Consider the following 144179-nt stretch of genomic DNA (forward strand, 5'->3'; position numbering starts at 1 on the left):
ATAATGAGTAGAAGATTTGGCTCAGGTGGACTACACAGAGGTTGTGTGTGGACATTGTGTCTTCGGATTGTATGGGATGATGAACTGAAGTTTGCACTAGGATTTTATCTGTACTTGTTCGAGGAGACTGACTAGAGGAAAGAGTTGTTATGGAAGTGAAATGATATTGGCGATAAGGTTTATATGTATCGACGTACTGAAGAGGTATTATTGAGGTATTGAGATTATGTGAAGTTGATGATTATTGGAGTTTTGGTGGACAAGAGGTAAGGTAAATGATATTGATGATAAGGTTTATATGTATCGACGTAAGAGGTATTATTGAAGTATTAAGATTATGTGATGCTAATGATTATTGGAGTTTTGGTGGATAAGAGGTAAAGTAAGTGAGGAGCATATTTTTTTTGTTGGTTTTATGGAACAAGGAGGATGAAGATAGCAGACTAGAACACTAAAGTGGAAGGAAGATTGTCTACACACACTTTGTTAAATCAATAAGCAGTACATTTTTTTTTTTTTTTTTTTTTGAGAGAGGAAGTAATTGCATATCTTGGCTCACTGACAGTTGTTCAGCAACCGTACATTTTGATCTGGCTGGCAAACATTGGTCTTGACATGATGACTATGACGTTGACTAACTATTATTGACTGTTATACATTGCTGCCACTACTACTTGATACACATGATGAACATCAAATTTTGACAGAATTGCATTTACACAGTTAACACTATTCAATTACACAGTAGTACTTAATGTGGACGAAAAATGAGTGAGTGTGTTTTGTGTGTTTTCCTTTCCCAATCCCAAATTGGTACCGACCTATCTCCTAAATATTATCTTACTTGTTTGTAGTGGCTTGCACTGACACACATAAATATTATAGGTTCACTGATATTTGTGCATTTGTAATAGTTAATATGACAATTATCTGATATCATTTGTGTGTTTCTTTTAATTTGTATGTTTAGTGTAAGAGTAATGATAATAATTTTGTAAAAGCAATTGTGTGTGCATTCAAACTGTTGATCACACCTGCACCTGTTCAACATTGATGTGTGACACTTAGAAATGTTTAATTTCTGCTGATGAACTGTGTGATTAGTGATAGTGAATATTATGGACTGTTACCTGCACTTTTTCAACATAATGGGTGCCACTCAGAAATGATTAATTTTTGCTGATGAACTGTGTGATTAGGATAGTGAATATTATGGACTGTTACTTGCACTTTTTCTACATGATTGGTGCCACTAGGACATGTTTAATTTCTGCTTATAAACTCTGATGAACAGTGTGATTAGTAATAGTGAATATTATGGACTGCTGTCTAGACCTGCTCTTCATTGCTAGGTGCCACTGATGAACTGCTTCTACTGAAATAATGTCACTTGTTGCTGTCTGCACCTGCTCAACATTGTTGGGTGCCACTGATGGACTGCTTCTACTGAAATAATGTCACTTGTTGGTGTCTGCACCTGTTCAACAACGCTGGGTGCCACTAATGGAACTGCTTCTGCTGAAAGATGTCACTTGTTGGTGTCTGCACCTGTTCAACATTGCTGGGTGCCACTAATGGAACTGCTTCTACTGAAATGATGTTACTTCTTGCTATCTGCACCTGCTCAACATTGCTGGGTGCCACTGATGAAACTGTTTCTACTGACATAATGTCACTTGTTGCTGTCTGCACCTGCTCAACATTGCTGGGTGTCACTATTGGAACTGCTTCTACTGAAATGATGTCACTTGTTGCTGTCTGCACCTGCTCAACATTGCTGGGTGCCACTGATGGACTGATTCTACTGAAATAATGTCACTTGTTGGTGTCTGCACCTGTTCAACATTACTGGGTGCCACTGATGGAACTGCGTCTACTAAAATGATGTCACTTGTTGGTATTTGCACCTGTTGACCATTGCTGGGTGCTACTGCTGGAACTATCAACTACTTGTTTTTTTTTTTTTTTTTAATCATTGAAAGCATTTTATGTGAACATTTGTATAAACTGATTAAAAGCAATTGTGTGTGCATTCAAACTGTTGTTCACACCTGCACCTGTTCAACATTGATATGTGACACTTAGAAATGTTTAATTTCTGCTGATGAACTGTGTGATTAGTGATAGTGAATATTATGGACTGTTACCTGCACTTTTTCAACATAATGGGTGCAACTTAGAAATGATTAATCTTTGCTGCTGAACTGTGAGATTAGGATAGTGAATATTATGGACTGTTACTTGCACTTTTTCTACATGTTTGGTGCCACTAGGACACGTTTAATTTCTGCTTATAAACTCTGATGAACAGTGTGATTAGTGATAGTGAATATTATGGACTGCTGTCTGGACCTGCTCTTCATTGCTAGGTGCCACTGATGAACTGCTTCTACTGAAATAATGTCACTTGTTGCTGTCTGCACCTGTTCAACATTACTGGGTGCAACTGATGGAACTGCTTCTATTGAAATGATGTCACTCGTTGGTGTCTGCACCTGTTCAACATTCCTGGGTGCAACTGATTGAACTGCTTCTATTGAAATGATGTCACTTGTTGGTGTCTGCACCTGTTCAACATTGCTGGGTGCCACTAATGGAACTGCTTCCACTGAAATGGTGTTACTTCTTGCTGTCTGCACCTGCTCAACATTGCTGGGTGCCACTGATGAAACTTTTCTACTGACATAATGTCACTTGTTGCTGTCTGCACCTGCTCAACATTGCTGGGTGCCACTATTGGAACTGCTTCTACTGAAATGATGTCACTTGTTGTTGTCTGTACCTGCTCAACATTGCTGGGTGCCACTGATGGACTGATTCTACTGAAATAATGTCACTTGTTGCTGTCTGCACCTGTTCAACATTGCTGGGTGCCACTGTTGGAACTGCTTCTACTGAGATAATGTCACTTGTTGGTGTCTGCACCTACTCAACATTGCTGGGTGCCACTAATGGAACTGTTTCCGCTGAATGATGTCGCTTGTTGGTTTCTGCACCTGTTCAACATTGCTGGGTGCCACTGATGGACTGCTTCTACTGAGATAATGTCACTTGTTGGTGTCTGCACCTGTTCAACAATGCTGGGTGCCACTAATGGAACTGCTTCTGCTGAAAGATGTCACTTGTTGGTGTCTGCACCTGTTCAACATTGCTGGGTGCCACTGATGGAACTGTTTCTACTGAAATAATGTCAATTGTTGGTGTCTGCACCTGTTCAACATTACTGGGTGCCACTGATGGAACTGCTTCTACTAAAATGATGTCACTTGTTGGTGTTTGCACCTGTTGACCATTGCTGGGTGCTACTGCTGGAACTATCAACTACTTGGTTTGGTTTTTTTTAATCATTGAAAGCATTTTATGCGAACATTTGTATAAACTGATTTTTTTGTGTATTGTGTAAACTATGTATTATGTAAAGTCACATGTATGAAAGAATTTGTATTGCTTACTGTATTTTTTAAATTAGGTTATTGAAAGGTCAGTGCAAAGCCAAAATTTTATCTAATTATGTGATATTTACGTATTAATATTATCTTTTAATTTTGTCTGTATTTTTGTGGTCGAATTTGGTGGTATTTTCACCACCAATGCTGGCAAAAATACCATCAAATTCTGGCCCTTGGAGGAGGGGCATATGAAAGGTGGCTACACTGAGCCTCAACGCCAGAGATTGCGCCAAAGAGTATTATTCAGCCGCCTCCACTGGCAGTGCTTGTCGAGAACTCGTAGTAGTCAGTGCTTGCTGAGATGTCGTAGAGAAAAGTTCTTGTCGAGAAGTCGTAGTGGAGAGTGCTTGCTCCATGTTTTATGCAGTTGTTTGATGGGATAGACAGCAGATGTTGCTCTAATGGAGATATTGTAATGATCAGAGTGCTTTTCGTCAATATATAAGAAGGTAAAATATTCCCTGTTTTTTTTTTTTTTTTATTATTTCAGTGTCTTAAATAATGCGTCATTACAGGTTCAGTCAACAAAGCATCTGGCTTGTGTTCTTGTATTAGAGTGTAATTCTGGTTTCCTTACGCAATTATAGTATTTCTATTTTTTTTAATTACTTCAGTAAAAATGGTATTTAAAATTTCTTGTCTTATTGAAGAAGAACCGTGCCAGATGTGTACATTGAATCACACTCCCACACACAGAACAAATACACTTGTGTTTTGGTTTCGTAGGTTTTATAGTTGCTGGGGACTTAATTAATTAACTGTGTTAACGAAAATTTTCTTTCATTCTTTGTTGTTATTCTATGCAGTCAGATTGCGTGCAAATACTAGTCAGGGCCAACCGTTTACGAGACTTCGTAATCGGACATACAGCTACTAAATCAAAAATTTAAAAAGAATTTGCATTCATAATAAATAATTAAGCCCCCATGCAACGTTTTATGTTCCATTTAGCAGATGGCTGTTGCCGTATATGACGTTAAACTTCTGAAAGAAAACACCCTGCAACAATCGTTGGGATGGTCCAGGCCGGAGAAGGGAGCGTTACGGTCTGGGGAATGTCCTCGTGGCACTCTCTGACTGATCTCGTAATTCTGGAAGGTACAATTGGTCAACACAGGAATGCATCTATCGTGCCCACCGCCTCAAGCACTTTGCTTTTCCTCAGCACGGGGACATCTATCAGGAGCACAATTCAATGTGTCACACAGCTCGTTCGAAGAACACCACTATGAGTTTATCGTTCTCTATGACTTAATAAAATTTAAAAAAGTACTAGTACATTACTTCTTAAATATTTTGCGAGGTGGAGACTATATGTATTTTATTTAGTTACATCAACTTCCTGTGGAAACAAAACTGTTTTACGTATAAATATGATCTCTGGATATAGAGTAAAAAATATTTCGCAATCTCTCCCTATAGCTTGCCCTTATTTTTGTCATAATTTCGAACATCTTGCACCATTTTACATTGTCCAACGTTCTTTCCAGGTCGATTTACTCTCAGTCCATATTCTGTACTCAACAGGCATTCCATTGAGCAGATCCTGTAATTCTTCTTCAGTTTCACTCAGGATAGCAGCTTCTTCGGCGAATCTTGTCATTGATATCCTTTCATCTTGAATTTTGATCCCACTCTTGAACCTTTCTTTTATTTTCCATCATTGCTTCTTTGATGATCTGTTAGAGAATGATCATTATGGACTTAGGAAAGGTAAAGGCCTAGAGACACAATTCTGAGGTTGCGGTTGATAATGGAAGCTGAAGACTGAAGAAAAATTTCAGTAGACGTTATCTTTCAGATAATATACAATACTTACAAGAGTCAAGACTCAAATTTATGAGAAATAGCAGAGTCGAGAACAGCGAAAAACTTAACATCAGAATTTCGGATCACGAACCAGACTATTATTGGCAGAAAAGGCATACCTCGCCAAGAAAAGTCAGCTAGGATAAATTTGAGGAAGAAATTTCTATGGGCGTACTTCTGGGGCTCAGCATTGCATGATAGTGAAACATGGATTGTGGGAAAACTGGAAAAGAAGAGAATCCAAGCATTTGAGACATTGTGCTACAGACGAATGTTGGTTAGAAATTAGGTGGGGTGGTGAGATAAGGAATAAGAGGATTCCCCACAGAATCGGCAGTGAAAGGGACGTATGGAAAACACTGACAAGAAGAAGAGACAGGATGATAGGACATCTGTTAATACACCAGTGAATAACTTCCATGGTACTAGAGAGAGCTGTTAGAGGGTAAAAACTGTAGAAGAAGACAGAGATTGGAATACATCCAGCAAATAATTGAGAACGTAGGGTGCAAGAGCTACTCTGAGATGAAGAGGTTGGCGCAGGAAAGGAATTCGTGACAAGTCGCAGACTATTGAGATGTTCAAATGTGTGTGAATTCCTAAGGGACCAAACTGCTGAGGCCATCGGTCCCTAGACTTACACACTACTTAAACTAACTTAGGCTAAGAACAACACACACACATGCCGGAGGGAGGACTCGAACCTCCGGCGGGAGGGGCAGCGCAATCCGTGTCATGGCGCCACAAACCGCGCGGCTATTCCGCGCGGCAATGTCAAGATGAAATTCTCTGTGACAGATAGAACTGCCACCAGAGTGTTTTAGTGTTGTTCGTGTCTCGTATTGTCACCAGGCTGGTAAGGTATATAAGGGACGTAAACAGCGTCATATTTTGAATGGTCACTGCGAAGGACGCGGAGATGGCGCGTATCGTATGAGACAGCGTTATCAGCGCCTGGCAGAGTTTAAAAGTGGCCTTATTGTGGGGTCTTCACGTGACCCACTCGTCGAATAGTACAATATCCAGATTTGTGGCGCATTTGGATTTGGTAGTGGCCTGATGCTAGACTACATGGTAAAGTGACGGATGGTATACTCGTCTTCGAGGTACCGGTCGACCACCTGTGATCACTGCAAAGAAGGATCGTTGTACTGTATCTCCTTTACATCTGCGCCTGCTATCCGAGAACGAGTGCAGCCCAAACAAACCAAGTTGACCCTTGGCGTGGTGGCTGATGGGAGCGACTGTAAAGGTACACTACTGGCCATTAAAATTGCTACACCATGAAGATGACGTGCCACAGACGCGAAATTTAACCGACAATAAGAAGATGCTGTGATATGCAAATGATTAGCTTTTCAGAACATTCACACAAGGTTGGCGCCGGTGTCGACACCTATAACGTGGTGACATGAGGAAAGTTTCCAACCGATTTCTCATACACAAACAGCAGCCCAACCGGCGTTGCCTGGTGAAACGTTGTTGTGATGCCAGGTGTAAGGAGGAGAAATGCGTACCACCACGTTTACGACTTTGATAGAGGTCGAATTGTAGCCTATCGCGATTGCGGTTTATCGTATCGCGACGCGACATTGCCAATGATTGTTAGCAGAATAAGGAATCGGTGGGTTCAAGAGCGTAATACGGAACGCCGTGCTGGATCCCAACGGCCTCGTATCACTAGCAGTCGAGATGACAGGCATCTTATCCGCACGGCTGTAAAGGATCGTGCAGCCACGTCTCGATCCCTGAGTCAACAGATGGGGACGTTTGAAATACAACGACCATCTGCACGAACAGCTCGGCGCCGTTTGAAGCGGCGTGGACTATCAGCTCGGAGACCATGGCTGCGGTTACCCTTGACGCTGCATCACCGACAGAAGCGCTTGCGATGGTGTACTCAACGACGAACCTGGGTGCACGAATGGCAAAACGTCATTTTTTCGGATGAATCCAGGTTCTGTTTACAGCATCGTGGTGGTCGCATCCGTGTTTGGCGACAACGCGGTGAACGCACATTGGAAGCGTGTATTCGTCATCGCCATACTGGCGTATCACCCGGCGTATCACCCGGCGTATCACCCGGCACGGCTAGAGATTGCCCCAAAGAGTTTTATTCCGCCGCCTCCACTGGCAGTTCTTGGTGAGATGTGGAAGTAGTCAGTGCTTGTCGAGAACTCTTAGTAGTCAGTGCTTGCTGAGATGTCGTAGTGAAGAGTTCTTGTCGAGAAGTCGTGGTGGAGAGTGCTTGTTGAGATGTGGTAGTAGTGAGTCGGTGTTGATATGTTGTAGTAGGGAGTGCTTGTTCCATGTATTATGCAGTTGTTTGATGGGCTAGACAGCAGATGTTGTTCGAATGGAGATATTGTAATGATCAGAGTGCTTTTCGTCAATATACATGAAGGTAAAATATTCCCTTTTTTTCATTATTTCCATGCCATAAATAATGCGTCATTACAGGTTCAGTCAACAAAGCATCTGGCTTGTGTTCTTGTATTAGAGTGTAATTCTGGTTTTCTTGCGCAATTATAGTATTTCTATTTTTTTTAATTACTTCAGTATAAATGATATTTAAAATTTCTTGTCTTATTGAAGAAGAACCGTGCCAGATGTGTACGTTGAATCACACTTCCACACACAGAACAGTTACACTTGTGCTTTGTTGTTGCGTTGGTTTTATAGCTGCTGGGGACTTAATTAATTGTGTTATCGGAAAATTTCGTTCCTTTCTTTGTTGTTATTCTATGCAGTCAGATTGCGTACTAAAACTAGTCAGGGCCAACCGTTTACGAGACTTCGTAATCGGACATACAGCTACTAAAAATTTAAAAAGAATTTGCATTCGTAATATATAATTAAGCCCCCATGCAATATCTTCAGATGAAAGAGTTGAACCCAACATCACCTTTCAACAAGATGGAGCTCTGCCGCACTGGTCAACGCTTGTTCTCAAGTTACTACATACGAAAATTGCAAGTTGCTGGATCAGGCGCGGTAGAACCACTGACTGGCCACCACGTTCCCCCGATACTGCCCCACTGGATTTCTTCGGGAAGAACCGCATGTACGCAATGAAAATGGACGAGATCACTGTGTTAAGATGTATGACTGATACGATTGCAACAGTGACAGAGGACATGTTAAGCAGAACGTGGCAAGAAACTGAATACAGACTCGATATTCTTTGTGCTGCAAATGCTTCATATGAAGAGGTGTACTAGTGAGTATTCAATAAAGTCTTTGAGAAGCTCTATTATACAGTGCGATTTCATTACTATATCTACTTTAGGCTCTTTTTAGCTGGGCCTTTGAAATGTCAGAGGTTTGGAAGGGTCACCCTGAATACTAACAAAGGAAGGTGATGCGTAATACTCAAATTCAATTAAAAGACTGTTTCTGAAAGCAAACAAGTGTTCGTCAGTCGCTGAAGGACAAAAGACCACGTTTTAAAAATACAACTATATTCGAAACACATCAGCTCAGTCAATATTACTAAAATATAAACACAATACTAAATTATCTTCGGAAATATTAAAGCCTCGCAAAAATCTATGACCATTTTTGGAATCAGCGCAAATAGGCCTTTAAGATGAGATATTTTATGCACAAATTCCCAGTCGTTTTAAGATTCGTAAAAATTTCACCGATTTTATTTTGCTAAGATGGCAGACATCTGTATGAAAATTATAGTCGTCTCTGGTATGGTCTCTACCACATTAAATACGGAGTCAGCCTAAATGATTCATTAGGTTTCAAAGCACTGTTTACTGCCAAGTATATGACATACGAAGATAGATGGTACATGAAAAGATAGATCCACTCATCAAGTTTAAAATGCCTGCCTCAAGGCTCGCGTGCACGCTAGACGGGAGACCTGTGACGGCACCCTACAAGGTGGCGGCAACGCTGGAGAAGAGTTCTTGTGGGCTAGACTATCCTAAGTATTTGTGGGGTACGAGCGCTAAGCGTGTATTCATGCGCAAATATACGAATAGAAAAGCTACACCTGGTCACCAGTGCATTTTGCTTTGGTTTCGCCAGTTTCGTGATACTGGTTGTCTGTCTAAAGGAAAAAGCATATGGCGGCTGTCAGCTTCAGAGGAAATTATGGAATGTGTGAGACAGAGCTTTGTGTGCAGCCCACAAAAATCAACCACTCGTGCAAGCCGTGATCTGGGCATTCCGCCGAAAACCGTTAAGAATGTTTTGCGGTCGTTTGCCTTTCAAACTCTTCCGTTTGCAACTGTTACAACAACTGACCCTAGATGATTATGCCTGCCAAATGTAGTTTTGTACCCAAATTCAGCAAGCTACGGAAGATTATGGTGACTTTGCGAGGACATCGATTTTCAGCGTCAAGGTCATTTTTCATCTGTCAGAAAACGTGAATTGTCACAAAGTTAGAATGTGGTGTACTGTGTTGTTGCATGTCCATGTGCAGTTGGGAAGGGATTCACCAGAAGTGAATGTCATCTGTGGTACATTGACGACAAAGGTGTAAGGCCCCCTTTCCTTCATAGAGCAGATTGCGAAATGTTCTGTGCAGCTGGATATGCTGCTGTTGTGGTTGTTGCCACATCTGACTGCTGACTCCTCGACTTCCATCCGTCAACAGGACGGAGCTTCACCTCACTGGAGCACAACTGTCCATGCCTTTGTCAACAGAGATCTTCCACATCGCTTGACAGAGCGCGCTGGTCTGTGTAATGTTCCTCTGTTGCCATCCCCCCCCCCCCCCCCCCCCCACCAGTTCACAGGATTTCTCGCGATGTGATTTCTTCCTCGTGGATTATGTTAAGAATAAAGTTTTGCAGCTGCGACCAACATTGTCGGAGACATGCTAGTGAAAGTACTTGAGGAACATTGGGATATTTGTCAGGTGACCAAGGATGCATATCTTGAATATTTGTAGAATGTACCAAAAACTTGGTGGATGTATCTATCTTTTCATGTTCCACCTGTCTCTGCGTGTTGCATAGTTGTAAATAAACAGTGCTTTGAAACCCAATGAATCGTTTAGGCCAAGCCTTTAGATTCACACAGATTCAGTATGCAACAGAAAAACTCTTTTACATCAATTCTAGTACAAACGAAAATAGAGCTGGCCTTCAGGAAACTTAATTCTGTTGTTAAATACATTCTTAGATTTAGTTTTTGTAACATCACTTCGCTCTCGTTAAATGAATTATAGAGAGAAACCAAGCGTTACTTGGAAATGAGTTGATGATGTGGTACATCATGCAAACCTGTAATACTTTCTAGTTCTGTGGATACCAACTAAATGGATATCGGCAGCAGTGCATAAACATGTCCGATGTCTGTTGGGGGCGTCTTTCGCAAGTTGTTTATGAAATAAATACTGAGCTGTAAAGATATGTTTTGATTTATCAATATTTACATTCCACATGGTTACAGAAACTTGATAGCACAAGTGATCTTCGGGACCAGAGACCTGAAACCGACTTCATCCATTAAATTCATTATCACATTACGCTGATAAAATCCACAAGCCGGATTTGTGCCATGTCATATTGAATGGCTGTTGGCGAATTTCATTGACAATCATTTTTATCGATCCAAGGTGTAGCTAAAGCCACAGACCCGTACGCAAATTCCTACTTACCGTTAGCTGGTGGTTTACCCATTAGATTACCTGAGCACACCTCCATCTCTGGTCCTAAATTTCATTGACACTAACGTTTCCACGAACGATTTTCGAACCCTACTACCAGAGATTTTGTCCGACAGGGTATGTCGGAATAGCACCATTAGGGTAACTAAGTCAGTGGAGGACTGTGGCTTACGTTGGCACGAAACATATGCAGTTAAATGTTGTTTTTATCACTATCAGTAACTTAATTAAGTTTACAAATTATTGCAATGAGTGCAAAGACTAATCTTCGATTTACGTCAATTATTGTAGTTCGTGTAGATTCGAAACGTTAATTGAAGTTATCATTTATAGTGCGCCAGCAACAGTTAATTGCTTCCTGTACTAAAATTTTCACAACAATTTCATAAAACCAGCGTTTTTGTCGCTTTGTGCACATGTACCCGTCGTAATTCTATTTTAATGACATCAGCATTGTCTTGCTTTTGTGTTCTGTTGTTAAAGTCATGGTAACAGTGCTGTAATAATTCATTGCTGACTGCTTTCAAGGAATTTACAACATCTTCTTAAGTAGTCGCAAATATGTTTGCGACTTATGTGAACACAGGAAACAATTACTGAGATTTTATTTTCATATACTATCTTGGTCGTAAGTATGATTACTGCAATCGTGACCAACATGTGAGTTTCCATCATTGTCTTTTACACACATTGGCTAAGACACATAGGACCACCTGTTTTATAATTCTAACAGTCTGATTTTAGAATGAAATTTTCACTCTACAGCGGAGTGTGCGCTGATATGAAACTTCCTGGCAGATTAAAACTGTGTGCCGGACCGAGACTCGAACTCGGGACCTTTGCCTTTCGCGGGCAAGTGCTCTACCGACTGAGCTACCCAAGCACGACGCACGCCACGTCCTCACAGCTTTAATTCCGCCAGTACCTCGTCTCCTACCTTCCATACTTCACAGAAGCTCTCCTGCGAACTTTGCAGAACTAGCAGTCCTGGAAGAAAGGATATTGCGGAGACATGGCTTTGCTACAGCCGGGACACAGTTTTAATCTGCCCGGAAGCTTCATATCAGCGCACACACTGCTGTAGAGTGAAAATTTCATTCTAGAAACATCCCCCAGGCTGTGGCTACCATTGAGTATCCTGTCTGTTCTGTAAGTATGTAGAAAGACATTTTTTCTATTTAATGCTTGTTGTAATCAAAAAATTTGTAATATGTATGTCTATTTCAGCATTTGAAGTAATAGGAAGAGGTTCTAATTGGTCGAAAAATCGACACAGTTACATTAACAGACACATTGCTGAATCTGCAGAATGAACATATTTGTTAATAGCTTTATGGTAGAAGCAACTGCTTTGTTGAAACACTGCTCTCGTTGGAAGATTATGGTATAACACTGTACCCAAGTACCACATCAGTCCTGATAGATAACCACACAAGTCACACTTTAATCAAACACTCCTATACATCGTCTACAAGTATAGCTTTCAGAATGGGCTGCTTTTATGAATAATACAAACTCAAGTGTATACTTCGATGGCTGAGTGAAATGGTGGACATAGTAGAAAATACTAAATATATAATATTGTAACGGTCTACGGGTTGCGCGCAGCCATACAATATGTAACACGCGCTCGCCAGCCGACGTGTCTGGAATGCTGACGATTCGCTTGGTCAGTAGACGCGCGTCTACCGCAGTGCGACGCAGCGGTAAGTGACTGGCCGCCGTCCGCAGCGGGCAGTACTAACTAGCGCGGCCTCGGGCGCGAATGTCTCTCTTCTTAGCTCACCATGGAGCTTTTCGATACGACCGTAATTAGGATGCCAGACTTTCAAAATCTTTTCTTAAGGAATTTACTTTATTTACTAGCGATTCACCAAGGACATTAACATATTTAATGACACTAGGTGAGCGTGGAAGTAGTTGCCAGGAAGTAACTGATGGAAAATAAAATTACCTTTAACAAATGTGAATTTTATTCCTAAAAGCCTTTTCAAAAACAGATTTAAAATTACAATCAGAAAGCAACCTCGAAATATCAAGTTACAATTATTCAGAGGCAGAATAACAAAAAAATTTATTTACAGTAGGAGCCTTCGGGCTGAGAAGCTTCCGCTCCCTTTCAACACGGCCGTAGTCACGAACGACCTCTGAAAAACTACACTGGTGGAAATCTGCAACACACCAGATTACTTTAAACTAAAAATTTTAACAACTCACACAAACACATTAACTATGCACCCCGTAAGAGGGATGGAAATGGTACAAACACTGACACTAAGAAATTATTTGCCACAAAAAGTGCAATTTGTTTTTAAAAGGGCTCTTACGGTTGAAGGGTGGCAACTTTATAAAACCCATGAAATTCAGACTTACATGAAATGTACAACATGCTCTACATTACACATATAACGACTCGCAAGATGATAGGCAAGATAAAAACATATTTCAGGAATTCGGCCTTTACCTTAATTCTATAAATTCGTTAACACCGAATCCGACAAACATGACAGAGGCAGCTATTAACATACGGCAGATTGACCAGGGGGGGGGGGGGGGGATTTACTAAACAACCCGAACCGCAGATTGCTGTAAACCTCCCCAATTCCACAAGGGAAAAACGGACCACCCAACTCACAAATAACCACCTTCACGCGTGTGGGCAAACGGAGAAGAATGGTGGGACGACCCCCAAACAAAGCGGCTGGTGACCTCACCAAGAAAACAAGTAGAATTTAACAAGTAAATGAAACAACATATCTCCAACCACTTAACTTGTAATAAACTGCGATTTCTGTCGAAGACCTGGCGCAGCACCCCCAACGCTCTCCCGAACCGTCCGCTGCCAGCCGCTTCAACGGACGCAGGAAGGCGCGCCGATCTCCCGTCTCACGGCGTCGCAGCTCGCACCAGCCAGACCGATGTTGTGGTTTCGCTCCTGTTGGTTTCTTGTTAACCGCGAAGCCACTACCCCTTCTATACGGCGCTGCCCACTGGACTGACGTGGGGACCTCACACGCGCCGACGCTCAAGGCGGACAAGTCATCTCGCGTCTCAGTGCGCGACCGACCATCCGACCGATCCAACCGCCAAAGACCGTTGCCTGAGCAACTCGAGCAGATTGGCGGCCTAACGCGCAGACTCAGATGCAGGAACTCAGCCCCTACCGGGCGACCACTAGCTAAGTTCTGTTACTGGCGGTGTGGCAAGACTCATTTTCTGGCTTTAAAGTTGATCCAAAGGATAGACATACTAGCACTCCGACGACAGACAGACACTAACTGCCGCACAAATGCAAACGAGAGACAGACCAGCAACTGGTGACGCGAGACTGACCCAGCCTCACTCCGGCTGACCCCCTGACCAGACTCACCGAGACTGACAGACTAACCTCTTTGCCGGGATCATAGCGCCCCTTAAATGCACGTGAACAGGCAACTTTTCCCCTTTCCCACCAGGGGGAGACACCAAAGCTGCGACTGCCACAGCGGCGCCACCGCCAGAATCGGAGGGCCACTGCTTTACACTACGCGCTGCGGCGCGCTCTTCAAAACAGCAGTTTTTCCACGGCTCAACAGTGATGATGGGTACGCGTAGCGTGCGTGTTTTATAATCCGTCTTTGTTAATAAATCTGATTAAACTTACTTCTCGTTTTCTCGTATTGCTGTACCTCAAGGACCCACCTCTAACAAATACTGACAAATATTTTGCCTAATTATCATCCTGGGCAGTAACACAAACTACCCCCTTATGGAAGTCGTGTCAGCATGGGGATAATTATGGAAAATCTTCAGTCCCGAAGAGGTGCAGTACAACGTGAACTTCGAGCAGCAGCAGAGAGATTCGGCAGTTAAAAGCAGAAAGAAGCGAGCGTAACATTCCGAAAGACTTGTCAAATGATAGTTCATGCAGTACAACTACAATAAAGAATTTTTCATTATTGCCATCAGTACCAATGTTTAGCGGGAAAACCAAAGATGACGTGAAAGTGTTTTTTCGTAAACTTGAAGGTGCCGCCCTGTTAGGATCATGGACAGATTCCGATAAGCTAGTGTTTGACAAATTAAGAATTTAGGGAGCAGCACAAGATTTCATTAGCGCGGAGCCTACTTGCGTGGAAACAGAAGATTACAATGAGCTTAGAACGATTGTTGTTCAGAGATTTAAACGTAAAAACGCGATCAGATTTTACAGAGAGCCGCTTTACAGTTTGCGAATGCGGCGAAACGAATCTATCGAGCCGTTTGCCGAAAGAATTCCAAACATCAACGCTCAAACGTACGAGTTAGTAGAAGATGAAAATGAAAATGCATTCAGTTGTTCGAAGCCGACCAGAGAGCCTTGGACACATTCATTGCACAGAGAGGAAGTAAGCAAAGCTGGTAGACTGGCGCGATGTAAAACGTTTCAGGAAGCAGTAGAATCAGCTGTTGTTTTCGTTGAAGCACTAAGACGACCGAATGAGATGTAGAAGCAAGAACGCAGAGTTTTCAACACGACAGTACACTGCTACAGATGCAATAAGCTGGGTCACAAGCGTAAAGATTGTAAAGAGAATCAAATCTGCTGTCATTGCTGGATGCAGGGTCATGTTTGGAGAAATTGTCGCAACAAGAATAAAGGTAATGCGAACAACAGACATTCTGCCAGATCTTTAAACGAGTACGGGGACGTACGGGCCACCACTCCTTCCGCCCCTTGCCAGAGACAGTGGTTCCTGTTAGTTCCAGTGAAAATCAGACCGAAAATGACTTCGTGATAGGTGCTGTATATCGTGGGAGAAACATCAAACTACTCATTCACACAGGAGCACAAATCTCATTAATGTGGTGTGGCATAGATAAACGGGATAAACTGAAACCGCCGCTATTAAAAGTGCGAGGATTAAACGGAGGGAAGCTACGTAACTGTGGAGAAGTTGACGTAGAATTAATTCTTGGCCAAGGCCAAGATGAGGGTGAAAATAAAGATAAATACACAGCAAGGGTGCAAGTAGTTTCAAATAACGAAACGCGTTACGACGGTGTACTTGGATTTGATTTATTGTCCGCTAACGAGGCAAGGATATTTTTCGCAGAAAGAAAGATCAGACTAGGCCGTAGCAACTACAACCTAGGAAATCGTTCTTCAGACCGCACTCAAAGGAGCAGCAATACTCAGTTCAAACTGTCCGAGTCGATGTTCAAATTGATCAGCCTCAGCAAATTCTCAAGGGAGCAGGAAAGACAATCTATGTTGAAATTAAGTCACACCGATGCAAGGAAGGAGGTCTGTTATTAATTGAGCGATCCGATAAAAGTGAGTAACTGGAAATAATGCATTGTTATGTTGCTAGAAGTGTAGGTGTCGCTACAGTGGTGAGTCCCGGTTACAATAACGAATATGAGCAATGAGGATGATGTTTTGCCACGAGGAACGAAAGTTGCTGAAATGTCGAGCGTAAGTTACAGTGACGTAATAGAGATTCCAGATTAGGTAAGAAATGCTGCAGTTATAAACACGGATTTTTGTAACAGTACCGCAAAATTGCAACGAGGAGACGAAGTTAATAATGAACTGAAGCGCAAGATTTGGAAGAAGATAGAAAATTTGACAGCTGATGAACAGAAGATTTTACGCCTGTTTAGTTGGAGTACGCAGATTTATTCCGAGAACGTGCAAATTTACCTGTCACTCATTTAGTTCAGCATCATATTCATACAGGGAATGCAGCCCCAATCACACAGAAACCTTACCGAATACCATTCAGTCAAAGAGAGTTGGCAGAAAACATGGTTAAAGAACAATTAGAAGCCGGAATTATAAAACCAAGAGACCCTTTAGACCCACCGTGGTGTTCGCCTGTTGTAAAGAAGAAATCAATTTCTGGAGAACCACAGTTCCGTTTTTGTGTTGATTAGCGATCTTTGAATGCTGTGAACACACCCGACACTTAACCCCTACCAAATTCAGTGGAAACCTTGGATTACTTGGGTAGATGTCGAATTTTTTCAGTATGTGATTTAACAAGTCGTTATCTCCAGTTAGCAGTGCATCCAGATGATCAATCAAACAATTCATTTGTCACAGTAACAGCAGTATACAAGTATCATCATATGCCATTTGGACTTCGTAATGCTCCAGCTACATTTCAACGCCTGATGGATTCAGTTTTACGAGGGCTCAACCCAACACAAGCACTTTATAAAGGCACATTTGCATGCCGAGCGTGAGTTTCCTCGGAAACGCGAGATATTAATTAAATAAATAATCAGTGACAAGTAAATAAAGCCTATGGCACACAACTGCAGCGCTGTGTCGCTGATAAAACAAAAGCACAATTACGTTACTCGTATGTTTGATTAAGAAAGGAGAGCTCTGGTTGAAGTGGTGCGAGAAGCACGTATTTTAGTTTATTGTCTGGCACACCGCCATATTTCATGTTATAGAAAATTACTGCGAGTTGCAACCATACTAGGCACTCGATTCTGAAAAGAATTTATATTTATAAAAGTAAGTAGGATTGTGAACTGTAGGCTTATTCATTGAATATATCTGATTTAACTAACTGTGTAATTTTTTTGTTTAGTAGACAATCACCTCTGTACGACGTTTTGGCATGGCTGGCAAATTATTGTAATATTGAGATTTAGTTTATGAGTCCGCACCTACTGCAGCAGTCTTTGGAAACGATTTAATTACGAAGTCCGATTATTTCAGTTTTATTTCACGGTCAACTACGAGTAACATTGCCTTTACGAAAAAGCCATTGTCAAGCGTCTGATACCGAATAATTAAAACCTGACGACTCATAGGAGAGACAATCATACAGAAAAAATAATTAATATTTTATTTTATTTTATTTTATTAATTTTATAACTTGTTTACCTAGAGAATGTAATAATTTTTAGTGAGAACACGAAGCAGCATACTGAGAGAATACAGGCTGTTTTTGAGCATATAAGAAGCGCAAACCTGTCTTTGTCAATAGATAAATGCCATTTTGCACAAAGCAAAGTTAACTATCTTGGTCACCAGTGAAGGTGTTCGACCTGATCCAAAATTAATTGAGGATGTAAAGAATTTTCCTGAACCACAGAATTTGAAGGAACTACAATCATTCTTGGGACTGTAAAATTTCTACAGACGATTTATAGCCCGTTATGCGAGTATAGCTCTTCCATTGACACAGCTACTGAAGAAAGGAACCACATTTAATCGGTCAACAGAGTGCAAAAAGGCAATGGAACAACTTAAAACTGCTCTAACCACAGACCCAACGTTAGCCTATCCGGATTTCAGTAAACCTTTTATTCTTTTAACAGATGCATCCAATTTTGCTATAGGTGCAATCTTGTCTCAAGAAGTGAATGGTCATGAACATCCAATCTCATTTGCTTCCAGACTATTAAAAAAAAACAGAATGTAATTATACTACTACTGAGAAGGAGTTTTGTGCTTTGTGCTTTGGTTTTTGGTATAACACATAACATATGTTTCTTAACAGGAAGAGAATTCACAGTTATTATAGATCACGCTGCACATAAATGGTAATTGAGCTTAGAGGATCCAAGTTCCAGATTAACTAGATGGGCATTAAGACTGAGTGAATACCAGTTTAAGGTTATTCACCGACCTGGTAAATAACATTTGAATGCTGATGCAATGAGTCGAGAAGTCAATGTTTGTCTTACAATAAGTCGAGAAGAAGAGTTAAAGGTAGCTCAAGAAAAAGATCCACAATGCAAATTATGGAAAAATGATTATAGTTATGTCGAAATAGATGGATTATTGTACAAAATCACTAGTAAAGGAAACCGCCTAGTTATTCCAGAAAGCATGAAAGAGCAAATCATGAGAGAACAACACGATTCTTAATTATCAGGACATTGTGGTAAAAAAGCAACAAACATAAAAACAGCTCAACTGTTTTGGTGCTCGAGTCGCAAAGCTGACGTTTTCGAGTTTGTTTCACAAAGTGATTCCTGTAACAGACGGCACACTGTAGGGAAAAGTAGATCACCATTGCAAGAACTGCCAGAGACAAGTGAACCATTTGAATGAGTAGGACTAGATGTCACAGGGCCGTTGCCTAAGACTAAAGATGGAAACAAATACATATTGACAATGTTAGACAATTTCTCTATATACCTTCTCATGATACCAGTACCTGATCAGAGCGCTGAGACTACAACTAAAGTTTTTGTAAAAGAATCGATTCTTAAGTTTGGATTACCATTAAGTATAATTAGTGATCAAGGAACGAATTTTATGAGTGAATTACTTAAACAGACTTGTAAGCTCATGCAAATAACTCAGTTAAGGACTACTTCAGCACACCCTGGAGGAAATGGAAGAGTCGAACGAGTCCACAGAACAATTATTAAAATGGTTAGCCATTATGTGAGCAGCAAACACGACAATTGGGATGTCTGTTTACCATATTTGATAAGTTGTTAGAATGCCAAAATGCACAGCTCAACTGGCCTAAGTCCATATGAAATCGTCTACGGAAGATGAATGCACTCACCCTTGGACTTTGCACAATCGACTGCCGGAACCAGCGACGAACATGTAAGGGATCTAGCACTAAAGGAAGCACGGAGGGGAGTGAAACAGCGAAATCATCAATCCTTTCTTCAGCAAGCAAGACAACACGATAGCCAAGCAGCAGTGCCATAGTATCGAATTGGAGATCTTGTGTATCTGAACAACGTGGAGTTAAAGAAGCGTCAAGTGAAAAATTTAAGAAGTTTTGGAAAGGACCATATCCAATATTGGAGGTGTTGTCGACAGTCACTCTTAAGCTCAAATTGCCCTTTCGTTCGATTTTCTTTCATGTCAATCGCGTGAAGTCATTTCTGGGTAGGTTTCCTGTAGTATCGCAAGACGACGAGGACCGACAGAGAGGCAGACCTGCTGTTCTCAAACCCAGGAAGCAAGAGTGGCGAGGTCGCAGTCCAGACTTCGAGGCCGAGGCATCGCCACGTTCCGAGCGATCCTGTTCCAGACACCCTTACAATCTGTGTAAACGTGTGTAGTGTGTGAGAGTGCAATGCGTATGTTTATTTCAGCCATGTGAGTATGTGAATGTGTTGTGAAAATTTAGTATTGAAGCTATTGCACGAGTGCAAAGTCAAACTAAATCTTTTATTCCACAGGGTACCACAAGAAACTCATTTATTTTATGTTTATTGTTAGCTCTAGTATTTAGAACTAATTAACCATGTTCATTTTTATTCTAATGTTTGCTGTGATAGGGTATTCTACTAATGCTGCAGTAACAGTACTACAGAGTATAGGTGTTTTGTTTGAACCACGATCAGACATGGTAGATTCAACAACTAATTCAAAATTTGTCCTCAAGTACAATCTGAGAGAAATCCAGTAACAGTTCAGTTCTGTAAAGAAGCAAGTTGATCTAATCCGTTCTGTTAAGGGTAACGATACAACTTTGGAAATGGGTAAATCTTGGTATAATAACTGGAGCACAGCTAAAATGCAGGTAGAGTCTATATTTGCCAATTATGAGCAAGAGATTTACCGTTTTTAAAGCTTTTGTTACACAAAACTTTAATTAGGCATAAACATGCCTGGTTTGATTTTGGAGGGAGTATCCTTTGTCTGTATTTGGTGCTTTAACTAGTCGAGATCTGCTGGAAGTTAAAGACAAAATATTAGCTCTTGAAGAACAGTCCAGTACAGATTCAACTAACCTCTCTAATGAAATTATCGTATTAATGAATATGCAAAGAACCATTACTAACCACACAGTTTTCATTGAACAGATTGTAAAGCAAATTATCTTACATTTCCACGTAATTCGTAATGAAACTAACGCAAATATCCAAGAATTATTGCAAGGATTAAATGCTGTCAGTGCACACTTTGATTTAAACACACTTTTGTTAAGGATTACTGATAGTTTACCAAATGCTATCATTGATGCCCTTAACTTAAGAACAGCCTTAGAAAGTAGTTCAAATGATTGTTTGAGCAGTGTACTACTACATCCAGAACAATTTTTACAGATCCTAAAATCAATTGTGCGAAAGCTAGATGCAACCTATACTATGATTTACCCTGTTTTAACTCTTACAATTTATACGATAACTATAAGTTAACCTCTACACACTCTTTAATTATTGAAGATGAATTAACTGTTATTGTTTCTATTCTCACTGCTAGATCAAAGCATAATTTTGAAATGTGTAAGATTTATACTTACCCCGTGAAATGGACACAGGCAGGTACTCATGTAAAGTATGTACTGAATGATTACCTACTGATCAGCAAGGACTGAAGGTATTTTGCGTCCCTAAATGAAAGTGATTTGCATATGTGTAAATGTAGTCATAAGTTAATCGCCCTGAATCGGCAGTATTCTTAGACAGTAGAGTGTACAGCCGTGAGAAAGAATTGTTTATGAATCATTCCCCAAGAATTTTTGACGCATCTTTATCATCCATTTCTTAAACGATGTTCTGAAGGTATAATTTTCTCATTTAACTCCACGCTTGATGTCACATTTACATGTAAAAATTATGATGCACCTGAGGTACCCTTTACACTCAAATTGAATAATAGCGGATTAATCTTGAATGCCACACATTGTGATTTATCGTGTGAACTATTTGATATGCCTAGTGTATTGCCAACTACATGCCACTGGACATTTGCCATTAACGAGAATGTTATCTGTTTATTACAATGATTCATACATATTAAAATATGGAAAGCATTCCTTATCAAGTTTTCCTGAAGACAATAACTTAATTAAGGACATCTCTGAAAATGTAATCTCTTGCAATAATGAGTTAAACTTCATTGTAGCAGCGAATGGAATTAAGTCCTTCGATTCATCCAGCAATGTTAATGCATACTTGATTGTCAGTATTGTGTTTTTATTGTTTTTATTAATTTGTCTTTTGTCAACAGCATTGGTCATGTATGAAACTGTCATCCTGAGCCGGCCGGAGTGGCCGTAAGGTTCTGGGCGCTACAGTCTGGAACCGAGCGACTGCTACGGTCGCAGGTTCGAATCCTGCCTCGGGCATAGATGTGTGAGATGTCCTTAGGTTACTTAGGTTTAATTAGTTCTAAGTTCTAGGCGACTGATGACCTCAGATGTTAAGTCGCATAGTGCTCAGAGCCATTTGAACCATTTGCCATCCTGAAGGCTCATTTCTTTGCACCAAACGTTACTGTATTTGCAAATGAAATACGTGTTGCAGTGCCTTCTGATGCCGCAAATGGCGAAATAGATTCGTAACGCCCAGGGGGTCGTTTGAAGCCACCTATGGTTGCTCTTTTTCTCTGCGTAAAGTGATGTAAGGGTTTAAGGGTTGCGCGCAGGCGTACGGTACAATACACGCGCTCGCCAGCCGACCTGTTTGGAATGCTGACAATTTGCTTGGTCAGTAGATGCGCGTCCGGCCACACTGCGATGCAGATTACGCCACTGGCCACTGTCCGCAGCATACAGTATTAACTAGCGTGGCCTCGGGCACAAATATGTCTCTTTTCTTAGCTCGTCATGGAGCCTTTCAATACGACCATAATTAGGATGTCTGACACAGTGATGATGGGTACGTGTAGCATGCATGTTTTATAATCCGCCTCTGTTAATAAACTGTTTAAACTTACTTCTTACTTACAAATCCTGTCAAAATATTAGTATAATTATCATCTGGGGCAACAACACAAACTATCCACTTACAATATTTATTTTCATGTATTTATTCAATTTTTATAATGATGTGGAATGATATTGAAAAACTGAAACCACAAACATAAGTTTTGAAGAACATTCCATTGCAACCATGCACCTTTCTCTTGATGTACTGTGTACAAAATACTGAAAGAAATTGTCCTTGTCATGCTTGTGAAATTGTTTCCGATACACTACAGTTCTTCACACTTTAACAACAGCCTTCCCCAAGTTGTCACCCTGCAGCATACCGGCGAAGGCTTTGGGGGTGTTTTGAAACCCTTCTGTTACAGTCTCACGGTATTTGATTTTTCCCTCTCGGACCCACTGCGTCAGCTGGGTAATGCCCTCTTCCCAGCGGTTGTGCCACCGTGAATACAGGAACCCCTCCATGCGGAGCTGCTTGAATATGGCTGCGGGCTGGATGATGGTAGCCTTCGGGAGGTTAGATTCGTTGTATCCAGATATCGAGCCGCACACGGAGATGCGGCCCCACTCTCGCATGCTGTTGATGACTGCGCTGCTCAGCTCGCCGCCCACATTGTCGAAGTACACGTCGACGCCGTCAGATGCCGCCTGCTTCAGCGCCTCTGTGACGTCATTTGTCTTGTAGTTAAATGCGTGATGGAATCCCAACTCCTCTTTCAGCCACTTCACCTGCGGAAGAGAGTCCAGTTACGCAGCTAGAAGCGTGAGTTCTGAATTTTCGTAAATGGTTATTGAAATAGTACTAACTCATCTTGCTTTGTGGGTGACCGTTCAAAATCGTTCAAGGCGAATGTTTGGACTGTTCTTACTAATAGGTCCACAGTCAACACCTTCCCCTTTCTATCTCCATAAATAATACGTATAAAGTGTGGTAGATTTTTGTACTATATTATTATTATTATTTCCAATTGCGCTTTATTTTTCATTCTGGAATAATAAGGAGCAGTCAAATAGAAATGAGACAGATGGGAAAAAGTAGATCAACTGTTTATTATTTCAAAATCAATCAACGTAACTGTTAACACATTTACTCCACAGTGAGACAAAATCGTTGTTCCTTTCGTGGATAAGCGTTTGCGATTGCCTACAGAATCTTGGTTATACTGAGGTGTGCATCTCTCCATCTGAAGCAAATTGACAGTCAAGAATGTCTTTCTTCAGGGCTCCGAAAAGGTGGAAATCGCATGGGGAGAGATTTAGACTCTATACAGGATGTGTGAGGGTCTCCTAGCGAAACTTCTGCAGCGAAATCGAAGCAATATGTGGGCCTGACCCTTGGCAAGTTGCCAAGTTTTTTTTTTCCAATGGGCTGCAGAAGTTTCTCTGGGCAGTCCTCACACATCCTCCGTACAGTCTCAATCTCTCCCCACGCGATTTCCACATTTTTGGAGCACTGAAGAAAGACATTCGTAGCCGTTGCTTTTCTTCGGACGGAGAGGTGCACGTCTGGTTACAACCAAGATTCTGTAGGCAACCGCAAACGTGTCTCCATAAAGGCAACGACCGTCTTGTCTCACAGTGGAATAAATGTGTTAACAGTTACGTCAATTAATTTTGAAATAATAAACAGCTGACTTATTTTTTCCCCCTTCTCATTTCCATTTGACTGCTCCTTATTTCGCTGAAGGTAGTGACCATCTTTTCCCACAGTGGTCTACACGTATTGGCAGTTACTCTGATTACTTTTTAAGTTATGAAGTATGCTTGCTTTTTTCCATTGGAATCATTTTTGCTTTTTTCCATCAGAATCATTTTCATTTGACTAGCACTTATAAAAGTGATATTATTAATGTAGTAGTGTTCTCTATTTTGACTATTTTCTTTTAATAACTTCCGTATATGTTATGATGTATTCTGTTCCATAGGATCAGCATAGATCGTTGTTCCTAAAAAGCCGATATGGCGGTGACATTCGAGTAGCTGTAGTTGGCTGTACTCTCCAAGATCAAAGACATTTATAACTCTGTAACTAGATCGAGAGAAAAAGGAATTTCGGGTATGTGAAATTTCCGGCCAATAAATAGTCAATCGCTTGAAAATGATTAAAAAATGTGTTATCAATACAGTATACAGTGAGGAAACAAAACACTCTTCATCATAGCTAATTTATCAGTTAAAAAACCTCCATACTCATGTAGACGCTGAGTTTCAAGTTTGTCCTTACTTTCTTTCATGTCTTCATTGATAACAATACATGTCCAATACTATGTGCCTCAGATATTCATTACAGCTCTCAGCCACACTATTCAATTAAGTGCAGATCAGATGCTATACCATACACGCAGCTTCTACATCTGCATGTACATGTATAATCCACTGTGAATGTAGGGCCCTACATTGAGCACAATGCGTTCGTAGATCTACCATATTCTCAGTCAGTACATATACTCGTTTCATTATTTTTTGTTTCTCTTCTAATGAAATCTGGATAAATAACACCCAGCAGAATTGGTAGTGACACTGTATGTTAAGCTAACGCCATCTGGACCTTTTCATCATCATCATTAGTTGGTTCACTCATTACTGATTATCGTCACCTCATTTCGTCATTTATTTCTTAAGTAACTGAATCTTCGACCAGACGTCTCCATCCACCTCGATCTTTAACTCTTTCTAAAATAATGTAGAGAGGTAGAGTGATAATCTTCCTCACATGATCCAACCATCTCTTTGCCGCTCTTTCTCGTAGTCTTTTGCTTACGATTTTGCCTTACTAGACGATCCTCCCTAAACTGCCTGCTTCTATTCTCAAAATGTGCCCAAAGACCTAGAAATATTTTTGAATGAGATGGGAAGATAAATTTCTTATGACTCTAAGTTCTTCTATAATGGAAGCATTGGTTCTTCTTTCTGTCCATGACACGTATAACGTCTTCCGCGACCGGATATCGAAGGTATCAGTTCGAGTATTGCCACTAGCTTTCACGGCCCACGTCTCACGACTGTACAAGAATGATTCCACCAGACGCATCATCATTGTTTTGGATATTGCCCGGTTCTGCCAGACCTTAGTGAGTTTAACCGTCGGGACCAGGAAATCCGGTTCCTCACTTAAATTCTTTATCACACTGTCCTGTGTCATTTGTCAGAGACCGTAAACAGATATAGTCATTCAGTACATTCAGATCTGTTAAGCAACGTGCTAGTTGCATTTGATCTATATCTTGGTGTATTATAACTATTAGTTTGGGCTTTTTTGTGGTTATCTAGAGACCTAAATTTAAACAAGCAGTCTTCACTCTGGAGAACAGATCAATAAGTTCCTCCCCACTTCCAACAATAAGAGCACTATCATCTGCAAAGAGTAGATATTACATTTTCCTGCGCTCAGCATCGCTGCACATTACCGTCGTGACCACAGCAAGCTGTCTGTATGTGAATGGGGAAGAGGAGGAAACTGCGAACACAGACCATTTAAATGGTAGTGCAGTCGCAATGTATACGACTTGCTTTTATATTTCACGTTTCCCAACAACAAAGATCACGAACGAAACAATTTTTTGTGCTTTGCAATTATTTTTGACGCGCTGAAAATATAATATAATTTTTGTGCGGTACAAATTCTCGGCGTAAGGGCAGACACCGACAGATTCACAGATTTTCGCACTCAGGTTGCTGTAAATCATGATTCGCTTAGTTTCATAATAGAAAAAATGTGTTTCACACAATTATGCCGGTCGAAATATTGTAGTACTTTTCCAACCTCATTATGGAGACTTGGAAATTCTACGAGAGGAAAGCAATGTAGACGTCCTAGACAGTTTTAACGCAAAAATATTTCTCATTAGAACGGGAACTACCTTTCAGGTCAGTCAGTTACAGTTAATTGCACATGCACAGGGGCACTTTCAACTGAGACGGCAAACGTCCTCGAGAACACCTGTAAGACAGACAGACTGTCGTAGGACACTATCCTTGTAGTTCTTTCATGGGCACAATGAATTCTTCAAACCTCGCGTTTTCCTTAACAGCAGCGAGCTTAGGGAATTGGACTGTGTTTGTCTGAATGTGTCCCTTGTATAATCCGATCTTCTTTTTGAATGCATTCCCATAAAATCAGAAAAAAGATGTTTCTCCCTTGCAATGTCTTATTGTGGGCAGTGTGCAGTCAAGTCCACTTAAAATACTAGGTCTCCAGTCCTTTCTGGATGATCTACTTTTCAAGCCTCCTCTCCAAACCCCCCCGTCCTCCTCTTTTTCATAAATTCAGCAATAGCGTATTGACTTAATCGACGTACTTTGTAGTGATATATAAAGTCTCCATACCTTCGATCAGTTCCATCGAAAACTGCTACAACTGAGAGTGGAATAATGTGAGCGACTTCACCAATTTTACTACTCGTACCATTCATTTCTACCAGTGTGGAATGCCTGTACATGTAGCACAAAAAGATTCTTGATCTGCAGAACAGTGAATTCCGTCTGTCGATTGTTGTAATTTTTCGCTCTTTCATTGTTCGCTAATTCTTTAAATTGTTTCTGCATGGTATTGTAATATACAAGAAACTGATATAGGCATGCGTATTCAAATAGGGAGATATGTAAACAGGCAGAATACGGCGCTGCGGTCGCCAATGCCTACATACGGCAGAAGTGTATGGTGCAGCTTTTAGATCGGTTACTGCTGCTACAATGGTAGGTTATCAAGATTTGAGACTGGTGTTATAGTCGCCGCACGAGCGATGGGACACGGCCTCTCTGAGGCAGCGATGAAGAGGGAATATTCCCTTACGATCATTTCAAAAGTCTATCGTGGATATCAGGAATTCAGTAAAACATCAAATCTCCGACATATTTGCGGCCGGAAAAAGGTCCTGCAAGAACGGGACCAACGACGACTGTACAGAATCGTTCGACGTGACAGAAGTGCAATCCTTCCCCAAACTGCTGCAGGTTTCAGTACTAGGCCATCAACAAGTGTTAGCGTGCGAATCATTCAAAGGAACATCATCAATATGGGCTTTCGGAGCCGAAGGCCCACTCGTGTACCTTTGATAACTGCGTGACACGGCGCTTTACGCCTCGCCTGGGCCTGTCAATACCGGCATTGGACTGTCGATGACTGGAAACATGTTACCTGGTCGGACGAATCTCGTTTCTAACTGTATCGAGCGGATGGACGTGTACGGGTATGGAGACAACCTCATGAATCCATGGACGCTGCATTTCAGCAGGGGACTCTTCAAGCTGCTGGAGGTTCTGTAATGGTGGGGGTGGTTGCAGCTGGAGTGATATGGGACTACTGATACGTCTATACACAACACTGACAGGTTACACGTACGTAAGCATCCTGTCTGATCACCTGCATCCATTTATTCCCCTTGTGCATTCTGACAGACTTGGGCAATTCCAGCAGGACAATGCGATACACCACGTGTCCAACAGAGTGACTCCAGGAACACTCTTCTGAGTTTAAACATTTCCGCTGGCCACCAAACTCCCCACACGTGAACATTAATGAGCATTTCTGGCATGCCTTGAAACATGCTGTTCAGAAGAGGTCTCCACCCCCTCGTACTCTTACGGATTTATGGACAGCCCTGCAGGATTAATAGTGTCAGTTCCCTCCACCACTACCTCACACATTAATCGAGTCCATGCCACGTCGTTTAGCGGCACTTCTGCGTGGTTGCGGGCGCCCTACATGATATTAGTCAGGTGTACCAGTTTCTTTGGCCCATTCAGTTTAGTTTCACAGCAAATTTGCTGTACCCATCACTTATGCAAATGCATAAGACATATTGGGAATAATAATCCCTATCTTCTGTCATCCCCATTCCTTTTTAGAGGCTTGTGACGATGGATTGCTAGACTGCTTATTTTGTGCTAACAGCCACTGGACCTGTGAACGTCTGTCATACCACAAACAAATAGCGGACGGTAGACAGCGCTGACACCATGATTCTGACCAGCTGTAAAGAGTCGTGCCTACCAGCTTATGACACACTGCAATACTACACTACAGGCCATTAAAATTGCTACACCACGAAGATGACGTGCTACAGACGCGAAATTTAACCGACAGGAAGAAGATGCTGTGATATGCAAATGATTAGCTTTTCAGAGCATTCACACAAGGTTGGCGCCGGTGGCGACACCTACAACGTGATGACATGAGGAAAGTTTCCAACCGATTTCTCATATACAAACAGCAGTTGGCCGGTGTTGCCTGGTGAAACTTTGTTGTGATGCCTCGTGTAAGGAGGAGAAATGCGTACCATCACGTTTCCGACTTTGATAAAGGTCGGATTGTAGCCTATCGCGATTACGGTTTATCGTATCGCGACATTGCTGCTCGCATTGGTCGAGATCCAATGACTGTTAGCAGAATATGGAATCGGTGGGTTCAGGAGGGTAATACGGAACGCCGTGCTGGATCCAAACGGCCTCATATCACTAGCAGTAGACATGACAGGCATGTTATCCACATGGCTGTAACGGATCGTGCAGCCACGTCTCGATTCCTGAGTCAACAGATGGGGACGTTTGCAAGACAACAACCATCTGCACCAACAGTTCGACGACGTTTGCAGCAGCATGGACTATCAGCTCGGAGACCGTCACTGCGGTTACCCTTGACGCTGCATGACAGACAGGACCGCCTGCGACGGTGTACTCAATGACGAACCTGGGTGCACGAATGGCAAAACGTCATTTTTTCGGATGAATCGAGGTTCTATTTACATCATCATGATTGTCGCATCCGTGTTTGGCGACATCGCGGTGAACGCACATTGGAAGCGTGTATTCGTCATCGCCATACTGGCGTATCACCCGGCGTGATGGTATTGGGTGCCACTGGTTACACGTCTCGGTCACCTCTTGTTCGCATTGACGGCACTTTGAACAGTGGACGTTACATTTCAGATGTGTTACGACCCATGGCTCTACCCCTCATTCGATCCCTGCGAAACCCTACGTTTCAGCAGGATAATGCACGACCGCATGTTTCTGGATACAGAAAATGTTCGACTGCTGCCCTGACCAGCACATTCTCCAGATCTCTCACCAATTGAAAATGTCTGGTCAATGGTGGCCGAGCAACTGGCTCGTCACAATACGCCAGTCACTACTCTCGATGAACTGTGGTATCGTGTTGAAGTTGCATGGGCAGCTGTACCTGTACACGCCATCGAAGCTCCTTTTGACTCAATGCCCAGGCGTATCAACGACGTTATTGCGGCCAGAGGTGGTTGTTCTGGGTACTGATTTCTCAGGATCTATGCACACAAATTGCGGGAAACTGTAATCACATGTCAGTTCTAGTATAGTATATTTGTCCAATGAATACCCGTTTATCATCTGCATTTCTTCTTGGTGTAGCAATTTTAATGGCCAGTGGTGTAAATGAAATGTCGTGCTGTACCGGGTACTTCCAGAAAGGAATGATCAAATGCAAGAAGGACCGGACCAAGCCTTGGCCTGCAAAGCAGCCAGCACGAAGTGTGGCAGGCTGCGGCCGGCCCTGGTATAGAACCTTGACTGACTCCATTTGTCACGTCTAAGCATTTAGTGTATTCACCATCCACCTTTATGGTTGCAGTATGACTGCTACGAAGATCTTTCAATAATGATACTAGGTACTTCGAATCCCCAAAATCATTGAGCACATGCCTCTACTCGTCCCACATGACACAATCAAAGGTCTTTTTTATAATCTAGGAAAAAATTTAAGCAGGGCACAAAATTCACGACATTTTCCAGTTACCTGCCTCAAATTCAGGCTTGTCTCTCGAGTAGTTTTACTTGTGACAGGACGTGCTTGTTCTGCAGAAATCTGAGACTGCAGGAAGAACAGATGCAGTCCAGTTTTAGGCATTCGCCAGTCTGCTTGGTGGCATTCTCGATTCAACTAAACAGAATATCAGGTACCATGTCTGAATTCATGTAAATGTACTCCTCCTCGAAGTTACGTTCTTTGCAATACAGTGTAGCGAAACCAAAATGGGATAGTGTCTTACCTTAGCGTCTGATCCCGCGAAGCCAATTACTTTGCACCCCTTGAGGCGCGCTATCTGCCCAACTATGGACCCCACAGCACCTGCTGCCCCACTGACTACGGCGACCTCTCCCTTCTTTGGCTTGCAGACCTCAAGCAGTCCAAAGTAGGCCGTGATTCCAGGCATGCCCAGCACCTCCAGAGAGAGGGAGAGGGGCAGCTCCCCCAGGTCTGGCACCAGCATGGCCGGAGACATGAAGTAGGGCGCGTCCAGCCCCACATCGGCCACGGTGCGGTCGCGCCACCCCCAGTAGCCGACCACGTACTGCCCCACGGGGAAGCCCGCCGCACGGCTCTCCACGATGCGGGCCACCTGTGGGCAGAGGATAATATTCTGTTACCTGCATATCACTGCATAACAACGAATAAACACCTCACCACAAACATCTACATCTACACAGATACTCCACAAGCCACTGTACAGTACGTGGTGGAGTGTACGTTGTACCACTACAAATCGTTTCATTTCCTGTGCCACTCGCATATAGAGGGAAGGAATAACGGTTCTCTACATGCTACCGTATGAGCCCTAATTTCTTGTATCTGATCATTATGGTCCCTACGTGAAGTGTGTGCTGGCGGCAGGAGGATCGTTCTGCAGTCAGCATCAAATGACAGTTCTCTAAATTTTCTCAATAGTGCTCTTCAAAAAGAACGTCTCCTTCCCACCAAGGATTCCCATTTGATTTCCCCAAGCATCTGCGTAACATTTACCTGTTGTTCGAACATACTGGTAACAAATATAGCACCTCGCCTCTGAATTGCTTCAATGTCCTCGTTCTATCTGACCTGATGTGGATCCCAAATACTCGAGCGCTATTCAAGAACAGGTTGCACCAGCATACTGTTTGCGACCTCCTTTACAGATGAGCCATACTTTCCTAGAATTCACCCAATGAACCAGAGGCTATTATTCGCCTTCCTTACCAAGTCCTCACAGCTCGTTCCATTTCATATCGCTCTGCAACGGTACACTCAGATATTTAAACGAGGTGACTGTGTCAAGCAGGATTTATGCTGCATCTGAACATTACGGGTTAGGATTTTCTATTCATTCGCATTAACTTACGTTTTCTCACATTTAGAGCTAGCTACCATTCATCACACCAACTAGAAATCTTGCCTAAGTTAGCTTGTAACGTCCTACAGTCACTCAGTTTCGACACCATACGGTACACCACAGCAATCGTCAGTAAACAACACCAGATTGCTGCCCACTGCGTCCGCCAAATCATTTATGTATACTGAGAACAATAGCGGTCTTATCACACGTCCCTGGGGCACTGCTAACGGTATGATGAAAACTCGCTGTCTGTTACTTAAGAAACCTCCGAGCCACTCACGCATCTATGAATTATATGCTCGTATCTGTGTTAATAGCCTGCACAGGGACGCCATGTCAAATGCTTTCCGGAAATCTAAAAATACGGAATCTGTCTTTTGGCGTTCATCCGTAGTTCGCAGTATATTACGTGAGAAAAGGACAAGCGATGCTTCTAAAACTATGCTGATTCGTGGGCATTATCTTGTCGGCCTCAAGAAAATGTGTTATATTCGAGATGAGAATATACTCAACAATTCTGCAGCAAACGGCAGTTAGGGATATTGGTCTCTAATTTTGCGGATCCGTTCTTTTACCTTCTTATGTGCAGTAGTCACCTGCGCTTTTTTCCAGTCTCTTGGCGAGAGATCGCAATAAATGCAAGCTAGGTAGGGGGCCAGTGCCTTAGAGTACTCGCTGTAAATCCGAATTGTGATTCCATCCGGACCTGGTGACTTATTTACTTTCAAATCTTTCAGCTGTTCCCCAACACGCCACAGATACGTATTACTGTGTCGTCCACGCAGGCATCTGTCCAGTGCTCAAATGACGCTACGTTTGTGCGATTCGGCTGCGTGATCGATTTCTCGAATGCGAAATTTGAAGCTTCGGCTTTCGTTTTGCTATCTTTAACTGCCACAGAAAAAACTGGTCAACAAGGGAATAAATGAAAGCCTTAGATATGCTTCGCGATTTTACATGGAGCCAGAAATTTGTCAGGTTCTCTGCCAGACCTTTTGCAAAGGTATGACACTGGCAGTTGTTGCATGCTTCGCGCATTATCTTTTCACAGACGCACGAATCTCTACTAACCTTTGCTTGTCGTTATTTGTGCGCTCTCTGACTTAATGATATAATAACATTTATTTCTCTCTCTCCTTTGTTTATTTGTAACATACCTATCCTTTATTGTTCTTAGGTGCTAATTTGTATATCTGGAATAGTCACACCACTAGCAGAAGATATATTGTGATGCTCTTCTGTTAGAGATTCACGGCCTTAAATAATATCGCTGCAATAGATAGACTTTCATTAGCACAGATATTGGACTGTCCAGGCCTAGAATAACCTTAAACGTTAAAACTTATGCCTACTTCAGGCTAAAGGATAGCCAACACTTAAGGATCATGTTTCGACGAAAATCGAGAAAAATATAACTTGTACAAATTATTGCGCTTGTCTTACTTCCCAAAAGCATAGTTTCTTTATTTTTCACTTCTCATGACGCGTTTTAGTGTCAGCATCATCAGATCTTACTTCGATAGATATTATCTTCTTACTTTGTGAACATTCCTTCATATGACTTCACTTACATCATGAAGAAATGTTTATAAAATGACAAGATACCTTGTATCGAATAAGATCTGAAACACATCATGAGAAGTGAAAAATAAAGAAAATGTATATTTTGGTGACCAAAACAAGTGTCATATGAAACTATAATATTCCAGAAGAGACCTTTGCGCAACTCCGGTTTTGCTCTGCACGGTCATTGTCGAGGCTACGCTGATCGTTAAGAGCTTAGTGACTGGCGTAACGTGTGACACATTCTGGCGGCAAGGGACAGCGCTTGAGGTTACCGAACTAAAATCGTTAATATTTCACAATGTTGCGTCACCGCCATTCTCCTATATAACACATTGCGAATTTAAAAAAAAAATATTCCGTATTTTGAGAGGTGGCAGTAGCGACCAAAACACAAAAAAAGTCCAGTAAACATAGGCTCTAAACACATACCTTAGGTGCTCTAAGTATTTGTTAATCGTCGCTGCTGTGAAAGACTTCTCTTGTACTGCAAGGTCTTTGCTATTAAGAAAGACATAGCACAGTCTAATACATACGCACCGTCACCACACACTCTGGTGCGAAAATCGTTATCGTTTGACGGTTGTAGCAGCGCTAGCGCTCAGTCGGTGAGAAAGCAGTCACATGCGTCGTAAGCATAATGTTTGGTTGTAATTATTTTCTACTTAATTAACGAAAAGAACATATTTTTGTGTACCAAGAGACATGAATTATCATGAAATACATGTATAAACAGCCAATAACACTGCTTTATTGACATAAGCTATAGCTTACTCATGAAGAAATACTTTCGAATATGAGTATACTTGGAGCTTACCCCACTTTAAGCGAGAGAAATTAAACACGTATTTCATGCAAGAGAAGCATCTATTTCTATTGATGTTTGTTATTATCATACGCGCTCTCCTTGATACTTAAAATTTTTCGTGGAGTCTAATGATTCGTCCATTTTTACACTTCGGTCGACTTCCTAATACACGAGTATTTTTGTAAATGTTATTACTTTTGCTTCAAAAGCGAATGTGCTGAAGATTCTTGCCGTTCGTGGCTCAGATTTATCAAGTATGGAATTGATTTCTTCATTCTTGGGAAACAGTGTTATTGCTTTTGACGATTTATTATCATACCTGTCAAGCTTTCTCTTAAGCTACAGTCCGTGGTGGCTTATTTGGTGCGTTAAATAATGTAGGTATTACATTCTATACAGGTGACCCAGGTTCCATATTCACTGATTTGGAGGAGAATGTAGGGAGCAAAACTCCGCTTTGTTTGGTATACTTATGACGTCTAGAGTTTATTATCAATTTTTTTGTTATAACAGGAGAACGACATTATTCAGTAAATATCCGAACGTTACAAGAAAATCGTAAGTAAACTGTCCTGTAATATACCGTTTCATACCTCCAAGTATCCTTAGGAAATTTTCCTATCACAATTAAAGTTCGATAACTGTTTTCGATTGCTATCTGCAGCCGTCTTCAGATCGTTCAAAATATGAAAAGGCGGTGAATAAGCATTGGAAAGCATCGTCAGCTGTAGCCATGCAACGACATACATTCGGAAGTACCAAAACAATACTTGTACATAGTTGAAAACGTCACCGTGAGCAAGGCAGGTTGTAGGGACGGTAATTTCGCAAGTTGACCGTCATATAGAAAATTGTCCAGTTGCGTGAGTAGTAGTTGGGTCAAAAAGCTCATTACTTGCAGTAGTATATAACGGGTATTATCGTGAGAGCAACATATCCGGCGGTTCCAAAAACGATCAACCGTTCCGTAGCCTGGCTTACACAAGACTGATCCTTTGTGGCGTATAACGTAGTCATCTTTATAAAATATGTACAGATTGAAGGATAATATGAGAACGCTGCACAGTACAAGTCTTACAAGGCAAGTTCTCTCGTGATTCTTGAACAGAGTATTCGCTATTACAGTGTGAAATGTACTGCAAAACTCAGTTAGTCTTTCTCCTCTCCCGTTCCTTCTGCCAAGCCCATAACACCACGTAAGTCTTTCTTCTATTCTTTCCCCTACAACGGCGTTCCAATCACTCACGATTATTAGAATTTCATCTCCCTTTACGTAGTGAATTACCCGTTCATATCTTCATGTACTTCTTTATTTGTTGCTGTTGGTATGCTGGCGAATTTGATAAGAACAACCGTATCGCGTAACTGCCCACAGCAGCTAACTCTCTGTCCTAGTTTCCTGTTCACAACGAATCCTACTCCCGTTATACAATTCTCTGCTACTGTTGATATTACCATATATTCGTCTAACCAGATATCTCCATCGTCTTCCCATTTCACTTCCCTGACCCCCCACTATATCCTGATTTAGCCTCTGCATTTTCCTTTTCACATTTTCTAGGTTTCCTGTAACGTTCAGACTTCTGGCATTCCATGCTCCGACTCGCACAGTGTTATCCCGTTGTTGGATATTCCATGTGTCCTCATGGTCACCTCCACCTTGGCAGTCCCCTCCCGGAGATCGGAATGGGGGACTGGACCGAAATCATTTGCCGACGAAGAGACCATCATGACACTTTATCAGCTTGATCATACCTTATTTGCTTTTAATGAAGAGGTTTTCATTGCCTTCTGCATCCTCATTGCTGATTCTTCCGCCCTTTTGGGACAGTTTCCAACGGCAAGGGCAAGAGGGTGCCTGAAACCTCTGTCCGCTCCTCCGCCTTCTTTATTGGCTATGAACAGTCAATGAAAATTGTAGAAAGGTAGGAAACTAAGGAGGTGGAATCTGGATAAGTTAAAAGAAACAGAGATTATTGACAGCTTCAGATGGAGCATTAGCCAACGTTTGACTGAACCAGGGAAAGGAAATACAGTGGAAGCCGAATGTGTACCAAATGAAAAATTAAACAGTGAAGGCAACAGAATAACTGATATGTAAAGAGACAAGACTTAGTAGAAATCCTGCGAAAACACAGGAGATTCCGAATTTAATTTACGAAAGAAGAAAATAATAAACTGTAGCAATTAACGCAGGCGAAAAGGAATGTAGACGTCTAAAAATGAGACATGCAGAATGTGCTAAATGGTTAAGCAGTAAAGACTAGAGAAGAAATGCAAAGCTGCAGAATTATAAACAAATAGAGCAAAGATAGATAGCAGCTATAGGAGGAATTAAGATACCTTTGTAGAAAATGGATACAGCTGTATGAATGTTACATAGCAAGCTAGTGGTAGGCAGAGAAAGCGAAGCTGAAAAATGGAAGGAGAGCGTAGAGGAGTTCTACGAGAGAAATTAACTTGGAAACAATATTACAGAAAGGGAAGAGGAAGTAGATGGATCTGAGATAGGAGATATTATACTGGGAGAAAACTTTGACAGAACACTGAAACGTGTAAGTCCAAACAAGGCTCCTGGAGTAGACATTTGCTCTGAATTATTGGGATCCGTGGGAGACGCAGCCGTTACGAAACTATTCCATCTTGTGTACGACATATATGAGACTGGCGAAATACCCTCAGGCTTTAGGAGGAATGTGACACTTCCAATTCCATATGAAGCACACGCTGACAGGTGTAAATATTATCGAACTATCAGTGTTGAAGGTCAGAGTTGCAGAATACTGACCGAATTACACGGAAGTGATGAAAGTCGTGGGACAGGAATATGTAGATATACAGATGGTGGTAATGTGGCGTACTCCAGGTATAAAAGGACAGTGCGTTGGCGGAGCTGTCATTTGTAGTTAGGTGATCCCTGTGAGAAGATTTGCGACCTGATTATGGACGGACGACGCGAATTAACAGACTTTAAAACGCGAAATGGCAGTTGGAGCTAGACGCTTGGAACATTCCATTTCGGAAACCGTTCAGGAATTCAGTATTCCGAAACCCACAGCGTCAAGAGCCTGCCGAGAATACCAAATTTCAGGCATTATATCTCAACGAAGACAACGCGTTGGCCCACTGCCTGCACTTAACGACCGAGAACAGCGACTTTTGCATAGAGTCGTCAGTGCTAATAGACAAGCAACACTGCGTGCAATAACCGAAAAACATATCCGTAAGGACAGTGGGGTGTAATTTGGGGTTAATGGGCTATGGCAGCAGACATCCGAGACGAGTGTCTTTTCTAACGGTGCGACATCGCCTGCGACATCGCCTGCGGCATCTCTCCTGGACTCATGACCATAATGGTGTGCGGTGTGTTTACGTGATCACTGACTGGGAATGGTTATGTTCGGCTACTTGGAGACCATTTGTAGTCATCCGTGGACTTCATGTCCCCAAACAACGACGAAATTTTTGTAGATGACACTGCACCCGGTCACAGAATCACAACTGTTTACAATTGGTTTGAAGAACATCATGGCCAATTCGAGCCTATGGTTTGACCGCCCAGATCACACAACGTGAATCCCACGGATATTAACCGGACATAGTCCATAGGTCAATTCGTGCACAAAATCTTGGAGTGGCAACACTTTGGCAATTACAGACGGCTACAGAGGCAGTGTTCCTCATTGTTTCTGCAAGGGGCTTTCAACGACTTTTTGAGTGGATGCCAGGTCCAGCTTCTGCACTACTCCAGGCAAAAGGAGGTGTGGCACAACATTAGGAGGTATACCATGACTCTTGTCATCTCAGTCTATTTACAGAAGATTGGGATACGTTGTAGAAGCCATCCTCGGGGAAGGTCAGTTCTTCTTGTGCCACGGAAAAATGGAAATGAGCATACGGCATCATTGGCCAGGAGCCCCCATCTGGAGAAGTTCGGCCGCCAAGTTCAAGTCTTATTTCAGTCGACGCCACACTGGGCGACTTGCGGGTCAGTAATGAGGATCAAATGATGATGAGGACAACACAACACCAAGTCCACGAATGGAGAAAATCCTCAACCAGGCCCAGACTCGAACCTGGGCTCACTGCATGGGAGGCAAGCACATAACCACCCAGCTAAGCAGGCGGACTGTTCCTGGGAAATTTTGGACCATGCGAGGCAACACTGCCCTTAAAACTGCCCTCGCAAGTGGCAAGGTAACTAACATTGATGTGGATGCGGACAGGACATCCGACCTCACGAAAGACGGCGCCATCGGCACACGGGACGAGCTAGTAGACGTGTTTTGATCCCTCAGCACTGTCTAGCGGCCGCTGTCAGCTTTATCTGGCTCGCAGACCACACACTTTCTGTGCGAAAATGGATGCGATTAAAATAACTGCGTAAACTCCGTTAGCAACTGGCAAACAAGAGTCTATAAAACCGCCAAGGAAATTCTGGGTTCGTAGGTGGCTTGAACGGCAAATTTCTGAAAGAGGATTACTACATAACGCTGTACAGCGATCGGAGATACACACAGTAGAAGTTATTTATTAACTCAATTGAATTTTCAGCCCATTTTAGTTTTTATGTTGAATACAGTGAAGGCACAGTGTCTAATGTCAGTTTATATGCCAGTGTCACTTGGATTTCCGCTCCTCCCATATACCATAAAGCCCTCAACCCCTATAACGCCACACACTACAATTCGCCTTTTGTATCGTCATTCCGTTCCCCACATGGATCCTCTATGACCTCATCCCCTTCCCACATCTCCTTCTTTTCCTCGAACATATTCGCACCCCGTACATCGTTTGCTGACTCGATCCCCCACCCCCTGGTATCTTCTATCCTCTCTACCCCCAGCCTGTTACCGCGCCTTTGCCGTTGTGTCCCGCCCTCTCTCCATCTCCACACCCTCCACCTCCTTTCCCAGCGCCTACTCCTACTGCATGACGAGCTTCACACTGACCTCCACCCCTCCTACCAAAGCCCCACCTTCCCCCCTCCTACTCCTCAATGCTCCCTCTCCCCTCCTCTTCCCTTCCCTTTACCTCCAACTGTCTCCACTTATTATGTTTTTATATCCCCCTTTTGCCGAATTTTTTTCTGTATAGTTTCCTATTTTTATTTCATTGTAACGTCACTCGGCCGAAGAACGGCGGATTGTGCCCATATGGGGCAGGAGAATGAAACCACAATAAAGAAAAAAGAAATTTCAGTTTGCGCATATATAATACCCATATTTTTTGTGCTGCGCTGACCACTAAACACCCTGAAGTAACAAATTTCATCTCATAGGTTTCAAGATGACGATTCGTTACGTAATTTCATCAAAATATGAGAAGAGATTCTTTGAGAAGCTGCTCACTATCGTAAAAAGATATTTATCGGTGAAATACAAAAATGAGCCTGTCATAAGCCCAGATATTTTACAGAAAGTTTCTTAGCAGTAAAAACTTCCAGAGTGAAACTTGTGTTTACTTTCAGACACAGACCGGCAGTCACGTTCAGATTTCTGTTCACCAGGGAATCATCCCAGTCGTTGGCCTTTCCAATAATAACTGCAGAAAATAGATCATTTATACGAAATAACATCGCTTTTGAGATAATTTATCTATCAAACGAAAGAAAAAGACCTAAAGACGTAGAACCTTTAAGGAAACATAAGGCGAAAAGATATTTTGGTAGGAGGTGGTGGACAACTAGATCCTGCAACATCACCCATCATCACTCTGAGCGCACGATGCTATCAACTATGCTACAGCCCCGACTTAGCAAGCGTATACGATACACACTATCTAAACACTGTATCTATAAATGTCATTATTTGAAACTTAATATGTAAATCATACCAAAAATACTCGATTTTGATAAATCATCATTCTGTCGTAGCATTGAAATGGTATACGTTTGTAGTCATTTTATTTTAACAAATTGTAACCAAAACGACGCATTTTCGAGGAATCCTCAATTCGCTGAGGCTTTGAAACAGCTTATATTCATACAACGTAGTCTACGAGAAAGAAAACTGACCACATACCATGTTTACCGCCATACAGTATGGCACCTCCAATGCTGTGCTTGTAACATAAAACTAGGTCGCACCTCACTGGCCACATTCTCCTCCACCGTTCAAAAATCCGACATCCCACATACGTTATTTCACGCTACGCAGTGTAGTGGGACGTAGAATTCCATACTGTGACGTCACCAGCTCCTCGGCCGCATGCATTTTCACATCCCGTGGGACGATGGCTTAAGATTTATCTTAGAAGATAGCTTAAAGAAACGCTAACCTACGTTTATATTATTTGCAGTTTTACAGAAGTCTTCTGACAGTGTTGACTTGAATACATTCTTTTAAGTTCTAAAGGTAGCAGGAATGAAATACAGGGAACTAAAGATCATATACAGCTTTTACAGAAACCAGATTGTGGTTATTTGAGCCTAAGGACATGAAAGGGAAGCAATGGTTGAAAGGGAGTGGGGCAGGGTTGTAGCGTATCTCCGGTGTTATTCAATTTGTTCATTGCGCAAGCAGCACAGGAAGCCTAGGAGAATTTTGAAATGGGAATTAAAATTCAGGAAGAAGAAATCTAAACTTTGAACTTTGGCGATGACATTGTAATTCTGTCAATGATAGCAAAGGACTTCGTGGAGGAGCTGAAAGGAGTGGATAGTGTCTTGAAAAGAGATTACAAGATGAGCATCAACATTAGTGAAACAAGAGAAATGGAATGCATTTGGACTAAATCAGGAGGATGTGAGGGAATTGGGTTGGGAAATGAGACACTGAAAGTAGTTCTTTATTGTTGATATTTGGGCGCAAAGGAACTGCCGATGGTTGAAGTAGAGGGAATATGAAATACCAACTGGCTACAGCAAGGAAAGCATTTCTAAAAGAAGAGGAATTTGTTAACATCAAACATAAATGTTAGTTTTCGGAAGTTCTTTCGTAAGGTACTTGTCTCGAGTGAAACCTTGGAGAGAAGCGGAACGTGGACACTAAGCACTTCAAACTACTTTTGAAATGTAGTGCTAAAGAAGAATGCTCGAAAAGAGATAGTTGCACCAATCGATGTAAGTTGCAACTGTTATTCGAAGGTGGAGAGCTTTGCACAGGATAGACTAGAGACGAGAGCTGCATGAAGCCAGTCTTCGGATTGAAGACCACAACAACTACTTATGTTACAGTCGATTCTGCATAGCGATTTATGCCCAGTTTCACTGCTAAACATAAACATTTGTAAACTCAGCAAGATTTACGAAAAGAGTATACTGTCGTGCAGTGACTTCAAATTAAATAATTTGGTTGTGCATGTGTTGGGAAGTAAATTTTGCTTTTATTAATTTGCACTAATTTTCTTTAAAGAATGATGAATATTCGAGCAGTTAGTGCGACGTTTTCCAAGTTAGAAGACTGTTATGGAATTTGCACAACAGACTATACTCAGCCGGAGTGGCCGAACGGTTCTAGGCGCTACAGTCTGGAACCGCGCGACCGTTCGGGACCAAGTTCGAATCCTGCCTCGGGCATTGGTGTGTGTGATGTACTTAGGTCAGTTACGTTTAAGTAGTTCTAAGCTCTAAGGGACTTATGACCTGAGAAGTTAAGCCCCATAGTGCTCAGAGCCATTTGAACCAAGACTATACTCTTTACGTGAATTACGATAGGAACAGATGCTCGATACGAAATATCATTGACATCGGGAGATTGTGGAATAAAACACTAGTCACACTCTTGTCTGACAGTTCTGCATATTGTCCATAGCTCCTTGTTTTTACATAACTGTCACCGTTTAATTTTTAATACGAACACTGTTTGCGAAAATTACATAAAACAATTTGATATCTTCCCATAAATCGAGAAGGTTGGACAATGTTCAAAACAAAACGAAATGTGTTACTGTCACTTCGGACTCTCATTTCGAAATTTGGAAATTTGTGGTAAGTGCTACAGGACCAAACTACTGAGATCATCCGTTCCTCAGCTTACACACTACTTGATCTAGCTTAAACTAAATTACGCTAAGGAAAACACACACACCCATGCCCGAGGGAGTAATCGAACCTCAAACAGGGGAGCTACGCGAACCGTGACAAAGTGCCTCAGGCCGCGCGGTTATCCCGCGCGGCACTCTCATTTGAATAATGCTCATCCTCATCGTACTTTCCTATAGAAGCTGTGTTTGATTGCTTTTGCGGCATCGTTGTAGTCGATGGAGCTGGAAATAATATGAGGGTCACTCCAAAAGAAATGCACACTATTTTTTTTATAATCCATCTTTTATTCTACATGTTTGAAAGTTTTACAGTGTGCAGATACATCCTTAGGAACAATATTTTCATTTCTCCACATAATTACCACCCCTCTCAACTGCCTTAAGCCATCTTGGACCAGCGCCATTATACCCGCACGGTAAAATTCTGGACCACCCTGTTGGAGCCACTGTTTGGCAGCGTGCACAAGGGAGTCATCATCTTGAAACCTTGTTCCACGAAGAGAGTCTTTCAGTTTCCCAAAGAGATGATGGTCACATGGAGCCAGGTCAGGATTGTAAGGCGGGTGTTTCAGTGTTGTCCATCCAAGTTTTGTGATCGCTTCCATGGTTTTGTGACTGACATGGGGCCGTGCATTGTCGTGCAACAGCAAAACATCCTGCTTTCGCCGATGTGGTCGAATACGACTCAGTCGAACTTGAAGTTTCTTCAGTATCGTCACATATTCACCAGAATTTATGGTGGTTCCATTTGGCGTGATGTTGGTTGGTTTTGGGGAAGGAGACCAGACAGCGTGGTCATCGGTCTCATCGGATTAGGGAAGGATGGGGAAGGAAGTCGGCCGTGCCCTTTCAGAGGAACCATCCCGGCATTTGCCTGGAGTGATTTAGGGAAATCACGGAAAACCTAAATCAGGATGGCCGGACGCGGGATTGAACCGTCGTCCTCCCGAATGCGAGTCCAGTGTTGGCGTGATGTCCACAAGCAAGAGTCCTTCGGAATCGAAAAACGCCGTAGCCATAACTTTTCCAGCAGGTGTGGTTTTGAATTTTTTTTCTTGGGTAAATTTGCATGATGCCACTCCATTGATTGCCTCTTGTCTCTGGTGAAAAATGATGGAGCCATGTTTCATCACCTGCACACCGCACCCATGGTCTCCGAGCTGATAGTCCATGCTGCTGCAAACGTCGGCGAACTGTTCGTGCATATGGTTGTTGTCTTGCAAATGTCCCCATCTGTTGACTCAGGGATCGAGACGTGGCTGCACGATCCGTTACAGCCATGCGGATAAGATGCCTGTCATCTCGACTGCTAGTGGTACGAGGCCGTTGGGATCCAGCAAGGCGTTCCATATTACCGTCCTGAACCCACTGATTCAATATTCTGCTAACAGTCATTGGATCTCGATCAACGCGAGCAGCTATGTCGCGATACGATAATCCGCAATCGCGATAGGCTACAATCCGACCTTTATCAAAGTCGTAAACGTGATGGTACGCATTTCTCCTCCTTACACGAGGCATCACTACAACGTTTCACGAGGCAACGCCGGACAACTGCTGTTTGTGTATGAGAAATCGGTTGGAAACTTACCTCATGTCAGCACGTTGTAGGTGCCGCCAACGGCGCCAACCTTGTGTAAATGCTCTGAAAAGCTAATCATTTGCATATCACAGCATCTTCTTCCTGTCGGTTAAATTTCGCGTCTTAGCAAGTCATCTTCGTGGTGTAGCAATTCTAATGGCCAGTAGCGTATTATTATTATTATTGTTATTACTACTGAAACATCCCGGCAGATTAAAACTGTGTGCCAGATTGGGTTAACCTAAGCGTTCAAATGTTCAAATGTTTGTGTCTATTCCTAAGAGACTAAACTACTGAGATCATCGGTCCCTAGACTTACACACTACTTAAACTAACTTATGCCAAGAACAACACACACACCCATGCCCGAGGGAGGACTCGAACCTCCTGCGGGAGGGGCCGCGCAGTCCGTTACATGCGCCTCAAACCGCGCGGTCACTCCGAGCGGCGAACCTAAGTGTCTTGCCGGCGAATGCGCTTCACACTGAGACATCCAGGCACGACTCACGACCCACGTCCATAGCTTTACATCTACCAGAATATGCTACTAAAGTTTTCTTTATGATTTTCATGCTGGAATATGAAAGTAGAATTAGTGTGACCCATAGTTTTATATTTATAACTATTGTTTTTAATAATGTCTGGATGTACTCTGAGGTATCTGGTATCTATTGTTATTGACACGGTGTTCCGATGGCCCAACAGCTAAACTTTTTTAAAATTATTTTCATACTGGAATATGAAAGTAGAATTAGTTGTGCCCCACAGCTTCATGTTCATAACTATTATCTGTTAACTATATCTGGATGTATTTTGATGTATCTGTTACCTAGTGTCATTGAGACTGTGTTCGAATAGCTCAAAAGCTAAATAAATGTGTATGTTATTAAAACGTGTTTTTTAGAATATCGTAAGTTTAGCTTGCAAAACATTCTGTTTACAATATTCTTCCGGGTATTTTCCAGCTTTATCAAGCTTTTATATCGAAGACTGGCAGTGTATAAATTGCCTCGAAAACAACAATCAATAGGGAAAACTGATAAAATAGTAATTACTACCTTATTTGTTAGTTTTTAAAGTGATCCGTACACCTTATTCCACCATCTTTCGGGCGTATTCGGAATAGTGTTAATTCACGTCTGATATCGTGGCTGATAACCGTAGCTGATAGCCATGACTGATAGCCATCTTCAAGGTAAGTCGCTGGCAGAATATAATCCACTTGACTTAACACGTGGAGTAGGATCACGATGACGACTGAGATGACTATGCTAACAACAAGAGTGTCAAGTCATAGATAAAACTTCATGAGTCTCACAAAGGGATCGCGCCTCTTCGTCATCACCGTTTTCATTTAAATTTGTGGTACATGCAGGGCTCGGCCAAAAATGGAAGTGACAGATGTGGGTGCTACAGATGGCCAAACGCTTAGAAAAGAGTAGCATTTTTGGCGCGGATCGGGTGAGACACGAGCTGTTTATGTTATCGTACTTTCTCCGCAGCAGTTGGCGCAGCGGAAAAGAGTACTGAACAGTCAGCCGAGGGCCGTGGGATCGTTTCTCTGTGTAGGAACTTATTTTTATTTTTAGTTTTTATGATCCTTACACTGCAAATAAACTTAAACAATCACTCACTCACACACTCGAGAGCCCGTAACCGCAGCAACGTATTTTCGCCATCTGTCCCTGTCTTGGGCTATTTCCTTCCATTCCGCTTCAGTACCTAGGCTCCTCAAATCAGCCTTCACATTGTCCTCCCATCTACGCCTCGGTCTCCCCACAGGACGTTTTCCCTGTAAGTGCCCTACCAGTACTCTGCTCGCTGCCCTGCCCTCATCCATTCGAGGTACGTGACCCGCCCATCGCAGCCTACGTGATTTAATAATACTGATTATGTCAGGGCTTGAATAGAGTTCGTAAACCTCTTAGTTACGCAGTTTTCGTCACTCCCCGCTAATGTCATCCCTTTTTGCTCCGAAAATTTTCCTCAAAATATTGTTTTCAAATACCCGAAACGGCTTTTCATTTTGCACAGTGAGAGACCAAGTCTCACACCCATACAACATAACTGGTAGAATAATAGTTTTGTATATTCTAATCTTTAACTTCCTAGACAGTATCCGTGATGAAAGTAATCTATTCAGTGAGAAGTAGCACGCATTTCCCGCCCGTAATCTCTTCTTCAGTTCGGATTCAATCTCATTTCTCGAAGCCACGCCTAGATACTTAAATGTGTTTACTTTTTCAAACTGCATGTCTCCCACTCTTAACATTTCCTGATCTACTGCTGTTGGCATTCTAGTAGTAGCCAGGTATTTAGTTTTGTCTTCACTTATCCTTAGATCTACACCTTCACTAGCCTTGATTAACGCATTCGCATTTGCTGTAACAAATTCTTTCCTATCGCTAATGATGTTTAGATCATCTGGATACCCTAATATCTTAATATTTCCATTTAACTCCACACCCTCTGAATTATCTGCTGCCATTCGTACAATATATTCTAGGACTAAATTAAAAAGTAGCGAAGACAGGGCATCTCCTTGCTTAAGTCCGTTCTTTATTACAAATTCTTCTGACTCCAATTTCCCCACGCGTACTCTACCTTATGTGTTTTTCAAACTCGCTTCTATAAGTCTAACATACTTCTTTGGTATTCCAGGTTCCAGAAGAATTCTGTACAATTTTGATTGCAATACTGAATCATATGCTTTTGTAAAATCTATGAAAAGATTATGAACTGGTTTATTGTATTCCCATTTCTTTTCCAAAAATTTGACGCGGGGTGAATATTTGGTCTATAGTTGATCTGTTCCTCCGAAAGCCAGCTTGGTAATCCCCCACAATTTCATCTGCATGTGGTGTAAGCCTGCTTAGCAGAAAATTCGAGAAAATTTTGGAAGATAATAGTAATAGCGAAATCCCTCTATAATTACTACAATCCGTTTTGTCGCCCTTCTTAAAAATTGGGATCAGAATCGACTCCTGCCACTCTTCAGGTATCATCTCTGAGTTCCATACTTTAGTTATCACTTTGTGAACTACTTCCACCAATTTCTGTCCCCCATTTTTAACTAATTCTGCAGTTATGCAATCTGATCCTGGTGCTTTATGGTTTTCAATTTGTTGATTGCATCTCTTACTTCCTTTAACGTTGGCTCAGGTATCTGGGATTCTGCTGTATGTATTTCGTACGCCTGCTCATTTCCTTCTTCCTGGTGTACATTTAATACATGCATCCCCTCGAAGTGCATTTGTCCTAGCCTTGAACCCCTTCCTATAACCATTTATGTCCAGGTAAAGTCCCCTAATGTTTTTTGTTTTACTGTTTGTTTCCATTTTTTTTAATTTAATTGTTCAAATAATCCCTCTTCTTTGCCCGTAGCCTACGACCAACTTCCCTTCTCATGTTCAAGAACTCCTCTCGTTTTCTGTCTCCCATTCTATTCCAATCTAATCGCGCTTTTCTCCTTTCCTCTACCAGTTTCTTGCATTCCTCGCCAAACCACGATTTCCCCTTGTTCTTAATTGCACCTATAGTGACCTTCGGTGCCTCTTTGATATTATTCCTCACAGTGATCCAATGTTTATTTACATCCTCGTCTTGATCTTCGTGTGTCCTGAGAGCATCAAACCTATTTGAAATTTCTATCATGTACCTTCTTCTAAAGTTTTCATCATTTAGCTTGTCAGTGTCGAACCTAACAAGTTCTGCATTGTGACACCTTGATGTTGCTGTAGATAGCCGTTGGTGAACGTTGGCAACTACAAGAAAATGATCAGAATCGCAGTCTGCTGCCCTGAAAGTCCTAACATTTTCTTTACTAGTGTGCCATCTCCGATCTACAAGAACATGATCAATTTGGTTTCGGGTGTGTCCATCCAGACAGACCGAAATTGCTTTATGAATGTTCTTCCTTTTGAAAGATGTGCTCTCAGCAATCATGTCTTTTGAAACAGCAAAATTAACCACCCTTGTGCTATTATCATTCGAAATGTGATGCAAACTTCCTTTCCAAATTGTAGGCCGGAATGCTTCCTCCTTCACTGTCTTCGCATTAAAATGACCTATGATTAATTTTGTGTCGTACGAGGAGAACTCTTCAATCTAAATAATGCTCACTGTATTGTATTTGTTGATATTTTCATAGAACAAAGGGCAAAGGAAAATGTGGGGTTGAAATTAAATTTCCAGAAGGGGGTCGTAACGCGTGCACGAAAACTTCGTATATAAAATTAGACACTTATTTTTTGCAGTTGATGATTTACGTATGCTGGATTAATGTTCTTCGTAAAAACAGGGAAACCAGTAATTTTCTCGGCGTCTTGCACTCCTTATAAAGCCGTTACATTGTTCTTTTACAGTTGCTATACAAAAAAATACTCGGCTTACATTCCTAGAAGGCTGTCTCTCATCGCGTAGTTCGGCGGCAAACCACACGTAGCGCATCATTTCGCCAAATATTCTTGAGAATAGCTAGTGACGTACAGCGGAATGTATTTTGAAGCAGCCTGCTCAGAACGTGATTTTTTTTTCTCTGGACGAGATAAGAGCAGTTTTGATGCTCTTTGGTCAAATGTTTTAGCAGACGATAAAATTGGACATCACAGGGTGGCTCTAGCGGAGTCCATTTGGAGGAGAAGGGGGGGGTGGGGAATTACTTTTCGAAAATCGTCGTCGTATAATTGTGAGTTTGATGCCCTCCCCACGAGTCATTCAATAGAAGAAATTTGTTCTCCTGCGCGTAGGGTTTCATCACATCAAATACACTATACTGAGCGTTATCTCGATTTGCTTCCGGTGTAAGTAACGTAGAAATTGAAAATAAAAAGTAGTTACCGGACAGGGAATCGATGCCAGGATCCTCAGATTGCCGTTCTGTACTCTTCCCAATGCTCTAACTGCCCCCTGAAAACTCCGCCAACACAAAGGGCTCATGTCTCGCCCGACCCGCGTAAAAATTCTATTTTTTCCAAACGCGTGACCACCTGGAACGTCCACTTCAGTCACTTTCATTCCTAGCCAAGCCCTGAATGTGCAGCGAATTCGGTAGATGTCGGTGGTGACGAATTGGCGCCGTACCCTAGTAAGAGTGAAATAAAGCAGAGTCAGCAAATTCATAGAGCTCACTAATGATGAGCATGATTATTAAAATGGACTGCATTTGTTGGAATCCCTGGCAGTGAAGACTCAGAACAATATTCCTCCAGCGGCGCAGACGTGAAATAAAGGGTTTCCATGATTTGTCGAACTGGGAACTCTCCTCTCGGTTGAGTAGGTTGTCTGCTAATCGTGTTTGCGCAGCTTCCTGAACTACTGAGTACCGATAGGATGAGGCTGTGGCCTGCATCTCTACGTCCCCGTAGTCCACTGAATGGCCAGTGCGAGTACAACGTTGAGCCGCTGCAGAACGCTGGTGTGTCGCTGTTGACCTGTGCACCGCTCTCCCGTTATGCGTATTGTTTGTCCTACGTACCTCTTACCACAACGACAACGAATTTTATTTTTGCCCGCTTTTATTGAAAGTAGACCATTTTTCACAGATCTCAGAAGAGATGCTGTCTTGGCCCGTGTCAAGAAGATCACACGTACTTTATGTACTTTATCATTATTCTGGCAGTTTGGGTAAAAACATTTCCCACAAACGGCAGAAAAGCCGTAGATTTTTCCATCTCTTTCTTCTTGCATTTTCTTTGGTTGGTCTGACGTTCTCGCTTGTAGAATCCTATAAATTTGACGCTTAGTGCGTCCATTTTCACTGAGTACGTTTTCTAAGGGTACCAGTTCATCCTATAGGCTGTCAGCGTCGGACATTACATATGCCCTTCAGCAGGGTTGAAAGTTTATCATCCGCAATACTATAAGAACAAATAATAATATCCCAGACGCTCCCCCGCAAGATGATGGACTATTCTATCCGCCGGGAAAAGTGCAAGTAACACATTGTCCTTACATCATTTGCACGAAGTGTTGTAGTAATACGAACCCCTGAAAAACACTGGGGAGAACATAATATACACAATTTATTGCAAGCTACACTAACGACCCTCTAAAATGACTTTTCGATCATATATAAAATATACTCCGCCCGAAGAGGCCATGAAGGCCCAACGTTACCGACCGGCCGCCGTGTCACCCTCAACCCACAGCCGTCACTGGATGGGCTTGTGGAGTGCTATGTGGTCCTGATTTAGGTTTTCCATGATTTCCCTAAATCGCTTCAGGCAAATGCCGGGATGGTTCCTTTGAAAGGGCACGGCCGACTTCCTTTCCCATCCTTCCCTAACCCGATGATACCGATGACCTCACTGTTTGGCCCCCTCCCCCGAATGAACCAACAATTTAGGCCATTAGAACACAACGTCAGTGTCCCTCTTCGTCCCCCAGTTGCCTTGCAAAATTTACGTTTCTTATACTGCTAGTCGCCACTGCAGTGGTCGACTACAATAGCTTCTATGTCATATAGTGTTTAAAAACGACCGATTTCCAGATTTCACGAGCACCAAAATTATTTCTCGTTCTCAATTATTAACAGCCTCGCGAAAAATTATTGTGTTTTTTACGTCAATAAATTGGTCGTCTGTTAACCGGAATTTAATATTCGTTGCAGTTCACTTATGCCTTCATTCAGCTTTCTAGACCTAGTGCTACACTGTATTAGAACCTTCACTAAGCAAGACTAATCCATTGTCATTACCATGGACAATAGTACAGGCCAATAACAAGATATCAACGTTTTATAATTTAACGTTATTGATTTACTCCTCGTTCCGAATAAGACAACTAAAGTAAACCTGTTTAGTGCACGTCTGTGAATTGAAGATGTAAGAGATTCTTCAGTATCACCCATTCAATGATCTACCTTCAAACAAGACGTTGACCATTAATATATGTTTAGTTCGCATTTAGTCTCACATCACATCTATACTTCTAAATTAGTACTTATCTTGTTCGGACGTGAGACGTGAGGCGACGCTTCATCCAGTCCCAAACATGCTCAATGGGGGACAGATCCGGAGATCTTGCTGGCCAGGGTAGTTGACTTACACCTTCTAGAGCACGTTGGGTGGCACGGGATACATGCGGACGTGCATTGTCCTGTTGGAACAGCAAGTTCCCTTGCCGGTCTAGGAATGGTAGAACGATGGGTTCGATGACGGTTTGGATGTACCGTGCACTATTCAGTGTCCCCTCGACGATCACCAGTGGTGTACGGCCAGTGTAGGAGATCGCTCCCCACACCATGATGCCGGGTGTTGGCCCTGTGTGCCTCGGTCGTATGCAGTCCTGATTGTGGCGCTCACCTGCACGGCGCCAAACACGCATACGACCATCATTGGCACCAAGGCAGAAGCGACTCTCATCGCTGAAGACGACACGTCTCCATTCGTCCCTCCATTCACGCCTGTCGCGACACCACTGGAGGCGGGCTGCACGATGTTGGGGCGTGAGCGGAAGACGGCCTAACGGTGTGCGGGACCGTAGCCCAGCTTCATGGAGACGGTTGCGAATGGTCCTCGCCGATACCCCAGGAGCAACAGTGTCCCTAATTTGCTGGGAAGTGGCGGTGCGGTCCCCTACGGCACTGCGTAGGATCCTACGGTCTTGGCGTGCATCCGTGCGTCGCTGCGGTCCGGTCCCAGGTCGACGGGCACGTGCACCTTCCGCCGACCACTGGCGACAACATCGATGTACTGTGGAGACCTCACGCTCCACGTGTTGAGCAATTCGGCGGTACGTCCACCCAGCCTCCCGCATGCCCACTATACACCCTCGCTCAAAGTCCGTCAACTGCACATACGGTTCACGTCCACGCTGTCGCGACATGCTACCAGTGTTAAAGACTGCGATGGAGCTCCGTATGCCACGGCAAACTGGCTGACACTGACGGCGGCGGTGCACAAATGCTGCGCAGCTAGCGTCATTCGACGGCCAACACCGCGGTTCCTGGTGTGTCCGCTGTGCCGTGCGTGTGATCATTGCTTGCACAGCCCTCTCGCAGTGTCCGGAGCAAGTATGGTGGGTCTGACACACCGGTGTCAATGTGTTCTTTTTTCCATTTCCAGGAGTGTAGTTGCCACAACTTCGAAACAATTAATAAAATATATTTACAAGTACTCAAATGAAATGTTTCAACATTAATTTAAGTGTGCAGGATATGACTATTTAAATATGGGATAACTCATTTTTGCCGGCCGCGGTGGCCAAGCGGTTCTAGGCGCTTCAGTCCGGAACCGCGCTACCGCTACGGTCGCAGGTACGAATCCTGCCTCGGGCATGGATGTGTGTGATGTCCTTAGGTTAGTTAGGTTTAAGTAGTTGTAAGTTCAAGGGGACTGATGACCTCAGATGTTAAGTCCCATAGTGCTCAGAGCCATTTGAACCATAACTCATTTTTATTAAAGTGAGTACATCGAAATTATTCTTATAAAACTGAAAAAAATCGATATTCACTTTTTTTATTATGCTAATGATTTGATTGGATTACAAAGGGGACACTAAACTTTTCGGAGGTCAAGACATCAACGACAGAACTGATCGTAGGATCGTGTGAGCCAGTATGTTACACCTCCCTGTCGGCTCCAAACGGGAGGACGTGGTCAATTCTCGGTACGAAGGTCCAACGTCGGAAACTGTTGAAAGAATTGAACACTATATTTCATAAGCATAAGAATATCGTGTGTGTGCGTGTTTATTTGCAAGCTGTTGAGGATGTTCAGATGTTTGTGAATTCCTAATGGACCAAACTGCTGAGGTCATCGGTCCCTAGACTTACACACTGCTTAAATTAACTTAAACTATTTTATGCTAAGAACAACACACACACTCATGCCCGAGGGAGGACTCGGACCTCCGGCGGGAGGGGCCACGCAATCCGTGACATGGCGCCTCAAACGACGCGGCCACTCCTCGCGGCTATTTGCAATGTAATTTCGACATTATATTAGAATATAGTTTGGACAATATACAATATTCAGGCGTGATCTGGTTGTAGAGCCGTTATTTGAATGAAGGCTCACCATGATCTGTGGGTAAGGGAAATGCACTGTTTACCGTTAAATCAACATCACAATAAGCGCAGGCGGCTCGCACGTTTGTGTGCAGATGAATTAATTTGGACATTGCATACATCTTTCTGAGTTAGCTCCACGTATTGCTCACTTGAAATTGGCCATTGTGTCCATAATCAGTTGATCCTCTTATTTCAACCAAATAAAGGGAAGCTTACTTTTATTAAATGCTCGTTAAACGGAAGATGTCTGGTGACCATAAATAACAACAAGGTTTTTTTTTTTTCTTTTTCAGATTGCGATTTTCACTCTGCAGAGGAGTGAGTGCTGACATGAAATTTTCTTGCAGATTTAAACTGTGTGTCGGACCGAGGCTCGAACTCAGTATGTTTGCCTTCTGAAGGAAAGTGTCTACCGATTGAGCTATGCAAGCATGACTCACGAGCCCTCCTAACAGCATTATTTCCGCCAGACTGTGAATAAGCCATGTCCCCACAATATCCTCTCTTCCAGAAAGTCATGCAAGTGTCATAGGAGAGTTTGGAAGGTAGAAGATGAGTTACTGGCGGAAGTAAGGCTGTGAGGAGGGATGGAGGGTCGTGCTTGAGTGGCTTAGTCGACAGAGCACTTGCCCACGAAGGGCTGCCCGGTACACAGTTTTAATCTGCCGGGAATGTTCCAAGATTTCTATTAGATTCTTTACGTTCCATCAAATTACGTTCTTTAAATAATTACTAACCTCTAACGGTCGCTTCCGTCGCGGTAAGTTAAAGTTGGACATATTCCTCTGTAATGGCCTCCTCCCTCGTTCAGTAAAGTTATTTTCCCTTCCTCCAATAGGTTAAGTTGACAGTGCCTTCAGCTCACGAGCTTTGTATGCTGTCTTGGTACAAAGCACAATGTTTCCTACAGAAGACAAGTATGTTGTCAAGATCCAGTTGATAGTGCAGAAACCTCTTGTCGCTCCTCGTCGGATGTCTTCACTGCGACGCAACGATAAAACAGCCGTATACACCAACTATTACAGACATAGTAGCGGGTCAGAAGATTCCCAAAGGCGTTTTTATACAAATGCAAACAATATTGTCGGTGCTTTAGAAACAAATCCCAGAGACTTTTTTTTTCCAAGGATGGTTGGGTTGTTTGGGGGAAGAGACCAAACAGCGAGGTCATCGGTATCATCGGATTAGGGAAGGACGGGGAAGGAAGTCGGCCGTGCCCTTTCAAAGCAACCATCACGACACTTTCCTGGAGCGATTTAGGGAAATCGCGGAAAAACTAAATCAGGATGGCCGGACGCGGGATTGAACCGTCGTCCTCCACAATGCGAATCCAGTGTGCTAATTTTCCAAGGATGTTTGTATAACTTCGTTTCTCAGTGTTATGTCGAACACTGCCATACTACTCAAAGTCGATAATGTTCAAACCTTCCTCTCAAAAGGTCCAGTGGTGAAATGAACGTCATCCCAACTTTTAGGCAACAACAAACGACAGCAAGACGAACGCCATACACATGGAATCAGTCTCTCGTGGTGAAACTCATAGCAATACGCACATATAAGATGGTGGTAATGTGCGTACTCCAGGTATAAAAGGACAGTGTGTTGACGGAGCTGTCATTTGTAGTCAGGTGATTCCTGTGAGAAGATTTGCGACCTGATTATGGCCGGACGACGGGAATTAACAGACTTTAAACGCGAAATGGCAGTTGGAGCTAGGCGCTCGGAACATGCCATTTCGGAAACCGTTCAGGAGTTCAGTATTCCGAGACTTACAGCGTCAAGAGCCTGTTGAGAATACCAAATTTCAGGCATTATATCTCAACAAAGACAACGCGTTGGCCCACTGCCTTCACTTAACGACCGAGAACAGCGACTTTTGCGTAGAGTCGTCAGTGCTAGTAGACAAGCAACACTGCGCGAAATAACCAAAAAACATATCCGTAAGGACAGTGTGGCGTAATTTGGCGTTAATGGGCTATGGCAGCAGACAACCGACACGAGCGTCTTCTCTAACGGTGCGACATCGCCTGCGGCATCTCTCCTGGGCTCATGATCGTAATGGTGTGCGGTGTGTTTACGTGAATCACAGACTGGAAATGGTTATGTTCAGCTACTTGGAGAGCATTTGTAGCCATCTGTGGACTTCATGTTCCCAAATAACGACGAAATTTTTGTAGATGACACTGCACCCGGTCGCAGGACCACAACTGTTCGGGAATGGTTTGAAGAACATCATGGACAATTCGAGGGTATGATTTGACCGCCCAGATCACACAACATGAATCCCACGGATATTAATCGGACATAGTCCAGAGGTCAGTTCCTCATCGTTTCTGCAAGGGGCTTTCAACGATTTGTTGAGTGGGTGCCAGGTCCAGCTTCTGCACTACTCCAGGCAAAAGGAGGTGTGGCAGAACATTAAGAGGTATCCCATGACTCTTGTCACCTCAGTGTATTTACAGGAGATTGGGATACGTTGTAGAAGCCAATCTCGGGAAAGGTTAGTAGTTCTTGTTCCATGGAAAAATGGAAATGAGCATATGACATTGTTGGCTGGGAGATCCCATCTGGAGAAGTTCGGCCGCCAAGTTCAAGTCTTATTTCAGTCGTCACCACACTGGGCGAGTTGCGCACCAGTAATGAGGATGAAATGATGATGAGGACAACACAACACCCAGTCCACAAGTGGAGAAAATCCCCAACCGGACCAGGAACTGAACCTGGGCCCACTGCATGGGAGGCAAGCACATAACCACCCAGTTAAGCAGGCGGACTGTTCCTGGGAAATTCTGGACCATGCGAGGCAACACTCCCATAAAAACTGCCCTCGCAAGTGGCAAGATAACTAACATTGATGTGGATGCCGACAGGACATCCGACCTCACGAAAGACGGCGCCATCGGCACACGGGGTCGAGCTGGTAGCCGTGTTTTGCGCCGTCAGCACTGTCTAGCGGCCGCTGTCGGCTTTATCTGGCTCGCAGACTACACACTTTCTGTGCGAAAATGGATGCGATTAAAATAACTGCATAAACTCTGTTAGCGACTGGCAACGAAGAGTGGAGAAAATCGCAAAGACAATTCTGGTTTCGTCGGTGGCTTGAACAGCAAATTTCTGGAAGAGGATTACTACATAACGCTGTACATCGATCTGAGATACACACTAGTAGAAGTTACTCGTTAATTCAATTGAATTTTCAGCCCATTTTCGTTTTTATGTTGAATACAGTGAAGGCACAGTGTCTAATGTCAGTTTATATGCCAGTGTCATTTGGATTTCCGCTCCTCCCAGATCCTATAAAGCCCTCAACCCCTAGAATACCACACACTCCAACTGGCCTTCCGTATACACCTTCCAATCCCCATGCGGATCCTTTATGACCTCTTCCCCTTCCCACATCTTCTCCTTTTCCTCGAACGCATTCGCACCCTGTACATCGTTTGCTGACTTGATCCCCCACCCCATGGTGTCTCGTATCCTCGCTACCCCCAGCCTGTTACCGCGCCTTTACCGTTGTGTCCCGCCCTCTCTCCATCTCCACACCCTCCACCTCCTTTCCCAGCGCCTACTCCTACTGCATGATGAGCTCCACACTGACCTCTACCCCTCCTACCAAAACCCCACCTTCCCCCCTCCTACTCCTCAGGGGTCCCTCCCCCCTCCTCTTCCCTCCCCTTGAGCGGTTTTCCTCCTTCCTGCATCCCCTCCCTTTCCCGTGCCCCCTTCTGTGTCTCTTCACTCCCTCCTGATTTACCTTCCCTCTCCATCTCCCACCCCGCCCGTCTCCTGCCTCTTGGTGTGCTGCCCAATCCCCTCTTTTTTCTTTTCCTCTCACCCCTCCAGCCCCCCTCCCCCACTGCATCTCCCTCTCCCCTCTTTTTACCTCCTCTCTGGGGTCCTCTCCCTCGGCAGGTCCCTCCCGGCAGTTTTTATTCTTCATCTGTGCTCCATCGCTTACAGTGATTTTTTAAGTGTGTCTTGTTCTGTGTGTTTTTATACTATGGCTGACTTTTAACTTGTGCATGTGACTCCCATGTATTTTAAGTGCTCCCCGACTCGCTAACTGTGTTCTTTTAATTTTAGGTCGAATTCTTTTTTAGCTGCCCCCCCCCCCCCCCCCCCCGCCAATGAACATCCCTGTGTCAGTGTATCCTTTACCTCCAATTGTCTCCACTTATTACGTTTTTATGTCCCCATTTTGCCGCCTTTTTTGTATAGTTTCCTATTTTTATTTCACTGTAACGTCACTCGGCTGAAGAGCGGCGGATTATGTCCATATGGGGCAAGGGAATGAAACCACAATAAATAAAAAAGAAATATCAGTTTGCGCATATATAATTTCCATATTTTTGATGCTGCACTGACCACTAACACACTGAAGTAACGAATTTCGTCACATTGGGTCCAAGATCATGATTCGTTGCGTAATTTCATCAAAATGTGAGAAGAGATTCTTTGAGAACCTGCTCACCATCGTAAAACGATATTTATTGGTGAAATACAAAAATAAGCCTGTCATAAGCCCAGGTATTGATATATATATATATATATATATATATATATATATATATATATATATATGTGTGTGTGTATATATTACACAAAGTTTCTTAACAGTAAAAATTTCAGAGTGGAACTTGTGTTTACTTTCACACACAGACTGGCAGTGACGTTCAGATTTCTGTTCACTGGGGAATCATTCCAGTTGTTGGCCTTTCCAATAATAGCTGCAGAAAATAGATCATTTATACCAAATAGCATCGACTTTTGAGATAATTCATCTATCAAACGAAAGAAAAAGACCTAAAGATGTAGGACCTATAAGGAAACATAAGGCGAAAAAATATTTTGGTAGGAGGTGTTGGACAACTAGAACCTGCAACATCAGCCATCATCACTCTGAGCGGACGATACTATCAACATACTATCAACTATGCTACAGCCCCAACTTAGCAAGCGTATACGATGCACACTATCTAAACACTGCATCTATAAATGTCATTATTTGAAACTTAATATGCAAATCATACCAAAAAGACGTGATTTTGATTAATCAAAATTCTGCCGTAGCATTGAAATGGTATACGTTCGTAGCACGCAAGTTATAACAATAAAAGCATCTGCTACAGACAGGCTTTACCTACCGATACATAGTTTCCTATCTTTTTATTATAACAAATCGTAGCTAACGATGCATTTTCGAGGAATCCTCATTTCTCTGAGGCTTTGAAACAGCTTATATTCATACTACGTAGTCCACGAGAGAGAAAACCGACCAAATACCATGTTTACCGCCATACAGTATGGCAGCTCCAATGTTGTGCTTGTAACATAAAACTAGGTCGCATCTCACTGGCCACATTCCCCTCCTCTAGGCAAAAATCCGACATGCCACATACGTTACTTCACGCATCGCAGTGTAGTGGAACGTAGAATTCCATGCTGTGACGTCACCAGCTCCTCAGCCGTGTGCATTTTCACGTCCCGTGGGAGGACGGCATAGGATTTGTCTTAGAAGATAGTTTAAAGGAACGCAAACCTACGTTTATATTATTTGCAGTTTTACAGAAGTCTTCCGACAGTGTTGGCTTGAATACATTCTTCAAAGTTCTAATGGTAGCAGGGATGAAATACAGGGAACTAAAGATCATATACAGCTTTTACAGAAACCAGATTGTGGTTATTTGAGCCTAAGGACATGAAAGGGAAGGAACGGTTGAAAAGGGAATTGGGCAGGATTGTAGCCTATCTCGGTGTTATTCAATCTGTTCATTCCGTAAGCAGCACAGGAAGCCTAGGAGAACTTTGCAAAGGGAATTAAAATTCAGGAAGAACTAATCTAAACTTTGAGCTTTGGCGAAGACATTGTAATTCTGTCAGAGAGAGCAAAGGCTGGCTCTGAGCACTATGGGACTTAACATCTGTGGTCATCAGTCCCCTAGAACTTAGAACTACTTAAACCTAACTAACCTAAGGACAGCACACACATCCATACCCGAGGCAGGATTCGAACCTGCGACTGTAGCAGTCACGCGGTTCCTGACTGAGCGCCTAGAACCGCTAGACCACCGGGGCCGGCAGAGAGCAAAGGACTTCGAAGAGCAGTTGAAAGGAGTAGATAGTGTCTTGAAAAGTGATTACAAAACGAGCAACAACGTAAGTGAAACAAGATTAATGGAATTCATTCGGACTAAATCAGGAGGACGTGAGGGAATTAGGTTGGGAAATGAGACACTGAAAGTGGTACATGATTGTTGATATTTGGGCAGTAAAGGAACTGCCGATGGTCGAAGTAGAGGGATTATGAAATGCCGACTGGCTACAGCAAGAAAAGCATTTCTAAAAAAGAGAAATTTGTTAACATCAAACATAAATGTTAGTTTTCGGAAGTCCTTTCGTAAGGTATTTGTCTTGAGTGTAGCCTTGGAGAGAAGCGGAACGTGGACAATAAGCAGTTCAGAAAAGAGGAGAATAGAAGTTTTTGAAATGTAGTGCTAAAGAAGAATGCTGGAAAAGAGATAGCTTCATCGTGTAATTAATGAGAAATACTGAATCGAACTGGGAAGAAAAGAAATTCATGGCACAACACCACTAAAAGAAGGGATCGGCTGATAGGACACTTTCTCAGGCATCAAGGAATTGTCAACTTGTTGTTGGAGGGAAGAGTGTGTGCGTGGGATGGGGGAGTAAACATTGTAGAGTTTGATGAACTGATGAATACAGTAAATAGGATCAAATTGATGTAAGCTGCAATTGTTATTCGAAGGTGGAGAGCTTTGCACAGGATAGACTAGAGTCGAGAGCTGCATGAAGCCAGTCTTCGGACTGAAGACTACAACTATTTATGTTATAGTAGTTTCTGCATAGCGATTTATGCCCAGTTTCACTGCTAAACATAAACATTTGTAAACTCAGCAAGATGTACGAAAAAAGTTTACTGTCGTGCAGTGACTCCAAATTAAATAATTTGGTTGTGCATGTGTTGGGAAGTAAATTTTGCTTTTCTTCATTCGCACTAATTTTCTTTAAAGAATGATGACTATTCGAGCAGTTAGTGCAACGTTTTCCAAGTTAGAAGACTGTTACGGAATTTGCACAACAGACTATACTCAGCCGGCCGGAGTGGCCGAACGGTTCTAGGCGCTACAGTCTGGAACCGCTTGACTGTACGGTACCAAGTTCGAATCCTGCCTCGGGCATGGGTGTGTGTGATGTCCTTAGGTTAGTTAGGTTTAAGTAGTTCTAAGCTCTAGGGGACTGATGACCTGAGAAGTTAAGTCCCATAGTGCTCAGAGCCATTTGAACGAAGACTATACTCTTTACGTGAATTACGATAGGAACAGATGCTCGATGTGAAATATCATTGATATCGGGAGCTTGTGGAATAAAACACTAGTCACACACTTGTCTGACAGTTCTGCACATTGTCCATAGCTCCTTGTTTTTACATAACTGTCACCGTTTAGTTTTTAATACGAGCACTGTTTGCGAAAATTACATAAAACAATTTGGTATCTTCCCATAAATCGAGCAGGTTGGACAACGTTCATAACAAAACGAAATGTTGTTACTGTCACTTCGGACTCTCGTTCCGAAATTTGGAAATTTTTAGTAAGTGCTATGGGATCAAACTACTGAGATCATTCGTTCCTCAGCTTATACACTACTTAATCTAGCTTAAACTAAATTACGCTAAGGGCAACACACACACCCATGCCCGAGGGAGGACTCGAACCTCGGACAGGGGGAGCCTCGCGAACCGTGACAAGGCGCCTCAGGCCGCGCGGCTATCACGCGCGGCACTCTCATTTGAATAATGCTCATCCTCATAGTACTTTCCTATAGAAGTTGTGTTTGATTGCTTTTGCGGCATCGTTTTAGTCTATGGAGCTGGAAATAATATGAGGGTCACTCCAAAAGAAATGCACAATGTTCTTTTTTTTTTTTTTTTTTAATCCATCTTTTATTCTACATGTTTGAAAGTTTTACAGTGTGTAGATACATCCTTTAGGAACAATATTTTCATTTCTCCACATAATTTCCATCCCTCTCAATTGCCTTACGCCATCTTGGAACCAGCGCCTGTATACCCGCACGGTAAAATTCTGGACCAACCTGTTGGAGCCACTGTTTGGCAACGTGCACAAGGGAGTCATCATCTTCAAACCTTGTTCCACGAAGAGAGTCTTTCAGTTTCCCAAAGAGATGATAGTCACATGGAGCCAGGTCAGGACTGTAAGGTGGGCGTTTCAGTGTGGTCCATCCGAGTTTTGTGATCGCTTCCATGGTTTTGTGACTGACACGTGGCCGTGCATTGTCGTGCAACAGCAAAACATCCTGCTTTCTCCGATGTGGTCGAACACGACTCAGTCGAGCTTGAAGATTCTTCAGTATCGTCACATATGCATCAGAATTTATGGTGGTTCCACTTGGCATAATGTCCACAGGCAAGAGTCCTTCGGAATCGAAAAACACCGTAGCCATACCTTTTACAGTAGGTGTGGATTTGAATTATTTTTCTTGGGTGAATTAACATGATGCCACTCCATTGATTGCCTCTTCGTCTCTGGTGAAAAATGATATAGCCATGTTTCATCACCTGTCACAATTCTTCCAAGAATTTCATCTCCACCATTCTCGGGATCTTCCAAAAGTTCGCTGCATACCGTTTTTCTTGATTCTTTGTGAGCCACTGTCAACATCCTGGGAACCAACCTGGCACAAACCTTTTTTAACGCCAACACTTTCAGTATTCTGCAAACACTTCCTTCCCCTATCCCAACGTAGCGTGACAATTCGTTCACTGTGATGCGTCTGTCAGCAGTCACCAATTCGTTAACTCTCTGCACATTGTCTGGAGTGTTTGCAGTACGAGGCCTGCCGCTGCGAGGACAATCCTCAATATTGCCATGCACACGTTCATCACGTAACCTGCTTGACCACCGACTACCTGTACTGCGATCGACAGCAGCATTTCCATACATCTTTTTCAACTTCTTATGGATGTTTACCACTGTCTCGTTTTCACAGCACAGGAATTCTATGACAGCACGTTGCTTCTGGCGAACGTCAAGTGTAGCAAAAGACCTGCTGTGACAGCGCCTCCCACGGGAACAGGTTGAACTAAGTTTGAAAACAAGCGGGAAGGATGTATCTACACACTGTAAAAGTTTCACACATGCAGAATGAAAACTGTATTTTAAAAAAATAGTGTGCATTTCTTTTGGAGTGACCCTCGTACTTCAAAGTAGGTACATTATGTGCAGGCGTTAATCTGTAGCATCTCTTTCTTACATCGTTGTTATAGAGTAGGAGCTAAGAGACTGCGTTTGCACAAACAACACGCTAAGGCGGTAGTTCAGCCAAGTAATCCATGCAATAGGCAACATTGGGTCTATAAAATTTATTTTTATTTCCAGAATGAGATTTTCACTCTGCAGCGGAGTGTGCGCTGATATGAAACTTCCTGGCAGATTAAAACTCTGTGCCGGACCGAGACACGAACTCGGGACCATTGCCTTTCGCGGGCAAGTGCTCTACCAACTGAGCTACCCAAGCACGACTCACGCCCCGTCCTCACAGCTTTACTTCTGCCAATACCTCGTCTCCTACCTTCTAAACTTTACAGAAGCTCTCCTGCGGACCTTGCAGAACTAGCACTCCTGAAAGAAAGGATATTGGGGAGACATAGCTTAGCCACAGCCTAGGGGATGTTTCCAGAATGAGATTTGGTAGAGCACTTGCCCGCGAAAGGCAAAGGTCTCGAGTTCGAGTCTCGGTCCGGCACACAGTTTTAATCTGCCAGGAGGTTTTATTTTTATTTGTTTGTGTAGCTTTAAATAATTGCCTAAAATGGTAAATGGTACTGACAATTTAAAATCGAAAACACAGGAACTGGACGAATATTCTACCCCAGCCACACCTTTCCCTTGATTTCCCTGCAGAAACTGCTAAAACAAATTTCTTCGTAGCTATTTACGTACTGCCAACGGCCTTGCCGCAGTGCTCACACCGATTCCCGTCATATCACCGAAGTTCGCTGGTGTCGGGCTCGGCTAGCTCCTGGATGAGTGACTGGCCGGGGCTGCCGGGCCCTCGTGGCAGTCAGGCTGCACTCAGCCCTGGCGAGGCCAACAAATTAAGAAGCTACGTGAGAGGGAAGTAGTGGCTCTGGTCACGAAAACTGACAACGGCCGGAGGGATGGTGTGCCGACCACATGCCTCTCCGTATCCACATCCACTAATACCTATTGGCTGAGGATGACACGGAAGACGCTCGGTACCACTAGCCATTCCGAGGCGTCTTTGGACGGAGTCTGCTTGCGCACACATTTTTGGGACGTCGACATTCCTCATACACTACTGGCCATTAAAATTGCTACACCAAGAAAAAATGCAGAATATAAACGGGTATTCATTGGACAAATATATTATACTAGACCTGACGTGTGATTACATTTTTACGCAATTTGGATGCATAAATCCTGAGAAATAAGTACCCAGAACAACCATCTCTGGCCGTAATAACGGCCTTGATACACCTGGGCATTGAGTCAAACAGAGCTTGGACGGCGTGTACAGGTACAGCTGCCCATGCAGCTTCAACACGATACCACAGTTCATCGAGAGTAGTGACTGGCGTATTGTGACGAGCCAGTTGCTCGGCCACCATTGACCAGACGTTTTCAATTGGTGAGAGATCTGGAGAATGTGCTGGCCAGGGGAGCAGTAGAACATTTTCTGTAGCCAGAAACGCCCGTACAGGACCTGCAACATACGGTCGTGCATTATCCTGCTGAAATGTAGGGTTTCCCAGGGATCGAATGAAGGGTAGAGCCACGGGTCGTAACACATCTGAAATGTAACGTCCACTGTTCAAAGTGCCGTCAATGCGAACAAGAGGTGACCGAGACGTGTAACCAATGGCACCCCATACGATCACACCGGGTGATACGCCACTATGGCGATGACGAATACACACTTCCAATGTGCGTTCACCGCGATGTCGCCAAACACGGATGCGACTATCATGATGCTGTAAAAAGAACCTGGATTCGGTCGAAAAAATGACGTTTTGCCATTCGTGCACCCAGGTTCGTCGCTGAGTACACCATAGCAGGCGCTCCTGTCTGTGATGCAGCGTCAAGGGTAAACGCAGCCATGGTCTCCGACCTGATAGTCCATGCTGCTGCAAACGTTGTCGAACTGTTCGTGCAGATGGTTGTTGTCTTGCAAACGTCCCCATCTGTTGACTCAGGGATCGAGACGTGGCTGCACGATCCGTTACAGCCGTGCGGATAAGATGCCTGTCATCTCGATTGCTAGTGATACGAGGCCGTTGGGATCCAGCAAGGCGTTCCGTATTACCCTCCTGAACCCACCGATTCCATATTCTGCTAACAGTCATTGGATCTCGATCAACGCGAGCAGCAATGTCGCGATACGATAAACCGCAATCGCGATAGGCTACAATCCGACCTTTATCAAAGTCGGATACGTGATGGTACGCATTTCTCCTTCTTACACGAGGCATCGCAACAACTTTTCACCAGGCAACGGCGGTCAACTGCTGTTTGTGTATGAGAAATCGGTTGGAAACTTTCCTCATGTCAGCACGTTGTAGGTGTCGCCAACGGCGCCAACCTTGTGTGAATGCTCTGAAAAGCTAATCATTTGCATATCACAGCATGTTCTTCCTGTCGGTTAAATTTCGCGACTGTAGCACGTCATCTTCGTGGTGTAGCAATTTTAATGGGCAGTAGTGTATTATTATTATTATTATTATTATTATTACTATTGAAACATTCCGGCAGATTAAAACTGTGTGCCAGATTGGGTTAACCTAAGCGTTCAAATGTTCAAGGGAGGAAACTACTGAGGTCATCGGTCCCTAGACTTACACACTACTTAAACTAACTTATGCCAAGAACAACACACACACACCCATGCCCGAGGGAGGGCTCGAACCTCCTGTGGGAGGGGCCGCGCAGTCCGTGACATGGCGCCTCAAACGGCGCGGCCACTAATCGCGGCGAACCTAAGTGTCTTGCCGGCGAATGCTCTTCAGACTGAGACATCCAGGCACGACTCACGACCCACGGCCATAGCTTTACATATACCAGTATATGCTAATAAACTTTTCTTTATGATTTTCATGCTGGAATATGAAAGTAGAATTAGTGTGACCCATAGTTTTATATTTATAACTATTGTTTTTAATAATGTCGCGATGTACTCTGAGGTATCTGTTATCTATTGTTATTGACACGGTGTTCCGATGGCCCAAAAGCTAAACTTTTTTTTATTATTTTCATACTGGAATATAAAAGTAGAATTAGTTGTGTCCCACAGCTTTATGTTCATAACTATTATCTGTTCACTATATCTGGATGTATTTTGATGTATCTGTTACCTAGTGTCATTGAGACTGTGTTCCAATAGCTCAAAAGCTAAATAAACGTGTATGTTATTAAAACGTGTTTTTTAGAATATCGTAAGTTTAGCTTGCAAAACATTCTTTTTATAATATTCTTACGGGTATTTTCCAGCTTTATCAAGCTTTTATGTCGAAGACCTGCAGTGTATAAATTGCCTCGAAAACAACAATCAATAGGAGAAACTGATAGAAATAGTAATTACTACCTTTTTTGTTAGTTTGTAAATTTTTCCGTACTTCTTAGTCCACCAACTTTCGGGCGTATTCGGAATAGTGTTAATTCACCGTCTGATATCGTGGCTGATAACCGTAGCTGATAGCCATGACTGATAGCCATCTTCAAGGTGAGTCGCTGGCAGAATATAAACCACTTGACTTAACACGTGGAGTAGGATCACGATGACGACTGAGATGACTATGCTAACAACAAGAGTGTCAAGTCATAGATAAAACTTCATGAGTCTCACAACGGGACCGCGCCTCTTCGTCATCACCGTTTTCGTTTAAATTTGTGGTACATGCAGGGCTCGGCCAAAACTGGAAGTGACAGATGTGGTTGCTATAGATGGTCAAACGCTTAGAAAAGAGTAGCATTTTTGGCGCGGATCGGGTGAGACACGAGTGTTTATGTTATCGTACTTTCTCCGCAGCAGTTGGCGCAGCGGAAAAGAGTACTGAACAGTCAGCCGAGGGCCGTGGGATCGTTTCTCTGTGTAGGAACTTATTTTTATTTTTAGTTTTTATGTTCCCTGCACTGCAAATAAACCTAAACAATCACTCACTCACACACTCACTCACTGATCATACCAAACTCGAGAGTCCATTACCGCAGCAACGTATTTTCGCCATCTGTCCCTGTCTTGGGCTATTTCCTTCCAGTTCGCTTCAGTACCTAGGCACCTCAAATCAGCCTTCACATAGTCCTCCCATCTACGCCTCGGTCTCCCCACAGTACGTTTTCCCTCTAAGTGCCCTACCAGTACTCTGCTCGCTGACCTGCCCTCATCCATTCGAGCTACGTGACCCGCCCATCGCAACCTACGTGATTTAATAATACTGATTATGTCAGGGCTTGAATAGAGTTCGTAAACCTCTTAGTTACGCAGGTTTCACCACTCTCCGATAATGTCATCCCTTTTTGCTCCGAATATTTTCCTCAAAATTTTGTTTTCAAATACCCGAAACGGCTTTTCATTTTGCACAGTGAGAGACCAAGTCTCACACCCATACAACATAACTGGTAGAATAATAGTTTTGTATATTCTAATCTTTAAATTCCTAGACAGTATCCGTGATGAAAGTAATCTATTCAGTGAGAAGTAGCACGCAATTCCCGTCCGTAATCTCTTCTTCAGTTCGGATTCAATCTCATTTCTCGAAGCCACGGCTAGATACTTAAATGTGTTCACTTTTTCAAACTGCATGTCTCCAACTCTTAACATTTCCTGATCTACTGCTGTTGGCATTCTAGTAGTAACCAGGTATTTAGTTTTGTCTTCACTTATCCTTAGACCTACATCTTCACTAGCCTTGATTAACGCATTCGCATTTGCTGTAACAAATTCTTCCCCATCGCTAATGATGTTTAGATCATCTGTATACCCTAATATCTTAATATTTCCATTTAACTCCACACCCTCTGTATTATCTGCTACCATTCGTACAATATATTCTAGGACTAAATTAAAAAGTGGGGGAGACAGGGCATCTCCTTGCTTAAGCCCGTTCTTTATTACAAAATTCTTCTGACTCCAATTTCCCCACGCGTACTCTACCTTTTGTGTTTTTCAAACTCGCTTCTAGAAGTCTAATATACTTCTTTGGTGTTCCAAGTTCCAAAAGAATTCTGTACTATTTTGATTGCAATACTGAATCATATGCTTTTGTAAAATCTATGAAAAGATTATGAAATGGTTAATAGTATTCCCATTTCTTTTCCAAAAATTTGACGCAGGGTGAATATTTGGTCTATAGTTGATCTGTTCCTCCCAAAGCCAGCTTGGTAATCCCCCACAATTTCATCTGCATGTGGTGTAAACCTGCTTAGCAGAATATTCGAGAAAATTTTGGAAGATAATAGTAATAGCGAAATCCCTCTATAATTACTACAATCCGTTTTGTCGCCCTTCTTAAAAATTGGGATCAGAATCCACTCCTGCCACTCTTCAGGTATCATCTATGAGTTCCATACTTTAGTTATCACTTTGTGAACTACTTCCACCAATTTCTGTCCCCCATTTGTACTAATTCTGCAGTTATGCAATCTGATCCTGGTGTTTTACGGTTTTTCAATTTGTTGATTGCATCTCTGCTGTATGTACTTCGTACGCCTGCTCATTTCCTGCTTCCTGGTGTACATTTAATACATGCTCAAAATACGCGTTCCATTTACTTAATATAGCACTGGGGTCTGTCAGTATTCCCCCGGCATCCTCTAGAAGTGCAGTTGTCTTAGCCTTGAACCCCTTCCTATAACCATTTATGTCTAGGAAAAGTTCCCTAATGTTTTTTGTTTCACTGTTTGTTTCCATTTTTTTAAATTTGATTGTTCAAATAATCCCTCTTCTTTGCCCGTAGCCTACGACCAACTTCCCTTCTCATGTTCAAGAACTCCTCTCGTTTTCTGCCTCCCATTCTATTCCAATCTAATCGCGTTTTTCTCCTTTCCTCTACCAATTTCTTGCATTCCTCATCAAACCACGGTTTCCTCCTGTTCTTCTTAATTTTACCTATTGTGACCTTCGCCGCCTCTTTGATATTATTCCTCACAGTGATCCACTGTTTATTTACATCCTTGTCTTGATCTTCGTGTGTCCTGAGAGCATCAAACCTATTTGTAATTTCTATCATGTACCTTCTTCTAAAGTTTTCATCATTTAGCTTGTCAGTGTCGAACCTAACATGTTCTGCATTGTGACACCTTGATGTTGCTGTAGATAGCCGTTGGTGAACTTTGGCAACTACAAGAAAATGATCAGAATAGCAGTCTGCTGCCCTGAAAGTCCTAACATTTTCTTTACTAGTTTGCCATCTACGATCTACAAGAACATGATCAATTTGGTTTCGGGTGATTCCATCCATAGGGACCCAAGTTGCTTTATGAATGTACTTCCTTTTGAAAGATGTGCTCGAAACAAGTCTTTTGAAACAGCAAAATTAACCACTCTTGTGCCATTATCATTCGAAATGTTATGCAAACTTTCTTACCCAATTGTAGGCCGGAATGCTTCCTCCTTCACTGTTTTCGCATTAAAATAACCTATGATTAATTTTGTGTCGTACGAGGAGAACTCATCAACCTAAATAATGCTCACTGTATTGTATTTGTTGATTTTTTCATAGAACAAAGGGCAAAGGAAAATGTGGGGTTGAAATTAAATTTCCAGAAGGGGGTCGTAACGCGTGCACGAAAACTTCATATATAAAATTAGACACTTATTTTTTGCAGTTGATGATTTATGTATGCTGGATTAATGTTCTTCGTAAAAACAGGGAAACCAGCAATTTTCTCGGCGTCTTGCACTCCTTATAAAGCCGTTACATTGTTCTTTTACAGTTGCTATACAAAAAAATACTCGGCTTACATTCCTAAAAGGCTGTCTCTCATCGCGTAGTTCGGCGGCAAACCACACGTAGCGCATCATTTCGCCAAATATTCTTGAGAATAGCTAGTGACGTACAGCGGAATGTATTTTGAAGCAGCCTGCTCAGAACGTGATTTTTTTTTCTCTGGACGAGATAAGAGCAGTTTTGATGCTCTTTGGTCAAATATTTTAGCAGACGATAAAATTGGACATCACAGGGTGGCTCTAGCGGAGTCCATTTGGGGGAGAAGGGGGGTGGGGAATTACTTTTCCAAAATCCTCGTCGTATAATTGTGAGTTTGATGCCCTTCCCACGAGTCATTCAATAGAAGAAATTGGTTCTTCTGCGCGTAAGGTTTCATCACATCAAATACACTATACTGAGCGTTATCTCGATTTGCTTCCGGTGTAAGTAACGTAGAAATTGAAAATAAAAAGTAGTTACCGGACAGGGAATCGATGCCAGGATCGTCAGATTGCCGTTCTGTACTCTTCCCGCTGCTCTAACTGCCCCCTGAAAACTGCGCTAACACAAAGGGCTCATGTCTCGCCCGACCCGCGTAAAAATTCTATTTTTTCCAAACGCGTAACCATCTGCAACGTCCGCTTCTGTCACTTTCATTCCTAGCCTAGCCCTGAATGTGCAGCGAATTCGGTAGAAATCGGTGGTGACGAATTGGCGCGGTACCCTAGTAAGAGTGAAATAAAGTAGAGTCAGCAAATCCACAGAGCTCACTAATTATGAGCATGATTATTAAAATGGACTGCATTTGTTGGAGTCCCTGGCAGTGAAGACTCGGAACAATATTCCTCCAGCGGCGCAGACGTGAAATAAAGGGTTTCCATGATTTGTCGAACTGGGAACTCTCCTCTCGGTTGAGTAGGCTGGCTGCTAATCGTGTTTGCGCAGCTTCCTGAACTACTGAGTACCGATAGGATGAGGCTGTGGCCTGTACCTCTACGTCCCCGTAGTCCACTGAATGGCCAGTGCGAGTACAACGTTGAGCCGCTGCAGAACGCTGGTGTGTCGCTGTTGACCTGTGCACCGCTCTCCCGTTATGCGTATTCTTTGTCCTACGTACCTCTTACCACAACGACAAGGCATTTTATTTTTGCCCGCTTTTATTGAAAGTAGACCATTTTTCACAGATCTCAGAAGAGATGCTGTCTTGGCCCGTGGCAAGAAGATCACACGTACTTTATGTACTTTACCATTATTCTGGCAGTTTGGGTAAAAACATTTCCCACAAACGGCAGAAAAGCCGTAGATTTTTCCATCTCTTTCTTCTTGCTTTTTCTTTGGTTGGTCTGACGTTCTCGCTTGTAGAATCCTATAAATTTGACGCTTAGTGCCTCCATTTTCACTGAGTACGTTTTCTAAGGGTACCAGTTCATCCTATAGGCTGTCAGCGTCGCACATCACATATGCCCTTCAGCAGGGTTGAAAGTTTATCATCCGCAGTACCATAAGAAGAAATAATAATATCCCAGACGCTCCCCTGCAAGATGATGAACTACACTGCTGGCCACCGTAAATGCAACACCAAGAAAGACAAGAGGTAGCAAAACAAAATTTATTTTGTAGATAACATGTTGACCAAGTACCAAATGATTACGTTTACAGACGTCTGTGACATGTGGTTCCTGCCAGAATCAGTAGCCAGAGTAGCCGCCATTGTTGGAGATCACCGCTGCCACACGTCTCGGTATTGAGTCGAAGAGACGTTGGATGTGTTCCTGGGGTACAGCAGCCCAAGCAGCTTCCACACGTTGTCAAAGATCATCTGGTGTGGCAGCTGGGGATGTAATCTGGGTCACTCGTTGAGCAACCATGGACCACATGTTTTCTATCGGCGAAAGATCCGGAGAGCGAGCCGGCCAGGGAAGCAAGTCAATCTGGTTATATACGAAGAACCTTTGGACAATGCGTGCCACGTGTGGTCGCGCATTATCCTGTTGAAATATGGCTGTGGCCGAGCCCTGAAGGTAAGGAAGGACAACTGGCTCCAGCACCTCGGATATGTAGCGCCGGCTATTTAAAGTACCGGCAATGCGTACTAGAGGCGTGCGAGAGTAATATCCAATACCGCCCCATACCATAATACCCGGCGCAAGACCAGTGTGGCGGTGCATAATGCAGCTGTCCAGCATCCTCTCTCCACGGTGTCTCCACATTCGAATCCGACCATCGTGGTGCTGCAGACAGAAGCGTGCCTCGTCAGTAAAGACGTCATTCCATTCTGCCGTCCACATCCGCCTGTCATCACACCATTGGCGACGGAGACGTCTGTGGTTCTGCGTCAATGGTAGACGAAGCAATGGACGTCTTGCGGACAGACCACTCTGCTGTAAACGGCGTCGAATGGTACGCGTTACAGACGCAATGTGCTGTGCTATGGTTCGGGATGTCACTGAGCGATCCGTCACTGCCATGCGCACAATTTGCCTATCAGCACGTGAGGTGGTGCACCGAGGCGAATGCGATAGACCACGTCGGTCCGTCGTACCCTCCTGCATCCAACGGTCGCATATCCGCATTACAGTTGTTTGGTTTCGTCCAACACGACTAGCGATTTCTCTGTATGATAATCCACAATCTCGGTAAGCCACTATCCTTCCTCTGTCGAACTCGGATACTTGATCAAAAGATGTTCGCTGTGGTCTACGAGGCATAACTGATCGTCTTGTGAAACAACCACAAGGTAAACACACGTGCCGAACGTACACTCGTCGAAATCGCCAAGCCTTAAATGGCGCTATGAGGTGGCGCCACAGGCGCGCGTGATGTGCGTCTGCGCTGAAATTCTAATCAGTTGCATATCTCATCGCTGCAAACTCATGGTGTAAATTTCACTCGATTCGGATGCTTCCTTCAGGGTGTTGCATTTACGGTGGCCAGCAGTGTATTCTATCCACTGGGAGAAGTGCAAGTAACACATTGTCATTACATCGTTTGCACGAAGTATTATAGTAATACGAACTCCTGAAAAACACTGGGGAGAACATAATATACACAATTTATTGCAAGCTACATTAACGATCCTCTAAAATGAATTTTCGATCATATACAAAAGAAACTCCGCCTGAACAGTCCATCAAGGCCCAACAGTACCGACCGGCCGTCGTGTCATCCACAGCCGGTCGTAGTGGCCGTGCGGTTCTGGGCGCTACAGTCTGGAACCAAGCGACCGCTACCGTCGCAGGTTCGAATCCTGCCTCGGGCATGAATGTGTGTGATGTCCTTAGGTTAGTTAGGTTTAAGTAGTTCTAAGTTCTAGGCGACTGATGACCACAGAAGTTAAGTCGCATAGTGCTCAGAGCCATTTGTACCTTTTTTTTTATCATCTTCAACCCACAGGCGTCACTAGATGGGAATATGGAGTGCTATGTGGTCCTGATTTAGGTTTTCCATTATTTCCCTAAATCGCTTCAGGCAAATGCCGGGATGGTTCCTTTGAAAGGGCACGGCCGACTTCCTTCCCCATCCTGCCCTAACCCGATGTCACCGATGACCTCGCTGTTTGGCCCCGTCCACCAAATGAACCAACAATTTAGGCCATTAGAACACAACGTCAGTGTCCCTCTTCCTCCCCCAGTAGCCTTGCAAAATTTACGTTTACTATACTGCTAGTCACCACTGCAGCGTTCGACTACAATAGCTTCTCTGTCATATGGTGTTTAAAAACGACCGATTTCCAGATTTCACGAGCACCAAAATTATTTCTCGTTCTCAATCATTAACAGCCTCGCGAAAAATTATTCTGTTCTTTACGTCAATAAATTGGTCGTCTATTAATCGGAATTTAATATTCGTTGCAGTTCACTTATGCCTTCATTCAGCTTTCTAGACCTAGTGCTACACTGTATTATAACCTTTACTAAGCAAGACTAATCCATTGCCATTACCATGGACAATAGTTCAGCCTAATAACAAGATATTAACGTTTTATTAACCCACACTGAACCGGTCACTGTCCCTGTCTCCTCTTAACATGGTTGATTTACTCCTCATTCCGAATAAGACAACTAAAAAAACCTGTTTAGTGCACATCTGTGAATTGAAGATGTAAGGTGTTCTTTAGTATCGCCCGTTCAATGATCTACCTTCAAACAAGACGTGGACCATTATTACATATTTAGTTTGCATTGAGTCTCACATCACATCTATACTTCTAAATTAGTACTTATCTTGTTCGTACGTTGTTGGTCTCTTTGTTTTCCATGGAGTAGGTTGCTGGTCCCAAGTCCTTGTCGTTGTATAAAGGAATGTTAAATGGTCAAGGAATTGTTATGTCAGTAAATGCGTTATCTGAACTTAGAAATACACTCCTGGAAGTGGAAATAAGAACACCGTGAATTCATTGTCCCAGGAAGGGGAAACTTTATTGACACATTCCTGGGGTCAGATACATCACATGATCACACTGACAGAACCACAGGCACATAGACACAGGCAACAGAGCATGCACAATGTCGGCACTAGTACAGTGTATATCCACCTTTCGCAGCAATGCAGGCTGCTATTCTCCCATGGAGACGATCGTAGAGATGCTGGATGTAGTCCTGTGGAACGGCTTGCCATGCCATTTCCACCTGGCGCCTCAGTTGGACCAGCGTTCGTGCTGGACGTGCAGACCGCGTGAGACGACGCTTCATCCAGTCCCAAACATGCTCAATGGGGGACAGATCCGGAGATCTTGCTGGCCAGGGTAGTTGACTTACACCTTCTAGAGCACGTTGGGTGGCACGGGATACATGCGGACGTGCATTGTCCTGTTGGAACAGCAAGTTCCCTTGCCGGTCTAGGAATGGTAGAACGATGGGTTCGATGACGGTTTGGATGTACCGTGCACTATTCAGTGTCCCCTCGACGATCACCAGTGGTGTACGGCCAGTGTAGGAGATCGCTCCCCACACCATGATGCCGGGTGTTGGCCTTGTGTGCCTCGGTCGTATGCAGTCCTGATTGTGGCGCTCACCTGCACGGCGCCAAACATGCATACGACCATCATTGGCACCAAGGCAGAAGCGACTCTCATCGCTGAAGACGACACGTCTCCATTCGTCCCTCCATTCACGCCTGTCGCGACACCACTGGAGGCGGGCTGCACGATGTTGGGGCGTGAGCGGAAGACGGCCTAATGGTGTGCGGGACCGTAGCCCAGCTTCATGGAGACGGTTGCGAATGGTCCTCGCCGATACCCCAGGAGCAACAGTGTCCCTAATTTGCTGGGAAGTGGCGGTGCGGTCCCCTACGGCACTGCATAGGATCCTACGGTCTTGGCGTGCATCCGTGCGTCGCTGCGGTCCGGTCCCTGGTCGACGGGCACGTGCACCTTCCGCCGACCACTGGCGACAACATCGATGTACTGTGGAGACCTCACGCCCCACGTGTTGAGCAATTCGGCGGTACGTCCACCCGGCCTCCCGCATGCCCACTATACGCCCTCGCTCAAAGTCCGTCAACTGCACATACGGTTCACGTCCACGCTGTTGCGGCATGCTACCAGTGTTAAAGACTGCGATGGAGCTCCGTATGCCACGGCAAACTGGCTGACACTGACGGCGGCGGTGCACAAATGCTGCGCAGCTAGCGCCATTCGACGGCCAACACCGCGGTTCCTGGTGTGTCCGCTGTGCCGTGCGTGTGATCATTGCTTGTACAGCCCTCTCGCAGTGTCCGGAGCAAGTATGGTGGGTCTGACACACCGGTGTCAATGTGTTCTTTTTTCCATTTCCAGGAGTGTAGATATATTCTTCGGTATTTCCACACTCAGCAATAACAGCATACAATACTTGTGCCTTCAGCAGTACTACAAAACAATATCAAGTCCCTTTGCAACAACTCTTCCAGCAAGAACGTCCATTCGACAACACATTCTGGCCAGATCTCTGTACCTCTCTCTCAACGAACGTGAACAGCGATCTCACGCAAAAGTCAAAGAATTTATAACACAAGCGATAATAATATCTACCACAACTTCGAAACAATTAATATAATATATTTACAAGAATTCAAATGAAATGTTTCAACACTAATTTAAATGTGCAGGATATGAATATTTAAATATTGGATAACTCATTTTTATGAATGTGAGTATATCGAAGTTATTCTTATAAAACTGAAAACAATCGATATCCACTTTTCTTATTATGCTAATGATTTGATTGGATTACAAAGGGGACACTAAACTTTTCGGAGGTCAAGACATCAACGACAGAACTCATCGTAGATTCGTGTGAGCCAGTATGTTACACCTCCCTGTCGGCTCCAAACGAGAGGACGTGGTCGATTCTAGGTACGAAGGTCCAACGTCGGAAGCTTATGAAAGAATTGAACGCAATATTCAAGTTTCATAAGCATATGAATTGCGTGTGTGTATGTGTGTGTGTGTGTGTGTGTGTTTATTTGCAAGCTGATGAGGATGTTCAGATGTTTGTGAATTCCCAAGGGACCAAACTGCTGAGATCATCGGTCCCTAGACTTACACACTACTTAAAGTAACTTAAACTATACACTACTTAAAGTAACTTAAACTATCTTATGCAAAGAACAACACACACATCCATGCTCGAGGGAGGACTCGAAGCTCCGGCGGGAGGGGCCTCGCAATCCGTGACATGGCGCCTCAAACGGTGTGGCCACTCCTCGCGGCTATTTGCAATCTAATTTCGGCATTATATTAGAATATAGTTTGGACAATATATAATATTCAGGCGTGATCTGATTGTAGAGCCGTTATTTGAATGAAGGCTCACCATGATCTGTGGGTAAGGGAAATGCACTGTTTACCGTTAAATCAACATCACAATATGCGCAGGTAACTCGCACATTTGTGTGCAGATGAATTAATTTGGACATGGCATACATCTTTCTGAGTTAGCTCCACGGATTGCTCACTTGAAAATGGCCATTGTGCCCATAACCAGCTGATCCTGTAAGACGTGCAGACCTATAACTAATTATTTAAACCAAATAGAGAGACGCTTACTTTTATTAAAGGCTCATTAAACGGAAGATGTCTGGTGACCATAAACAACAACACATTTTTTTTTTTTTCAGAATGAGATTTTCACTCTGCAGTGGAGTGAGTGCTAACATGAAAGTTCCTGGCAGATTTAAACAGTGTGCCGGGCCGAGGCTCCAACTCAGTATGTTTGCCTTCTGAAGGAAAGTGTCTACCGACTGAGCTACGCAATGTAGTGGTTAATAAAAAAAATGGGAGAAGAGAGACCGTGAAAAAGGAAAAGAATGAAAGAAATGCAGATCGGACTTTGTATTACGGAAAAGCTATCGAACTTCGTTTTTCGAAAAAACTATTGTTGGGGTGGTCCTTGTGGCGTTTTTGAGCAAAAGTTAAACCAATTTTCACTACAAAAGTTATTGAAAAGAAACAGAGAATAACAGAATGTAACGGACAGGGGGAAGTGGCGTAGACGAGAGATCATCCTTTACCAGATTAACTTATCTTCTTTAGGGCGGCGTCCACGTCTTCAAAAATCTCATTCATTTCAGCGTGAAAAAATCTGCTCCGAAATCTTGCAATAGTCCAGGGACCACTAATTTATACCAATTAAAATCATCTTGATACTGTATGCAATTTAATTCACTTTGCTACTTCCATCCAACGAATTTCTTAATAACTTCCACAATATCTACACATTACAATCAGATCAAGATTAGCCATTAAGTTTTTACGTCAGCATCCGATCACGCCTGCCTTAAGCTACGGCTATCAAGAGACAATTGAAACGGAATAAAAAAACAAAAAAAGTTAACAATTTTGGTAGTTTCTCTGCCGTCGAGCGCTCATACCGCTGCGACGAGATATTTTTTATCTGAGGGAACGAGTGTAGCGCGGCGAAATTCAAAGCCCCGCTACATCGCCCCCTCGACTGTCACGCTAAAACATTTAGCGTGGCAGGCTAGCAAACCTAAAAGTCAATACATGTAATTTTCATTGGAAAGGCCACGTGCATCCATAGGGGATAATCTTAACCAACACTTACTTTCTAAACCTATATACTAAATACTATTATTACAGTTTGGATCCTTTTTTACACAATTAATATATATATATACATACAGTTTGTTTGAACAAGCTGTTCACCAGAGCAGTTAATGTTGTGTGCTCCCAGCGTTGGTTTCCCAATGCACATCTGGCAGCACGTAGTCTTTGCGCATGCGCAGTAGCATCACTGAATTTCTCGTGCGGCAGTTTCAAAATCGCTGTGTTATGACAGTCTTCAACAGTATTCACTCTCACATAGTGTTCATTACAAGTTGTTATTCCAGCATAAATGGCGTGTTAAGTTCGGTGACACCATAAGATTGAGCGTGTGCGTGATCTGAAGCAACGTCCATGTCTTCTGTTACGACACAACACTCCAGGTCCTTGTGCGTTTTCATGACTATTGTTCCCGGGGCATATATGGTCGATGTAGTTTTTAGCCTCCACATCGCCTACGACAGGTGCTGAGTTTATTGTCTCCAAGCATCTGAAGGCCGGCCAGGAACAACGGCGTCGATGTTCGCAGAGGTAGGTGTTTCACCACATTGTTTACACTTGCCAACAAACGTTCATTTGCTGTGTGGAAATCCTCATTATCGTCGAAGTAAATTGCAGTTTATATCGATTTACAAACAGTTATTTGGTTCATGCAACATAAGTTTCACAAACAACACAAAATTCGTCGTTTATAATGTTCACAGTTTAACACAGTTTGCAACACTTTTTGCCACATTTACATGTTAACAGTTCACTTTGTCCAAGCATTTTTACATCGTTAATTATGAAAGCTTACATTTCGTGGTCACGTTTCAAAATATGTTGACTATATGCAAAGTTTTAACACATATACAAATACATATAAATTTACAAGAATATACACGTGAAATATTTACACTAAAAAAAATTATACTAAGTCCCATTGGCTTTCTTTTATTGGGGTTTATGGTCATTTTGATTTTCTTTATTAAGGTTTTGACGTGCCAAGGGATATAAGACTTAATGTTTAACAGCACGGGCTTTCCTTTATTTATTATTTATTTCTTTTCTTTGATTCCATATCTTGGCTGGCTAGTGGTTGACCAGGCTTGTAATGCCATCAATATTCAGTTTTCTTCATGTCTTTTTATTCATACCTGAAAGTTTACTGTCACACAATATATTCTTACATTCCACAAACAAACAATACCCAGCTGCAGGAGGTGGTAGGATAATGGAGAAAGAAAGAAAGATAGAATGGAAGAAACTATTCACTACCTAAAAACTACATAATCCTACAGCTAATACATTAAAAAGAGTACACAATACGTTATAATGTTTGCATCACCTTCAAGGGGTGTGTGAAAGGGGGTGCTTACAATTTGCCAAATCATGGGTAAATGTAAGTGTCCTTACGTCAAGTCTGTGTAGTGTAACCTCATGACAGATTCTCTGTTTGTGTTCTGACTGTTCATATGACTAAGTGTATGATACCTTAACAAATCCTTGCATGAGTAAATCACATATCTGCTCAGTACATCCTCAATATCTCCACTTCTTGTGGATACCGTCTATACAAAATGTATCTCAGAGATTGTCTCTCTCATAATGTGTATTATATGATAACATATCAAATTTCCTCTCAAGAGTTCAACCATGAACTTTCTTCTACTTTTTGGAAGGTTAAACATTATGTATGTTGTGTGTATATACATCATGTCTATCTATAAATCATAAATAAAGAACATATTATTATAATTGACAGTAAAATGTCTCTTTCTCACTGTCCGTTGCTCGACGTCGGCTGCACGGACGGTCACTGCTCCTTTGCACTTACCTTGCATAGCCTAAAAAGTCAAATGTCTTCAACGTAGATGTAATTTTGTCATCTGTTCGCTTAAGTGGAGGTGTTGTACGAGTCGCAAAACGGCCTTAATAACTCTCCTATCTTTTGCTTCCTCAGGGTTTTCTGTCATATGTAATTATAATAAAGGCTAATATGGCACTAAATTTCACTTTCGTATTTTTTTTTTTTTAACAAATGCATTCACATGAGGGCTGTGTAAAAACTATGTTTCAACTTAAGTTCCTTAAAATATCATTCTCCTGTCTGAACACGAACTATAAATGTTTTCTTCCACACAATGGCGTAACAAAACTTAACGAAAGGTTACTAAGTTACACTTCTGAAATAAATTAAAGCTAATGTGTTTCCAAGTTACATTCTTATTACACTTCTTTCCACAGCTGTAATCATCGTTATGTTCACTCTGCTTTTCTTGCATTCATTCCTTTTCAAGGGCACTGAAAATAGATTCACATTTAACGTCTTGTACTCACGTGTTCTAACTCATCACAAATGTTTTCTTTCAAACTGAAATTCTTATGTAATCTTAAAGATATAAACTGTTTACTCACTTCTCCATGTAGCACAATATTACCAAAACATTCTCACTCATTCCTTACTCACATATTCATCATAATATATATATATATATATATATATATATATATATATATATATCCTTATACATTAAACATATTCCTCATCAAACATTAATATATCACATACGTGGGGCCATTTGGCACTTCCATTCTCATAAAACTCCAATAATATTTTCCTCAAATAATCTCTTGTCTCCAACCACTTCACAGTAACTTACCTTCTTATATTAACTTAAATATTAACTCATTCATACTGATCATTCATTCTTACATCTTCATTCATTCTGCTACATACCTATGTCATTACTGATGTCAATAGCTATTATTTCCTCTCATTATAGTGCCTTGAAATAACTAACTAGTTGTTGATTCACCTTATAATTTGCAATTAACAACCAATGTAACCTGCATAGACCTCATTCCTATATGAATATCTTTTCTCATTCAGCAAGTGTGCTCACCTGGGTTTACCTTCTCTTCATAATTATGTGTGCAAGTGTAACTGCAGTATATAATTTCCATAAATGAATGTTTGTGTTCTTAGGCTGTATAACTTAATGTTCGTGTATTCAATACAAATATTTATGATCTCGTTTTCACAGCAACTTGCTCATGTTCAACTTAGTTATCATTATATTATGTTGTTTTAGTGCACAAAGGGTTTCAAATGTCTGTGGGGATGCAGCCCCCTCGGCTTGTGAGATAACGGGTATTCTAGGGAGTAACAACCAAGAGAGACCGTGCAAAAGGGAAAGAATGAAAGAAATGCAGATCGGACTTTGTATTACGGAAAAGCTATCGAACTTCGTTTTTCGAAAAAACTATTGTTGGGGTGGTCCTTGTGGCGTTTTTGAGCAAAAGTTAAACCAATTTTCACTACAAAAGTTATTGAAAAGAAACAGAGAATAACAGAATGTAACGGACAGGGGGAAGTGGCGTAGACGAGAGATCATCCTTTACCAGATTAACTTATCTTCTTTAGGGCGGCGTCCACGTCTTCAAAAATCTCATTCATTTCAGCGTGAAAAAATCTGCTCCGAAATCTTGCAATAGTCCAGGGACCACTAATTTATACCAATTAAAATCATCTTGATACTGTATGCAATTTAATTCACTTTGCTACTTCCATCCAACGAATTTCTTAATAACTTCCACAATATCTACACATTACAATCAGATCAAGATTAGCCATTAAGTTTTTACGTCAGCATCCGATCACGCCTGCCTTAAGCTACGGCTATCAAGAGACAATTGAAACGGAATAAAAAAACAAAAAAAGTTAACAATTTTGGTAGTTTCTCTGCCGTCGAGCGCTCATACCGCTGCGACGAGATATTTTTTATCTGAGGGAACGAGTGTAGCGCGGCGAAATTCAAAGCCCCGCTACAGCAAGCACGACTCACGAGCCCTCCTAACAGCATTATTTCCGCCAGACTGTGAATAAGCCACGTCTCCACAATATCCTCTCTTCCAGAAAGTCATGCAAGTGTCATAGGAGAGTTTGGAAGGTAGAAGATGAGTTACTGGCGGAAGTAAGGGTGTGAGGAGGGATGGAGGGTCGTGCTTGAGTGGCTTAGTCGACAGAGCACTTGCCCACGAAAGGCTGCCCGGTACACAGTTTAAATCTGCCAGGAATGTTCCAAGATTTCTATTAGATTCTTTACGTTCCATCAAATTACGTTCTTTAAATGAGTATTGACCTCCAACCGTCGCTTTCGTCGCGGTAAGTTAATACAGGACATATTCCTCTGTAATGGCCACCTCCCTCGTTCAGTAAAGTTATTTTTCCTTCCTCTAATGCGTTAAGGTGACAGTGCCTTCAGCTCACGAGCTTTGTATGCTGTCTTGGTACTAAGCACAATGTTTCCAACAAAAGACAAGTATGTTGTCAAGATCCAGTTGATAGTGCAGAAACCTCTTGTCGCTCCTCGGTGGATGTCTTCACTGCGACACGACGGTAAAACAGCCGTATACACCAACTATTACAGACATAGTAGCAGGTCAGAAGATTCCCAAAGGCGTTTTTATACAAAGGCAAACAATATTGTCGGTACTTTAGAAACAAATCCCACTGACTTTTTTTTCCAAGGATGGTTGGGTTGTTTGGGGGAAGAGACCAAACAGCGAGGTCATCGGTCTCATCGGATTAGGGAAGGACGGGGAAGGAAGTCGGCCGTGCCCTTTCAAAGGAACCATCCCGGCACTTGCCCGGAGCGATTTAGGGAAATCACGGAAAAACTACATCAGGATGGCCGGACGCGGGATTGAACCGTCGTCCTCCCGAATGTGAATCCAGTGTGCTAATTTTCCAAGGATGTTTGTATAACTTCGTTTCTCAGTGTTATGTCGAACTGTGACGTCATGCTGTTGCAACCACAGCTGCTTGTTCTAACGTAACCGACATGTGGGTTTTTCAGACGGTCCGTTTCCTACAAGCCGATTTCATTTCTGCAAGTCGTCCACACGGGGCTCCCAGTGACAGAGCACTTTTGCGTCCGATAGCGGCGCTGTTGTACGTGCCTGTTCGCGTACTGCAGATCCGGTGAAATGTCACATAACGCCGCTGAAGGCCAACACACGACTGTTTTCCTCTTTTTGCATGGTCATCATCATAGATATTCGTCATGCTTGCCGTAAAGTTTGCTGCTTGTGAGTTCTTAGATAACATAAAATAGCTGCAAGATAACATTTTTCCACAGCTGCCTGCTGTTATGGAATAGCTTTCTCAGACACAGGAAGCCGTAAATGCCTACATATTTTGCGCCATGATGTTCCGTTATGCATCCACTGCCATACTACCCAAAGTCGATAATGTTTAAACTTTCCTATCAATAGGTCAAGTGGTGAAATGAACGTCATTCCAACTTTTAGGCAACGACAAACGACAGCAAGACGAACGCCAAACACATTGAATCAGTCTCTCGTGGTGGAACTCAACGCCGTTTCGAGGAGGCCACACACACACTCCAGTCTAGTCGTCGACAGTTAATCACGGAAGCGACATATTATGCCGGCCATATAAAGAACAAACCATAGCATCAAGTTATCAACGTTAAACGATTCCACGTCAGCTACTCACGGAAGCGACATATTACGCAGGTCGTATAAAGAACCAACCATATATAGCACCACGTTATCAAGGATAAACGATTCCCTGTCACAAAACAAAATGTTGTTTCGCTACTATGAAAGTGTTTTCTAATTGTATTTGTACCAGCTTAATCATAACTCTCACTGTTCGCAAGGTACATACACTGAGGGGGAAAAAAAACATCACCAAGAAGTTGTGCGAGATTAACGATAAATTGTAGCATTGTTTCTACACCTGAAAGATAATGTCTATTCAAATTTCGCCCCAGTCACATAATAGCGTCGCCAGCAGCGCCACTATGAGGATGCAGATCATGTTTGCTTTAAACGCTGTAACAATCGTGTGCGTCCCCGCCATTTCGGAGACGCTCCGCCGCTGGTAATTATCGTTGACCTTCTGTTTCCCTGCTTCCTTTGTCCCACAATGGGCACTCCGGCCAGCTCTGTAATTTACACCATCCCCTCTTCTTCTCCCACTATCACTACGTGGAACACTTCCTCTGGTCCAGCATGCTATGTCCACTCTCCCCTTCCAACAGTATGGTCCCCTTTCGCAGCAGCTTCCTTTGACTACCCCGCCCTTCCCATGATCTCTTCCACGTCTTCTGCCACATCCTTTGCCTACCCCGACTTCCGACGTTTCCCACACCAACCACCTCCCCTGTAACTCCCACCAAAATAACAACTCGCCGAGCTACCGACGCAATGCCTGAAACCACATTATAATCGGCATGTGACCGAACCTACTCGAGCCTTCTGTAAGGACCTGCACCACGCCATGTCTCACCTCCACCAATTCCTCAAGCTCCATCCCAACCCACAATCACCAAAAAACCACAGAAGCGCCCTGACGCAGACTCCGCAATTGACACCTAAACCCTGACCCAAATTCCTAACTGACAAATGTCTCACTCTAGAAATACGAAAATACATCCCTCACATTCCCATCATTCAAATCATTCCCCTCAAAGACTCTGTCCTCATGAAATCCACGAATCCCAGCTTCGACGTTGCTCTTCTTCTCAAAATCCCACGTGTTACCTTTAGCCTTCACACCTCCCTCACTCCCTTCAGTACCATTTGCACAGCCTTCTCACCATCCCTCCACCTGCACTGCATTAATAACAAAGATAGGCCACGAGGTCACGACAGAGGAGGCGGTTTCTGAATTCAGTTCCAATCCTGCTTTAGACAGGATGTCTACAATGAATCAGGTCCCACCTACTTCGTGCGAGTCTTCACGTAGTCTGCCCCTCCATCGATCATCTCCTCACAGAGAAAGCGCCGATTTACAACTGCTGGCATAAAGTCGAACCCTCCAAATCATCCCTCACCCCTGTCCTACTGTTGTTAAAAAATGCCTTGTTTATAATGACCACCTCACTCCTGACTGTAAAAATCTCTCCACCTGTTATCACTGTAAAGACTTCCACTTTCTCAAGCACTATCCCAACATCGCCTCTCCCCCCACCTGCAGCACCTGCAATGATACCCACACTACCTACACCACCAAGTGCGAGGCTAAACCCTCACCTGTGGAACCAGAATTAACAATATCCATCCATCCTATTGATCACCCCATCCATCCCAATAATGCACTCTACCCAATTCCCACTGCTGAAGACATAATCAGGTTCCTCACCACTGTCATCCAAAATATCCACCTCTTCCAACGAGTACATACCCTAAAACAAATTTCTCGTGCCACCTACTCTATTTTCCACCTCAACACCTTAGGTCACCTACTCCCTAAACCAAGTCCACTTCATTTTTACCCATCTCAGCACCCTTCTATGAACCTCTCCACCCCCTCACCTACCCAACCCATTTCCTAAGCTCCCATCCTTGCGTCACAACATCCACACCCCACCCAAAAACAAACCCCTTTTCATGATACCTTCATGCTTAACAAAACAATCCTACAACCATATTACACTCTCCTAATTTCTCCCTGTATCCTCCATTGCACAGATAATCCTCTCCCGCTAACCAGTGGTGGAGCTGCAATCGGCCACCACAAAAACATCCCTGCTCAGCCACAACCTTTACTCAATAATCCCATTGAACACTTTAGCCTTAGCCTCTTCTTCCAAACTCTAGCTGTTATCTGTGCTAGTATCTACATCCGACCTAATATAACTGCCCCCTATTATTTCCTCCCCCACATCAACCAATCCTTTTCCACATATATTGTAAATCCCCTGCAAAACTCTGGTGGTGGCTTCAGTTTATAGACTCCCTCCAAGGTGACATTGTCCCCATCCCACAGCACACCTGTCCGGAAAGCAACTTCACCCCATATGGCTCCCACACATCTCCCAACCTCCTTGGCTACTTCACTGCAGAGGTCATTGACCCAAGGACACACTACCTCATCTTCATGCACGCCCTCCCCGTCTCTGTCTTAAAGTGGTCCATGTCTAATCCCTTGCCAATTGGAATACCTAGTAGGAACCCACAGATACCCAGACAGGAAGCCACCCTGTAATATTCCAGCAACCCGATGATATCCCCCATGCCACGGTCTTCCTGCAGCAGATCCTGTCAGATGCCATCTCCACGGTATATTCTCATCACCCCTCTCTCCCACCACAAGCTGTATTCCTTCTCCATGAATCCCATAGCTTATATCGCTCCTTCCCCCAGTCTCGTGACTGGGATACACTCACACACAAATGGAAACTACAGTGACACATTATAAATTTATTCACCGAAAACAAAAAAAAAGAAACAAAAAAGCGCGGGTCTGGCGCCAGACATGCACCACACTCAGTGCTACACTCTCAGTTAACTCTTCCGAGTACTGGAAAGCATTCCACCAATTTACTGACACCCATCCCATCTATACCAGAAACAGAATTAAACCAATCAGAGCACAGGACATAAAACAAGTACTTCAAAGAAATCGCCACACATGACCTGGTCCAGACCACATTACCTGTCACCAAATCAAAGAATGCCCTGTCTCCTTCCTCATCACCCCTGCAAGCGTGTATAACACTATCCTCTCCACAGGCTACTATTCTGACCTGTGGAAAACCTCAAGAATCTTGTTGTTCCTAAAACGAAATAAGCCCCTCCATATACCTCCCTGTACCACCCCCTCTGTCTCACCTAGTGTTTAGCAATATCTTTGAATCGATCATGTCCCATTGCACCCACTGTCATCTGCCCCAACATCATCTGCTTCCCGTTACCCAGTGTCGCTTCCATTCCCCCTCCTCTGCTCATGATCAACTACTTAATTTCACCCATCTCCTATCCCAATAGTTCAACACCGTAAATCAGCTGCCTTTGCCTCCCTTGACCTAGCAAAACTATATGATCGCATATGACGTTCTGGTCTTCTTATCAGACTCCAGACTTACTCACTTCACCTCAACTCTAGCCATCTCATTGCATCCTTCTTCTCCAGTGGCCCATTCTATGTCATTGTTAACACCACCAACACCTGTATCTTTCACCCCACTGAAGGAGTGCCCCAAGGTTCTGTTCTGTCTCCCCTCTCCTTTACCTCTAATACACAGCTGATACGCCCAACTATCTCATCCCATCCACCTCCTTCAGTATGCTGATGACACCAATTTCCTCGCCTTAAATCCTACGCTCCAGAAATTCCAACGATCGCTCCGAATCTACCTCGAACAATTTTCCTCCTGGTGCGACCAATGGCTCCTTAAGATTAATCCCTCCAAAACTCAGGCAATAGATATAGGACACATTACCCACAGCTTCTGTCTTCATGACTCCTACCTCACTATATATGACTGTCCCAACCAGCTAACTAAAACACTAAAATATCTTGGACTAACATTCGACCAGCAGCCAATGTGGGAACTCCACGTACTAAACAGTCAACAAAAAGCCCACAATAGACCAAAACTACTAACTGCCTGAACATGGGGACTACACTCCTCCTGTTGTGTCTAGGAATTCTGCATACTCGATTCGCTAGATAAACAATCAAACAACTCATATTAATGAGTTTTCCTACAACAAGACAAGTACAAATACGTAACTTTCATCTGAGAATTTTTGTAGTCCTTTATACATGATCATCCACAAGTGCAATTACACAGATGTGTCGCAAGCAAAGGGCGATATGCTAAATAATCAGCCTTCTTCAGAATAGGCAAACACAAGTAACACTTCTGGTCCTAGCGACCGCTTCTAACAAAAGTCTGTCAACTGAACTGCAGTGACTGCTGATCTCTAACTGTGCTACCTTGAGATTTCCAATGAAGAGGCTACAACGCGTCCGCAAATGAAGTTGGTAATGTTGAAGCTGCTATCGAAGTAGGTTGCCACCAGTTGGGTGCAGCGCTTATGTTGTCGTCACCTTTTCTGTAATTCATGACTGGTGTGCCGGCGCTGACTTCACGGCGTAACATTCCTCCCCCCCCCCCCCCCCCCCAAAGTGACGGACCGTCGTCGTATATGAAGCACGACAATGGAGGAAAAGGGGGGGGGGGCGGAGACAGGAGCGTGGGCGCTTTGATGGACCGGAAGTTGTGGCTGCAGGGGACATCAGACTTCCTGTCGTACCTTGCCATTCCGCCTTCACTCTCGTGGAAACGTCTCCCGGGAAACACTCAAAAGGGTACGCATCCACCTCCTGAGACCCATAGCAAGATGTAGAAGGCTTCGGCCGCTGTGGTGTGGGCGGGTCCAACTCCATCGATGGGACGAGAGGAGACGGAGGACTCGAAGGCTCCGTCTCCATGGGTCGTCCCGCGTCGTGATAACAACTTCTGGCGGCTGCTGTGACCGCGTTGTCCTCGAGATCCGTGAGTCTGGAGAAACAGATACAAAAGGATCGCCGTGCACATCGCAGTGGCGAATTTGATAGTGATGCCGGCCCTGCAATCCATTTGGCCCTGAAATGAGATACATGCATGCGCCAAGTCGACGAAGGAACTCGCGCCCAGCATCTCCTGCCGCTAAAAACCCTGAAAAACACAATATCATGCGGCTCGAAGTGATCTTGGGGCCTTATTTCGGCGCCGGATCTTGAGGATGATGGAGCAGGTGGAACAGTGTCCGATAGCTGCGGCGATGGTCCATCTCGTGGATGCGAACGATAGGAGGCGAGAAACAGTTGCAACGCTTCATCCCTGGTGTGTGCGGTGCGAAATTTGGCCATCTGCTGCTTGAAGGTTGTGACAAAACGTCCCGCTTCGCCGTTTGACTGTGGATGGAATGGTGCACTAGTTAGATGCTGTATGCCATTGCGTTCATAGAATATTTCAAATTCATTTGACGTGAACTGAGGGCTGCTGTCCGACACTATGACGTCAGGCAAGCCTTCGAGGCAAAAAAATAGAGGACAAGGCCTAAACTACACTACGTGACGTAGTCGAGTCCATTGGCATACCAAAACGAAACTTGCTATAAGAGTCTACCACAATCAACCAAAGAATGTTTCAAAAGGGACCCACAAAGTCTATGCGCACGTGTTGCCATGGTGATTGCGACGGAGGCCAACTAGAGAATGTATGGCGGAACGGACTGATTTTCCGCTCGAGCGTGACACAATGTGACGTCATCTGCTCTATTTTGGTGTCCATACCCTGCCAAGTAGTATCGATACGCTAACTGTTTTGTACGAACAATTCCCCAGTGTCGTTGGTGAAGAAACTGCAACACTTCTTTTTTCAAAGCTTTGGGGATCAACACACGTGACTGTCCACTGTTATTTTGAACAAGAATCACAACTTGCTGTATAGCGAGGCTATGCCGACGTGCAAAGTATTGGCACACTACAGAGTTCTTTACGCTGTGCAGTAGCCGGCCGAAGTGGCCGTGCGGTTAAAGGCGCTGCAGTCTGGAACCGCAAGACCGCTACGGTCGCAGGTTCGAATCCTGCCTCGGGCATGGATGTTTGTGATGTCCTTAGGTTAGTTAGGTTTAACTAGTTCTAAGTTCTAGGGGACTAATGACCTCAGCAGTTGAGTCTCATAGTGCTCAGAGCCATTTGAACCATTTGAACGCTATGCAGTGAGCGAGGCCAAGATGTTCGATTGTATTTTAGCATAACGTTCAAATCTGAGTCAGCATCCGTAGCCTGTGCAATTTTCCTATAGTTCAGAGGAAAGTATTGAAGCAATTCAGAATCGTGAGCATCGACGTGACAAAAAGATGCAGCAAAAGCGTCAAAGTCCGTATCAGGGCCAATCGGAACACGTGAAAGTACGTCCGCATTACCATGTTGGGCTGTCGGACGATACACAATCTCGCAGTGGTGTTGAGACAACAACAAAGTCCATCTTTGCAATTTTTGGGCAGTTCGTACAGGAAACGGCTTCATCGAATGAAACGAGGACTGCAATGGCTTGTGATCCGTCACTAAGTAGAATTTTCTGCCACACATATAGTGGTGGAATTTGGTGACACCATACACAATAGCCAGTGCCCCTTCCTCTATTTTTGGGTAGTTACACTGAGCTTTGGACAACACTTTTGGTGCGAAAGCAGTGGCCTGTCTTTATCACCAAATCTGTGCGAAAGCACTGCACCGATTCCGTAAGAAGGAGCGCCAACTTGCAACACAACTGGTTTGTCAGGATCAGAGTGAACCATCGATCACTGAGCAATGCATCTTTAAGTTTTTGAAAAGCTTCTTGGCACTCATCTGTCCAAAGGGCGCGTTCTTGTGACGCAAGCGATGCACTGGAGCTGCGATTTGTGCAGCATTCGGTATGAACCGAACACAACAGTTCATTTTCCCTAAGACTGACTGCAATTCTGTGGCATTGCGAGGAACTGACAGGTTACATATTGCTAACAAATGTGACTGAAGAGGATGTACACCATGACTGTTTATTAGATGACCAAGATACTGCACCTCAGGCTTAAAAAAATTACACTTGTCCTATCTACTCTTTATTCCTGCATCAGATAACACACGAAACAAAGCACGCAAATTTTCAATGTGTTCTTCAGATGTACGATGTGCTACAACAATATCGTCCAAATAGTTTTAACAGTTCAGTACTTGAGCAGTCAGCTGTTCCAAATAGCGTTGGAAAATGGCGGATGCGGAAGCGCTGCCAAAAGGCAAACACAAATATTTAAACAAGCCCTAATGAGTGTTCACAGCACACACTTTCTGAGATTCTTCATCTAGTGGTATTTGAAGATATGCGTCGCGCAAATCAGTTTTTGAAAAGTAGCGACCAGCGCCTAAGCTGTGCGTTAGATCCTCTGGGCGTGGCAATAGATAAGTATCAATCACAGCTTGTAGGTTGACTATAGACTTAAACTCAACACAGAGGCTTGGGGAGCAAAACCAGTGGACTTGCCATTAACTAGCTTGTATGGGCGCAATAGCTCCGTTATCTTGCAGTTCTTTAAGTTTAGCAGCCACATTGTCCGTAATGCAATGGGAACAGTCCTGGCCCGGCACAATTTCAGCTGAACATTGTCTTTCAGCATAATATGTGCAACAAAATTGTTAGCCTTGCCTAAACCTTCAGAAGAGAGTTGAGGGAATTCTTTCAGCAAGTTAGCTACACTGTCATTGGTATTGAATGCAGTCACTGACAACACATTGTTCTGAATTTGAAAGCCAAACAAATCAAACGAATCAAGGCCCAATATGTTCTCACAATCGCGTGATTGCAGCACAGTGAAAGTCAAAGTTTGCGCAGGCGAGACATACATGGCAGGCAAAGTACATGTTCCGAGAACGGGAATGTCTTGTCCAATATAAACCGTCAGGTGCTTGCTAGTTTTAGTCAGGTGTGGGGAGCCTAACGGTTCATATGTGTTTCGATTCAGCAATGTAACAGAAGCACCCGTGAAATTTCACATGTTTTCCACTAAGATGCAAATGAACGAAAAGTTCGTTGGACTGGCATGACACTGAAGAAACCGTTTGCTTGCTAGTTTTCCTAATGCCTGCAGCAGGCTTTGAATACACTACATTGATTACATGGGCCTTCTGATTAAACTTTTGTGAGTGGGCGGAATTCTTATGTTTATTTATTTATTTATTATTATTGGTCCTGTAGATCATACAATTTGTACAGCAAAGCACATCATGATGTAGGACGTTGCATACATACGGATTGTGCATGGTCTTTCTTGCCACAAGCGTAACACTATGCTTGTCTGGATGGGCAATCTTGGCATGTGTGTCGTGAACAGCACCGAGGACATGACTTAATTCTGTTCACTGTTGTAGCCGCCTGTATAGAGAACTGTTTGCGTGGCTTGGCGCATGCACGCTGTTACTGCCAGTTGGGCCAGTCGTGAGCAAGGGACGACTCAACCTACTAATTGGTGACTGATCAAAAGTATCGGCCACTACAGCACCTGAATCATATTGATCCAGAATTTGCACTAGGTGATGAAATGATGGATCTGACTGCTTCAAAATCTGTTCTCCAAGGTTGACATCACTTACACTGTAAACGATCGCACCACGCAACATAACATCTACATCTACATCTACACTTATACTCCGCAAGCCACCCAACGGTGTGTGACGAAGGGCACTTTACGCGCCACTGTCATTACCTCCCTTTCCTGTTCCAGTCACGTATGGTTCGCGGGAAGAACGACTGTCTGAAAGCCTCCGTGCGCGCTCTAATCTCTCTAATTTTACATTCGTGATCTCCTCGGGAGGTATAAGTAGGGGGAAGCAATATATTCGATACCTCATCCAGAAACGCACCCTCTCGAAACCTGGACAGCAAGCTACACCGCGATGCAGAGCGCCTCTCTTGCAGAGTCTGCCACTTGAGTTTGCTAAACATCTCCGTAACGCTATCACGCTTACCAAATAACCCTGTGACGAAATGCGCCGCTCTTCTTTGGATCTTGTCTATCTCCTCCATCAACCCGATCTGGTACGGATCCCACACTGATGAGCAATACTCAAGTATAGGTGGAACGAGTGTTTTGTAAGCCACCTCCTTTGTTGATGGACTACATTTTCTAAGGACTCTCCCAATTAATCTCAACCTGATACTCACCTTACCAACAATTAATTTTATATGATCATTCCACTTCAAATCGTTCCGCACGCATACTCCCAGATATTTTACAGAAGTAACTGCTACCAGTGTTTGTTCCGCTATCATATAATCATACAATAAAGGATCCTTCTTTCTATGTGTTCGCAATACATTACATTTGTCTATGCTAAGGATCAGTTGCCACTCCCTGCACCAAGTGCCTATCCGCTGCAGACCTTCCTGCATTTCGTTACAATTTTCTAATGCTGCAACTTCTCTGTATACTTCAGCATCATCCGCGAAAAGCCTCATGGAACTTCCGACACTGTCTACTAGGTCATTTATATATATTGTGAAAAGCAATGATCCCATAACACTCCACTGTGGCACGCCAGATGTTACTTTAACGTCTGTAGACGTCTCTCCATTGAGAACAACATGCTGTGTTCTGTTTGCTAAGAACTCTTCAATCCAGCCACACAGCTGGTCTGATATTCCGTAGGCTCTTACTCTGTTTATCAGGCGACAGTGCGGAACTGTATCGAACGCCTTCCGGAAGTCAAGGAAAATAGCATCTACCTGGTAGCCTGTATCTAATATTTTCTGGGTCTCATGAACGAATAAAGCGAGTTGGGTCCTACACGATCACTGATTCCGGAACCCATGTTGATTCCTACAGAGTAGATTCTGGGTTTCCAGAAACGACATGATACGCGAGCAAAAAACATGTTCTAAAATTCTGCAACAGAGCGACGTCAGCGATATAGGTCTATAGTTTTGCGCATCTGCTCGACGACCCTTCTTGTAGACTGGGACTACCTGTGCTCTTTTCCAATCATTTGGAACCTTCCGTTCCTCTAGAGACTTGCGGTACACGGCTGATAGAAGGGGGGCAAGTTCTTTCGCGTACTCTGAGTAGAATCGAACTGGTATCCCGTCAGGTCCAGTGGACATTCCTCTGTTGAGTGATTCCAGTTGCTTTTCTATTCCTTGGACACTTATTTCGATGTCAACCATTATTTCGTTTGTGCGAGGATTTAGAGGAGGAACTGCAGTGCGGTCTTCCTCTGTGAAACAGCTTTGGAAAAAGGTGTTTAGTATTTCAGCTTTACGCGTGTCATCCTCTGTTTCAATGCCATCATCATCCCGGAGTGTCTGGATATGGTGTTTCAAGCCACTTACTGATTTAACGTAAGATCAGAACTTCCTAGGATTTTCTGTCAAGTCGGTACATAGAATTTTACTTCGAATTCACTGAACGCTTCACGCATAGCCCTCCTTACGCTAACTTTGACATCGTTTAGCTTCTGTTTGTCTGAGAGGTTTTGGCTGCTTTTAAACTTGCAGTGAAGCTCTCTTTGTTTTCGCAGTAGTTTCCTAACTTTGTTGTTGAACCACGGTGGGTTTTTCCCGTCCCTCACAGTTTTACTCGGCACATACCTGTCTAAAACGCATTTTACGATTGCCTTGAACTTTTTCCATAAGCACTCAACATTGTCAGTGTTGGAACAGAAATTTTCGATTTGATCTGTTAGGTAGTCTGAAATCTGCCTTCTATTACTCTTGCTAAACAGATAACTCTTCCTCCCTCTTTTTATATTCCTATTTACTTCCATATTCAGGGATGCTGCAACGGCCTTATGATCTCTGATTCCTTGTTCTGCGCTTACAGAGCGAAAAGTTCGGGTCTGTTTGTTATCAGTAGGTCCAATATGTTATCTCCACGAGTCGGTTCTCTGTTTAATTACTCAAGATAATTTTCGGATAGTGCACTCAGTATAATGTCACTCGATGCTCTGTCCCTACCACCCGTCCTAAACATCTGAGTGTCCCAGTCTATATCTGGTAAACTGAAATCTCCATCTAAGACTATAACATGCTGAAAAACTTTATGCGAAATGTATTCTATATTTTCTCTCAGTTGTTCTGCCACTAATGCTGCTGAGTTGGGAGTTCGGTAAAACGAGCCAATTATTAACCTAGCTCGGTTGTTGAATGTAACCTCCACCCATAATAATTCACAGGAACTATCCACTTCTACTTCACTACAGGATAAACTACTACTAACAGCGACAAACACGCCACCACCGGTTGCATGCAATCTATCCTTTCTAAACACCGTCTGTGCCTTTTGAAACGTCCCCTCGTCCCCTTTGAACAATTATACATGACTGTGCTTAACCTAACACACAATATTTTTTGCGCAACGCAATCTGACTTTCAGAAATCCCTACAAAAGAATGGCCCTGCTAACATTAAACTATACCTTTCACAAATCACTTACCTCACAAAAATCTTCATTACTCGAACTACTGCAATACAGCGAGCGCCACTACTGCCCGCTAAATAAAAGATTCAAACTACGGAAGGCACTAACTACTGATAGGCATAGTTAGCAATTGAAAGATGTTAATAGAGAACAAACAATGTATTTACCTTAACAGTCATAATATATATAGTAGTTCATGACATCCAGTGTTACAAATTTCAAAACTCCGCCATCTCTCTCCCCACATCCACCACTGTTGGCAGCTCACCTCCAACTGCACAACGCTACGCGCTGTTCACATCCAGCTGCCCAACACTACAATGGCAGACAACAATGCAAACTAGCCACAGACTGCACACAGCACAGCCAGTGATTTTCATACAGAGAGCGCTACGTGGCGGCGGCGTTACCAATATAAGAACCTAAACAGCCTACATATAAGAACCTAAACAGCCTACTTACACTTTGTAAAAATTTCGGCAGAATTTATCTCTGGCTTCAGCCAACTTTCCGTACCTATAACGATTTCAGCTTCGGTGCTTTCTATCAGCGCTTTAAGTTCCGGTTCTTAACCAATGCAGCTTCGACAGTTTACAATTACAATACCGATTGTTGCTTGGTCCCCGCATGTCCTGACTTTGCCCCGCACCCTTTGAGGCTGTTGCCTTTTCTGTACTTGCCCGAGGCCATCTAACCTGAAAAACCGCGTAGTCCACGCCACACAACCCCTGCTACCCGTGTAGCCGCCTGCTGCGTGTAGTAGACTTCTGACCTATCCAGCGGAACCCGAAACCCCACCACCCTTTGGCGCAAGTCGAGGGATCTGAATATAAAGCACCACAAGCACATTTGAATTTGCATTTCCTTGTCATACCCTGCAAATCTGTTACCCACTCGTGTTAAGTTTGTTCTCACTGTTTCTTGCAACGAAAGAATTGGTACCTAGCTGCCACCACATTCATTAGTTGATCATAATAGTTATTTAAAGAACTCACAATCTGATCATAAGAAAGTTCACTCGGAGTGGCGTTAAGGAACAATTTCTGAATGAGGCGAAAGACTGCACTTCCTACCATTGATAAAAAGTAATGTAGTTTCATAATAACTTGACACTTTGTGAGCAATGATGTGGGCTCCATACTGTTGCAACCACTCGAGCCATTCCTCTTCTTTTTCGTCAAACTGGCGAAAAGTCAGTATGGCACTCGGAGCAACAGTTGCTGCACGTTGGTCAGTTGGGCGCGCTGCGTGGTCGGTTGGTTGCGAGTAACTGCTGTACGTGTGTAGAAGGGTTGCAGTCCGCTGCGTCTGAAACGGAAACATCTATGTCAGCTGCATTTCATTGCATCTGTCGCTTGCAGCCAAGGCGCCTGAGCAGGAGGCACGAGAGGGGGGTTGCTCATTTTGGAATAGCCAAATGCAATAAACAGACAATACAAGCAATAAAAATAAGCATACAAGCAAAAAAAGATTTCTGCAACGCCCACCTGAAAACACTGAATAGAATAAACACTATAAGAGACGCTGTTAAAACATGTAAACATACTCCTGCAAAGAAAACACAAAGTGGAGTTATGGCGCCAGCAAAACACAAAGCTCACAACGAAACTGAAATCTGTGGCAGATTGGTTCAGATGGCTCTGAGCACTATGGGACATAACATCTGAGGTCATCAGTCCCCTAGAACTTAGAACTACTTAAACCTAACGAACCTAAGGGCATCACACACATCCATGCCCGAGGCAGGATTCGAACCTGCGACCATAGCGGTCGCGCGGTTCCAGACTGAAGCGCCTAGAACCGCTCGGCCACACTGGCCGGCCGATGTGTGGCAGCCAGTTGCTATGGGTTTGAAATGTTAACACGTTGTCGCTATGATATTTGGACATCTTCGTCGCCATGTTGTTTGTCTAGGAACCCTGCATACTCGGTTCGCTAGAGAAAGAATCAAACAACTCATATTAAAGAGTTTTTATTACAACTAGTCGAATACAAGTACTTAACTTTGATTACACAGATGTGTCATAAGCAAAGGGCGACATGCAAAATAGTCTTCTTTAGCACTAACACAAGTCTGTGCTATGTAGAAATTGTGAACGACAGAGGCTACAATGTGTCAGCTAATGAAGTGACTAACGTTGAAGCTGCTATCGAAGAACAATAGTCGGGCGCGGTGCTTATGTGGTCTTCACCTAGGGGCCGCTGATGTCGCATTGTCGTCCTGGAGGGAGGCCGGTCAGCATGCGATTGGATGACCTTGTCCCACAGCCTCTTCTTCTCTGTCGTGCCCGACTGTCGTGCCGGCGCTGTCTTTATGCCGCAACACCTCTACTGTCCTCATCTGCACAAATCGCTAATCAGCACCATCATGTGCTATGAAAATATTGCATGGGTATCCACCCCTTGCAAATTCTATAAGTCTGTCCAGATTCTCGAATGCCATGCACTCTGCATTACTTTCTGCACCCATTTACCAACTCATCACATTCCCACCTCTCCTCACTCACACTGAACAGCTCTACACAATCTACATCACCTGCAAACGTGACTCCAATAATCCTAACATTTATCCTCCACTTTCTAATCCTCATATGCTACCGCACCTTTGCCAGCACATACTGCCAATCCTCAATTTACAACCTTTCCACATGCTCTCCCAACAAAACTTCAACCATCTCCCTCTCCCAGATCATGATTCCATCCTGAAATTTATTCATCCTACCAGTTACTTGCTCATTCCAGCCAACCTTTCTTATCAGGGCTTCCTATACCTCCCCTACCCATGCCTCCTTACCCTCTTTTTTCCCCTCCTGCCTTTCTTTTCCCAGCCCCTTTTCCAACCAGTGTCACCAGTTTTCACTCCACTCCATTCCCTCTCCTGTCCCAGCAGTCACTTCTATCCCATCGCTGCAATGCACCAGTCCTCCATTCTTTTACCACCAAATTCCTACCCTCTTCACTGGCCAACCTTTTTCCCTTCAACAACTGACTCCCTATCATATGGCATATCCTTCTAATTTCTAGTGACATGTGCCAAGCCACTTTTTTCACATATCAGTGTTTTGGTAACATGTTTTAAACGTGCGTTTATTGTATTTCATTTTACCTCTTATTATTCCTGTTTTTAACTACCAGTGCAAAAAGTCATGTACCATATATCTCAAAAATTCCTTTCTATTTTTTACCTTTAAAAAATTTTAAATCAGCGTATATATCTCCAGTATCTGTTTCTTCTTTTTTCATCTACTTTTTTATTGCCCATTGGTAGAAGAGTGGGTTCCTTTCCTACAAAGAGCCCACCCCTCCCGCCTCCATATGGGGTGTGGGGGCATGAAATAACAATAAAGAAGAAAATATAGCCGTGAGCGTTAGTTATGTTTGAGATTGGACTTAGTGAGTTGATGTCAGTCAAGAATGCTTTCGTGGCGGCAAAGACGCCATTGTCAACACCTCATTGAGATTGAATGAGTTTGTGTAATAGGGCTATGAGAAGCTGATGGTTCCTTCTGTAATACTGCAGAAAGACTTAACAGAAATGTAACCACTGTTCATCATTCCTGGCAGCAGTGGTATGGCCACAAGACGTCTGGACTCCAGATGGCCACGTGGGAATAGTGTGAGAGAAGACCATCGTGTTTGGCATATTGTTCTGGCGTACCATAAGGCACCTGCAGCAGCAATTTGAGCAACAGTTGGAATCAGAGTGACAAAACGAACTGTTGTAAATCCATTACTTCAAGAGTAGTTTCAACCCAGAGGCCTTGTGGTGTGCATTCCAATGACAACAAACCATCAACATTTGCGGTTTCAGTGGTGTCACGTGAGAGCTCATTGGAGGGAAGGGTGAAGGTCTGTTGTGTTTCCTGATCAAAGCTGGTTCTAACCAAGTGGCAAGGTCGTGTGTTGGTTAGAAGGAGACCACTTGAGGGCCTGCAACCAACCTGTCTGCATGCTAGCCACACTAGACCTAAAACTGGGTTTATGGTCTTGGGTGTGACTTCACATGACAGCAGTGTAATTCGACCTGTTGTGCTGCCATTCATGAACTGCATTCCAGGGGTGTTTTCCAACAGGATAACGCTCGCGTACATACCAATGTTGCAACCCAACAAGCTCTACAGAATGTCAAAACGGTGCCTTGGCCTGCTCGATCACCAGATCTATCTCCAATCGAGTACATATGGGACATCATTTGACGACTACTCCGGTGTCAAGTAGTTTGACAACAGGGTTACCAACGCGTTTTGTTAGTGCGGGTTGCCTACATCAGGGGCAGGTATATACTCAGGATCATACCTATTGTTCTCCTTTTATTGACAGGTCCATAACCTATTGTTCTACTGAAAGGATTCTTCCTTTTGATTGACGGTCCTTAACTTATAATTCCCCCGCCCCCTCCCTCACCCCCACCCCTGAGGAAACCTCTAACTCACCCCCTTCCTGATACAGGTATACTTTCAGGTCTGAGTTATTGAAATAGCCCTTTACCCACTCTTATCAATTTTATTGACTACTTAATTAAATTGATCAATTAATTAATCTCTCCCTCTCTGGTAAACTCCCACCCACTCTACCCTCCCTCCCGGAAACTGGCGGGAAAAAGACTCAGTTGATCGGTCATTTGGAGGGAATTCGATTGCAGTGTATGGAATATTGTTTAAAAAATTTATAGAATATATAAAATATAGGTTAATTATTTCTGGCAATGTATGGAATATAGTTTATTTGTTTAGTTAGAGAATTTGTCTGGAAATCGATTGCAGTGTATGGAAGCTTGTTTACACAATTTAGACAGTGTGGGGAATATTGTTTATTTAAACAATTTATGGGATTCAAGGCTGTGTATAGAATATAGTTAATTTATTTATTTAAAGAATTTTTCTGGGAATCGATCCCCACTCCCCACCACCCATTCCCGCCCCCCTCTATGCCTCATTCCTCACCTACCTGGAAATTGGCGGCTCTGCGGTGGAGAGGAAGGATCTCATGAATGGAAATTCAAGTTATATTGTTTATTTATTTAAAAAAATCTGTGGGGTTGGATTTCTCTCACTCATCATTCTCTGCTGTTTGGAAAGAGGCGGGTTTTGTAAGATGTAATTAAATCTATCGCCTTTCTTTTTATTCCAATCGTGCAAGGAATACCGCCATGAAGCACACATCACATGTTATTACATAGTTAAAAATCTTTTGATCGCGAAGCATGTACTGCCCACCTTCCCCTCTACACTGGAACGCACATGACGCCATCGCACACACTCTCAGGAGTCGGAATGCACCAGCGGCCCCTGCAAAATGACGATGCGGCCGTCAGCTACCGAACCATGCGCAGGTGTCAGTTCGGGTCCCGCAAGCATGAGGTGGCGGCATCTCTTTCATACATGACACCTGAGAAATACCTGTCGAAATACGTGTTCACCTAGGCACCGTTGCTGGTGCAATGACACATAGCTGTGGTCCAGTGCTGAGAGAGATGTTTGCATAGTGGGTAACCCTCAGCAAGATGTTTGCATAGTGGCTCACCCTCGCAGATGCAACTAAAAGGTTGATGTCACATGTCTGTGTAAATAAGAGCCATGTCTTCCTCTCGGAAATCTTAAAGTGTCGCAGAAATAGTAAGCTGTCGATTCTGTTGTTGCTGTAGGAGCTTTCGTGATGTCTCAGTTTGTCTGCATGGAAATTCGTGTCCTAACAGGTCCTGTTTACGAAAATACCCCAGAATAACACCGATTGCATTGTTCCTGATGATCCTAATGGAACATCATGCATCACGTGTTCCCTTCCTGAAAATCGTGATGTCCTGCTGTCAACGTACGTCTCAGAAATTGGAAACGTTCTCACCACTAAAAGCCTTCATCAGATTAGATTAGATTTACTTTCATTCCAATTGATCCGTAGTGAGGAGGTCCTCGAGGATGTAGAACATGTCAGAAAACCAACAATACATGACAAATATTTACAACTAAAACAAATAAGCTAATGTACCATTCCACAGGTCCCAAGTGAAATAATCGTCATTTTTAATGAACACTGTATGAAAGAGTCATTTTACAAATACTAATGCACTGAATTGAAAATAAAAAAGTTATTTATTTATTTATTTATTTACTGCACTGAAATCGTGCAGAAGTTATAATATGACACCCACAAATCAGTTAGTTCTACTGAGAAATTCATCAATGGAGTAGAAGGAGTTGGCCACCAATAAATCCTTTAGGCTTCTCTTAAACTGAATTTCATTGGTTGTTAAGCTTTTTGTGGCTGCTGACAAGTTGTTGAAGATGTGTGTTCCTGAATAATGCACACCTTTTTGTACAAGACTAAGTGACTTTAAATCCTTGTGAAGATTATTCTTATTTCTAGAATTTATTCCATGAATTGTGCTGTTGGTTTGAAAAAGTGATATATTTTTAATGACAGATTTCATTAAGGAATAAATATATTGGGAAGCAGTAGTTAGTATCCCTAGTTCCCTAAACAGGCTTCTGCAGGATGTTCTTGAGTTCACACCACATATAACTCTTACTGCACGTGTTTGTGCCCGGAAAACTGTAGCTTGACTTGATGAATTACCCCAAAAAATAATCCCATATGACATTATGGAATGAAAGTAAGCATAGTATGCCAGCTTTTTCATTTTTATATCCCCTATGTTGGACACAATTCGCATTGGAAATAGAGATTTGTTAAGACGCTTAAGCAGTTCTGTGGTGTGCTCCTCCCAGTTGAATTTATTATCAAGCTGTAATCCCAAGAACTTAAGACTGTCCACTTCCTGTATCTGCTTGTCATCGTATGTTAGGCATATACTCGTGGGACATGTCTGTGCATGCTCGCGAAAACACCGTTAATCATAAAAGAATTCTTGTTGTTTGGAAAGAGAGCGCTGTCTAAGCACAGACAGGGGAAATCAGAACAATTACACAAACAGAATTCGAAGCACTGTCCTGCAGAAGAGAAAAATGGCGGAAATTTTCGATGTCCTACAACTACTGGTCTGGAGATGTCCTAATGCCACAGTGGCGGATGAGTGATATCATCCCCACCAGAGATGAATGGTCTGCTTCAACTTGCCTTTGAACACTTGCTTTCTCAGAACTTTCCATAGATACCTTGCCTCCTTCGAACCAGTTTGTAGATGCTCCGATGCCCCGTCATGAAAGACATATTGTGAATGAATGGAGTATTCTGATTGGCTCTTACTGAATTTATCCGCCAAATTACTGATGATGTCAGTGTGGGAGCAGTGTCCGCCTCCTTTTCCTATAGACGAGACTTTCAGCGACAAAACTATTTTGTACATATCGCCATATTGCACTGACAGTTAAACCCCACAAAAGTGGTGTACAGATCGTCAAATACATCCCACAAGCTAACCGTGCCGCTGTGCAGCGCCGATGGAGGGAACTGCCACAGTAAATAAGGCCCATGACCGCAGATGCGAAAGAACGTGTCAGCCAGAGAGAGGTCAGCTGGCCGTGGACGACCCCACACCCCGGGAGGACCTGAGGGGTGGGAGTTCGAATGCTATCAGCGCTCGCAGCGCAAATACTCTCCTTATTGCATCTTCTCAAATTTCCGCAGAGTATACACGCAGCACACGCAGTCCTCATGGCGACTCAATGCAAACTTGGTATTAGTTCACTATTCGTCTGTCCTGGGGGAGCTGCAAACCAAAGCGTCTTAAGCCGGAAGCTTTCTCGGTCTGTCTGAACCAGTGTACAAAGGATGGGGAACCCCCGTTCAGAACAAAGGCGTCCTCTGATATGCTGTTTCCGTACCTGGCCTACTTGCTTGCTGCTCTGCTTTCTGTGGCCATCTCCAGACTCACAATAATATTGGGGACCTTTCTTCTTCTGTAGTGGTCAATCCAAGGATTGGTTTGCAACAGCTACAATGGCAGCTTGTCTCCATTCTGTGCGTCTTTCAGCTTTTCTCTTCATTTCTTTATAGGTGTTATATCCCACATCTTTCACGATTTGATCCATGTACCTCAGTCGTGGTCTTCCTCTTGGTCTTTTTCCCTCGACATATCCCTCTATGATTGTGTTCAGCAGTCCTTTATGTCTTAATAGATGGCCTGTAAATTGCACTCTTCTTTTAACAATGAAACTCCAGAAGCTTCTCTTCTCACCTGCTCTTTCCAGAACCACTTCGTTTGTGACCTTGTCGATACATTTTATTTTGAGCATGCGTCTATAGCACCGCAATACCGAGCGGGGTGGCGCAGTGGTTAGAAACTGGACTCGCATTCGGGAGGACGATGGTTCAATCCCGCGTCCGGCCATCCTGATTTAGGTTTTCCGTGATTTCCCTAAATCGCTCCAGGCAAATGCTGGGATGGTTCCTTTCAAAGGGCACGGCCGACTTCCTTCCCCATCCTTCCCTAATCCGATGAGACCGATGACCTCGCTGTCTGGTCTCCTTCCCCAAAACAACCAACCAACTATAGCACCACATTTCAAAAGAATTTAGCTTCTGGTCTTCCTCTGTCCCGAGAGTCCATGTTTCACACCCATAGCATACCACACTCCACACATATGATTTCAAAAATCTTTTCCTGATTTCAAGGCTGATGCTCTTAGATGTTAATATGTTTTTCTTCTTGTTGAAAGCAGCCTTTGCTTGAGCTGTTCTACTTCTCACTTCTGCCTTGCTCCTTCCATCCCTGGTAAATATTACTGCCCAGATAAGTAAATTTATCAACTTGTTCAAGCAGTTCATTGCCTACATGAACTTGGACTTTCACTTGATCTTCTTTGTCGCATGTCATTACTTTTGATTTTGCTTTATTAATTCTCATATTATATTCTTCATCCATAACTTTACCCATTCTATTCAGTAGGACTACAAGATCTTCTTCTCTTTCAGCCAGGACAGCTATATCATCGGCATATCTTATCATATCTATTCGTTGGCCATGAATTACTACACCTGTCTGTGAATTGTCCCTTACTTCTTTCAGCGCCTCTTCAATGTATACGTTAAAGATAACAGGGGATAGTGCGCAACCTTGTCGGGACCAGGCACATATTTATCAATGTAACTACAATTAAATATTAGGATTACTGCCGCAATCTGTCACGGAGCAATGTACTGGAAATGTCTCCTCTTGACGGCTATGGCTCTGGAACGAATCTCAATATCTATAGCACACATAATTTTCCAAGTAAAAAAGCTTTTTTTCTCCTTACTGCTATCGATATGCTGAATCTATACCTCCCTCACATTTGGACACAGTAGCGACCACCAGCCATTCATACATATGCTGCGAAGACTGTTGTACAAACGCTGGGTCGGTTCCACTCGGCACAATGGCGTCACTGTTTCTGGACCCCACCTGCTTTCTACACCCATCTCCAGATTGTATGGTTACAAGAACACAAGTATTTTCACATGGTCAGTTTGGGGGGGCGATCTGCAGTGTATGGTAACTGAAGAAAACTTCTCAAGGCAAGATCGCTAGAAAGACATTTTATTAAAACCGGTTTCGACAGAGTTACGCTGCCATCATCGGATCGGATCGGATAATTACAGCATAGCTCCGTCGAAACTGCTCATTCAATAAAATGTTTTTGTTTTTTAGAAATTTTGGCTTGTGAAGTTTTCTTCAGTTGCAGGCTCACACTCAGTCACACGTTTGTCTGACCAACAAGACAGTCACAGATATTTTGCAAGACACGAATTGACACACTCTTGAGGACATATGTAAACTGTCCAAAGAAAGCCAAATTACAAAATTCCAAGAACCGGCTTCCAATGACGACTAGGATTATACAGAGTGAAGCAGTGAAACCGGAACATAAATAAATTTCACACAAAATGGAGATTTTTAAAAAAATTATTTTTCTCTTCATGTATCTATTGTACATGAGTGGAAATTACTAGTTTACCTTGAAAGTTGTATTTTTCTTTTTTTTTTTTTTTTTTTTGCAATATGCTATCACTCAGGTTTGCACACGCTCTCGGAGCCTGAGGGTGAATACCCTCACGATGTTGTGTACCATCTTCAATGGCATGTTGTTTATTTCCCAACGAAATCGCTCCTTCAAATTATCTCTGGTTCTTGGATTATTTTCCTGCCAAACTCTGGAATTCAGGTAACCACAAAGAAAAAAGTCTGGGGTCGATAAACCTGGCGAACAGGAAATGCTAAGGAATATCACCATTTCTGGTGATGAGGCGACAAGGAAATGCGAGTCTAAGCAAATCCACTGACACTGCAGCAGTATGACTGATCGATTACTGAGACCAAGTTCCACACTGTGCAGTCAAGCTGATTTTCACAGATTTCTTGGTAAAGCTTCACGCTCACGACCAATGTTCTCTTGGGTCTAGCTTGCTTTTCCACTACCGCATCTCTTATTTGTAGTCCTACCAATAGTTTCAAACCTTTTCCCCCAAAGGCTGATAGCGTTGGCAGATGGCACGAGAGACTGCGTGGGTAAAATAACTCTCAACAGAAAGTGCGTTGAACTCCAACCAAATTGGCAGAGTGCAATGTATATTCAAATGGCAAAAGATATTTTTATGTGATATAATTACAATTTGACAAGTTTCAGATTTTTAATTTACTTGTTCTGTAAAACCTTACTACTTGCCAAATTTCACGATTCTAAGTCAACAGGAAGAGCCCTATGGGTTTTGACGAGCGAGTTTGCAAGTGTCAAAGTTTGTGACATAAATGACGGAATCTTTTGATTACATTGACTTCGAAGCTTAAATTTTGTACACAGCCAAGGGACCACAGACTTTAGTATGTAATATAAAATTCAACTTCATACGTAAACCTAATCCAGAGGAAAAAGAGTCTTACAAGACGGACAGACAGACAGACAGATAAAAAATGACAAAAAAATTTTTTTAGTGTGATATAATTACAAATTAACAATGTTCGGTGTTTTTCCTTTACTTTTACTATGAAATTTTGCATCTTGCCAAATTCTGTGCTTCTAGATCAACGAAAACACCCTCCAGATTTTGACGTTTGAATTTTCGAGTATCAAAATACGTGACATAAATGGCCGCATCTTTTGAATGGATTGATTTAGAAGCTTACCATTTTTGCGCCAACAGAGGACTGTAGATATTTGTATGTGACAAATTTGAACTTGATACGCCAAACTGTTCCAGAGATAAAGGGTCTTAACAGACGGACAGAGGAAGAAACAGATGGATAAAAAAATAATAAAAAAAATTATTTTTATGGTATATAACTACAACCTAAAAATTTTCATATTTCTTTCTTTAGTTGAACTGTGAAACCTTGCTACTTGCCGAATGTCGTGATTCTCAGACAGCTGGAAACACCCTATAGGTTCTGATGAGTGAGCTTTCGAGTAGCAGTAGTAGTAGTAGTAGCTTTATTCATCCGTAGATCTCTTTTTACAAGGATATAGGACATGTCAAAATATTTGCAAGTTTAGACCAATTTAAAATAAGCTAATTCGTGTACCCATACACTACTGGCCATTAAAATTGCTACACCACGAAGATGACGGGCTACAGACGCGAAATTTAACCGACAGGAAGAAGATGCTGTGATATGCAAATGATTAGCTTTTCAGAGCATTCACACAAGGTCGGCGCCGGTGGCGACACCTACGACGTGCTGTCATGAGGAAAGTTTCCAACCGATGTCTCATACACAAACAGCAGTTGACCGGCGTTGCCTGGTGAAACGTTGTTGTGATGCCCCATGTAAAGAAGAGAAATGCGGGCCATCACGCTTCTGACTTTGATAAAGGTCGGATTGTAGCCTATCGCGATTGCGGTTTATCGTATCGCGGCATTGCTGCTCACGTTGGTCGAGATCCAATGACTGTTAGCAGAATATGGAATCGGTGGGTTCATGTGGGTAATACGGAACGCCGTGCTGGATCCCAACGGCCTCGTATCACTAGCAGTCGAGATGACAGGCATCTTATCTGCATGGCTGTAACGGATCGTGCATTCACGTCTCGATCCCTGAGTCAACAGATGGAGACGTTTGCAAGTCAACAACCATCTGCACGAACAGTTCGACGACGTTTGCAACAGCATGGACTATCAGGTCGGAGACCATGGCTGCGGTTACCCTTGACGCTGCATCACAGACAGGAGCGCCTGCGATGGTGTACTCAACGACGAACCTGGCCGCACGAATGGCAAAACGTCATTTTTTCGGATGAATCCAGGTTCTGTGTACAGCATCACGATGGTCGCATCTGTGTTTGGCGACATCGTGATGGACGCACATTGGAAGCGTGTATTCGTCATCACCATACTGGAGTATCACCCGGCGTGATGGTATTGGTTGCCATTGGTTACACGTCTCTGTAATCTCTTGTTCGCATTGACGGCACTTTAAACAGTGGACGTTACATTTCAGATGGGTTACGACGCGTGGCTCTACCCGTCATTCGATCCCTGCGAAACCCTACATTTCAGCAGGCTAATGCACGACTGCATGTTGCAGGTCCTGTACGGGCCTTTCTGGATACAAAAAATGTTCGACTGCTGCCCTGGCCAGAACATTCTCCAGATCTCTCACCAACTGAAAACGTCTGCTCAATGGTGGCCGGGCAACTGGCTTGTCACAATACGCCAGTCACTGCTCTTGATGAACTGTGGTATCGTGTTGAAGCTGCATGGGCAGCTGTACCTGTACACGCCATCCAAGCTCTGTTTGACTCAATGCCCAGGCGTATCAAGGCCGTTATTACGGCCAGAGGTGTCTGCTCTGGGTACTGATTTCTCAGGATCTATGCACCCAAATTGCGTGAAAATGTAATCACATGTCAGTTCTAGTATAAAATATTTGTCCAATGAATACCCATTTATCATCTGCATTTCTTCTCGGTGTAGCAATTTTAAAGGCCAGTAGCGTATATTTACAGACTTCTAGTTACAAATAATCATTAGATTTACTTCTGGTGTAGAATACGTTTTTTTTTTACAAATAACATATTAAATAATGTAATGCCACACTGTTCAGTCATATCTCACTGTCAGTCACTGCACATACTATACACACATTGTTTCATAACACTTCACACACACACACACATACACACACACACACACACACACACACACACACACACACACACACACAAACTCACACTGTCGATCTGGGGCCATTATCTGTACCGCAACTTCCCATTTGCTATACTGAAAAACTGAGTGAGCATTCCTCCATAATGAGTATAAAAATATGTGACATCAGTGACCGTATCTTTTGATTGTATTGATTTAGAAGATTACAATTTTTACATCACCAAAGGACTATAGACCTCAGTAGGTGACGTGAATTTGAACTCGATAGGCCAAAGAGTTCCAGAGAAAAAGGGCTGCTAACAGTCGGGCAGACAGATACAGACTGAGGCACGGCGCCCTAGAAACTATAACAGTTTTTGTAATACGCCTTTACAGCAAACGCTCCTTGGTCACTTGACCAATACTCCATGGCTGATAAAACGTCCTCCTGCCTACGAGGCCCGGTCAAGTTCCCCACTCCCAGAACCCAAAACCACGGCAGCCGGTCAGTCGCCAAATCCTGCCGTTTGACTTCCTCAGCCCCGTACTACACGCCTTTGTGTAACACATCCGTAGGGATCGTGAGAACAAGATAAGATTAATTACAGCAGGCTGCATGGGGGCTTAATTAAATAGAATGCAAATAATTTTAATTTTAGTATCTGTCTGTCCGATTACGAAGTCTCGTAAACGGTTGGCCCTGACTAGTTTTAGTACGCAATCTGACTGCATAGAATAACAACAAACAATGAAAGAAAATTTCCGTTAACACAGTTAATTAATTAAGTCCCCAGCAACTATAAAACGTACAAAACCAAACCACAAGTGCAACTGTTCTGTGTGTGGAAGTGTGATTCAACGTACACATCTGGCACGGTTCTTCTTCAATAACACAAGAAATTTTAAATACCATTTATACTGAAGCAATAAAAAAAATATAAATACTATAATTGCGTAAGGAAACCAGAATTACACTCTAATACAAGAACACAAGTCAGATGCTTTGTTGACTGAACCTGTAATGACGCATTATTTAAGACACTGAAATAATGAAAAAACAGGGAATATTTTACCTTCATATATATTGACGAAAAGCACTCTGATCATTACAATATCTCCATTCGAACAACATCTGCTGTCTAGCCCATCAAACAACTGCATAAAACATGGAACAAGCACTCTCCACTACGACATCTCGACAAGCACTCTCCACCACCACTTCTCGACAAGAACTTTTCACTACGACATCCCAACAAGCACTGACTACTACGAGTTCTCGACAAGCACTGCCAGTGGAGCCGGCGGAATAATACTCTTTGGCGCAATCTCTGGCGCTGTGGCTCAGTGTAGCCACCTTTCATATGCCCCTCCTCCACGGGCCAGAATTTGATGGTATTTTTGCCAGCATTGGTGGTGAAAATACCACCAAATTCGTCCACAAAAATACAGACAAAAATAAAAGATAATATTAATACATAAATATCACATAATTAGATAAAATTTTGGCTTTGCACTGACCTTTCAATAACCTAATATATAAAATACAGTAAGCAATACAAATTCCTTCATACATGTGACTTTACATAATAGTTTACACAATACACAAAAAATCAGTTTATACAAATGTTCACATAAAATGCTTTCAATGATTCAAAAAAAAAGTAGTTGATAGTTCCAGCAGTAGCACCCAGCAATGGTCAACCGGTGCAAACAGCAAGAAGTAACATCATTTCAGTAGAAACAGTTCCAACAGTGGCACCCAGCAATGTTGAGTAGGTGCAGACACCGACAAGTGACATCATTTCAATAGAAGCAGTTCCATCAGTTGCACCCAGCAATGTTGAACAGGTGCAGACACCAACAAGTGACATTATGTCAGTAGAAGCAGTTCCATTAGTGGCACCCAGCAATGTTGAACAGGTGCAGACACCAACAAGTGACATTATTTCAGTAGAAGCGGTTCCATTAGTGGCACCCAGCAATGTTGAACAGGTGCAGACACCAACAAGTGACATCATTCAGCAGAAGCAGTTCCATTAGTGGCACCTAGCAATGTTGAGCAGGTGCAGACAGCAGTCCATAATATTCACTATCACTAATCACACTGTTCATCAGAGTTTATCAACAGAAATTAAACATGTCCTAGTGGCACCAATCATGTAGAAAAAGTGCAAGTAACAGTCCATAATATTCACTATCACTAATCATACAGTTCGTCAGCAGAAATTAAACATTTCTAAGTGGCACACATCAATGTTGAACAAGTGCAGGTATGAACAACAGTTTGAATGCACACACAATTGCTCTTACAAAATTATTATCAATGCTCTTACACTAAACATACAAATTATAATAAACACACAAATGATATCAGATAATTGTCATATTACTATTACAAATACACAAATATCAGTAAACCTATAATATTTATGGGTGTCAGTGCAAGCCACAACAAACAAGTAAAATAATATTTAGGAGATAGGTCGGTACCAATTATTTGGGATTAGGAAGGGAAAACACACAAAACACACTCACTCATCCTTCATCCACATTCGTGCTACTGTGTAATTGAATAGTGTTAACTGTGTGAATGCAATTCTGTCAAAATTTGATGTTCATCATGTGTATCAAGTAGTAGTGGCAGCAATGTATAACAGTCAATAATAGTTAGTCAATGTCATAGTCATCATGTCAAGAGCAATGTTTGCCAAGCCAAATCAAATGTACTGTTGCTGAACAACTGTCAGTGTGCCAAGATATGCATATACTTCCTCTCTCCAAAAAAAAGTATGTACTGCTTAGTGATTTAACAAAGTGTGTGTGTAGACTATCTTCCTTCTACTTGAGTGTTCTGGTCTGCCAACTTCATCTTCCTTGTTCCATATAAACCAACAAAAAAAATATGCTCCTCACTTACTTTACCTCTTATCCACCAAAACTCCAATAATCATCAGCATCACATAATCTCAATACTTCAATAATACCTCTTATGTCGATACATATAAATCTTATCATCAATATCATTTATCTTACCTCTTGTCCACCAAAACTCCAATAGTCATCAGTATCACATAATCTTAATACTTCAATAATATCTCTTATGTCGATACATATAAACCTTATCATCAATATCATTTACCTTACCTCTTGTCCACCAAAACTCCAATAATCATCAGCTTCACACAATCTCAATACCTCAATAATACCTCTTCAATACGTCGATACATATAAACCTTATTACCAATATCATTTCACTTCCATAACAACTCTTTCCTCTAGTCAGTCTCCTCGAACAAGTACAGATAAAATCCTAGTGCAAACTTCAGTTCATCATCCCATGCAATCCGAAGACACAGTGTCCACTCACAACCTCTGTGTAATCCATCTGACCCAAATCTTCTACTCATTATGAATTATAAGATACATTTTGGTTACCTTGTCCATCATTAAACAAGAGAAATGCATACATGACTTCTAACAGCCTTTAGTTTGAATAACTCTCAGTAAGTAAGTATGAGTACGTAGTACAAAAGATCACATAAGACTTTGAGTGAATAAATCGTAATATTTCACAGTGTGTACACCACTTCAAGAATCATGGCAAATCAGAAACATACATGTGGAGTATTTCTTGTGTCAAGTGTCACTTCCTATTTCAATTGCTCACGAAGAATGCAGTGTAATAACTGTCAATGGTCTAACCCTAGTGTTGGTATGTCATGTCGTTAGCTTCCTTCCTATTAGCATAAATTTATACAGCTTCCATAAAACCTCCAGCTCATGTGACTTCTATGAAGTTTCTTGTACTAATGTCGTTCGTCGAATTATAGCAGTTCATTTTCTTATCTTAAAATATAAGGCACTGAGCGTAAGCAAAACATGCAATAGCGAGACAATATACCAGTAGAGAACATAATGTCAACAAGTGGATGCAGCACAATTCCTACAACGAGGCTCTGCCAAGCAAACAATCTATAATTAACACCATAGTGTGACCTAAACTCCATGTTCGTACACCGTATATCAGCATTTCTATATACCATATTGAAGAGTACTTACGACAACAAACAGAAATGTATAAATATGCAATCCATACGCAAAGCAGCAAATATATATCTTACATAATAAACAGGTCATTAGCATCATATCAGCATAAGCAAATACATGCTCATATGAAATCTTAATAAGTAAACATGAAGGCGGAAGCAGATAAATCACAAAGTATAACCTACGTACATAACCATATCAGCACAACTAATCAGGTGACAATTATAATTTAAATAAATAAGCACAGCAGGCACATAATAAAAAAATGTGTGACATCAGTGAAAAAGCAGTGCAGCCAAGTGATGCATAATATACATAAGTAACAATCCTGTTCATTAATCAATCATTGTCAAAATCAGTTAACACAAAGTATAAATCACGTAATCGCGAGCAGCAAATTACGTCTAAAGTACGTACCTAAGTGGAAATATGTTACCTGAAAAATGAACTCAATTAATAGTTACCTTTTTAGTTTATTACTTTCTTCTTCGAAATGACATTCTTCCTGAAAATTTCTCGATAGCAAGTCCTCTTAACGTCGGACACACACAGAAATTACCTGAAGTTCTTAAATATTTTATACAACCGTATCCTGAAAAATACTGAACGTTAATAACATAATTTACCAAGTCACTATAGCTTTATACTGAATTTAATCAGAGAAATTAGACTGTGTATTTGTTTACGGCTGTCAGTGCATTCGCATTGAGCGCTCGATCAGCTGTAGGCGCGTGACGTAGGAAGTAATTGTTTGCGGTCAACGACTGCCTTGTGCGGCGCGCAGACTTGACTGTTGCTTTGAGTATGTGCCGCCGCCGGAACACGGTGCGGTATCCTTGGATTCTCTGTGTGTTTACATGTAACTGTTAGTCTCTCAAAAGTATGTCATTCCACAAAAATTTTAACGTTCGATATATGATGTACTCCCTTAGAGCGCCGAGATTTAAGAGTTTCTACTTCGACAGTATTATCATGAATAATTTTCCGAACTCTATATGGACCGTTATAAAGCAGAAAAAATTTGCGACACAAGCCTTTTCCTTTGTGAGACAAACGATGAGACACCTTTTGACCAACTGCCAAGGTTTTTAAACGACCAGGACGTTTAGCTGATTTCTCTCTTCTAGCAGCCGCAGATGCAATATTTTGCAGAGCCAGGTTCACAACTTCAGAATGCCGCAGTTTCCGTGTAGGCGGGAAAGGAACTATTTGAGAAATGCGATTTGCCGGTGCTTTGTTTTTTAATATCAATATAGGCGGTAAAGAAGTTGAATCATTAGGGAGTTCATTCAGAATGTTTTGAAAAATATGAAGATACTGATCCCAAGTTCTGTGATTCTGATGACAATAAAGTCGACACAATTTATTGATGTCCTTCATCCATCTCTCTGAAGAGTTAGATTGAGGGTGAAAAAGTGAAATGAAAATTGGTTTAATCTTACAACGCCATAGAGTACGAAGTCAAATTTTAGAGCGAAACTGTGATCTATTATCTGATATAACCTTATCAACATGACCCACTTCTTTAAGAAAATGTTTGATGAAAGCGTTAGATACTGAACGAGCGGTTGCTTTGCGTAAAGGTGTAAAACACACATATTTTGATGTCAATTCCACTGCTACTAAAATGTACGCAAAACCATTAGTAGAACGAACCACTGGACCGAACAAATCGACTGCAGCCATCTCCTTTAATTTCGCTGGAATGATAGGAAACAACGGTGCTCTGTGAGAAATAGTTGGCGGCTTAGCCTTTTGACATAATTTGCATTTAGCAAGAACAGATCGAATACGTTTTTCCATATTACTGAAGTAGCAATTTTCTCGTAATTTATGAAAGCATTTTCTGGGACCAAAGTGTGCATAACTGAAATGCGTATACCAAATCAGTTTATTAACCCACTCATCAGGAATACAAACTAACCAAACAGAGTTGTCAACCGATTTTCGTTTAAAAAGAACTTTCCAGATAGATCGCAAAAACGAGGTGTGGCCAAATCGTCCAATCTAACAAAGCGTCTAAGAAAATTACAGACACCAAGGAAACTACGAACATCACGTTTTGTGGTAGGAACAACATAATTACGAATAGCGTCTAGTTTCTCTGGATCAGGAAGAATACCTTCTGTAGAAATAATGTGACCGAGAAATTTCACCTGAGAACGACCAAATTCAGATTTTTCCAAGTTCACTGTAATGCCAACTCTTGCAAAGATACGTAATAATGAATCCAAAATTTTGTTGTGCTCACTCCAAGAACGTTTAACAATAATAATATCGTCAACATATGAAGTAATATTGTCACGAAGATAAACAGGTAAAATTTCTTGTAAACTACGAATGAATGCTGCTGAAGGTACAGTAAGTCTAAATGTTAATTTCCGAAATCACTTTTGGGTAAAATAGTCATATCCGGTTATTCTTTAACGACTCTCTAGATAGATTGATAGTTGAAGAGTTGTTTTGACAGATGCAAAGAATAGTAAAAGAGTAGGCAGCGGTGCAGAAAACTAAAAGGGAAATAGCACCACTACAGCTCGGGGCCCTATGCACGCTACGGCACATATTCACTTAGTGTAGTGAATCCCCTGAGGACTTTAATAGCCGCACGTAATTTCCAGTTTGTGACTTAGTGGCCAATTTGTTGGAAGTGCGTACGTAAATTGATCTAACCATGCACATGGATGTATGTCATCCTTAGAACTGCGAAAGATCTTAAATTTCCGAACAGTCAAAAAGTGTTTATAGTCAAAGTTTTCTCCTTGTGGCGACAAAGACCTACCGCGTCTGTCCCAGTCCCAATGTCGATTATTGTCAAGTTCGCGCGCCTGGCGCTCTCTTGTTGCATCCCATAAATGAAATAAATTATTGTCTTCAAAGCCCTCTGCTATCTGTGATTCTAAATTTCTTCTGCTGTCTTTTCCTACGATTTCGCCTTCAATTTATTTGACTTGCTTTTGTAATGCCTCAACTTCCCTTTTAACGCATCCATTAAATTTTCCCTGTTTTTCAACATGGTTATTTATGTTCTGGTAATCTTTGGTTTCTGCAAATGGCAATGGAGCTGTATCATCTGAATCTCTGTCCCCATTTAAACTAAGACTCATCAGTTTATCTGAAATCTCCTCAACTCTTTCCGATGAGTAACCTATTTTTTCTTTCTGTTTATTTACGTCTTCCGTAAGTGTCGCGACTCGGGTTTCGGTATTGTCACACTTAGTAGTTAACTGTTCATACTGTTACGTTAAGTTATTTGTCCTGTCATTTGGTACTGATTCCTCGATTCTTTCAAATATTTCTTCCTTATCGTGAGCACGTTGTAAATTTAACTCTGAAAATTTCTGTACTATCACGCGATCTTTTTCTTCCTGTTCTCTGTCCTGTTCCTCTTGTCTAATTTCTGTTGAAATTAAACTATTATTGTGAGCATTCAATCGGTTGTACTGCTTCTCTAATTTCTTTCTTTGATTCATCTTTCATGTTTTTGAAACATGTCTCTATTCGTGAGTCTAACCATGTTGTCATTGCTTTCATCTTGGTTTCAATTGTTCCTATTTGTGATCCCAAATTTAATATAGCACTCATCAACTGCTCCATAGTAACTGGTTCGAAACTCTTTTCACCCCTAACATTTCCCGCAAAATCGACTTCTTTCGTCATAGCTGTAAAGCTATCTTTGTTTGATACTATTCCAGAATCTTCTGTCGTTAATCTCGTATTCTGAAAATTTTTTGATTGTGAAAAATTTTGAATTGGTTCCGGACTATTATCCCGACTTATTAAATTGTTTTCCACTTCTTTATTCGTCATACTGTTCTCCTGTGTTGGCGAGTTCGCCATGTCAACAATTTCGTCATTCTGACTGTTCATCATTTTTGCCTTTTTCATCGATCGCGTAATCATTTACAAAATACACAAAACTCGTCACTATACGAAAATTACACACAATGACACTTTATCACCAACAATACCATTCACACGAAATGCTTCCCTCAAACACGATTAACGAACAATTGAAATCTTCATAATTGCACAAAATTGTCAAACGCGTATACAAGAAATCAAAAATTAAATTCTGCAAAAAATACCATTAGAAGAATGACAATTACCAAGTCTACACATGCAATATAGACTACAATTACTAAACTACAAATTACTACAACAATACTACTGTCTACTATTTTTACAATCAAAAGAATTCCAAGGGACGATCCGAAGCAGCGGTCGCCACGTGCATGGGGGCTTAATTAAATAGAATGCAAATAATTTTAATTTTAGTATCTGTCTGTCCGATTACGAAGTCTCGTAAACGGTTGGCCCTGACTAGTTTTAGTACGCAATCTGACTGCATAGAATAACAACAAACAATGAAAGAAAATTTCCGTTAACACAGTTAATTAATTAAGTCCCCAGCAACTATAAAACGTACAAAACCAAACCACAAGTGCAACTGTTCTGTGTATGGAAGTGTGATTCAACGTACACATCTGGCACGGTTCTTCTTCAATAACACAAGAAATTTTAAATACCATTTATACTGAAGCAATAAAAAAAAATATAACTACTATAATTGCGTAAGGAAACCAGAATTACACTCTAATACAAGAACACAAGCCAGATGCTTTGTTGACTGAACCTGTAATGACGCATTATTTAAGACATTGAAATAATGATAAAAAGGGATTTTTTTTTTACCTTCATATATATTGACGAAAGGCACTCTGATCATTACAATATCTCCATTCGAACAACATCTGCTGTCTAGCCCATCAAACAACTGCATAAAACATGGCCTCAAATAGTACAGCTATCAATATCCTCTCAGCAAGATCTGCACAACCACACACTACGACGACATCTCAACGACGACTTGACTCCTACTACTTCTCAACAAGCACTGACTACTGCCACATCTCGACAAGCACTGCCAGTGGAGGCGGCGGAATAAAACTCTTTGGCGCAATCTCTGGCGCTGTGGCTCAGTGTAGCCACCTTTCAAGGCATACGGATATTTAAACATTCTTCTTGCAATTCAATCGTAAATGGAGAGCAAAAAAGCAGTAATAACTGGTATAATGGGACGTACCCTTAGTCACGCACTTCACAGTGATTTACAAAGTATGTATGTAGATGTAGACACAAAACGCTCGTCTCGAGGATGAATATATTCAAGAGAAAACAGATCGGAACCGGGAGTGACCAAGACGACCTCTGATAGGATTCTACACAGGAGAGTAATATTGGGAATAAGTCTGGAGGTTGAAACGATATGCTGCTTCCGGTGTCAATTTAAAGCAGCGGTCTCTGATTGCAGTCAAACAAAATTTGCGGATGGCTTTTGTGTAAGGTACTTCGAGGTGAACAGCGTAACAGTCACATTTCCGTTTTTACTTTAAACCGAAAAATTGATCATCGTTCGATATACACAAAAATTATAATTACAGTCAGCCTATGAAACGTATCGACATTTTGTGCTGATGAAAAACCATTTACTATTGTTTACAAACATTCTTCACAACCTCTCAGCATACTGAACAACGAAAATTTTTATGGACTACTCAGATGATGGGTTCTTATGCATTCTCTTTAATTTACACTAGGTTTAAATTACTGAAGACTTTATTGAGGCACACTATAATTCATCTCTGAAATTATTACCAGATAAAGACATCGAAGTATCACTCACTTCTGATACCGTTCGAATAGTAAAAATGGCGGTGTTAAGTCTTTGAACAAGATCCTGAACGTGGGCTTTCCATAACAGCTTACTATCTATCCGAACACCTAAAAATTTGAACTCTTCAGTTGCACTAATCATATGCCCGTTCTGTGAATCGGATGTGTGACTGCTGTGTACGGACGCAGGAGGAGCTGGCCACTGTTCGCGAACAGCTGCACGTATTGATGGCAGCGGTCAGTCGTCTTCAGGCTGCTGCCTCGGTTTGTAGCGGCAGTGGGGAGTCTGGTGCGTCGCATGGTACACCCCATGTGTAACATGCTTCACCCACTGTCCCTGCTGTCGAGACGTCTTCGCGGGTACAGGGCGCGGTTGGACCACCCTCTCCCCAAGGGGAGTGGCGGGTTCAGCGGCGTTCGCGGCGCGCGAGGCGGAAGGTCAATGTGGAGGCTGGCTATGTGGCATCGGCCGCTCTGCCTGTGAGTGGACATGTGGCCGCTCCTTCAGCAAGGTCCGAGCAGGCACACGGGGGGAGGGGTTTATTAGTGATTGGGAGCTCCAACGTTAGGCGGGTGATGGAGCCCCTTAGGGAAATAGCGGCAAGGTTGGGGATGAAGGTCAGTGTTCACTCTGTCTGCTTGCCGGGGGGTCTCATCCTCGATGTGGAGGAGACCCCGCCGGCGGCAATAGAGAGCACTGGGTGCACCCGACTGCAAATAGTTGCTCATGTCGGCACCAATGACTCCTGCCGTCTGGGTTCAGAGGTCATCCTCAGTTCATACAGGCGGTTGGCGGAGTTGGTGAAGGCGGATAGCCTCGCTCGCGGGGTGGAATCTGAGCTAACTATTTGTAGTATCGTTCCCAGAACCGATCGCGATCCTCTGGTTTGGAGCCGAGTGGAAGGCTTAAAACAGAGGCTCAGACGATTCTGCAGAGATCTGGGGTGCAAATTTCTCGACCTCCGCTATCGGGTGGAGAAATGTAGTGGCCCCCTGAATATGCTGAATAGGTCAGGCGTGCACTACACGCAGGAAGCGGCTACAAGGGTAGCGGAGTACGTGTGGAGTGCACATGTGGGTTTTTCAGGTTAGAGAATTCCCTCCCTAGGCCCGACAAGACGCCTCCTGAGACGCGGCAAGGTAGGAGTAGGCAAAATCCAACAGGGAATAACAATACTAATCTGCTAATAGTAAACTGCAGGAGCGTCTATAGAAAGGTCCCAGAACTGCTCTCATTAATAAACGGTCACCATGCCCACATAGTACTAGGGACAGAAAGTTTGCTGAAACCAGATGTAAACAGCAATGAAATCCTAAACTCAGATTGGAATGTATACCACAGAGACAGGCTGGACAGTGAAGGGGGAGGCGTGTTTATAGCGATAAGAAGTGCAATAGTATCGAAACAAATTGACGGAGATCCGAAATGTGAAACGATTTGGGTGAAGGTCACGGTTAAAGCAGGCTCAGACATGGTAATTGGTTGTCTCTATAGGCCCCCTGGCTCAGCAGCTGTTGTGGCTGAGCACCTGAAGGATAATTTGGAAAATATTTCGAGTAGATTTCCCCACCTTGTTATAGTTCTTGGTGGAGATTTTAATTTGCCAGATATAGATTGGGAGACTCGAACATTCATAATGGGTGGCAGGGACAAAGAATCCAGTAAAATTATTTTAAGTGCTTTATCTGAAAACTACCTTGAGCAGTTAAACAGAAAACCAACTCGTGGCGATAACATATTAGACCTTCTGGTGACAAACAGACCTGAACTATTTGAAACAGTTAACGCAGAACAGGGAATCAGCGATCATAAAGCGGTTACTGCAGCGATGATTTCAGCCGTAAATAGAAATCTTGTTCAAAGACTTAATACTGCCATTTTTACTATTCGTTCGGTATCTGAAGTGAGTGATACTTTGACACGAAAATTAGTCCACTTTGCTTATTTTCATTCGCTTATGTCGTATGGTATTATATTTTGGGGTAACTCTTCCCATTCTACAAGGATATTTTTGGCTCAGAAACGGGCCGTTTGCGCAATAAGTGGTGTGAGTTCACGAACCTCTTGTCGACCTCTGTTCACGAGTCAGGGTATTTTGACGTTGGCCTCTCAATATGTATATTTCTTACTGTCGTTTCTTGTTACCAATATTAGTTTATTCCCAAGAATAAGCAGCTTTCACTCGGTTAATACTCGGCAGAAATGAAACCTGTATTTGGATCGGACTTCCTTAACTCTTGTGCAAAAAGGTGTGCGGTATACTGATGCATCCATTTTCAGTAAGCTGCCACTCGAATTCAAAAATCTTAGCAGTAATCCAAGCGCTTTCAAATCTAAACTGAAGAGTTTCCTCATGGGTCACTCCTTCTATTCTGTCGAGGAGTTCCTTGTAAAATTAAGCTGATTCTTATCGCATTGCTGATAGCGTTTACTTTTTTCAGGTCCATGAACATTTATTTTTATCTGTTATTACTTTTATGTTGTAATTTCATGTACTGACACGTTCCATGACCTTGGAGATTTGCTCCTCAATTTGATCCTGCGGAACTTGACGTGTAAATAAAATAAAATAAATAAAGTTGATTGCTGTACCATGAGGGAGAACATCAAACGCAATGACCTCTACAGAGACCCAGACGACTGTCACCATTAGCCTACTTTACCTGCTGAGCGTGCACCTTTGAACTTTTTCTTCGGAGGAAAGATCGTGTGGCGCCATTCCATGGACTGCGGTTTTATTTCCGGATCTAAGTGATGAACCCACGATTCACCGCCTATGACAACGTTCGACCAAAATTGTCACGACCAGCCTCGTAGCGTGCAAGCAATTTCGCGCATATCGCCCTTTGTTGCTCTTTGTGGTTTTCTGTTAAGGCGGGTCCACACTGAGCCCGCCGCGCCGCGCCGCGCCGCGCCGCGCCGCGCCGCGCCGCGCAAAGCGGCTCTGTGCGCTCAGTGTGGACGGCGAACCGCGCTGCGCCGCCTCGCGCCGCGCCGCGCCGCGCAGTTTTCCGGCTGTTGTCGGTACATCAAAGGAAGTGGCGCGTTTGCGCGCGCTCATTTTAGACGGGGATTCGGTTCGCTCCATCTCCAGACCATGCTCGCGCTCCAACTGGAACACAGTGCGCGCCTCGGAGCGGCGCGGCGGGGCGCGGATGGCGCACTGCCCTCTGCTACAGCTGTGCGCGCGCTGCAGCAGCACGGCGCGGCGCGGCGCGCTCAGTGTGGACCCGCCTTTAGACAGCGAGGATGCTAAGTTCACCGGACTTGGATACGATGTGACGTCATTATGACGTATACACGCTACATCGAAAACGATAGAAACCGTATATCGACTATTCGACTTTTGTGAACTCTCGAGAGATTGTGACAGGGTAGCGCTGTGCTCTGCGCCATTCGTTTAAATGTGTTTTGCGTTCCTTGCGTTTAAATCGTTTATTGTACTGTGTTTGTGTCCTGTGCGTTGTTTTTCGTTTGCTCGTCTCTAATTATGTGTTCAGCATTCGAGAGACTAATGAGAGAAAAGCTTACCACCATGGAATGCTTTGACACTATCATACCGCCATGGAATGCTTTGACACTGCATTCAATCATTTCATACGTCAATCAGTACTAGACACTAATCTTTGGTTAAGATTACATTGAGAAATCCATTTCCCCTCGTATTTCATCTCCGGTCGACGATTTTTCTTCAACAATGCCTCATATTTTTCTTGTTAAGTTCGAAAATCAATCATTCTACACATCAGTCATTACTGGACACTAAGGTACCTGTCTCTGCCGTCCAAGTGTAAAATTACTTGGAATTATGGTTGATAAAAGACTATCTTGGGATGGACATATAAATTACTTAGCTAACAAACTTGCACGAGTTCTCTTTCAGCTATATAAATTAAGAAAAAAAAGTCAGCAAGAGTATGCTGCTACAATCCAATATGTACTGACAAGACCAATTGTATGAAACCATACTAAAATGTTGATAATAAATAAATATTATTTTCGGCGTAAGCATTCAATACAACAATCACACAATCTAATCTGGTCGGGACATAAGACGACTTAGCATCCTCCCTTTAGACAGCGAGGAACGCGGTGGGCAGACACCTTTAAATACCACAACAAGGGGACGAGTGTGTCAGTACTACCAACAGAGACTTCTACTCGTAGTTGAGCAGTGAGGTCTTCGACTGTGATCCGTCGATCACTTCGAATGAGAGTGTCTGCACGTTCCTACATGGTAGAGGTCACAGCTGTGCGTGAGCGGCTGACACGCGGGAAATTGGACTGGTTTGAGCGACCTTGTTGCGATGACGACAGACGCGTCGCCCAACTACTCACCGTGCTTTTGTTCACTGCCAGGTCTCTGCAGACATTCTGCAAGCGCCTATGAATATCTGCGATGCTCTGGTTCTCCGTGATGGCTCTCTGCTTAGAACGCACCTGCGTTACAGACGCCATTTTGAAGGCTACTTACAGCGCCGCGGCCTATAGGGGCTGAAGCGGGAATATTCCACGTTGTCCCACAAGAAACTCAGCATTTTTTCAACGGGAATTTGCCGAGGAAAAAATGCGTTGCATTACTTATTGAATGCTTCTCGTACATGTGTCCCTGTGCGTTACTGAATTCTGGCGTAATTTCCATATCAGGCGGAATCAGAAATCAATGCTACCCGACTTCCTAAAAAAAAATGGAATAAACTGCTTTCATCCTCATACTGTGCATATCACCTATTAATGTACTGTAACTATGTGTATTTGTGTACGCTATGAAGGCGAAATGAAACTGATGTCAAACTGGCACGAACTGAAATACATGCTGCCGACCATTGTGACCGAGCGGTTCTAGGCGCTTCAGTCTGGAACCGCATGACTACTAGGGTCGCAGGTTCGAATCCTGCCTCGGGCATGGATGTGTGTGATGTCCTTAGGTTAGTTAGGTTTAAGTAGTTCTAAGTTCTATGGGACTGATGACCTCAGATGTTACATCCCATAGTAATCAGAGCCATTTGAACCATTTGACATACATGTTTGTAGATGAAAATGATTAGCCTAGACTGATTTGTTGTTAGGATGAACATGAGAAAACATTCTACCACGACACGATCTGACAGCCTAACATACCTAAGCACCACATTGGGCTGGCTGATGTGGGATACTGCTGCTGTCAAATCTACACTCATTAGATGGAGAACAAAAAACACACTGCAACTGTATCACTGCTGTAGGAATGGTTGGTTGGTTGATTTGGGGGAGGGGACCAAACAGCGAGGTCATCGGTCACATCGGATTAGGGAGGAATGGGGAAGAAAGCCAGCTGTGCCCTTTCACAGGAACCATCCCAGCATTTACCTGATGTGAGTTGTAGGAGTAAAAATTCTTCTACCACTGTTGTCATCTGCTGATAACTCTGTGTAATTTTACCTTCGACATAGCATTCAAGATAGAACTCATAACAACTTGTACCAGTTCTGACATGGAGGAATAGATATCAACTTAGATGCTTAGATGTTGTGAGTTAGAGGAGGTTGAGAAATGAGGAGGTGCAGGTGAATACATCTCCCAGTGTACCAATGGCGTTGCTGGGAGAGATGGGGTGTCAGTGCCATGACAGGTGGACGGAGCTGTAGAGTAAGTGGAGGCCACAGCTGCCAGCTGTGTGGGAGTGGTGTGGGAGTCAGTTCATGGTAACAGTAGAGCACCAGCTATTGAGAGGTTGTCGCTGTTGCTCGTCGTGGGGATGGGAAAATGATGGTAGAAGAAGATGAGGCATCTGTGGCAAGGGTCAAAGATTATTGGTATTGGGAGGTCCTGAAGGGTGTGGCGTTTGCTGAAGCTAATTTTGGATGAATCACCATTGTCAGCCATCCACATCTACATCATAGTAGAAATGGCATCCCAGAGCTCTGTGACCTTTCGCCCACCCTGGGTACCGACCAAATGTTTGTGCCCACAAGGAAACCGATGGGATGATGATCTTCGCTCGAACTACCTGAACAGGTGGAGTGAGGCATATGGCTGCCAGTCATGCTCGAGCTCCCCTGAGCTCTTCCCAGCAATCGCCATTGGATTGCTGCCTCCATTTTTTCCGCAAAGGTGCGTATCATCTGCTCCATCTCCTCATTGGATTGTGTGTGGAAAGGAGCAGCAAGGAGGTGCTGTAAGCCATGTTGTTCACAAAATTCTGTGAAGGAGGTACATGTAAACTGGAGGCTGCTGTCTGTTACTAGTGTCCTTTTTAGACCACTGGTGGCAAAGACTTGAGTCAGTATCTTAATTGTGGGCTTCACCGCTGTACAAGGGTTGACTCAAAAGCAATGCCTCCACCTTGGTAACTTTTCAGCATTTGGCAGCATTGGTATGCGGCAGGTACTGGCTTGTTCCGTAGCCTCTTCTCTACAGCTCCAGATGGTCGGAAGCCTTAGCGTCGAACGGCTGTGTTGTTACAGTGTGATGTATGGAACCTTACTCAGACGGTCGGTCAATGAGATTTAAGCAACGTGCAGTCATTGAATTCTTGACAGCTGGAGGTGTCACCCCAAAGGAGATTCATCAGAGAATGAAAGCAGTTTAGGTGATTGTGTTGATGTGAGTACTGTGCATCCTTGGGCGACTAAGTTTAAATATGTCGAGGCGGGAACATCTGATATGCGTGACAAACAAAGAGTTAGACGTCCTGTAACAGCTACCACCGAGTTTCGGAAGCAAAATGTTGACAGATTGATACAGGGCGATCGTCTGTCACTCAGAGAGAAATTGCAAGCACAATCGGCATTTCTCAAGAACGTGTGGGTCACATTATTGCTTTGCTTGGCTGTCGGAAAATCTCTGCACGATGGGTGCCCCGGATACTGACTCCTGTAATGAAAGTGCACAGACTTGAAATTTGCCAGGAACTCCTCTCGCGTTACGAGGATGAAGATGACGCCTTTCTCCACTCGGTTGTCGCAGGAGACGAAACGTGGGTACACAATTACGACCCAGAGACGAAAAGTCGGTTTATGGGATCTCGACACAAAGACTCGCCCCAGAAAAAGAGATTCAAGAAGCAGCCCTCAGCTGGAAAAATCATGGCCATCCATGTTGATTTCCTTGATCGTGGAACAACAATAAATTCAGAGCGCTACATCACAAAGCTGCGAACTCTGAAACGCCGGTGAACAAGGATCCGAAAGGAAAAGGGAAATGTTTTCCCGCAGCATGACAATGCCAAACCACACACTTCACGTGCCACCACATCAGAACTTCAGAGACTGAATCTCACCACCGTACAGCATCATCCATACAGTCAAGATTTAGCACAGTTTGACTTCTATCTGTTCCCAATAAAGAAAGTCGATCTTCGGGGACATCATTATGCTTCTGATGAAGACGTTGAGAGAACTGTGAGACTGTGGCTGCAGAAAAAGAGTGTCGACTTCTTCCGTGACAGCTTCCGAATACTTGTTCATCGTTGGCAGAAATATATCCATTTGGCTGTTGATTATGTGAAAAAGTGAGTATTGGTAATTAAAGATTACATTCTAAGGGTTACTTCTTCGTTTGTTTTACTAAAGCCCAATTAACGAAGGTGGAGGCATTACTTTTCATTCAACCCTCGTAGAATGCATCTGCCTCACATATGGGTATTTAGAACATAAAGCCCACCACCACAAGACACATCAGGTGTAAAAAGAGCCCTCTGTGAATCCTGTCTGAAGGAGCACACGGTTGAGACCATGGGACAAGGCCTTATGGTGGAAGCCTGGACACGAGTGGCTCAGATGCTCATTCAAGGAAAGTGGCAGCCGGCAAGATCCTCACATAGGCAGTGCCCCAATGTCCTTCATGCAGAAAGGAAAGCAATTTAGTGTGAAAAGTAGGTGCAGTGATCACCTGATAGTACTCATTTTCTGTGCCAAATAGTAGCATGGCAGCTTGAACTGTTAAGGGATGCCTTAAACAAAACGCTTTTGAATGTCAAATTGACTTATTTTGTAGGTGATCTGGCTAGCCTAGCTTCAGACACACCAAAACTTGTCCAAAACTACTGACCTTCTGCAGCTCTGGTACAATTGTGGATGCAGTTATGGAAACTTCTTCTAAAATGTGGTATGCCTCTGTGTTGATAATAAAGAATATTACCTCCAGTTAGTCAAAATCAAAACCTGGACCAGACAGACGAGTTTTTAAATCCTGTGTGTGTAAAATGCAGTAAGAAGGTGAAATATGGTGTTAAATTATGTTTGTGGTCACAGAAATGGATCCATCGTCAATGTTTAAATGTCTTAGAGGAAAAAAACGTGACCTGTGACTGTGGAAATGTGCACTGTAACTATCGTCATATCGTGTGTTTACAAACGGAATGCGAAGAAGAATGCACGACTTCTTCATTAAAATATGATCTTATGTTAGCTAAACTATATGTAGAGAAGCTTGAATCAGTGATAGTGTACAGAAGCTGGAAGAAGTGATAGACCATTCAAAGGGTAGTAAAACGGTTGTAAACGAACAAAACGGTAACTTTATTAGGCCTAAAAAGTTTTGTCGTGTTAATCGTAACGAACACAACTTTCGTCTCCCACAAGCAAATAAGTTTGAATTTTTAACGTGTGATGAATATGAAATATGTGAAAAGAGCCAAAGAAAGGAAGTACTTTCATCAAATGCAGCGACCACAAATCAATTCAGTAGGCCTACGAAGTCCTGTAATAACAAGAAAGGAAATACCAGAAAATACATGGAACATACTTATCGTGCAAACAAGATATCTACCAATACAGGTAAGAAGAAAAAAGAAGATATTTTCATACTTTCAGACAGTCATGGAAAGGGCTTAGCCGACATTTTGTGTAACATGCAAACTATATTCAAGGTTAGTGGAATAACGAAACCGGGTGCCCCTTTGCGCGAAGTTTTAAAAGACTATGAACATTCTTTGAAGCTTGGAAGCAACTGTCTAATAATAGGAGGTGCTAATGATGTTTATAGGAACGAGGGCAAACTCGCCACATTACAGAAAATTACAGATGTCAACTTCTTCATTGCCAGTATCCCACAAAGACATGATCTTATAGAATAATCCTGTGTCAACAAAGAAATCACAGTTACTAATAGAAAATTTGAGAAAATCTGCCGAAGCCTCCCAAATGCCACATATGTGGACATACCATCCGCAGAAAGAAGTCATTTTACAAGGCTTCACAGAAATAAACTCGGAAAATCATTCATTAGTCGAGAAATCCTTAATGCAGTGAAGGCAGTTAAGGACAAGAATAGCACTACCATACCACTTCCACCACCAAACACAGCAACTGAAAATTTCCAACAATAAAATGACACTGAATCACTGACAACAGGTCCAGCACTAGAATCTCCACTTTCGTCAAAAACAGCTGAGATAAATGATTCAACTAGGACAGAAGTTTCCAAAGCAGCTTCAGCAGAAGCAGCTACATACTACCCAACTGCATCATTAACAAGAAAAAAAACGCCTGATGTGCCAACAGCCAATGACCTTTCATCAGTATTGGCCGCTCCTCAGTCTTCAACATTGAAAGACTTTTCACCAGCTTCACCATCATCAGCAGTAACCAAAGCAAACAGAAGAAGCACAAGAACCAGGAAACTTTCAACTCTGCAGGATTTTTGGTACCCGGCCTCAGTTACAACACTAACATATGGCAGATACCTTCAGATACACCAACTTCCAAGTCAAACCGGCAACAGACTCACCTCCACTGTCATCAACAGAAGAATAACCATGCCACCAGCTCATCTGAAGGATTTTTTAGCATCAGGTCTAAAGGGAAAGGCGCCACAAAGATAAGTGAAAACAAACGCCTAACAGTGTTTCACCAAAACATTCAAGCCATAAAGAACAAAGCACAACAGCTAGAAGTAGAATTGGAAAAATTTGATAGCCAAATTTTGTGTATCACTGAACACTGGTGCAAAGGGAAGCAAATTGAACACATTGCATTAGCCTCATTTGACCTTGCATGTTACTATAGCAGAATCTCAATGAATGGTGGAGGTTCATGTATCTATGTAAAAAAAGGTATGTCATTTAAAGTAAGATATGATCTTTTAGATCTAGGTGAGGACAAACATTTCGAACTTTCCGCTGTTGAAATAATAGGACCTGGCATAGCAAAAAAATTAGTCATATTTTGTGTGTACCACTCTCCTAGTGGAGACATTGATATATTCTTCTCAAAACTGAATCAAAGCTTAGACAAGGTTTCTGGACCAAAAGCAAATGTAATTATCTGTGGTGACTTAAACATTAATATGATGAAGCCTGATAAGGCTAGCAACATATATGTGAATATTCTAAGCTGTTGTGGAATATCCTCCCTCGTTAATTGTCCAACTAGAATAACGAAAGAATCCTCCTCATCTATAGATCATGTAGCTACAGATATTGATAGTAAAAAATGTCATATTGTTGTCCAAAACCTGGGCCTAGCAGACCACCTCTGCCAGATCTTAAAAACTAACATTCATGTAGAAACTCCTCCTAAACTTTGTATATACAAAAGAATGTTTTCCAAATCAGCCCTGCATCAGTTTAAATCCCAGCTAGAATATGAAGATTGGAGGGAAGTCTATGCAGAAACCAACGCAAATCAGAAATTTATCAAGTTCATGTCAATTTTTAAACTCAGATTTGAAGAGATGTTTCCCAAAACTCGTTATCAAATTAAAACTACAAAGAGAAATCAGTGGGTGACTACAGGTATCAAAAAATCCTCAGAAACTCTTAGATATCTCAACTCCATAAAAAATAATCAATCTAACCCAGAAGTTCTGCAATCCTACAAAAAGTACAGGAAAATTTACAGAAAGGTGCTGCTAGCCGCAAAAAAACTTTCAAACAACAAAATATTATTTGAAGCTGAAAACAAGAGCAAAGCAGCCTGGAACATCGTCAAACAGGAAACATCTAACTCTGCTAAAAAGGACCTCAATTCACATATTAAAAACAAAGATGTACCAGTAGGTAACCCTAAAAAATTAGCTGATTTTGTAAACTCATATTTCAGTAGTATTGCAAAAAAATTACAGCAGAAATTTCCAGATACGTATGATTTACCTGCTCAGAACCGGCCAACAAACTCAATGGTGCTCCTGCCAACTACAGAAAGGGAAGTGGCACTAGTAGTACACCAACTAAAAAATAAAACTTCAGTAGGACTCGATGAAATCCCAGTCTGCGTAATTAAAGATTGTATAGACTCCATAAAGGGCCCATTAACAGACATAATTAATGAATCTTTCGAATCTGGATACTTTCCGGAGTACCTAAAACAAGCAAAAGTTATACCTATCCTTAAAAACGGAGATGTGGAAAATGTAGAGAACTACAGGCCGATCTCTATACTGTCTATCATTTCTAAAATAATAGAAATACTAGTCAAAAAGAGACTTCTAAATTACCTGAATAAATATAATGTTCTTTCCAATCACCAATTTGGTTTTAGGCCCAGAAAAAGCACACAATATGCTATAGCACAGTTCACTAAAGTAATTTTAGAAGCACTGGACAAAGGTGAAGATGTAAGTGGTATCTTTTTAGACTTGTCCAAGGCCTTTGATACAGTTGACCACAAAATCTTACTTCATAAATTAGGGCAAATAGGAATAAGAGGTGTGACAAAGAAGTGGTTCAAATCATACTTGGAAAACAGAGTTCAACGAGTTGAGATATCACAAGTTTCAAACAATGCCCTTATAAAACACCTGTCTGACCCAGAAAATGTGAATATAGGCGTCCCACAGGGAAGTGTATTAGGCCCAATATTGTTTCTTATATACATTAACGACTTCCCACAAAATATCAGACATGGCGAAAAAATACTTTTTGCTGATGACAGCAACATAGTAATAACAGGTGAAAATCCAACACAACTGTCAGAAAGAGCAAACGAGGCTCTCAATGATGTCCACAACTGGTCATTAAAAAATAAAGTAACCCTAAATGTAAAGAAAACTAACTATATTAACTTCCAATTGAACAAAAAACACAATGCCACTAGAATAAAAGTTAATAACAATGAATCAGAATGTGTAACAAGTACCAAATTCTTAGGGATGAATGTAGACAGCCAACTGAAATGGACAAACCATGTCAACATTTTGGCAAAGAAATTATCCACAGCATGCTATGCTCTTAGAATCCTTGCACTGGTATGCAATAATACCTGTCTTAAAATAACGTATTACGGATATCTACACTCAGTCCTCAGCTATGGGATCATGTTTTGGGGAACAAGTGCCAGTAACATACAAACTGTGTACAAAGTACAAAAAAAGCCATAAGGATAATAACAAATAGCAACAACAGGGCCCACTGTCTAGAATTATTTAGAAAGCTAGGAATTCTAACTGTTTCTTGTGAGTATATCTTTCAGAACATAATGTTCATTAAGAAAAATCTCAACATGTACAACACAAACAGCTTAATACATGACCATGAAACAAGAGCTTGTCACCACCTCCCTCTAGATAGAAAGAACAAGGCAAAGACGCAAAAAAGTATATTTTACAATGCGATAAAACTGTACAACAAATTACCACAAGAAATTAAAGAAATAAATGAGCCCCTCACTTTCAGACAAAAGCTTAAAACCTTTTTAGTAAGTAAAAGTTGTTATACTGTAAAAGAATATTTAACATAGATGTAGATTATTAGCAACGTATGACATTATCACCAAAATATTATGTAATTATAAATATGTGTATGACTAGTTATAAAAACTACACAAAATATGAGAAACCTGTTTAAAATTATGAGAAACCTGTTTAATTGTAAATGTAAATGTGTGCTCATGTGTTGTAATCTGACGACATCCATACAATATTTATTGTTCCACGGATGAATAAATAAATAAAGAAATAAATAAAACAGAAACTTACGTAATACATCCACATGCTCATGATGTATGGCAGGCTTGTACCAAATACGACAGTCATATGCTGATGTGAACAGATTCTGCTGCCATAAACAGTAAGCTGCCATACCCAGTAAAGAAAATCAACATCTGAATAATGCCAGCATCTCAAGATGTAACTTGACATCATAAAGATATGTATGGAATTTGTGTGTAGTGTAAATCATCATCAGCACATAACGCTGTTGGGATGAGTTCAATGTCTTGGATATGAACGCATTAGGGTGCATGGAATGATTTAATTCATAGCGTAACAAGACTGCACGAGTGATACTGTGAGAGATATCAGTTGCTAGTATCAGTTGTTTCCTTGAGATGTACAGTACTGTGGAATGCATAGACTATAACGCTTGTCTGAACATGTAAAACACATCGTCACACTCTGGTGACCATACAAACATTGTTCCCTTCTTCCAAAATGCATATGGGGGTGTGACATTGCTGCTACATCGGCAATAAACCTTCCACAACAGTTTACTTGTCCCATGAAGCGCTGTTGTTCCTTCAGATGCAAGGAGGAAACAGACTATCAATGGTTTGCGCATGCTGCCAGGTGGAAATCATGTCCCTTCGCTGATTATGAAACCTAGATAATCCTCATATTTTTCTAAAAAGGGACACTTCTTTAGAATACATTTCAGGACCACTTTAAGCATTGCGGCGAATAACATTCAAAGCTTCTGGAGAGATTCACATTTAGTAACTTTCATGACAGTTATGACATCAATCCTCATATTTTTCTAAAAAGGGACACTTCTTTAGAATACATTTCAGGACCACTTTAAGCACTGCGGCGAATAACATTCAAAGCTTCTGGAGAGATTCACATTTAGTAACTTTCATGACAGTTATGACATCAAGACAATGTGACACGTGGGAATATTGTTGATCAGCAGTTCTAGGTAGCACTAAAAGCTGGAGGAGGAGCTGCAAATTCCAAATGGAAGCCTTAGATGTTGATATAAACCAAATGACGTGTATAAAACTAAAACCTATTGAAACTCAGATGCAATGTGGTTGTAAATATGTGATGTACAGCTCGAGTTAGGTGTAACAATCGCCCTATTTCAATTTGCACAATAAATCATTTGGTTGAGGGATCAGAAATATATCTACAGCAACTTGGGACTTTACCACCTCAAAGTCCCCACACGGTCTAAGGCAGTCATTTCCCTTTCAGACAACTACTAACGGAGATATCCAGGAACAAGATGTTACACATGTAATGAAATTTATTCCTCTAGGCTGTTATGTTCTGCCTTCACTCTATCACAGAGGATGTGATGTATGGGCCGACCTCAGGCAAAATGTAATGTGAATCTGGGTCTGTTTGTCTTTCATACTACCTAACCCAAGGGAAAGTAAGTCTGTGAACTTTGTACATAATTCATCAACTGCTTGCAATGGAATATTGGGTTGGGATGTTTTGGGGAAGGAGACCAGACAGCGAGGTCATCGGTCTCATCCGATTAGGGAAGGACGGGGAAAGTAGTCGGCTGTGCCCTTTGAAAGGAACCATCCCGGCATTTGCCTGGAACGATTTAGGGAAATCAAGGAAAACCTAAATCAGGATGGCCGGACGCGGGATTGAACCGTCGTCCTTCCGAATGCGAGTCCAGTGTTTAACCACTGCGCCACCTCGCTCGGTGCAATGGAATATTGGTTGAGGCTAAATAAATTTTCTCATTAAGTGAGGATCGAAACTCATTGAAAGCAACAAGGCCAAAAATATTGTCTGTATTTGCAGAGCTAATAATCAAATGAGAATTTTACCTAGCTATACATTATATGATATTTAAAATTGAAATGTTTCTTTTCTCTGTAACTCATGTCCACCACATGTCATAACTTTCTTGGAGAGTAGTTGTAATGAAGATTATCCAAGAGGTATATATGTATTCCAATTCGTAAATAATACAGAAGACCTGTATTCACTTGAAACACTATTGTTTTATCTAAAATTTCCAAATTATTAACAGTTTTTGCAGATAACCTGTTTCCAGATTTACTATTGTGTGAGTTATTGGCCTTACGAGAAGCAGATGAGTTACAGACACTGTTAAATGACCATGTTTTTCACGATGTAAGTAGTGTTCGTAGGACTTAGGAAAATGATGGTGTGGATATTGTACAAAACATGCAGGACAAAAAGGTGGTGAAGCTCAGCAAGTTCACAACACTGAACTGTGTTTAAAATCGCTTGAGAAACAGTCAGAATCTGAACAACAATAAGGGGAGTAGTCAGTCAATTTTGCTCCATGAACAAGCTCTTCAATGAACTCGGTTGTTTACAGTTGCTGTCCCTAACCATAGGTTGCTTTTCCGCTGGCCGATCTGGTTATTTGTCTCTCTTAGCCATGGACAATGCAGAAACTTTGTGGTGTGTTTCGTAGAGCCTTTTAGTCTCTTGTGAGCGTTCGAGACTTTGTATATTTCTGAGAATTTCACGCAAAGACAAATTGGAAAACTTAAATGCCTGAGTATGTGCTTCTTGTCAGGTGCACAATGCACAACCCAGTTCCTGATAATGGAACCAAAACGATTGTTTGACTTGGTAATTTGTGCATGAGAAATTGACACAATCCAATCCTTTCATATGTGATACCCATTCCCAGCATTATTCAGAGATCAGTTCCTGACGATAGTAGAATTATAATCTGGAAAGTACTAAATACTTTTTCCAAATAATATATTGTGAAAACACTACTCAAACCCTGGAGACTGACCACCTACCACGATTGTCAAAGAGATTTAGTTTCCTAAGAGTAAACATTACTGTCTTGGATGGCCCAGACAAAAAGAATGTTTTTGAATATCAAGATAATTTACCAAGAAAGCATCAAAATAACATTTAATTCGATACAGGTTCATTTCCCAGTCGTCTTTCCATCCACTAATGAGGAAAATGATGGAACCATTTCATTTCTCGAGAAAAAGATGACATATAATATTAATATTTCCTTAAACAACAATATTTTTCATTCAAAAAATTGTTGAAAACATCCAAAAACCTTACCTCAGTTTATTTCATGTACTTTAGGATGATTCCTTAACCAAAAACTTTACAAGATGCAAAACTCATGTTACTTTTTTAAAAAATACTTTGGTATTGTACTTTTATTTAGATCATTTTGAAAATCATATAATCTTTTGAAGTGAATTAGAATCTTGATTATGAAAATAGATAAAACTTCAAGTTGAAAAATAACCTCAAGTTTAGAAACGTTTACTTTAAATGTTATGTCTTCAACTCAGAACTAAATAAATATTGTACTACAAAAATTAATTTTTTTCTATTGGTTTGTTCATTCAAATCTGAATTTATAGTAGCTATTCAAGCTAAATGCTAATCACAGGTCCATAATCTTTCTCATTTGAGGGAAAAGAGAAGAAATTTTTTAATTCGAAATTCAAGAAAACTTTTGTTCCATCCTTAACTGAAAATATATTTTTCTAACGATAAAATCATAAAAAATTCTATTATTTTGTATCTACAAATCATATTCATAGATAATGTGTGATTCTTCAATTTCTTCCAGCGTATTTGTTCACTGAACTGTCGACGGGTGTGATTGATTGATTTTAACAGGGAAGTTGAAATAGCTTAGGTCTGACCCGCCACTGCCCGCACCAAAATTAGGTTTATTGTGCGGTATCGCTCCCTGTATATCTAGTAAAGCCAACCAGTGTCCTTAAATAGTGCAAGGAGTCCCTCTATCAGTTTTTTGTTAGTCACAATGTCTTCAGGTCTAGTTGCCCTGAAGATTCTGTATCTTTTACTGTCCACTGCCATGCATTAAAAGATTAGGTGTGATGGAGTTTCTTCACCCTCATAACAGATCCTACATTTAGGGTCCTCTTCCGTTATACCCATTGTGTGTAGTTGTTTTTTGAAATTCCCATGGCTGGTCATTAGTCCAGTCATGAGTCTGATCCCTTTCCTGTTCAATCCCAGGATTACAGAGCTTCTTTTAAAACCTGGATTGGGCATCATTAACTTACCATGTTTTTGTTTATGGATCTTGGTCCATAGTTCCATAGTTCCATAGTTCTAATTTGATCATAGCCTTGGTGATTGTCAGGACAGGACAGATTCTGGTCCAATAAATGGCGTTGTTGCCCCCATCGGCTTGTTCATTGCCACAGATCCCTGAGTGATCAGGGACTCACACTAGGTTTACCCTATTGTTTCCCCTAGCTCCACCAGAGCCCAGTGGCAATCTGCAACAATCTTAGATCTTGTTGCAGGAGCTGCCAATGACTTCAGTGCTGCCTGGCTGTCTGAATAGATGTAGATGCTAAGGTCATTGTAGCACCTACTCATATTCTCCTCCACACATGCCCTGATTACAGTGATTTCAGCTTGGAATACAGAGGCCAGTTTCCCAAGAGAGATGATGCTCTCCAGTCTTGGTTGAACCCCGTTCACCCCTTCCCCAACGCCTTGGTCTGTTTTCGACCCATCGGTGAACCAAACGATGTCCCCCGTATGGTGTCGAACTGTTTTTTCTCACTGCTCCCTACTTCCAATTATTATGTTGTAAGGCTTGTCGAGGCAGTTGGGAGTTATTAAATAGTTGGCAGGCATTTCCCCAGCCATTCCTACATTTACCTCACTCATTATGTTAGTTTGTGATTCTGGATATCCGAATGAGACCCAGTTTTTGCCAGCTTTAAGTCTGTGTGCCCCAGCTGCTGCCTCCATCTTGACTCAAAGGTGAAGTGGCGGCATATCCAGCATGGCGTCCATTCCAGCAGTTGGTGTGCTGCTAATTCTGACCGTTATGGCTAAGCAGGCCAATCTCTGCACCTTAGCAAGCTCCTTAGCAGCAACCTGCTGTTCCACCTTCTTCCACCACACTACAGTCCTATAGTAAATCCTAGGTTAACCACTGTGGTGTATATCTAGTGCATACCCTTGGAGCTTAGGCCCCAGTTTTAGCCACAAGCCCTCCTAGTACTCACTAGAGTACTTTTTGCCTTGGAGCAGATGCTCTTAATGTGAGATGTCCAAGTTAGCTTCTCATCCAAGGTTACCACTAGATATTTCAGTATCTCCTTTACAGGTAGAGTTTCATCGAAGAGCTTTATATTCCAACTCGTGTGCTGAATATGTTTCTTCGTAAATGGCACCACAACAGTCTTATTAGGATTGACTCTCAGATCCTGTTTAATGAACCATTTTTGCACAATGTACAGTCCTCCTTGTGCCACTGACTGTGTCAGTGAATTTGCCAAGTATTGCTATGCCAAGGTCATCTGCGTATCCTCGGTAGAGGCATTGTCTAGAATTTAGTTCCTCAATGAGATCGTTCACCACTAGATTCCACAATAGAGGAGACAAAACTCCTCCTTGTGGGCAGCCTCTAGTGGTCTTAATTACCATCTTTTCATTCATAATGGTAGCCTCTATCTTCCTTGCACTAATCATGGCCCTGGTCCACCTGCATACAGTGGTCCCTAGGTCATGCACCTCTGCTGTCCTTACCATGGAATTGGAGATCGTGTTACTGAAGGCCCCCTGGATATCCAGGAAGAGGCAGAGTGCTATTTTTTGGAAGTGAAGTGTTTTTCCACCTTCCCAACGAGTTGGTGGAGAGCTGTCTCACATGAGTTACCTGCTTGGTATGCATGTTGGTTTGGGTGTAGAGGCACCCTACTTAGCATCCTCTCCCCAATATATACATTAACCAGTTTCTCCAATGTTTTGAGAATGAGGGAGGACAGACTGACAGACTGATTGGTCTCATATCCTTGGTCTTGGTATGATCAATTTTCCCTGACTTTGGAATGAAGACAACCTTCACTGCCCTCCAAGCATTGGGAATGATTCCTTCTGCTAGGCTAAAACTGAATAGCCTGCATATGACTCTTATGAGCTTTCCTCCTGCCTGTTGCAGAAGAGCTGGAAAAATTCAATCTGGGCCAGGTGACTTGAACAGTTGGAATGTTCCCACCACCCATTGTATTTTATTGAAGTTCACACACTCCTTGGCCAGTTCCCAGTCCTCTCTTCGAGTGCCTGCAAACCATTGTCTCTCTGGGGTCACATACTGGTCTGTGTTGTCCGGCAGAGCATATTGAGGAAAGTGAGTTTTGAGGAGCAATTTCAGCATATCATGTGCTGTCTTTGTATATTCCCCATCGTCCTTCCTCAACGTACCTCCTGGATTGGTTGGTACTCTAGTGAGAATCTTGTGAAGTCTGGCTTGTGCAGCCATGCCCTCCACTTCATTACGGAATGCCCTCCAGAATGCCTCCTTTGCTTGTCTTATTTGCAAGATTGTAATTGACAAGGGCCTCACCATATTTAGCGCATATATTTGCCTATTGATAAAATAATTAAAACTCCTATGATTTTGTATCCACAAATCATATACATAGATACTGTGGGATTCTTCAATTTTTTCCAGCGTATTTGTTCATTGAACTGTCCACGGGTGTACTACCCATTCATATTGTCCAACTGGCACAATATTTCGGCGATCAGACGTGTCTCCACCCTCAGGTGCGCTGGCGAACTGAGCTCCTGAAGGCTCGTGGCCGACTTATACTGCCTCACACTGCGAGCCATCCCCTCCACAGTCCACGCCCGCAGCCACGCGTCGGCGGTCGCAGAGATGCTAGTGTCGGCATCTGTGGTAGCACTGGTGTAGGTGCTCTGTCCACCCTTGCAGCCAGATCGTTCTGTTCGCTGAGAGTCTTCTTAATTAAACTCAGTGCTTGTTCCCAAGCCTTGCTAAGATTATGGCCACAGCCTTGGTTGATAACATCGTCCCTGATGCAAATTTCTATGGCCTCTCTAATGACGTTGTCTCAGTATTTGGAAGTTAGTGCCAATATCCCTGTACGCAAATACTCTATCACATGATACTACCACAAACATAGACATAACTGATCTATTTTTGCAATGTTGATTGTTTCATCAGTTGAAATAGAAAATCTAACAGCAACAGCTATTATGCTAGTTTGAATGTTTGAAAAGTTTACTAATTCCATTCTGTGTTCTAACAGACAACTATCTGCATTGTTAGTACTTGTTTCCAGATGGGTTTTTATTACTTTATCTATTTCCTTCAGCTGTAAGCTACAAGAAATTTTTGAACCTTCAGTGTACACTAAAATAAGAAAAAAGGTGGAAGTATGATTACTGTTACATCTTTTCTTCTATTGTAGCACAAAGATTTCAATTTTTGCAGAAATTTATTTGAAGCTGTTTACCTTCTACTGTTTCTATCACTATAAAGAGAGATTATGACCACACTACACACTGTAAAGTCTGCTACCGTGCAACATACCATACTGATCAGCTGGAACATTATGACCTCCGACCTGCTATCGGCACAAACCCGCCCAGGTGATAACGGTGAGACATTGTGAGGAATGACTGCTAGTCATGGTACATGCATTATTAGTGAGCTTGCTCTCCATATGTAGAATGGGGAAGGCACACAGTCTAGCTGAGTTCGACAGAGGGCAGATCGTGATGGTCCAGAGACTCGGCACGAATATTTCGGAAACTGCATGACTTGTCAGGTTTTCGAGGAGTGCTGTGGTGATTGTCTTCAACACACGGCGAAACCAACATGAAACCACATCTAGACATTTGGGGTTGGGCAACCTCCCTCATTACAGATGTCAGACGTCGTAGGCTGGACAGACTTGTAAAACACGACAGGTGGTGAACAAACATCAGACTTTAATGTTGGGCAAAGTAAAAGTGTATCTGAACACACAGTGCACCTGCATGACTTGTCAGGTTTTCGAGGAGTGCTGTGGTGATTGTCTTCAACACACGGCGAAACCAACATGAAACCACATCTAGACATTTGGGGTTGGGCAACCTCCCTCATTACAGATGTCAGACGTCGTAGGCTGGACAGACTTGTAAAACACGACAGGTGGTGAACAAACATCAGACTTTAATGTTGGGCAAAGTAAAAGTGTATCTGAACACACAGTGCACCTAAGACTCCTAACAATGGGCCTCAGTAGCCAATGACCCATGCATGTGCCAATTTTAACACCATGACATCAGCAACTATGACTGAAAAGGTTATTGACTTTCAGTGCCAGATACTAGTGCAGTGACAGAGTGCTGCATAGTCCGATTAATCCTGATGCTATCTCCATCATGCTGATGGGTGGTTGCAAATCCGTCGACTTCTGGAGGAACAGCTCCTTGACACGTATAATGCAGGATGGAGACAAGCTGGTGGATACTCCACTACGCTCTGGGGAACATTCATGTGGGCACCTTGTGCGAGACACCATGGTGGCCAAGAAGTATCATACACTGGTTGCAGACCATGTGCACCCCTTCATGACGATCATATTTCCCAACAGCAGTGGCATTTTGCAGCAAGTTAATGCACAATGTCACAAGACAAGAAGCGTGATGGAGCAGTTTGAGGAACACACTGGCGAGTTCCATTGGATGTACTATCCCTCAAACTCTCCAGATCTGAACCCAATTTAACATATCTGGGATATGATTGAACATGGCATCAGAACTCACCACCCACTCCCCGGAATTTACGGGAATTAGATGACTTATGTGTGCAGATGTAGTGCCGGTTTCCTACAGTGACTTACCAAGACCTCATTCTTTCCATGCCACGACGTGCTGCCACTGTTATCCGTGCAAAAGGAGGATATACTGGCATATTAGGTAGATGGTCATAATGTTCTGGTTGGTCAGTGCACATAAAGTTTGCCATTCTACTTTACTGCAATGTCACAACTTCGAAACATTTATTAATAATACCTCAATGTTTTTAGAAATGTATGAATATTCTGATACCATTCTAGCAGAAAGCAAACATCCCTCTCGTCCTTCCTGTGGCCACCTGCACTTCTGTGACATTGTCTTTGCTTCATATCTCTATTTGCCGGCCCGAGTGGCCGAGCAGTTCAAGGCGCTACAGTCTGGAACCGCTCGACCGCTACGGCCGCAGGTTCGAATCCTGCCTCGGGCATGGATCTGTGTGATGTCCTTAGGTTAGTTAGGTTTAAGTAGTTCTAAGTTCTAGGGGACTGATGACCTCAGAAGTTAAGTCCCATAGTGCTCAGAGCCATTTGAACCATATCCCTATTTCATACCTCTACTAACACAAATACTCTTTGAACGTGGTACATATCAGGAACAGCCGAATAGGATGAGTACATTGCCTAACCACTTACTTGAAATTATGTGAATGCAGTGAAATTACACGTTATGACTATAACTGTATTACACATTAGCAGGTTTAAGACTTAGTATCAATAATTCATAACAACGTCAGTATTTGAAAAACTCTGTTCTCCAACAGTATCTCTATTTATGTATTTATCATAAAGAATAAAGCTGTATGTTCACCAATGGCTACTTGAAAGGCATCGATTTGAGATTATAAATAAATCTGCCTAATGTAATAATTTGTAGAGTACAACATTTTATGACTTTTTTATAATTACTTTAAAAAATGTAACTTCACTATGAATTTCAATATGCAGTAGACAGCTCTTTGTCACATAACAAAATTTCATGAAAACAATCAGTACCAAAAGATTTTAGAATGCTAAATATCTAAGCATGACACATTCATATTTTGCAGAAAAAAATGTGTAACTTGATTTCAAGGAAAATGGTCTTGTATCATTCAGAACAAAACATTTAATATTTGCTTTTGATGTATTGGCTGACAAGAGGACTGGAATCATCAAACATCTGAAAGTGTGTGTATGGCAACACTTTATCACTTGTCTGGTTTCAGATGCATAGAAATATATGCATGGCTCTCATTTCTCCCAAGTTTGATAAGAAAATGTGAGGCCATAATCTTACCTAATGGTAGATATTACATAATGCTACAAAAAACGATGTTCACAAACGAAGTGTATGTATGAACTGTTGTCAGTTCATAGATATACTATATCATTCTTCTACAAGGAAACAATGGGAAAGTCTTTTAACTACCCAATAAAAGAAACTAGACGATTATGTTCAAAAGTAAGAATGTCCATGCTTGTGAACTGTGAGTATGACCAAAGGAAATGTACATTCATTTTATAAACAACTCACTTATCTACTTCAGCCATGTTAAAACGTAACTGAAACAGAAAAGAGCAATATTTATAAAAGATACTGATGGATCTCATTCACTTCCATACTGTACAGACAAATTAAAATTTATATATTAATGTTTGAAGATATTTGTATTACACTAAAATCTACGTCTATACTCTGTAGGCTACTGTGAAGTGCATGACAAACGGTACATCCTATTGTAGCTGTTATAAGGGCTTTTCTCCATTCCATTCACATATGGAGTGTGGGAAGAATGACTGTTTAAATACCTCTGTGTGTTCTGTAATTAATCTAAGTTTGTCCTTATAACCCCTATGTAAATGCTATGTAGGGGGCTGTAGTATAGTCCTAGTGTCATCATTTATAGCTGATTTTAGAAACTTTGTATGTTGACTTTCTTGGAAGTTTTAATCAATTCTCAGGAAGTGACTGCCAGTGCAGTTCTTTCAACATCCCTGTGACACTCTGCGACGGTTCAAAAAAAACCTGTGAGCATTTGTACTGCTCTTCTCTGTATACATTCAGTATCCTCTGTCTATTATATTCGGCAGGGATCCCACGCACTTGAGCAATATTCAAGCTTGGGTAGAATGAGCGATTTGTAAGCAATCTCTTTTACAAGGAGATTGAATTTCACTATAGTGACTGCTACGAAAATAGGCATTTCATATTATGACATTGCCAGTTAGTGATAATTTCAAATTTTAGTGAAGTCTAGAATATGATAGAGTACTTTCCAAAAGAAAATGCTCGCCAGCTGCTACGAAAAAAAAAAACTAATGTTATAAGAAATTTTGAATTTAAAAACTTTTAGTTCCACACATGGAAAAAACAGAACCACTTACATGTTTGGATTGAAAATATATAGGAGAATTCTCAAAGTTTATAGATGCATATAGTATGTATTTTATCATGAAATAAAAAAGTATTTCGAGATAAAAGATAAAATACCGTAATAGGTGAGAAACGAAAAATGTCGTCGCCTACGACTTTGCCTTCTCTTGGATCTTCTACAAACTTCCAGAAAGAAAGTTTTTAAGAAAACAATAAAATTAATTTTGATAACATATGAGACATCGTTATTGTATAGTGTCACCCATAACTGCAGTTTGTTTCCAAGTGCGACAGGGCTCAAGTACTTGTACGATTCGCAAATACTTTAGTTCCGACGGCTCGCCGTAGTACGACCAATTTTTTTGTTGTTGTCTGCAGCCGCTACATACCCTTCGTCACTACACAAATCATCCAAGTCACCGATATACGCTATACAAAATTAACTGTAGGTATTTTCAGCCAACTGTTTACGTTGAAGTCGAGCAAAATATATTTGTTTGTATAGTTTTGTAAAACCCAAATTTTATTGACGTATGCTACAAGACCATTGTCCTCAGCACACAATAAGTACAGTGTACACAGAAACTTCTCTCTTGCTGCTAAAATGTCCCTGCATTCCATTAAAAACAATCTTGTCCATCATTACATTATCTGAGTCGAAAACCAAGTAAGCAGAGAAGACAAAGAATGGAATTATTTGACGTACATCGCCATATATTTTTCTATCCATCGGCTGCTCTCCTTTGCCGTAATAACCAAGTACAGTTCTGTGCACTAAATTTTTGTTAAAATTGTCAAATCCCGCAGATTTCCGTTTTCGTTTTTATTCCATTCTTGCAGGATCAAAACAAGTGCTCACACCTGGAGATTCTGCCGGTGCTACCGTTCTATTTACACGGAACGTAGTCGATTCAGAAATAGCGCAAGGTTTCGTTGTTCATTTTATGAATTTGCGAAAACTTTATATTATTTTTGGCTTCTTCAGTACGTTCACTGCGACAATCTTTGTTTATTTTGGAGTTTCTTATCACCCTTAACGCATATCGATCAGATGAGACCCTTGCTTCTCCATTATCCTCACGACAATCCAAGTCAGTGTACCTTTCTGCTGAAGACTGAAACCACACATAAGCATATGAGATGGAACGAGAACACTGAATATGCAGCTGGTGCTGAGCTCCATCGTTACTGCAGTGAGTATACGGCAAAAAAGCAATGAAGCAGACAAATCACAACGCTTCGCCCCTGATGAGGTCCCACAGTGGGCTTGAACTTGAGGTACCTCTTTTGGTGGCGGCCATTCTAGTATTTTACCAATAAACCGACGTCCGCTACCTGCTTTACACGCAATTGATCCTCTTTGATGGTTACATATCATGTCCCAACAAAGTGTTACACCCAGGTATTTGTGTGAGTTTACTGATTCCAGCTGTGGCTCGTTAATACTGTAGTCACGAGATATTATATTTTTTTATCATTTTGTGAAGAGCACAATTTCACATTTCTGGTCATTTAAAGCAAATAGCCAGTCTGTGCACCACTTTTAAATCTTATCAAAATCTGACTGAATATTTGTGCAGTTTCTTTGAGACTGTGCTTCGTTGTGCATCTGAAAAAAGTATGAGATTATTATTAATATCGTTCACAAGGGTATTAACACACAACATGTGCTCCAAAGATCCTAACACATTTACCTGGGGCACACTCGAAGTTACTTCTGTGACTTTCCATCCACGATAACTTTCTGGATCCTCCCTACCAAATAACCCTAAATCCAGTCACAAATTCGCTTGATACGCCATACGATCATACTTTTAATTATAGGTGTGGATGTGGTACTGTGTCAAATACTTTCTGGGAATTGAGAAATTCTGCGTATGCCTGACTGCCTTGATCCATGGCTTACAGTATGTCACATGAGAAAAGCATGAGTTGGATTTCACTTGATCAATGTTTTCCAAATCTGTACTCAAATGGCTCTGAGCACCATGGGACTCAACTGTTGTGGTCATAAGTCCCCTAGAACTTAGAACTACTTAAACCTAACTAACCTAAGGACATCACACACATCCATGCCCGAGGCAGGATTCGAATCTGCGACCGTAGCGGTCGTGCAGTTCCAGACTGTAGTGCCTTTAACCGCTCGGTCACTCCGGCCGGCCAGATCTGTACTAGTTGGCATGGAGGAGATCCTTCTGTTCGAGATGATTCATAGTTTTTTTAGCTCATAATATGGTTTGAAACCCTAAAGCAAATGAATACCAAGAATATTGGACAGTAGTCTTGTGGATCACTTCATCTGCCCTTCTTGTATATGGAGGTAACCTGTGCTTTGTTCCAACTAATGGGCTCGGTTTTTTGTTCATTGGGTGTATGATAGACTATAACTAACAGAAGGACTAACTTAGCCACAGTTTGGTATGGAATGTGAGAGGGGTTCCACCAAGACCAGGGGCTTTGTTTAACAATTTTAGTTATTTCTCATTTCTTTGGATTTTGTGAAAGATCTTTCGAGAGTATTCTGTTATGGTAATCACTGAAGGATTCACACATTGCTATCTTGACAGCCAGACACATTTATTTCAGCATTTATCAGTAGCCTTATGCTTTGTTTTGAACTTATTATGCAGTAGTCTCTGTTTCTGTAGAAGCTTCTTTACAGTGACTGTATATAATTGATGTTCCGTCCCCTCATGAACTATTCTGCTGGGTAAATATCTGTTAAGTGCATGGTCAACTATTCTTTTAAACTTGAGCCATAGTTCATCTAGATTCTCCAGTCCTGAGCTAAAAGTTTCAAGTTCCTCATTGAGATTTGACACTCCTGCTTCTTTGTTTCATTTGCTGAACGCATAACTCTTTCTACTCTTTTAGTTGCTCTTTGTAATTTGGTATTCATTATTACTTTAACTGCCTCATGGTCACTGATATCCTGTTTCGGTGTGGAGATACTGAAGGAGGTTAGATTTATTTGTTGCCATTAGATCTAATACTTTTTCATTATGAGTGGCCTTCCGCACTATTTGTCCTGGGCTGTTTTTGGAGAAGGCATTTGTAAGTGTTTCTTAACATGTATTGCCATGGCCACTACAAACTGAACTGTAACTACCCCAACTGATTGTTGGTTAAAGTCTCCTCTGATCATTACATATCATCTAGGGATAGTTATGTACAGGTGACTGAGATTTTCACTAAAGTTTTCGATTACATCAGGAGGTGAATCTGGTTGTTAATAGAAGGGTCCAGTTATACATTACACCTATGCTTGATACTAAGTCTTGTCCAAACAATCTTACATGCTTCCTCGATTTCTGTCTTGGTAGATTTGAATTTCTTGCCTACTGCAACAGGTACATCACCTTCATTTCCCATAAGCCTATCCTTTCTGTATACACTGAAATTTTCCCCAGTCTAACTGTTGCCAACTTCATATTTTAAGTGGCTTACTCTGCCTAGTATTATGTGAACCACATTGCTTTTTAAGAGCGCTTCAAACTCTTCCATTTTGTTGTGAATACTTTGGTGGTTAACCACTAGGATCTTAATGTTCTCACCTGTGGGAACGTTTGTCTGGATTTTACGCTGATATCTCTGGGTTTCCTACAGCTATCATTATCTGGGTTGGAGAGACAGTCGTCTAATCAGAAGAAAAGACCTTGGGCGATTTCGTCTCAAATCATACAGGTGAAGAGTGAATGTGTCACATCACTCTTTCAGAATTTGCTGAAAAAAATAAATATTGAAGTTACACACAATACCTCTCCAAAACTACAATATTTTGATTTTCTGATGAATTGTTAAAACACTAAAGACCTGTATAATGAGAGTGTTTGTGAAAATGTTGTAACAAAAGGGAAAATTGAAAAATTGTAATAAAGAAACACAACATGACAGAGATCTGAATTTATTTTCAATAAATACTTCGTTCTCGATACTAAGACATGATTAATACATACATACTTCTAAGATTTTTCATTTTTTTGGAAAAATAAAATATGAAAATTTATAACTTTTTGCGACTTTCCAAATTATGTTTTGAAAATATGAATAATCAAAGGATGTCAACTGTCCTGAGAAATAATAAAGTGGAAAGGCTGCTAACTGTCAACTATGACATTAATGCATGAAATTCTTAAACTGTCAAATTATTTATACATGAAGATGAAAGAACTGAAATTTTTTTGTTATTTAGAAATAATTTTCTCCAAAACTCCCATCCTAAATGTTCTAAAAATGTCATCATACATTAGCT

General features: G+C 42.3%; 1 protein-coding gene across 1 annotated transcript; it reads right to left on the bottom strand.

The window, feature by feature from the left end:
• Nucleotides 1-22781: 22781 nt before the first annotated feature.
• Nucleotides 22782-119153, bottom strand: LOC124623133 (prostaglandin reductase 1-like). Its single transcript, XM_047148924.1, has 3 exons — nt 118977-119153; nt 30527-30877; nt 22782-23234 (listed from the first exon to the last, which is right to left on the bottom strand). Exons 1-3 carry the CDS (start codon nt 119151-119153, stop codon nt 22782-22784), a joined length of 981 nt encoding a protein of 326 aa, XP_047004880.1.
• Between the last annotated feature and the right edge of the window lie 25026 nt (nt 119154-144179).

The sequence above is a fragment of the Schistocerca americana genome, chromosome 7, assembly GCF_021461395.2.
Source record: "Schistocerca americana isolate TAMUIC-IGC-003095 chromosome 7, iqSchAmer2.1, whole genome shotgun sequence".
Lineage (NCBI taxonomy): Eukaryota > Metazoa > Arthropoda > Insecta > Orthoptera > Acrididae > Schistocerca > Schistocerca americana.

What these genes read in the sequence shown, in the direction of transcription:
- LOC124623133 (XM_047148924.1), bottom strand. Translation starts at nt 119,153, where the DNA reads ATGAGCGCGCGCAAACGCGCCACTTCCTTTGATGTACCGACAACAGCC. An exon ending in CGCGGCGCGGCGGGCTCAGT is followed by an intron (nt 30,878 to 118,976) that starts GTGGACCCGCCT and finishes CTCTGCCCACAG; the next exon opens with GTGGCCCGCATCGTGGAGAG. An exon ending in TCGCGGGATCAGACGCTAAG is followed by an intron (nt 23,235 to 30,526) that starts GTAAGACACTAT and finishes TCTCTTCCGCAG; the next exon opens with GTGAAGTGGCTGAAAGAGGA.